Raw genomic sequence first — 144,179 nt, forward strand, 5'->3', positions numbered from 1 at the left:
CAAAGGATTGACTAATATGTTGCCATTTAAATACTTTTGAATAATTTTATGTAAGGGGAAAATCCTAATGATTCAATGATAATGAGAGTAGTAGGATACAACATTTTAAATAGCCTGTTAACACATTATGGGAAATTGTGTATATTTATATCCGTGCTTTTAAAAATAAACAGATTGGAAGGAAATTCCAAAATGGAAACAGAAATGATCTTCAGTAGTTCTCCCCCCTTATTTTCATATTTTTTCTATTTTATCAATATTTTACAGTAAACAAATATTTTTATAATCAGAAAAGAATAAACTATTTCTAAAACCACATATAAAAAGAACACGATTTCATAGTATATGCAGTAATTAACTTAGAAATATGATTTTAAAGGGCTACTTTCACAGTTTTAATACTTTCTAGTAAAAAATTGCTACTGGAAGAGAAAGAGTGATCTTACTTCTTGGAATACCTCATACAGGCTTTCATGAAAATATTACAGTAAGTCTTACAAAATTTTTACTGTCCACCCCAGCCTCATGGATAATCCTAGAGGCAACATGCTATGCCAGGAGAAAATCAATAATATATGTTGTGTTGGAATTTGCAAGATAAAATAGGTGAAAGCTAACTGGAAATAGTTTACAGGGGCTAGTAGGTTTTTCAAAATTTAGTAGTGAAGTTGCTGTATTAGGTTAGGAAAAAGTGTCCATAAAACAGTTTCAGAAATTGGTTACTTTGCTGGTTAGGGCTAAAGAATAACTAATTAACCACACCAGTAACTTGCTGTGTGATTGGGCAGGCCATTATGTTCTCTGGGTCCTTGCATCTCCATCAGAAAATGAGTGCTGTGCAAATACCCGCTCTCTGAATTCTCTTTCAAAAGGAATATACTAGTCAGTGATACAAGAGAATTTTTTTATAGATCTTATTAATTAGCAGCTTCATTTCCACTAAATAAGAAGAAATGGCTATAAACTCTTGTAGTATTATACAATTGTTCTTTGTGGTGAAGACATTTAAGATTTCTCTCTTAGCCACTTTGAAGTATACAATGCAGTATTATTGACTCTCATCACAATGCTGTGCATTACATCTCCAGAACTTATTCATCTTCTATTTACAAGTTTGTACTCACTTCCCAACATCTCCCCAACCAGCATCCCCTTTAACCACCATTCTATTCTGTTTCTACAAGTTCTGTGTAGCCTTATGATGTAACTGGCTTATAATAAGCCTTTTAACCAGTAGGCTTATAAACGCTTCCTTGTGTTTCACCATGGTCTGACCCTAAGCAAGCATCCATTCTGAATCTTGTTATTTTTCTTGATTGTCTTACATCACACCATCATCCTTCCTGTCACAGTACGTTAGGCAAATCCTAAGAAAGCTTGTCACTTCTAAGTACATCCATTACCTTCTATTTCTTCAGTGCTCACAGGTGCCCATTGGGAGTGAACCCAATGATGAAATCAGATATGTAATTGGAATGCACCACCATGCCCTCCAGCTCAAGCCAGGAGCTACTAATCTGCTTGGGGGTTATATGTGAGTTCAAGAAAATTAAATGAATCATTGGCTTTGTTCAAAAGATGTTTCAATAGCTACTGGGTGGAGTGCTATGTTAGCTAGCCAGGAAATGACACCAGTAAGGTCAAAGCTTTGGACTCATTACTGAATGGGCTTCTTGATTTGCCTCTACAGACCTTAACCCCAGTCCATCTTCTGTAAGGGGACTTGTGAGTTGTGGTAGATGAGTTGGTACAAACTGTGGTCTGTATCCGAGTAACAATCAGTACAGCATCTCTAGAACAAGTCCAAAAACTTTTATGATGGTCAACCAAAGAGATATACCCTTCATGTTGATTGAATTTAACCCTTCTGAAATATTTCCACCCTTCCTGAGGACTACTACATTCCCTTTGTGGAAAAACACAAGTGAAAACTGTCAGACGCTTTCAAACATGTTTCTCACACAGACTAAATTTTCTAGGAAAGATCTTTCTCCCAGAGATAAGTCAAGCAGAGCTGATGATTTTTGCTGAAGGATGAGCAGAACCATTGGGGGAATAAAAAGTTAAGAAAAACTATAAGATTTTAAGAAATTATTTATCTCACACCATGAAAGCCACTGGAGACTTCATCTTAAAACTATGTGTTACTAATTGATAGAGACACATAGTCATTTTAGAAAGACGATTATAAAAACAGGAACTTAAAACATCATGGACCCTGGGTAGCACATGAAGTATCTCCGTGTGGGTCTCTCTCATTCATTTCTCTTATCTCAATTTATCTTATTTTAATATAGCTTCATTTTTCTTTCAAGATTTTGCTTATTTTCTCTCTCTATCTTCCTTTTCCTTTTCTTCCTTTCTTGTCCTTCCCATTCTTTTTTTTTTAATATATAAAATATAAGATATATTTTGTCCTGCCTTCCTACTTCTTTTTTTTCCTTCTCACCTTTTGTACCAAATAATGGTATTCAAGTATAATATGCTTAACCAACTCTAGAAAATATGTTGGCCCTTTTACTTATTGACTAAACACATATGTATTTACTTTCTCCCTCTGCCCCCAAGAGAAAATACATTAGTTGAGTCTTCCACAGACTTTGGGGATTTAGAATAAGATGGTAGCATGGAGACATAATTTTATAAATTATAATTATAAATGAGAAAGCTTTGATTTTAGAGTGAGAACAGCTAAGGAAATAATTCAGACATAATGCTCTTCATCCCTCCAACTCCAAGGAATTCTGACCCTTGTTGAATGTCACAATAAATAACATAAGTAAGGAACGTAGGGATTATTTGGAGCATCTGGAAAACTAAATCTAATGAGAGCTTTCACTGAAGGAAGAGCAGAGGAAAAGAGAGCACTGAATGTTCTGCTTCCTGTAATTTACAGCAATAAAATACACTGGAAAAACCTCATCTTTCAGTAATTCCAATCATGCCGGATACATAAATAAGAAATCAGCACTGAATAGTAAATGTGACCAAATTATTCTCTAGAATGTGAAAGAAGAACCATTTTAGGGAAGCACGTAAATACCCACGAGTATTTGTTGGACATCTGCCATGTGGTCAGGTTGGCTGGAGGAAAGAGCTTGGGCCAAAAGTCAGAAGGGCTAAGTCCTGGTGGCACCTGGGTCACAACCTAGCCACGTGGCCCTGACCAAACCGCTAAGTTTCAGCCTCAGTTTCTGCATCTAGAAAGTAGAATAAATACGTATCCAAATATCATTGAGAGGATGGATAAGGCAATCTAGGTGAAAACACTTTTCACAATGTAAGGTATAAATCAAATGCAAATGATTATTGATTGATACTGTTTCCACCACGCTAAGCAATGTGGTCAAAATAAAGAGGTAAAAAAGACAGTCCTGGTGGTTGAGAAGCTTATAATTTAGTTAGAAAGAAAAACATAAATTCATGAAAAAGAAGTAAGAGCAAGCACTTATGTAATAACTTGCAGGTACTTTTACAAGTACTTTATGTATATAAATTTGTTAAATCATTACAATAACATTATAACACACACACACACACACACACACACACACACATATATATATATATATATGTATCTCACACATATATAAGAATGACCAGTATTATTCCCACTTAACAAGTGAGGAAACTGCTGCAAAGAAATACAAAGTAACTTGCCCAGAGTCACAGGTAGTAAGAGAAGTGAGATTTGAATCCAGGAGTAAAGTGGGGATAAAGGGAGGGCAGGGAGGAAGAGATGGAAGAGGAAAGGAGAAGAAAGGTATAGAAAAAGAACAAAACAAGGCCCTAAATTCTGGGTCTCAGATTGTATGCTATTAAAGGAGGTTTATTATTTAGATAACCAACAACTTTTTGAAAACCTCCTCTGAGGAGCATTCTCAGGGAAACAAACATATTTAAGAACGACTCTCTGTCCTTAAAGAATTGAGTGAAGTGTGAAGCTATTAAAAATAAGGTAGGATATGGAAATCTAACACGTGACACTTTACACAAAAGGAGAATTGAAGTTTTTTATTTAAAAATAAATAAAACATTCTCGCTTGATATTGGTACAAAAAAATTTGAAATTTCCTACGTGTGTAAAGATCACCTCCTGGCACCTGTGAAAATTTCTTGTGTGCATCTTCTCAAATTAAAAAAAAAAAAAAAGCAAGCCACACCCCACTTCCATCCCGTCATTCTAAAAGAGCTTGCAGTCCACCTACAGAGTGTGTGACACCACCTGGCAATTTCCCCAGCACGTGGCCCATTCCACCAGGAGGTGTGGCAAGGACTCCACAGCTTCCTCCTTGCCTGCAGTTTAAAGGTTGCTGATCTTTTGTTTTGCCTTTCTTGTGACCTATTTACCATTTCCTGTATGCCAGGAAGAGCCCTGATCTTGGGAGTAGAAAGTAGTTTGTCAGCATCAAGTCACAGTCAGTGCTTTAGAACTTGAACCAAATCCAGGTTCCAGGAGTGAGTAATGCAGCTTAGCAGGATCACACATGAACTACCTGATCGCCTTCTCCAAGGCCGTGAGAACGAGGCTCACAACTCAAATAAGGGAGTCTAGATGAGCTTCTTAGAACCAACACCAGGGCTGTGATCAAGATGAAAGGGGAAAAGTTAATGTCAGACTTCAGACAAAAGGCAGAGCCAAGAGTGGAGGGAAAAGGGACTGATTGTATTTCTCTCTCTGGGGGTTGCCACACCCTTCTTGGAGCCAGGACTTCAGGAACCCTCACTATGAAGGTGGTGGTGACCAGAGTGGGTAACACTCACCATACATATCTACAGGCTTGGGGAGACCCTCAGAATGTAGGAGGTCCTCACTTGCTGGAGTTCTGCCCTCACCCCTCAATGTACAATGCTATTGTCCCAAGAAGTTTTTAGGAAACCTAAGAGTCCTTCTGGTCTTGTTGATCGCCCAGCAATATGGACATATTGATTTAAGGGCCTTTCTCCTGCATATCAGCCCTCATTCCTAGAGTAACTCCTTTTACCCCCTCTGCCACCACCTGGCCCATCACTATTGTTAGATGTTCATATCCTATTTAGCATTCAAGACCTAATTCAAAGGCTACTTTTCCATGGCAATTTCCACAATTGGATGAAATAGTTCTTCACTTTGAACTCCCATAGGACTTGACTTTTCACATCACACAAGAACCTGTACTAGTCTTTTTTTGTACAGCACCACAAATCACCACTGGTTATTCCCACCCGTCATTCCCCATTTCTATTAGTCACTAATTCTTCTACATACTTTGCTTCCAACTCATTTCCCTGATTCCCACCACAGCTGCCCTGACCTCGGGTCTCAGAACCCCATGTCTGCATTAATACGGTAGTTTTCTGAAGCCTTGTCACCCCATCACATAATTGAAGGTTATTATGGTACTGACATGGAGAAACTTGTTCTCTGTTGTTCCATTTGGTTGATTCCCAAGGAGAGGGAAAGAAGATTGGACAAGTTCACCTTCCCTATGGGGCTGTATTTGAAAATAAAATAGGAGATTCCTTTGTAGGAGCTAGATCTTAAGGGAAGACATAAAGGAGAAAAAAGAATGATGATAGAAGGGTTACATATAGAAAGTGAGGTGAAGAGATTTGGGGGGGTGGGCAGCAACCCTGAGTTTGAAATTTTAGAGAAAAGGGAAAGTTAATATCTCTTTAATTTTTATAATTTGTCATTAGGCTCTTCATAGATCTTCTATTTCCCCTCAAGATGGCCCTTCCATTGAAATTAAGTTGGACTCCTTCATCATAGTAATGACTATTAATTGTTGAGTGTTCTCTAGGTAACACTTTACTTACATATTTACCATTCTTTGGGTACATATTTCTATATCTCTCTGAGAGATAAGAGATTTGGGGAATTGAGTAACTTGCCCCATGTCACCCAACTAATAACATCAGAGCTGAGATTTGAACCCAGATCAGTAGAGACACACACTTCATGCTGCTCCTCCATCACCTGCCTCTTCTTTGAACAGAAAAGGAGAAGGATGAGGGTTATAACTGCATACCTTACTGTCCAGCATGCTGAGCCACTCTTGTCCAAGTTCACATGGCTATACTGTAGTAGAATTTGAATTTCAGTCCTGATCTGCTTTGATCCAAGAAATCCAAGCTTCTCCAACTTTTCTGCTTTGATTTCCACCTAGCAACCTTGCTGCTCTCCATTCCCTTACAGCCTTTCCCAATCTTTCATGGCATTGCTAGAAGTAAACCTGTCTTCCATGAAGCCTTTCTTCACTATCCGCGTTTTATAATTATTTATCACTTACTGCACTTTGCTACAATACTTCTTAATGGAAGGATTATTAACCTCAATATCGTGGATCCCTAGAACCCATGGCTGGTGTTCAAGATATTTATCAAACTGCAGAAACTGTAGGTAAAATATTGGATCGATCCAATACAATATTGAAGGAGAAAAACGAAGTTGGAGGATTGACACTACCTGACATGATGATTTACTACAAAACTATAGTAGTCAAGACGGTGTAGTATTGGTGAAAGAACAGGCAAATAGATAGATGAAACAGAATAGAGACCCCAGAAATAGACTTGCATAAATATAGTCCACTGATCTTTGACAAAGGAGCAAAGGCAATACAATGGAGCAAAGATAGTCTTTCCAACAAATGATGCTAGAACAGCTGGACATCTACATGCAAAAAAAAAAAAAAAAAAAAAAGACATAGACCTTACACATTCACAAAAATTAACTCCATATGTGTCATAGACCTAAATGTAAAGTGCAAAACTATAAAACTCCTAGAAGATAAAATAAGAGAAAATCTAAATGATCTTAGGTATGGTGATGACTTTTACATACAACACCAAAGGTACAATCTATGAAAGAAATAATTGATAAGCCAGACTTCATTAAATTAAAAACTCTGTTCTACAAAAGATTTGGGATTTCTCTGATGACATATGATGTACAGCACCTTTTCATATGCTTATTTACTATCTGTATATCTTCTTTAGTGAGGTGTCTGTTGAGGTCTTTGGACCATTTTTAATTGGGTTCTTTGTTTTCTTATTGTTGAGTTTTAAGAGATCTTTGTAGATTTTAGATAATAGTCTTTTATCAGATGTGTCTTTTGTGAATAGCTTTTCCCAGTCTGTGACTTGTCTTCCCATTCCCCTACCGTTGTCTTTCATAGAGCAGAAGTTTTTAACTGTACTGCTGGAGAGGATGAGGAACACCAAGGACTCTCAACAATTGCTGGTAGGAATGCAAAATGGTACAGCCGCTTTGGAAAACCATCTGGCAGTTTCTTACAAAACTAAACATACTCTTATCATATGATCCAGCAATCATGTTCATTGGCATTTACCCTAAGAGTTGAAAACTTATGTCCACACAAAAACCTGCACCTGGATGCCTTATATCATCTTTAGTCGTAATTATCAAAATCTGGAAGCAACCAAGATATCCTTCAGTAGGTGAATGGATAGATCAACTGGATAACTGGATAAACTGCATCAAATGGATGTGGTACATCCAGACAATGGAATACATTCATCCCTCGGCATCTGAGGAGGATTGGTTCCAGGACCCACCATGAATACCAAAATTCCTGGATGCTCAAGTCCCATATATAATTTAGTGTGTTATTTGCTAATAATCTATGCACATCCTCTCATATACCTTAAATCATCTCTAGATTACTTATAATGCCTAATACAATGTAAGTGCAATGTAAATAGTTGCTGACTTGCAGAAAACTCAAGTTTTACTCTTTGGAAATTTCTGAAATTTTCTCCTGACTATTTTCTATCCATAGTTAGTTGAATCCACAGATGCTGAACCCAAGAATATGTAGGGTCAGTTGTATTATTCAGTGCTAAAAAGAAATGAGCTATGAAGCCATGGAAAAGACATGGTGGAACCATAAATGTATATTACTAAGTGAAAGAAGCCAATCTGAAAAGGCTAAATACTGTGTGATTCCAACTATACGTCACTCTGGAAAAGGCAAAACTATGGAGACTGTAAAAAGATAGTGGTTGACAGGGGTTTTGGGTAGTGAGAGGGATGAATAGATGGAGCACAAAGGATTTTTAGGGCAGTTAAAATCCTCTGTATAATACTATCATGATGGACGTCATTATACGCTTGTCAAAGCCCATAGAATGTACAATACCAAGAGCAGATCGTAACATAAACAGTGGACTTTGGGTGATAACGACACGTCCATATGTGCTCATAGATGGTAACAAATGCACCACTCTGGTGCATTTGCAGGGGCAGGGACTACAAGGAAAATCTCTATACCTTCCTCTCAGTTTTGCTGTGAATTTAAAACTGCTCTAAAAAGAATGTTTTAGAAAAAGACTTTTTTCTAATGTCTTAGAAAAAAATGTTGGGTCTATGGACATAGGTGGATTTTTTCTGAGGAAAGAGGCTACAGTTTTCATCAGAGCCTTTAAGGATCCTCCAACTCCAAAAAGTTGAAGAATCACTGCCTCGGAGCATTTCTGCAAATTTTTTTTTTCTCTGAAAAAAAAAAATCTGTGCTTATTCCTTTAAATTCCTTTCCCTGAGCCCACCGTGCAAAGGACTTTCAACTTCCCTTAGTCTTTTCTGTGACACAAAGTAGGCTCCGAATTGCTCTGCGTTGTTTCCTTGGGCAGAATTACAGGACTCCTATTATTTGAGATGGTAATTTCCCAGGCTTGGCACTGCTCCTCTTTCCTTTATCCTCATTCAGATAATCACGCTGCACAGCTTGTGTGCTACTTGATTTCCCCTCCTTAGAAAAACCTAACTGATATGCTGTTCCCAGGCCCTTTATCTCTGGCTTTCCCCCATTCTGCCTGGCTGAGCAGGTAGTTTCCTGGTGCTGGGAACAGAGCCAGTTAATCCTGGTGTTATTTTGTTTTCTTTTTTTAATTCCCAAAAAGAAAAACTCAGACCTATTGGGAAACGAGAAGAATATGGACCTATTTTATTCCTGTCATCTATTTTTATCAATTCAGAGCTTCAGATTAGAAACGGAAAATGGGTTTGGAGGGAAGAGGGTAAATGCTCAAATCCACAGTAAAATTTCAGTGTTGTGACTTCAGAACAACTCAACAAATACATCAACCACACAGCAAAGAGTTTTGTTAAAGTCTTAAAGTTATTTGTAGAGTCAGGAGAATTTTTTTCCTAAACCAATCTGCACCACCAACTTCAAAATAAACACATGTTCTTTTTCTTACTTGAATCAATAGCTTTCTAATTTTATGTACCAGCACTTCGGAGTCATAACACCAAGAACATGTGGGTACATTACATGGGAGCAGTTTTCCTGGCTAAATGACTAAGCTGAATGATACGCTTACAGATTAGCTATGCCGACAATCACCTTCTCGGAAAAGAATTGTGCTTTTATGGAAAAGGAAAATTAAATAAAGACCAAAGTTGGGGACACATATAAATGGAACACTACTGAAGATGTGCCTATGGGCTTCATGGATCAAAATCTAGCCACTGAGTATTTCTGGGCTCAGCAGCAGGCTCCCAGCCCCTCACTGAAATATTACACCTGCAAAGACAGCTCTATTGCAGAAGGCCAGCAGAGCTTCTGCTGGTTGTGGGGTTCAGGGGCTTCCAAAAGCAAGGCAGAGGCTCTCCATCCAGCACCTTGCTACCCTCATTTTCTTTCCAATAAGAAAGATCCAGCGGCGAGTTCTATCAACTCTGCCAAACCCATCTGCCTCCCAGCTGCAGCTCTCCTAGGAGAAACGAAAAGGAGAACCTGATGGCTAGTTTCTCATTTTATTCTTTGGAACCCCCCATGGAGTCCAAGTTCAGGAAAGCACAGACACAGTCAGAACACACTTGTCCTTAAGTGTTGGGGATTCTCTCTCTCGGGTGTCACAGGGATCTGGGAAAGTGAAGTTAGGGACAGGAGGCAGGTGAAGGGGGAAAGGTTTTGATACTGGGCTTGAAGTTGAGTGGACAAAGGAGGATAAAGGGGATATTCTAATAAGAAGGGCAGGGGTCTTCAAGATAGCACTTGAGATGAGGGGTAGTACATAGGGAATTGCTACCTGGTTTGGGAATCAGAAGTATGCTTGATATCTGCATAGTTTTTCTTTCAAGAAGATTTCCTTAAAAGTACACTTAAGTTTCACCTCTCAGCCAGCACAGTTCCAGCTCCTCCATGCTGCCTGGGGTTCTGCTTGTCCTCTGTGGTCCAGTGTTACCATGATGGAACCCAGCAAAAGTGGGGCATCGCCCCAAATCCTGCTATGACTAGCAGCATTAGATGAGAGATTTTCTAATTTCTTCCCTAAGCCAATGACTCACAGATCCTTATTATATAGAAGGAAGAAGAAAGATAAATCTCTTCCTTTTTTTAACACTTACATAACACTTAGACACCTTATGTACTAGGTCTTGTTCTTAGTGATTTTCAAATATTAGCTCAACATACATAAGTTCTCTGCTAAGAAGTTTCATATCTGTTATCTACACCAGTGTCTCTCGAAATGATACTTGGGAACTACTCATACCAGAATCATGGAATTCTTGTTAATAATGATGATGTCTAAATCAATTCAAAACTGATCCTTAAAACCACCATGTGAGGTAGGTGTATTAATCCCTATTTTACAGATGAGAAAACTGAGATGCAGAGAAATTTGTATCCCGCACAAGGTCACCTGGCCACTAAGTCCAGAGCTAAGACCAAAGCCGGAGTCTGCCTGACTCTAAACCTCATGCTTCTTTGACAACAACATGTACAGAATCCAACCCCAAAGGAGGATGACGACACTGATGCTACTTGCTGCAATTTCAGCAACAAACCTTGTGCATCTACCTCGTGCAAGGCACTCCAGAGGGGCACTGCCATATCTCAAACGTATCTTGGGTATCTTGGGATCACTAAACTACTGTGGGATAGGGGATCCTGGGTGACAGTGACCAGGACATAGGGAGGGACAGAAATTGGGATCTGTGCAAATTGTTGATCATCCAAGCAGAAGAATGTGCTGTCAGGATGCAAAGCATGAAAGAACCTGGAGTATCCCAAGGAATGACAAGCAATCTCTGAAGAGACTTACCCAGTAGAGTGGCTAAGGATGCAAAGAGCCATGGGGAAATTGACCACGAGCTAACAGAGCCCCAGCCCCCGGGCTGAGTTTTCAGGGCATGGTTGGGGTCCCTGGGCAAACTGATAAGAGCAGAAAGACGTGGAGAATAAGACAAAGGCAGTCTCCAGGTCTGTGGCCTGAGCCCTGAGATATGGCTTGGGCCCCAGCAATCAGGGCAGAAGCCCCATAATCTTGGCTGCAGCATATGGTCAGGCTGGGCCAGTGGTCCTAGACTGTTCCCCAAAGGATGAACTTCCACACTTTTCTGGATCACATTGTCCCTGGAGATGGTGAAAGATAATCTTGTATGCCCCTGGACTCACCCAATACTTTAACCAAATACTTTACTGATGTTATTGAAGAGACGTTCATATGCTCAGTTTCATTTCAAATCTCCAGAGAGGGAACATAAGACATTTCCCCAATGTATTTGATCTCAGAATTCCTTATTTTGTTTTTTAGCAGATCATCTCTTGTTACTTTCTGGAACATCAAAACACTACTTGGGAAACAATGAGGCAATGTTTCTTAAATCCATTCTCCACCCCCAAGATTGAAAATAGGTCCTTAAAATGGAGCAATACTATGCCAGCGGGTGTGCGTCCAGATGTCCCATCCTGGAAGGCAGAGGAGGGCCAGACAGGCACAGGAGCACGACACATAGAAGAAACATCATTTCTGCTTTCAGGAAATGTACACTCTACGGAAACCCAGTTCTTTCAAAGAGGCAGCTACACCTTTTTTCCTGTTTACCCAGGCCACACTGTTATTGGTGTGAAATCTCTGGCAGCTTTCTCCTCCCCTTTTCATGGAGTCAATCACTAAAAATAAAATGGGATATATCCATACAATGGAATATTTAACAGCAAAAAATGAAGTACTGATACATACTACAACATGGATAAACCTCAAATACTTTACGCTGAGTGAAAGAAGCCAGACACAAAAGACCACATCATACATGAGTCCACTTATATGAAATGTCCCAGACTGGCAAGTCCATAGAGATAGAAAGTAGATGATTGATTACCAGGAGGTGGAGGTGGCAGGAAATGCGGAGTGACTGCCAAAGCGCTGTGGGTTTCTTTGGTGGTGGGGGGACGGATAAAAATGTTCTAAAATAAGATTGTAATGATGGCCCCACAATTCTGTGAATATGTTTGTAAAACACTGAATTTTACACTTTAAATGGTATGTGAATTAAATCTTAATAAAGCTTAAAAAAAGAAGAGTTACTGCGAACCTTCCAAATGCCCAGCTCACCCGGGAGCAAAGAGAACCTTTTCTTGCCTTCCTATCTGCTCAGGGCTTGAAGAAATTGATGCTTCTTTTTTGGTTAAGTCACTAAAACTCTGAGATGGGGAGAAGCAGCCCCCTTCCAGCTGTATCCCTGGAACTCTTACTCTTGATAAAATAAAGTGATTTTCTAGACATTCTCCCTAGAAGACACCTCTCTTCTTCTAGGCAGAAACCATGAATTGATAGAGGCAATTTTTTTTTTCTTCTTAAACAAATGGCGTGTTTGAAGTGATACAAAGTAAAGAACAAGTAGAAAATGAATCATGTGCATCAGGATTGCACCTGTCAGCACCGAGGCAGGAAGAAAAAGCTGAACCAAAACATGTAAATGTCAACATTTTTCTTTCTGTTACAAGAAAGGCCTTTACAGTTGGCATCATTTTTCACATGAGTTTTCAAAGTGTGGGAGAGAATTTTTCCAGTTTCTAATAGAGCAGGCAAAATACCAGTACACCAGGGATAAAATGTGAACACAATATATTTTGGAAATTAGTGTTGACAATGTCCCTATGATAACCAAACCAGCAAGAAGGGTAAGAACATAGAAAACTCCTATAATTCCAGGTGGAAGAGAAATGAAAGATTTTTAATCAGTGACAGAGTCAGAGGAGAGGCTCAATGCCCTTTTCATGATTAATGGAAATTCTGAAATATTTTACCAGAATTTTTATTTTAAAAATTAACAAATGGAAAACAGTAGACTCATCATTTCCTCTCTTATATTCTTGGTCTCCCCTTTTAAACTGGCTTACCTAGACTTGGAGACTTTCTAGGGTCAACGTAGATATGGAAAAATCTACTACGAAGAGTGACCTACTTAGAGTTCAGTGATATTTGTCTAGCAATTTTAGAGTCATCTAGCACAGCCACTTGAGTTTCAGATAGAGAAATGGGGGCCCAGATCAACTGAGTAAGTATTCCAGGGTGATTTATCTAATAAGTGAAGAACCAAGACTGCAACCCATGTCTTCTAATGCTATAGCTGATGGTCTCTCATCTACCCCTCAGTCTTCTTTCTGCTCATCTCACTTTGGGCAAAAAAGCATAAAGCGTTCAGATATGGAGAAAGGGTCAATTTACTTATGATTACATTAAAAGGAAAGGGATTCATAACCACAGTAAAAGGCCAAAGGAGAAATCGGAGATAATAATTATCTGTTATTGAAAAGAAACTGTTCAATCATTATGTTATAAACTATTTATTTTGCACTATTTGTTCAGAAAAAAAAAAGTGATGCTTTCAAAGCAAGACTACATTCCAGTTCAAGCTCAAAACCCTCTTGCTCTGGGCAATACTCTACCCTCCTGTCCATGTATATTATAGAATAATTAAGTATGCAGAATATAAATATGTCACAATCTTAACGCCTCCTGCTAGAAATTCTCTCAGAGAGGGAATTGTTTTTGTAAGCAAAATGTGATGATCAGTGGGTAAATTCATCATAAGAAAAGACAAAGACACAAAAGACAAAGCTAAAGTGTTTTGCATTAAAAAGCAATAGAAACTAAAACACAAAACCATAAAACTCCTAGAAGATAGCACTGGAGAAAATCTAGATGGCCTTGCACATGGCAACATTTTTTTAAATACAACACTAAGGCACAATCCATAAAAATTTTATAAGTGGGACTTCATTAAAATTTAAAACTTCTGCTCTGCAAAAGACAAGGCCAAGAGAATGAGAAGTAAGGCCCCAGACTGAGAGAAAATATTTGCAAAGAGATTTGTGATAAAGGACTGTTATCCAAAATATACAAAGAACTTATAAAACACAGTAAGAAAAAAAACAACCTAATTAAAAAAATGAGCCCAAAACCCTAATAGACACTTCACCAAAGAAGATATACAGATGGCAAATATGCATATGAAAAGATGCCCAACATCGTAGGTCATCAGGGAAATACAAATTAAAACGACAATGAGATACCAGCTAATGGGAATGCAAAACGATGGTGCAGCCACTTTAGAAGACAGTTTGGCAGTTTCTTACAAAACTAAACATACTCTTAGCATACAACCCATCAACTGTGCTCCTTGGTATTAATCCAAAGAAGTTGAAAACTTATGTCCACGAAAAAACCTGCACATGGACATTTACAGCACCTTGATTCATAATTGCCAAACTTGGAAGAAAGCCAAAAGTCCTTCAGTAGGTAAATGGATAAATAAACTGTGATACAACCAGACAATGAAATATCATTCAGTACTAAGCCATGGAAAAGACATGGGGGAACCTTAAATGCCTATTACTAGGTGAAAGATACCAATATGAAAAGGCCATAATGTATGATCTAATGATGACATTCTGGAAAAAGCAAAACTATGAAGTCAGTGAAAAGATTAGCGGTTGCCAGGTGTTGGGGGGAAGGTGGAAGGATGAAAAGGCAGAGCACAGAGAGATTTTAGGGCAGTGAAAATACTCTGGGAACCGGAACCAAGATGACGGAGTAGAAGGATGTGCTCTCACTCCCTCTTGTGAGAACACCAGAATCACAACTAGCTGCTGGACAATCATCAACAGGAAGACACTGAAACTCACCAAAAAAGATACCCCACATCCAAAGACAAAGGAGAAGCCACAATGAGACAGTAGGAGGGGTGAAATCACAGTAAAATCAAATCCCATAACTGCTGGGTGGGTGACTCACAGACTGGAGAACACTTATACTTATACACAGAAGTCCACCCACTGGAGTGAAGGTCTGAGCCCCTCATCAGGCTTCCCGACCTGGGGGTCTGACAAAGGGAGGAGGAATTCCTAGAAAATCAGACTTTAAAGCCCAGTGGGATTTGATGGCAGGACTTTGACAGGACTGGGGGAAACAGAGACTCCACGTTTGGAGGGCACACACAAAGTAGTGTGCACATCAGGACCCAGGGGAAGGAGCAGTGACCCCAGGGGAGACTGAACCAGACCTACCTGCTAGCGTTGGAGGGTCTCCTGCAGAGGCGGAAGGTGGCTGTGGCTCACTGTGGGGACAAGGACACTGGCAGCAGAAGTTTTGGGAAGTACTCTTTGGCGTGAGCCCTCCCAGAGTCTGTCATTAGCCCCACCAAAGAGCCCAGGTAGGCTCCAGTGTTGGGTTGTCTCAGGCCAAACAACCAACAGGGAGGGAACCCAGACCCACCCATCAGCAGTCAAGCAGATTAAAGTTTACTGAGCTCTGCCCACCAGAGCAACAGTCAGCTCTACCCACCACTAGTCCCTCAGGAAACCTACACAAGCCTCTTATATAGCCTCATCCTCCAGAGGGCAGACAGCAGAAGTAAGAAGAACTACAATCCTGCAGCCTGTGGATCAAAAACCACATTCACAGAAAGATAGACAAAATGAAAAGGCAGAGGGCTATGTACCAGATGAAGGAACAAGATAAAACCCCAGAAAAACAGCTAAATTAAGTGGAGATAGGCAAATTTCCAGAAAAAGAATTCAGAATAATGATAGCGAAGATGATCCAGGACCTCGGAAAAAGAATGAAGGCAAAGATTGAGAAGATACAAGAAAGGTTTAACAAAGACCTAGAAGAATTAAAGAACAAACAGAGATGAACAATACAATAACTGAAGTGAAAACTACACTATAAGGAATCAATAGCAGAACAACTGAGGCAGAAGAATGGATAAGTGACCTGGAAGACAGAATGGTGGAATTCACTGCTGTGGAACAGAATAAAGAGAAAAGAATGAAAAGAAATGAAGACAGCCTAAGAGACCTCTGGGACAACATTAAACACAACAACATTCACATTATAGGGGTCTCAGAAGGAGTAGAGAGAGAGAAAGGACCCGAGAAAATATTTGAAGAGATTATAGTTGAAAACTTCCCTAACATGGGAAAGGAAAGAGCCACCCAAGACCAGGAAGTACAGCGAGTCCCACATAGGATAAATCCAAGGAGAAACACGCCGAGACACATAGTAATCAAATTGGCAAAAATTAAAGACAAAGAAAAATTATTGAAAGCAGCAAGGGAAAAATGACAAATAACATACAAGGGAACTCCCATAAGGTTAACAGCTGATTTCCCAGCAGAAACTCTACAAGCCAGAAGGGAGTGGCCAAGCCAGAAGGGAAGAACCTACAACCAAGATTACTCTACCTGGCAAGGATCTCATTCAGATTCAATGGAGAAATCAAAAGCTTTACAGACAAACAAAAGCAAAGAGAATTCAGCATTACCAAACCAGTTCTACAACAAATGCTAGAGGAACTTCTCTAACTGGGAAACACAAGAGAAAAAAGTACCTACAAAAACAAACCCAAAACAATTAAGAAAATTGTCATAGGAACATACATATCGATAATTACCTTAAACGTCAATGGACTAAATGCTCCAACCAAAAGACACAGGCTTGCTGAATGGACACAAAAACAAGACCCATCTATATGCTGTCTACAAGAGACCCACTTCAGACCTAGGGACACATACAGACTGAAAGTGAGGGGATGGAAAAAGATATTCCATACAAATGGAAATCAAAAGTAAGCTGGAGTAGCAATACTCATATCTGATAAAATAGACTTTAAAATAAAGAATGTTGCAAAAGATAAAGAAGGACACTACATAATGATCAAGAGATCAACCAAGAAGAAGATATAACAATTATAAATATATATGCACCCAACATAGGAGCACCTAGATACATAAGGCAACTACTAACAGCTATAAAACAGGAAATCGACAGTAACACAATAATAGTGGGGGACCTTAAAACCTCATTTACACCAATGGACAGATCATCCAAAATGAAAATAAATAAGGAAACAGAAGCTTTAAATGACACAATAGACCAGATAGATTTAATTGATATTTATTGGACATCCCAACCAAAAACAGCAGATTACACTTTCTTCTCAAGTGTGCATGGAACATTCTACAGGATAGATCACATCTTGGGTCACAAATCAAGCCTCAGTAAATTTAAGAAAATTGAAATCATATTAAGCATCTTTTCTGACCACAACATTATGAGATTAGAAATCAATTACAGGGAAAAAAACGTAAAAAACACAAACACATAGAGGCTAAACAATACGTTACTAAATAGCCAAGACATCACTGAAGAAATCAAAGGGGAAATCAAAAAATACCTAGAGACAAATGACAATGAAAACACGATGATCCAAAACCTATGGGATGCAGCAAAAGCAGTTCTAAGAGGGAAGTTTATAGCTATACAAGCCTACCTCAAGAAACAAGAAAAATCTCAAATAAACAATCTAACCTTACACCTAAAGGAACTAGAGAAAGAAGAACACACAAAACCCAAAGTTAGCTGAAGGAAAGAAATCATAAAGATCAGAGCAGAAATAAATGAAATAGAAACAGAGAAAACAATAGCAAAGATCAATAAAACTAAAAGCTGGTTCTTTGAGAAGATAAACAAAATTGATAAACCATTAGCCAGACTCATCAAGAAAAAGAGGCAGAGGACTCAAATCAACAAGATTAGAAATGAAAAAGGAGAAGTTACAACAGACACAGCAGAAATACAAAGCATCCTAAGAGACTACTACAAGCAACTCTATGCCAATAAAATGGACAACCTGGAAGAAATGGACAAATTCTTAGAAAGGTATAGTCCTCCAAGACTGAACCAGGAAGAAATAGAAAATATAAACAGACCAACCGCAAGTAATGAAATTGAAACTGTGATTAAAAATCTTCCAACAAACAAAAGTCTAGGACCAGATAGCTTCACAGATGAATTCTATCAAACATTTAGAGAAGAGCTAACACCCATCCTTCTCAAACTCTTCCAAAAAATTGCAGAGGAAGGAACACTCCCAAACTCATTCTATGAGGCCACCATCACCCTGACACCAAAACCAGACAAAGATACTGCAAAAAAAGGAAATTATAGACCAATATTACTGATGAATATAGATGCAAAAATCCTCAACAAAATACTAGCAAACAGAATCCAACAACACAATAAAAGGATCATATACCATGATCAAGTGGGATTTATCCCAGGGATGCAAGGATTCTTCAATATATGCAAATCAATCAATGTGATACACCATATTAAAAAATTGAAGGATAAAAACCACATGATAATCTCAATAGACACAGAAAAAGCTTTTGAAAAAATTCAACACCCATTTATGATAAAAACTCTCCAGAAAGTGGGCATAGAGGGAATCTACCTCAACATAATAAAGGCCATATATGACAAACCCACACAAAAATCATTCTCAATGCTGAAAAATTGAAAGCATTTCCTCTAAGATCAGGAACAAGACAAGGATGTCCACTTTCACCACTATTATTCAACATAGTTTTGGAAGTCCTAGCCACGGCAATTAAAGAAGTAGAAGAAATAAAAGGAATACAAATTGGAAAGGTAGTAAAACTGTCACTGTTTGCAGATGACATGATACTATACACAGAGAATCCTAAAAATGCCACCAGAAAACTACTAGAGCTAATCAATGAATTTGGTAAAGTTGCAGGATTCAAAATTAATGCACAGAAATCTCTTGCATTCCTATACACTAATGATGAAAAATCTGAAAGAGAAATTAAGGAAACACTCCCATTTACCACTGCAACAAAAAGAATAAAATACCTAGGAATAAACCTACTTAGGGAGAAAAAAGACCTGTATGCAGAAAACTGTAAGACACTGATGAAAGAAATTAAAGATGATACAAACAGATGGAGAGATATACCATGCTCTTGGATTGGAAGAATCAATATTGTGAAAATGACTATACTAACAAAAGTAATCTACAGATTCAATGCAATCCCTATCAAATTACCAATGGCATTTTTTACAGAACTAGAACAAACAATCTTAAAATTTGTATGGAGACACAAAAGACCCCGAATAGACAAAGCAGTCTTGAGGGAAAAAATGGAGTGGGAGAATCAGACTCCCTGACTTCAAACTATACTACAAAGCTACAGTAATCAAGACAATATGGTACTGGCACAAAAACAGAAACATAGATCAATGGAACAAGATAGAAAGCCCAGAGATAAACCCACACACCTATGGTCAACTAATCTATGACAAAGGAGGCAAGGCTATACAATGGAGAAAAGACAGTCTCTTCAATAAGTGGTGCTGGGAAAACTGGACAGCTACATGTAAAAGAATGAAATTAGAACACTCCCTAACACCATACACAAAAATAAACTCAAAATGGATTCGAGACCTAAATGTAAGACCGGACACTATAAAACTCTTAGAGGAAAACATAGGAAGAACACTCTTGGGCAGAAGACCTAAATAGGCATTTCTCCAAAGAAGACATACAGATGGCCAAGAAGCACATGAAAAGCTGCTCAACATCACTAATTATTAGAGAAATGCAAATCAAAACTACAATGAGGTATCACCTCACACCAGTTAGAATGGGCATCATCAGAAACTCTACAAACAACAAATGCTGGAGAGGGTGTGGAGAAAAGGGATCCCTCTTACACTGTTGGTGGGAATGTAAATTGATGCAGCCACTATGGAGAACAGTATGGAGGTTCCTTAAAAAACGAAAAATAGAACCATATGATACAGCAATCCCACTACTGGGCATATACCCAGAGAAAACCATAATTCAAAAAGACACATGCACCCCAATGTTCATTGCAGCACTATTTACAATAGCCAGGTCATGGAAGCAACCTAAATGCCCATCAACAGATGAATGGATAAAAAAGTTGTGGTACATATATACAATGGAATATTACTCAGCCATAAAAAGGAACGAAATTGGGTCATTTGTTGAGATGTGGATGGATCTAGAGACTGTCATACAGAGTGAAGTAAGTTAGAAAGAGAAAAACAAATATCGTATATTAACGCATGTATGTGGAACCTAGAAAAATGGTACAGATGAACCGGTTTGCAGGGCAGAAGTTGAGACACAGATGTAGAGAAAAAACATATAGACACGAAGGGGGGAAGCCACAGTGGGGTGGGGATGGTGGTGTGATGAATTGGGCAATTGGGATTGACATGTATACACTGATGTGTATAAAACTGATGACTAATAATAACCTGCTGTATAAAAAAATAAATAAAATTAAATTTAAAAAAGGAATCTGGAAAAAAAAAAGAAAATACTCTGTATGATACCATAATAATGCATTAATTTCATTATACATTTGTCCAAACCCATAGAACGAACCCTAGTATAAACAACAGACTTTGGTTAATTAGGTGATTATGATGTGTCGATGTAGGTTTTTCACTTGTAACAAAGGTACCATTCTGAGTGGGATGTTTATGGTGAGGAAACCTCCGTGTGGGGGGTGGGATATGGGAATTTTCTGCAACTTCCTGTCAATTTTGCTATGAACCTAAAATTAAAAAAAAAAAGTCTTAATATAAATAAATTGACAGAAACCTGGATATGATGAAAAAGTAGGGGAAGGAGAGTAGGGTGACCATAAAAAACACACTCTAGCTGTACACACATCCCTGATATTGTCAGAAACCCGGTGAAGACCGCAGACCTTGGAGAACCCCACTGCAGACTGAGTTAGAACCTAGGGAACAAAGCAATCACTGGCTCACACCATATAATACATGCACTGTGGCCTGTGGTTAGTGAACGAGGGTTGGGTGTTCTGCCTATAGTGTAAACTGTGTGGTTTACAGGGCTGGACCAGGTCACTGAGAAGTATGAAATTCATTCATACCGTATAATCATCCCCCTTCATCACACAGGCCAAGGAGCAAAGAAATATGACTTCTCAGAGCTTTGAAACACTCTCTCTCCTTTCTTTTGTTTCTTTTGTTTATGTCCTGGGCTTATTGGTTTGCTTCACACTTTGACTGCAATCCTCATTGCTCTGGGGGTCTCAAGGAGCAAAGTCCCAAAAGGAGAACCTCAATAATGACCCTGAGGGGCTTCCCTGGTGGCGCAGTGGTTTAGAGTCTGCCTGCCAATGCAGGGGACACGGGTTCGAGCCCTGGTCTGGGAGGATCCCACATGCCGCGGAGCAACTGGGCCCGTGAGCCACAATTACTGAGCCTGCGCGTCTGGAGCCTGTGCTCCTTAACAAGAGAGGCCGCGATAGTGAGAGGCACGCGCACCGCGATGAAGAGTGGCCCCCACTTGCCACAACTGGAGGAAGCCCTCGCACAGAAACGAAGACCCAACACAGTCAAAAATAATAAAATAATAAAAAATATATATATAATAATAATGACCCCAAAGACCTCACAGAGACCTTCATCACAAACAGGAGAAACGTTTAAGGGTAGACTTAACTGAAAAGAATCCCAACATGGGAAAGGAGGAAGGCAACTTACAGACAACCTAGCCAAATCCTTTGCTTTATAGTGAGGAACCCAAGGTTAAAGAGGGCAAGTGGCTGAGCCCGAATTGGTCAGCTGGTTGGAGTACAGCCCCACTTGCTGATATTCAGATCAGCCCTGAAACAACTCCACTCACCCACTGCGAAACATGCGTCCACCTCTTTCAACAATTCCACTATGTTCTCTAGGACTCTTTCTGACATGGAGGGAATTAATACTCCTCCAAAATCCAGCAGCCTTTTTCTTCCGCTGAGTGTGTTCCCTGCGCAGGCTCGTGTGAGCAAAACAGAACTTTGACAAAGCCCAAAGTTCCATGGACTCGTGATCAATGGGAAAAGGAGTTCCAGAAATGAGGAAACGCTAAGGAAAACACCTATCCTACAAGGCTGGCGGAAATTATCGGAAGTCATCATGACAGTGCCAATTGTGATTATGCATAAAATTAAAATATGAAGTATAATAAAAAGCTGCTACTCAAAATGTATTTTCAGCAAACAAATGTTTTGTTTACTAGCAGGTAGAATTCCTAAAGAATTCTAAAGGAAGCATTTTCTCTGACCAAACAACACTTTCTAAAGCTAAAACATTTGCTTTTGGGGTAGGCCTTATATTTTGCAAATATTTTCAGAGCTTTTAAGTTTCCCCCGGACTAAACAAGATCCCAAGTCATCCAGTTTGACTAATATCAAAGAAAAGGTGGTGTGGTCTGCTGAATAATGGCCCCAAAGATGTTTGGGTCCTGATTCCTGGAACCTATGAATGTGACCTTACATGGCAAAAGGGACTTTGCAGATGTGTTTTAGTGTTCTGAGATGGGAAGATTATCCTGGATATCAGGGCAGGCCCTAAGTGTAATCTCAAGTGGGCTTATGCAAAGGAGGCAGAGGAAATTTCACTACAGAGGAGGAAGAAAATGATGTGACCATGGAAACAAGAGGTTGCAGTGATTCCAGGAAGGGGTTATGAGTCAAGGAATGAATGAGGCCTCCAGAAACTGGAAAAGCCAGGGAAGGTGATTCTCCTCCCAGAGCCTCCAGGAGGACCCAGCACTGCCAGCGCCTTGATGTGAACCCAGTGAGGCTGATTTCAGACTTCTGGCTGCCGGAACTGTGAGAGAATAGATGTGTGTTGTTTGAAGCCAAGTGGTTATTTGATACAGTGGCAAAACTTGTGCAAATACAGGTGCTAAGCCTAATTAACCTCCACAGGGTGAGCCAAGGCATGTTTTCTTTTTCAGTTGAAATGTAGTTGACTTACAATGCTATATTAGTTTCAGGTATACAACATCATGATTCAATATTTTTATAGATTATACTCCATATAAAGTTACTATAAAATACTGGCTATATTCCCTGTGCTGTACATTACATCCTTGTGCCTTATTTATTCTATTCATAGGATCTGTACTTCTTAATCCCCTTTGCCTATCTTGCCCTTCACTCCTCTCCTCTCTGCACTGGTAACCACTAGTTTGTTTTCTGTATCTGTGAGCCTCTTTCTGTTTTATTACATTAGTTTGTTTATTTTTTAGATTCCACACATAAGTGAAAACATACAATATTTGTCCTTTCCTGTCTTATTTCACTAAGTATAATACTCCTCAGGTCCATTCATGTTGCTGAAAATGGCAAAGTTTTCATTCTTTTTTATGGCTGAGTAATATTCCACTGAGATATATACATATATATTTCACATCTTTAGCCATTCATCTCTTGATGGACATTTAGGTTGCTTTCACCTAAAGATAAATAGAAACAAACTTTTATCATGTAGGAACTAACAGAACAAACAAAGTAGGAACAAGGCACAGAGGAATTCCACATCTCTGGACTGGCCCTTGAAGCCTCACTCAGAATCCCTTTGCACAGACTCCAGGACATATTTCTCCCACTTCTTTTCTAGGTGCCCTAAGAAAGTTTTCAGGACTTAAGGATTTCCAAATTAATAAATGAGCACAGAATATAATGTTACTGACAAACAATAAACAACAGAGGAACAATTTCTCAGTCACTCCCTTTAGATACTGTTTGAAATAATGAGAAAATTAAAAATATCAACAGTATTCAGCAAAAGTGAATCTTCCCATGGACTTTAGCAGAAAAAGAGTGTCAGAAAATGGCACTGTTCCGCATTTTACAATTCCAGAACTGTCTTTTGAAAGTCGGATATCAGATAGTCGCCCCTGGGAGTAAGACAGTCTGGTCCTGATCCATGAAAAGCACAAGAGAGTCTATGTTTAGCCAGGCTCTCACCTCCAGCCCACTCTCTGCTCTCTACCTTGGCACCCAAGCCTCAGACTCCAGCCACCACCAGCAGCTATGGAAGAAAGATCACTCCCTTTAGGAAGAATGTGGAGGTGTAGCCACGTGAGCGTTTGTCAGTGGCAGGAGAGTTCATTTCACCTCTTTATTCTGCTACTTATTTTTAACACCTTTATTGGAGTATAATTGCTTTACAATGGTGTGTTACTTTCTGCTTTAAAACAAAGTGAATCAGCTATACATATACATATACATATATCCCCATATCTCCTCCCTCTTGAGTCTCCCTCCCACCCTCCCTATCCCACCCCTCTAGGTGGTCACAAAGCACTGAGCTGATCTCCCTGTGCTATGAGGCTACTTCGCACTAGCTATCTATCTTACATTTGGTAGTATATATAAGTCCATGCCACTCTCTCACTTCATCCAGCTTACCCTTCCCCCTCCCTGTGTCCTCAAGTCCATTCTCTATGCCTGTCTCTTTAAACCTGTCTTGCCCTTAGGTTCTTCAGAACTTTTTTTTCTTTTTTTTTAGATTCTATTTATATGTGTTAGCATACGGTACTTGTTTTTCCCTTTCTGACTTACTTCGCTCTGTGTGACAGACACTAGGTCCATCCACCTCACTACAAATAACTCAATTTTGTTTCATTTTATGGCTGAGTAACATTCCACTGTATATATGTGCCACATCTCCTTTATCCATTCATCTGTCGATGGACACTTAGGTTGCTTCCATGTCCTGGAAATTGTAAATAGACCTGCAATGAAAACTGTGGTACATGACACTTTTTCAATTATGGTTTTCTCAGGGTATATGCCCAGTAGTGGGATTGCTGGGTCATATGGTAGTTCTAGTTTTAGTTTTCTAAGGAACCTTCATACTGTTCTCCATAGTGGCTGTATCAATTTACATTCCCACCAACAGTGCTAGAGGGTTCCCTTTTCTCCACACCCTCTCCAGCATTTATTGTTTGTAGATTTTTTGATGATGGCCATTCTGACTGGTGTGAGGTGATACCTCATTGTAGTTTTGATTTGCATTTCTCTAATGATTAATGATGTTGAGCATTCTTTCATGTGTTTGTTGGCAATCTGTATATCTTCTTTGATGTCTATTTAGGTCTTCTGCCCATTTTTGGATTGGGTTGTTTGTTTTTTTGTTATTGAGCTGCATGAGCTGCTTGTAAATTTTGGAGATTAATCCTTTGTCAGTTGCTTCATTTGCAAATATTTTCTCCGACTCTGAGGATTGTCTTTTCACCTTGTTTATGGTTTCCTTTGCTGTGCAAAAGCTTTTAAGTTTCATTAGGTCCCATTTATTTATTTTTATTTCCATTTCTCTAGGAGATGAGTCAAAAAGGATCTTGCTATGATTGATGTCATAGAGTGTTCTGCCTATGTTTTCCTCTAAGAGTTTTATAGTGTCTGGCCTTACATTTAGGTCTTAATCCATTTTCAGTTTATTTTTGTGCATGGTGTTAGGGAGTGTTCTAATTTCATTCTTTTACATGTAGCTGTCCAGTTTTCCCAGCACCACTTCTTGAAGAGGCTGTCTTTTCTCCATTCTATATTCTTGCCTCCTTTATCAAAAATAAGGTGACCATATGTTCATGGGTTTATCTCTGGGCTCTCTATCCTGTACCATTGATCTATATTTCTGTTTTTGTGCCAGTACCATACTGTCTTGATTACTGTAGCTTTGTAGTATAGTCTGAAGTCTGGGAGCCTGATTCCTCCAGCTCCGTTTTTCTTTCTTAAGATTGCTTTGGTTATTCAGGGTGTTTTGTGTTTCCATACAAATTGTGAAATTTTTTGTTCTAGTTCTGTGAAAAACGCCATTGGTAGTTTGATAGAGATTGCATCGAATCTGTAGATTGCTTTGGAGAGTATAGTCATTTTCACAATGTTGATTCTTCCAATCCAAGAACATGGTTTATCTCTCCATCTGTTTGTATCATCTTTAATTTCTTTCATCAGTGTCTTATAGTTTTCTGCATATAGGTCTTTTGTCTCCTTAGGTAGGTTTATTCCTAGGTATTTTATTCTTTTTGTTGCAATGGTAAATGGGAGTGTTTTCTTCATTTCTCTTTCAAATTTTTCACCATTAGTGTATAGAAATGCAAGAGATTTCTGTGCATTAATTTTGTATCCTGCTACTTTACCAAATTCATTGATGAGCTCTAGCAGTTTTCTGGTAGAGCCTTTAGGATTCTCTATGTATAGTATCATGTCATCTGCAAACAGTGACAGCTTTAATTCTTCTTTTCTGATTTGGATTCCTTTTATCTCCTTTTCTTCTCTGATTGCTGTGGCTAAAACCTCCAAAACTATGTTGAATAATAATGGTGAGAGTGGGGAACCTTGTCTTGTTCCTGATCTTAGTGGAAATGGTTTCAATTTTCACTGTTCAGAACGATGTTGGCTGTGGGTGTTTCATATATGGCTTTTATTATGTTGAGGTAAGTTCCCTCTATGCCTACTTTCTGGAGGGTTTTTATCATAAATCAGTGTTGAATTTTGTTGAAAGCCTTTTCTGCATCTATTGAGATGATCGTATGGTTTTTATCCTTCAGTTTGTTAATATGGTGTATCACATTGATTGATTTGCATATATTGAAGAATCCTTGCATTCCTGGGATAAACCCCACTTGATCATGGTGTATGATCCTTTCCATGTGCTGTTGGATTCTGTTTGCTAGTATTTTGTTGAGGATTTTTGCATCTATGTTCATCAGAGATATTGGCCTGTAGTTTTCTTTCTTTGTGACATATTTTTCTGGTTTTGGTACCAGGGTGATGGTGGCCTCGTAGAATGAGTTAGGGGGTGTTCCTCCCTCTGCTATATTTTGGAAGAGTTTGAGAAGGACAGGTGTTTTAGCTCTTCTCCAAATGTTTGAGAGAATTCACCTGTGAAGCCATCTGGTCCTGGGATTTTGTTTGCTGGAAGATTTTTAATCCCAGTCTCAATTTCAGTGCTTGTGGTTGGTCTGTTTATATTTTCTATTTCTTCCTGGTTCCGTCTTGGAGGGTTGTGCTTTTCTAAGAATTTTTCCATTTCTTCTAGGTTGTCCATTTTATTGGCATAGAGTTGTTTGTAGTAATCTCTCATGATCTTTTGTTTCTGCAGTGTCAGTTGTTACTTCTCCTTTTTCATTTCTATTGATTTGTGTCTTCTCCCTTTTTTTCTTGATGAGTCTGGCTAATGATTTGTCAATTTTGTTTATCTTCTCAAAAACCAGCTTTTAGTTTTATTGATCTTTGCTATTGTTTCCTTCATTTCTTTTTCATTTATTTCTGATCTGATCTTTATGATTTTCTTTCCTTCTGTTTACCCTGGGTTTTTTTTTTTTCTTCTTTCTCTAATTGCTTTAGGTGTAAGGTTAGGTTGTTTATTTGAGATGTGTCCTGTTCCTTGAGGTAGGATTGTATCACTATAAACTTCCCTCTTAGAATTGCTTTTGCTGCATCCCATAGGTTTTGGGTAATTGTGTTTTCATTGTCATTTTCTTCTAGGTATTTTTTTATTTCCACTTTGATTTCTTCAGTGTACTCTTGGTTATTAAGTAGTGTTTTGTTTAGCCTTCATGGTTTGCATTTTTTACAGATTTTTTCCTGTAATTGATATCTAGTCTCATAGTGTTGTGGTCAGAAAAGATACTTGATATAATTTCAATTTTCTTAAATTTACCAAGTCTTGATTTGTGACCCAAGATATGATCTATCCTGGAGAATGTTCCACGAGCACTTGAGAAGAAAGTGTATCCTGTTGTTTTTGGATGGAATGTCCTATAAATATCCATTAAATCCATCTTTTTTAATGTATCGTTTAAAGCTTGTGTTTCCTTATTTATTTTCATTTTGGATGATCTGTCCATTGGTGAAAGTGGGGTGTTAAAGTCCCCTACTATAATTGTGTTACTGTCAATTTCCCCTTTTATGGCTGTTAGCATTTGCCTTATGTATTGAGGTGCTCCTGTGTTGGGTGTATAAATATTTACAATTGTTATATCTTCTTCTTGGATTGATCCCTTGATCATTATGTAGTGTCCTGCTTTGTCTCTTCAAATAGTCTTTATTTTAAAGTCTATTTTGTCTGATATGAGAATTGCTACTCCAGCTTTCTTTTGACTTCCATTTGCATGGAACATCTTTTTCCATCCCCTCACTTTCAGTCTTTATGTGTCCCTAGGCCTGAAGTGGGTCTCTTGTAGACAGCATAAGTATGGGTCTTGTTTTTGTGTCCATTCAGCCAGTCTCCATCTTTTGGTTGGAGCATTTAATCCATTACACTTAAGGTAATTATCGACGTGTATGTTCCTAGTACCATTTTCTTAATTGTTTTGGTTTTGTTTTTGTAGGTTTTTTCCTTCTCTTTTGTTTCCTGCTTAGAGAAGTTCCTTTAGCATTTGTTGTAGAGCTGGTTTGGTGGTGCTGAATTCTTTAGCTTTTGCTTGTCTGTAAACGTTTTAATTTGTCCATCGAATCTGAATGAGATCCTTGCTGTGTAGAGTAATCTTGGTTGCAGGTTTTTCTCCTTCATCACTTTAAATATGTCCTGCCAGTCCCTTCTGGCTTGCAGAGTTTCTGCTGAAAGATCAGCTGTTAACTTTATGGGGATTCCCTTGTATGTTATTTGTTGTTTTTCCTTTGCTGCTTTTAATATTTTTTCTTTGTATTTAATTTTTGATAGTTTGATTTATATGTGTTTTGGCATGTTTCTCCTTGGGTTTATCCTGTATGGGACTCTCTGTGCTCCCTGGACTTGATTAACTATGTCCTTTCCCATATTAGGGAAGTTTTCAACCATAATCTCTTCAAATATTTTCCCAGTCCCTTTTTCATCTGGGACCGCTATAATTCGAATGTTGGTGTGTTTAATGTTGTCCCAGAGGTCTCTGTGGCTGTCCTCAATTCTTGTCATTCTTTTTTCTTTATTCTGCTCTGCAGTAGTTATTTCCACTAGTTTATCTTCCAGTTCACCTATCCATTCTTCTGTGTCAGTTAATCTGCTATTGATTCCTTCTAGAGAATTTTTAATTTCATCTATTTTCTTGTTCATCATTGTTTGTTTGCTCTTTAGTTCTTGTAGTTCCTTGTTAAACGTTTCCTGTATTTTCTCCATTCTATTTCCAAGTTTTTCGATCATCTTTACTATTATTACTCTGAATTCTTTTTCAGGTAGACTGCCTATTTCCTCTTCATTTGTTTGGTCTGGTGCATTTTTACCTTGCTCCTTCATCTGCTGTGTGTTTCTCTGTCTTCTCATTTTGCTTAACTTACTGTGTTTTGGTTTCTCCTTTTCGCAGGCTGCAGGTTCGTAGTTCCTGTTGTTTTTGGTGTCTGCCCCCAGTGGCTAAGGTTGGTTCAGTGGGTTGTGTAGGCTTCCTGGTGGAGGGGACTGGTGCCTGTATTCTGGTAGATGAGGCTGGATCTTGTCTTTCTGGTGGGCATGTCCGCATCTAGTGGTGTCTTTTGGGGTGTCTGTGTACTTATTATGACTTTAGGCAGCCTCTCTGCTAATGGGGGGGGTGCATTCCTGTCTTGCTAGTTGTTTGGCATGGGGTGTCCAGCACTGTAGCTTGCTGGTTGTTGAGTGGAGCTGGGTCTTAGCGCTGAGATGGAGATCTCTGTGAGAGCTTTTGCCGTTTGATATTACATAGAGCTGGGAGGCCTCTGGTAGACCAATGTCCTGAACTCAGCTCTCCCACCTCAGAGGCACAAGCCTGACACCTGGCCACAGCACCAAGACCCTGTCAGACACATGGCTCAGAAGAAAAGGGAGAAAAAAGAAAGAAAGAAAAACATAAAATAATGTTATTAATATAAAAAAACTAATTATTAAAAAAAATTGAAAAGGAATAAAAATAAGGGGAAAAAAGAAAGAAAAAAGAGAGCAACCAAACCAAAAAACAAATCCACCAATTATAACAAGCACTAAAAATTATATTAAAAAAACTAAAGAAAACGGACAGACAGACCCCTAGGACAAATGGTAAAAGCAAAGCTATACAGACAAAACCACACAAAGACGCATACACTTACACACTCACAAAAAGAAAAAAAGGAAATATATATATATATAAAATCTCATTGCTCCCAAAGTCCACGTCCTCAATTTGGGATGATTGGTTGTCTATTCATGTATTCCACAGACATCAAGTCGATTGTGGAGCTTTAATCTGCTGCTCCTGAGGCTGCTGGGAGAGATTTCCCTTTCTCTTCTTTGTTCTCACAGCTCCCAGGGGCTCAGCTTTGGATGTGGCCCCACCTCTGCGTGTAGGTCGCCGGAGGGCGTCTTTTCTTCGCTCAGACAGAACGGGGTTAAAGGAGCCGCTGATTCGGGGGCTCTGGCTCACTCAGGCCTGGGGGGAGGGAGGGGCATGGAGTGCGGGGCGGGCCTGCGCGGCAGAGGCCGGCGTGACATTGCACCAGCCTGAGGCGCGCCGTGCGTTCTCCCAGGGAAGTTGTCCCTGGATCCCGGGACCCTGGCAGTGGCGGGCTGCACAGGCTCCCCGGAAGCGGGGTGTGGAGAGTGACCTGTGCTCGCACACAGGCTTCTTGGTGGCAGCAGCAGCAGCCTTAGCATCTCATGCCCGTCTCTGGGCTCCGCGCTTTTAGCCGCGGCTCGCGCCCGTCTCTGGAGCTCCTTTAAGCAGCGCTCTTAATCCCCTCCCCTCGCGCACCAGGAAACAAAGAGGGAAGAAACAGTCTCTTGCCTCTTCGGCAGGTGCAGACTTTTCCCCGGACTCCCTCCCGGCTAGCCGTGGCGCACTAACCCCCTGCAGGCTGTGTTCACGCCGCCAACCCCAGTCCTCTCCCGGCGCTCCGCCCGAAGCCCGAGCCTCAGCTCCCAGCCCCGCCCGCCCCGGCGGGTGAGCAGACAAGCCTCTCGGGCTGGTGAGTGCCGGTCGGCCCTGATCCTCTGTGCGGGAATCTCCCCGCTTTGCACTCCGCACCCCTGTGGCTGTGCTCTCCTCCGCGGCTCCGAAGCTTTGCCCCTCCGCCAGCCGCAGTCTCCGCCCGCGAAGGGGCTCCTAGTGTGTTGAAACCTTTCCTCCTTCACGGCTCCCTCCCACTGGTGCAGGTCCCATCCCTATCCTTTTGTCTCTGTTTATTTATTTATCTTTTTCCTTTTGCCCTACCCAAGTACGTGGGGCGTTTCTTACCTTTTGGGAGGTCTGAGGTCCTCTGCCAGCGTTCAGTAGGTGTTCTGTAGGAGTTGTTCCACGTGTCGATGTATTTCTGATGTATTTGTGGGGAGGAAGGTGATCTCCGCGTCTTACTCTTCCGCCATCTTGAAGGTCTCCCCCTACTCTGCTACTTACTAAATAGAAATAGCTGAGTAGTAAGACTGTGAAGAAAGCTGACAACGGTTAAAGGCATTTGTTAGAGAATAATCAACCAGTGAGACTCCCATTTCATATGAAAGCTCTTTTGAGGCTTCCTCTATTGTACCTGAAGGCAATAAACATTAATGTCTTATAACTGGGGGGAGTAACGTGAGAAGAGGAAAAATGTTGATATTTCTTGACATTTGAGACCAATATGTCTCATCACTGGCCCAACAATCTGCAGTTTGTTCCGCCCACTTACCCTTTATCTTATTATTATAAAATTTAAACAAAGGTTCCCACGCCACCCCTGGTATAAGCAAACATTGTTATTTTTCCAAACCAGTGGCGAAACTGAACCAAGCAGCGTTCGAAAACCACAAAGCTTATTTCTAGCAAATGCGAGCTAGCTGTGCCTTACCCACGCTGCGTTGCTCGGTGGTTCATTACCTCAGGCACACAGGAGTGTCTTTCTCTTTAAAGAATCTTCATCTTTAATTGCATCAGCCTTCTAGACGTTAACCTGCGGTTTTTCTACCTAAAACTGGTATCCCAAAGTTGCAAACTCTTCTTAAACAGTGGCTTTGCCCCAAGGAAAGAAAGCAATGTATTAGAGTCCATGCAAGCTTTCAATGCATGAAGAGTCTGTGAATTCCTATAAGGCAGTTTTCTCTCTGTCCTTCAGATCCTCGTGTGTGTGTGTGTGTGCGCGCACGCAGTTTTTTTCTTAAGAATCATTACATATGCATATGTATATATACATATATAATGGTTCTTAAGAAAATGGTTCTCAAAAGTCAGCCAGGGGTTATCAGTTAGGGGAAACAGCTCACTTTCACCCAGACAGCACGGTGGGATTTTAGGGGTCAGGAGGGAATGTATCTCCACCTGGGCTGAGACTGTGGTCAAAAGCTGCTGGACAGAGTGAGGGGTCTGCAGGCATCCTGGAGAAGTGGTCCTTCCCCCTCCACTCACCCACCCACACCCCACAGTGGACTTGCAGCACTATTCTTAGAACTGCAGTCTGTTTACTGGCAGTTCACTGCACACATGGTGGAGAAGAATTCAACTCTTGTCAAGAATCCATCCAAAAGTCAGGTGTAAGAAAGGATTTTTCTCCTCCTAGATCAGTTCAATAAGTGATTTTTTAAGCAACTGGCCTAGTTGTCCTGGAGGAGTAATAATTACTGCACAGTTATGGCTTCCCACTGGTGTTTGGATAAAGACAAAATTCTGAACAAGTCCCCAAGCCCTGGGTGGCCCGACCCCTGCCGACTCTTCAGCCTCAGTTTGCTCAAGTCCCCCTCCCGCCTCCGTCCTGAAGCCATGTGGTCTGTAGAAGAAAACAGCTATCCCAGGGAAAGCCATCTTTTAGTCACTGGCTGATGCTGTACTCAGATCAGGGGGTGGCAAACTTTTTCTGCAAAGGGCCAGATAGTAAATTTTTTAGGCGTTGCAGGTCATAGGGTCTAGGTCACAACTACTCAGCTCTGCCGTTGTAGCACAAGAGTCCACAGATGACAGCTACCTGAATGGGAAGGACTGGGTTCCAGTGAAACTTGATGGCCCTGAAATTTGAATTTCATATAATTTTCACATCACAAAGTACTGTTTTCCCTTGATTTTCTTCCACCCAATTAAGATGTAAAAACTGATCTTAGCTCATGGGCCAAATAAAAGCAGATGACAGGTCAGATTTGGCCCGTGAGCCATGGTGTCCAACCCTTGCTCTAAATGACCTGCCCTTGCAAACTCTGGATGAGGCCTTGACACTGACCGAAAAAGGGTTAATGACAGGAAAGCTCCCTAAGCTACCCCATCAACGGGATAAAATCTTAGGCATTCGATGACCTAGAGTCTATCAGAGAAACTATTCACATTATTCACTCATTATCCCTGGGAGTTATCGTTTCACAAATATGCCTGTATTAATTTGCTTGGGCTGCCATAACAGAGTACCACACACTGGGTAACTTAAACAACAAAAATGTATTGTCTCACAGTTCCGGAGGCTGGAAGTCTAAGATCAAGGTTCCAGCGTGGTTGATGTCTGCCGAGACTTCTCCCCGGGGCTGGCAGATGGCCACCTCCCTACAGTGTCTTTACATGGTCTTTCCTCTTGGGGTATTGTGTCCTAATCTCCTCTCCTTAGGACACCAGTCATATTGGATTAAGGCCCACCCTGATGACCTCATTTAACCTTAATTATCTCTTTAGAGATCCTATGTCCAAGTACAGTTCTTTCTCAGGGATTAGGGTCGGGACACGAATATATGAATTTTGTGGGGAGGACACAATTCAGCCCATAACAATGCTTTACAGTCATCCTTTTGTCAAGACCCAAGAGCCAAAACACTTGGGGATGATACGCACAGGAAATGACAAGACTGGTCGTTCTCACGGGTCAGCTGGGATTGACCCTTTGGCTCCAAATAAGACCTCCCTGAGCTAATTCCACCCAGAGCGCCCAGTTTCCTGTCTTGGCCAAAAACTCTTGTCAAGGCTACTGATCCACGCGTCCAAACTTGTCGGCCTAAAATAACCTCGTGGAACTTTCAGGCTGGCAGCACGTGGACTCCCAATGTAAGGCTCCCCCGGCAGCCCCGCGTTAGCCCACCACATTGCACACTCCTCCGAGGAAGCAGGAGAAATAGAGCCGGTGTCACCGAGGCTGCAGTGTGTCTGTGACAAAGGACAAAGGCTGGGGGTCCTGGGGAGGAGGGTGGATTCTCTTCCATTCACATCCCTGGTTTTCCACTTGACAAAGCTATATGGCACTAAGAATGGGCTCTTTCTCTCCACATTCACGTGCACATTTTCCAAAACGGCCTTCTGTGCCCTGGTAACCCCAGCATTCCAACCTCCTCAGGAAGTTCTGAGACCCTGTGGGAGGGCCGGGTTCGCTTTCAGTCCTAGAAACATACAAGGATCTTCTCCCAAAAGAAAAGGAAAAGATGGGCAGATTTGTCATGTTACCCACGCACGGCGCCTTGACTGTAGCCTTTGTGCCTTGCAGCGTGCTGCTGCCCCTGCCTGGAATGCCTTCCAGCCTAACCTTCCTAATTTCTGCTTCAAGGTCACATCCTCCAGGGAGCCTGCTCTGAAGTCCCCAGGCAGACTGGCGAGGGCACACCTCTATTGTTGCACTTCCCAACTGCAACCACAAGGTGGCAGCACAGGGCTGTGTTTGAGAGCGCAAACTGCCTAAGTTCAACCACCAGTTCGGTCAACTACTAGTTAAATGACCCTGGGAAAATCAACTAATGCCTCTCTGTGCCTTTTTTTTTTTTTTTTTTTTGGTCTGAAAGATGGACGCAAAACAGAATCTGCTTCATAAAATCATTGTGTGGATCATACGAGCTAATATGTGAAAAGTGCTCAGAAAATCCCACGGTAAATGCTCAGTACGAACTGTTAAATTTCAATTTTCTATTGAGGTGTCTGCCCCTCCCAGCCGACTGTGATTAGTATTCCATGCTTAAACATGAATAGGAGAGAATCTATTTCATAGGAGCTGCTTAATTCTATCCTAGGGGTTTCACATTTTCAAATTACTTGCGAATTTTCCTGGCCGGTTATAATTACCCCCTCGCCTTCCCCTCCCCCCTGCTTCCTTCCACCCTCCGTGAACTGCTTGGTCAAACACTTTGTTTTCTGTTTTGTTTGTTTTCGCGGTACGCGGGCCTCTCACTGTTGCGGCCTCTCCCGTTGCAGAGCACAGGCTCCGGACGCGCAGGCCCAGCGGTCATGGCTCACAGGCCCAGCCGCTCCGCGGCATGTGGGATCCTCCCGGACCGGGGCACGAACCCGTGTCCCCTGCATCGGCAGGCGGACTCTCAACCACTGCGCCACCAGGGAAGCCCCCCTCTGTTTTTTTATTTCCTCATCGGAGGGAACTTTTGAGAGCAGCTCTAATCACGCCACTCCCCTGCTTCAAAGTCCTGTCTGCTTCGCCGTTGCCTGGAGGGTAAAGTCTGACCACCTCAGCTCAGTTTACAAAGGTCCACCGGGGTTCTGGATTAACTCTAGAGAGCCATGAGGTCCTTTTCACTTCCCTTTCAAGAAGGGAAGAGGTCAAGTGAAGACAAGAGGCCTGAGACTAGGAGAGGGAGAGAGGCTGGCCCTTCCTGCCACGTGGAACCTGGAGGAGCCACTGGCCATCTGAGTGCAACCAAAGGACACAGACATAGGAACCACCAGGCTGAACCCTGCCAGCCCACAGAACTGCAGGGGGTCATAAAGCAGCTGTTGTTTTAAACCACTAAGTCTTGGGGTGCTTCAGTGAGGCAACAGTAGATAATAGAAACATTCTTAATTACTAGTGGGTTTTCTGAAGACTCCCACCTTTGCCTCTTGCTGACTATTCTGAATTTTGACCGAGCAGGGCTGCCCTAGGCTGACGTGTGGTCAATGTCCACGGAAAGCAGACTTTTTAGAAGACCCAGGGTGTCTAGATCTGGCACTAGCCCGACGTGCTCCTGGGCATGGACAGGTGCCCTTCATCCTTCTCTGAGCTCAAGCCCTGAAAACAATCGGCACCCATTAAATATGTAATAAATTGAGCTGAATTGAACATAACTCCCTGCAATTTGGCTCTAAGTTCACTATTTCTATTTTCTATGGAAATAAAGAAAAATTGGTAGCCTAAGGATAATCCTTTACATTTAAAAACATGTATTACATTTCCATTAGAAATTGATTGGCTAAAGAAAAAAATAGCATTTATTTGATTAAGCACACTAACAATTTTATGAAATTTTTATTATTTTTTATTTTTTGCAGTACGCGGGCCTCTCACTGCTGTGGCCTCTCCCGCCGCGGAGCACAGGCTCCAGATGCGCAGGCTCAGCGGCCATGGCTCACAGGCCCAGCCGCTCCGCGGCATGTGGGATCTTCCCGGACCGGGGCACGAACCCGTGTCCCCTGCATCAGCAGGCGGACTCTCAGCCAGCGCGCCACCAGGGAAGCCCAAAATTTTTATTTTTACTCATTTTACTTATTTTTATGCCCCACAGACCCCTGCGTGCTTAAAATCTAAACTTGAGACTTTAGTCAGAGGTGAAATCTAAGTATATGACCCTGACCAGGTAACAAGGTATGATTGTTAAATCTTAGGAAAGAAAGGGAACACAGTAGATTGCCACTTCCTGGTGTCCAGAGGCTGGATGGTGATGGTCAAAATACATGTGTAGACCTGACCGGGGACACCCCAAGCATTACCTACATGGCTGAGAACTCCAGTATTTTGATTCCAGCCATTGCCTACATCAAAGAAGCAATAAAGTCAAAAGCATATAAACGTCATCATCATTTATTCATTCATTCATTCACTCACTCAATAAAGCCTTGTTGATCCTGCTGGTCAGTTTCTACATGCCAAGCCCGGTATAGCTCTGGGTATACGACCTTACTAGCCATGGTTACACATCCAACCAACAGCAAATCATTCTCCAGAGAGATAGTGAACATCCACTGTATTCGTTTTTTATTGCTGTAACAAATTACCACAAACTCTGTGGCTTAAAATACAAATGTATTATCTTACAGTCCCAGAGCTCCAAAGTCTGAATGGATCTCACTAAAGAAGGTCAAGTTGTCTTCCGAGGCTCTGGGAGAAGATGGGTGCCTTTTAGAAAATCTGCATTGCCTTGTGGTCCATCTCACTACAGAATTACAGTTACCCAGGAAAAAAATGACAATATGAATTATCAATTCATATTGAAAAATAAATAAATAAATCTTCCCTGCAACCTCTTAGCAAAGTTCAAAGTGGGAAATGGATCACAGAAGCCAGATAAAAACATCCTAAACATCTTCATCTCCTGACTCTCCAGTGCCCTCCACACCAGAGTGTGGCCAAACTTCTCACGTCTCCCCCGTCTCTCAAAACTACCCCCAAATTTCCAAAGAACTCAGTCTGGGCTTTCGTCTCTCATGAACCACCTATTTTCTTTCCTTGTCTAATCCTTCCCTGTTCTCCAGATATAAATTGATTTTGTCTTTTTGAACTTCTTTCATTCTCTGCTCTCAGAACTAGCAGGCAAACTCAAAAACTATGGGGTGGAGGGGAAGATGACATTTTTACCCATAACTCGCTTTTATCTGTGTAACATATGCGACACCTTATCTAAGATACTGTGCACACCCATATATATGTACCGTGATGATCCCACTTCTGTCATTTTACCTAGGAATGGGTGGCATGCAAGGGGCTAAGTGCGAGAAAGCAAAGCACCGTCTATGCTTTTGTGAATGTTTGGTTTCAAATGCACACAGAAACATGCTTCCACACATACTCAACAAAATACCTCATGCTCTTTTGAAGACAAAGAACATAGCTGCGACTGTGTTAGTCATTTAAGAAGCGATTTTCTCCACTGTGAAAACAGAGCCTGGGGAAATGTCTGTAAAGATGCTTTACAGCCAATTATGAAACTTGACCCTTTCCTCGTCTGGTGCACTTTACTCTCTTGTGCTGTGTGCAAAGGGTCGGCACCCTTATTTTGCATAATTGTAATTCAAGCAAGTGAGCATTCTTTGTGCTATCTAGGCAGCCAGCTTTCTTCTGTAGACCTGAACATGTGTGCAGAACACCACAAAAGTGCTCCAGCCCCAGCTAGTAACCGTAGCTGATGTTCCTTCAAAGGCAAACCATACCCCATTTAAAGTAAAATGTTCAATGAAAATATACCTGGGACCTGCCACCTTTCATGTATTCACACAGATTTGAGTTGATGACTTCTGCTATCAAATGGTTCCTGGCTGTAGGTTCTGGAAAAGAAAGGGAACATATGAGTCACTGAATACAGGTGAAAGCGTGAACTCTCCTCCTCTTTCACCCCATCAACCTAAGGCACGGAATGGGGATGGGGTGAGGACACCAACACCAACCACGATCTTCTTCACCAATTCCTCAGGCCAACCCTCCAAACTACCATCCTGAATGCCAGCCAACTGCCTCTCATAAATCAACATCATTGGGATATAGTCCAGCAACCCTGCACACACCTATGCACGTGGAGGCGTCCACATCCTGTGCTCCAGGAAGCTGACTGTCTATATGATTTGCTAAGCAGCTCCTTTGTGCCTTTTCTGTTTGTCCATCCTTGTGTTCCTTAGACCTTAATCATGAAGATGAGATCATTAGGCAACATTCAACTTAGCTCCTGATTTCTGCTCTTCTAAGTATACGTAATACCTCGCCTAACGTGTTGACTCCTTTCCTGGATAAGCAGGAATAAAAATGAAGAATTAAGTAAAGAATGACTGACTCTCTACCCCTAGCTTCCCCTAGGAAAATGTGCAGGCAGACCCTGTGGGTGCAGGCAAACCACAGGGCCAAGAGAACATCCAACTAAAGATGGACCACGTGAGCAAGACAGCATCCCAGGGAAGATGGGTAGAAGTCAGCAGTCCTGCACGCAATGGAAAAATGACCTCCTGCCTTAATGGTTAACTGAGATTGTTTCCCCTTTTTCTCTTTAAAAATTGTCCTGGCTGAGCAAAATCTTGGGAGTTGGTCTCTGGATGCAAGTCCACCTTCTCCCCAGATTGCCAGCTTTTCTGAATAAAGCATCTTTCTTCTCTACCAAAGCTTGCCCCTCGATTTATTGGTTGTTGAGTGGCCAGCAGCCCAACCTGAGTTCAATTACACTAAGTATCTTCACCTGTAAATTTAGGTTCTGGAAATGGGAACAGTGCTCACTGAATCCCAAACACATCAAGAAATATTGTTGTGATTAGAGTCTTAGCCAAATAATGGCCAAAAATAGAAAGTTGTCTACTGAATGGAGAATACACATTGACAATGTGGTTGTGAACATATATAAGTAATAAGCTATTTTTTTTCAAAACTAATAAAGCTTTGTGTTTCTTTGGTTTTATTTTTAACACCTTTATTGCAGTATAATTGCTTTACAATATTGTGTTAATTTCTGCTGTATAACAAAGTGAATCAGCTATATGCATATGTATATCCCCATATCTCCTCCCTCTTGCGTCTCCCTCCCACCCTCCCTATCCCACTCCTCCAGGTGGTCACAAAGCACGGGGATGATCTCCCTGTGCTATGCAGCTGATTCCCACTAGCTATTTATTTTACATTTGGTAGTGTATGTATGTCCATGCCACTCTCTCACTTCGTCCCAGCTTACCCTTTCCCCTCCCCGTGTCCTCAAGTCCATTCTCTACATCTCTGTTTTTATTCTTGTCCTGCCCCTAGGTTCATCAGAACCATTTTCTTTTTTTAGATTCCATACATATGTGTTAGCTTACGGTATTTGTTTTTCTCTTTCTGACTTACTTCACTCTGCATGACAGTCTCTAAGTCCATCCACCTCACTACAAATAACTCAATTTCGTTTCTTTTTATGGCTGAGTAATATCCCATTGTATATATGTGCCACATCTTCTTTATCCATTCATCTGTCGATGGACACTTAGGATGCTTCCATGTCCTGGCTATTGTAAATACTGCTGCAATGAACATTGTGGTACATGACTTTTTTTTTTTTTTACTTTGGCATGAAAAGTATTTTTCACGGAATTGTGTCCTTACTTTTAATAAACGCAAAACTGAAACAAACTTTAACAAATATGGTATGATACCACTTATATGTGGAATCTAAAAAAATGATACAAATGAACTTATCTACAAAACAGAAATAGACTCACAGACATAGAAAACAAACTTACGGTTACCAAAGGGGAAAGGAGGTGGGGATAAATTAGGAGTTTGGGATTAACATAGACACATTACTATATATAAAATAAACAAAAAGGACCTACTATATAGCACAGGGAACTACATTCAATATTTTGTAATAATCTATAATGGGAAAAAATCTGAAAGAAAAACATATAACTGAATCACTTTGCTGTATACCTGAAACATTATAAATCAATTATACCTCAATAAAAAAACTAAAACAAGCTTTAGTATTTTGTTTTAATTATCAATGTAAACATTTTTTCAGCTTTACACTTATTAGCCTCTCAATTTCAATATATATATGTCTACATATCTATATATATCTATGTGTGTCTATTCACAACTTTAGCCATTAGGTAATTTTTTCTAACTTTGGTCTGATTAGTTGATGAGGTCCTAATCACAAGACAATGTCTCGTCTTCTTCCTGATCCTAGTGGAAATGGTTTCAGCTTTTCACCTTTGAGAACAATGTTGGCTGTGGATTTGTCATATATGGCCTTTATTATGTTGAGGTAGTTCCCTCTATGCCTATTTTCTGGAGAGTTTTCTATCATATATGGGTGATGAATTTTGTCAGAAGCTTTTTCTGCATCTATTGAGATGATCATATGGTTTTCTCCTTCAATTTGTTAATATGGTGTATCACATTGATTGATTTGTGTATATTGAAGAATCCTTGCATTCCTGGGATAAACCCCACTTGATCATGGTGTATGATCCTTTTCATGTGCTGTTGGATTCTGTTTGCTAATACTTTGTTGAGGACTTTTGCATCTATGTTCATCAGACATATTGGCCTGTAGTTTTCTTTTTTAATGACATCTTTGTCTGTTTTTGGCATCTGGGTGATGGTGGCCTCGTAGAATGAGTTTGGGAGTGCTCCTCCCTCTGCTATATTTTTGACGAGTTTGAGAAGGATAGGTGATAGCTCCTCTCTAAATGTTTGAGAGAATTTGCCTATGAAGCCATTTGGTCCTGAGCTTTTGTTTTTTGGAGGATTTTTAATCCCAGTTTCAATTTCAGTGCTTGTGATTGGTCTGTTTATATTTTCTATTTCTTCCTGGTTCAGTCTTGGAAGGTTGTGCTTTTCTTAGAATTTGTCCATTTCTTCCAGGTTGTCCATTTTATTGGCATAGAGTTGCTTGTAGTAATCTCTCGTGATCCTTTGTATTTCTGCAGCGTCCGTTATTACATCTCCTTTTTCACTGCTAATTCTATTGATTTGAGTCTTCTTCCTTTTTTTCTTGATGAGTCTGGCTAATGGTTTATTAATTTTGTTTATCTTCTCAAGGAACCAGCTTTCAGTTTATTGATCTTTGCTCTTGTTTCCTTCATTTCTTTTTCATTTATTTCTGATCTGATCTTTATGATTTCTTTCCCTCTGCTAACTTTGGGGAATTTTGTTCTTCTTTCTCTAATTGTTTTAGGTGTAAGCCTAGGTTGTTTATTTGAGATTTTTCTTGTTTCTTGAGGTAAGATTGTATTGCTATAAACTTCCATCTTAGAACTGCTTTTGCTGCATCCCAGAGGTTTTGGGTCATTGTGTTTTCATTGTCATTTGTTTCTAGGTATCTTTTGATTTCCTCTTTAATTTCTTCAGTGATCTCTAGGTTATTAAGTAGTGTATTGTTTAGCCTCCATCTGTTTCTATTTTTTACAGATTTTTTCCTGTAATTGATACATAGTCTCATAGCGTTGTTGTTGGAAAAGATACTTGATACGATTTCAATTTTCTTAAATTTACCAAGGCTTGATTTGTGATCTAAGATACGGTCTATCCTGGAAATGAGAGGAAAGCTGGTCATTAATCATTAATGGTGCATGTGAAGTTCATCTCTTCCAATCTCACCTAACCTGCCTCTCTTTGGCATTATACACAATTTACTGTTTTGAAGAATTATTGGATCCTTTTCTTTACCATGCATCAAAATAAAATAGGTGGAAGTTTGGGGGAAATGAACATAGAGAAAGGTTTTTCATAAAGTATGCCTTTTTCCTGCAGGAAGAAAGATCTCAGGGTGGATCAGTAGGAACCAATTAGAGAAGCTGAATTCTTGGGAAGCAACAGCAAAGAAAAGTAAACCACCAACATTTTTCTTGGCTCAAGTGCAGATGGCTTTTGTTGATCGCTTATTTTCTTTCTTGCTTATTTATGTTCCACTTTATTTCACAAAGGACTTGAGATAGCTTTCAGAAAACACGCAGAAAGATAAAGTTGAAAAAGTAATGGCAAAGGGAAAATATAGGTGTGTAAATCAAAGCTAAGAGGAGAGGTTAATACAGAGAAATATACATTATTCAGTGCTACCCACCACTAGAGTCAATAAAAAGATTTTAGGCTTCCTTCCAATCAAAGTCAGGCAGAGAGAATTATGAAACCTATTTAACATTGTATCCTTAGTGTTTAAAGTACATACTTTAAAAAAAGTTTTTAGAAGTTTTTTTGGTAGATGACTTTTGCGAGAAGGGGCACTAGACTGTAACCCCTTCTCAATAAACCAGCCTAACTGATTCTTTCATGGACCAGAAAGACAATCATAAAGTTGCTGTGTCTTTCTGATTTTAAAAATAATTTTTAAAATAATTTTATAGTGTGTATATGTACCCATACCAATGTATAGTAATGTTGAGGAAGGTCTTATATCATTTTGTGAGAAGAATGTAATATTGATTCCAAACTAAGGGTCACGCCAGAGGAGAAATGTGTAGGGACATCCCACTTATAAAATTCACTACTTCACTAGCTTGAAGGAGAAAATTTAAAAGACTATCTCAATTGTTTTATACAGAAAAGAAATTTCATAAAATTTGAAAGCTGTTTATGGTTTATGAAAAGAATATCTCTTATCCACCTAGAAATGTCTAGTTAACTTACAACAAACATTATGTTTAACAGAGAGACTTTAGCTGTATTCTAGTTACTGTCAGAAACGATACCGGGATGCCTAGAAATATTAATAGAACCAACTGATAAATCATTCGATCTACTAAGAGAGCTTAGAAGGGTGACCAGATGTAGGACCAAACAGAAGAAATCAATAGCAGTTCTTTATATACCCCTCTTAATGCAGGATATTCAACCCCTATAATTTCCTGGGATTGCTGTAACAAAGTGCCACAAACTGGGTGAGTGAAAACCACAGAAATTTATTGTCTCACAGTCCTGGAGGCCAGGAGTCTGAAATCAAGGTGTCTGCAGGTCCATGCTCCCTCTGAAACCTGTACGAGAGGCTCCTTCCTCGCCTCTCCCTAGCTTCTGGTGGCTTTCTGGCTATCTTTGGCATTCCTCGGCTTGAAGCTGCATAACGCCAATCTCTGCCTTCGTTATCACCTGGCGTTCTTCTGTGTGTCTGTCTTCATATGGCCATCTTCTTATAAGGACACCAGTCCTATTGAATTAGGGGCTCACCCTACTCCAGTATGACCTCATCTCAGCTAATTGCATCTACAATAACCCTATTTCTAAATAAGGTCACATTCTGAGGTCCTGGGGGGTTGGGACTTCAACATATGGATTTTTGAGGGGGGAAGATACCATTCAGCCCATTACCATGCTCATCTGCAGCAGAATACAGCAAGTGCCCTAAGAGTGGGCCAGGCGAAAGGTAAGAGACGAGAGTGATGCCTTGTACCCCAGCACCTTATGAAAGGCGGAGAGAGCACTTCAAATTGACTTCGTAAGCACTTCCCTGGTAGTGCAGTGGTTAAGAATCCACCTGCCAATGCAGGGGACACGGGTTCAAGCCCTGGTCTGGAAAGATCCCACATGCCACGGAGCAGCTAAAGCCCGCGTCACAACTATTGAGCCTGCGATCTAGAGCCCGCGAGCCACAACTACTGAGCCCACGTGCTGTAACTACTGAAGCCCACGTGCCTAGAACCCATGCTCCACAACAAGAGAAGCCACTGCAATGAGAAGCCCGTGCACCGCAACAAAGAGTAGCCCCCGCTCGCTGCAACTAGAGAAAGCCCGCACAGCAACTAAGACCCAACGCGGCCAAAAATAAAATAAATAAATGTTAAAAACAAATTGACTTGTAAATTTGGTGATGGCAGAAAGCATATTCCAGGTGGAGAAAAATCATCGAATTTTTGACATCAGAAATAGTGGAAGAAAGTGTGTGAGTTAATGCAAATATAGATTGAATGAAGAGAAATTGAAAAAATTAAATTCAGAAAAAATGCTGAGGAGGGTCTTGAAGGCATTGGTACTTGAGCAATTAGGAAATCGGACTCTTCCTCGTTTTGGCAGGAAAGAGCCTTTTGCAGAAGAGCTCTCTGCAGGAGGCCCCTCTTGTCTCGTCATGAACCTTAAACCAGGAGCCTCCATGGTCCACTCGTCTCTGGCCCTAGCACACCTTTCAGATCTCTTGATCACACAATACCTTGACTAACTGTTAGTTCTTTCCATAGAACAGAGAAGTAGAAATGAAGAATAAGTAATTAACAGATGACCAGATCTCTTCCTTACCTCCCGCTTCAGTCATCTCGTGAAAAAACTGTGTGAACAAAATAGCATCAAATGAAAGATTGCAAGAAGTCGACAAGCCGGCACACTAGCCTGCACACAGTGGGGAACGACAACTCTGACCCCTTATCTCAATGACTAACTGAGATCACTTCTCTTTTTCCTTTTAAAAACTGTCATGGCTGAGCAGACTCTTTGGAGGTGGTTTCTGGGGGACACTGAGTCCACCATCTCCCCAGATTGCCGGAATTCTGATTAAAAGCAACTTTCCTTTCTACCAATATTTGCCTCTCTTGGGTATTGATTTTCAAGCAGCATTCAGCGAGACCTGAGTTCGGTAACACTAGTCCAATCTCTACAGACATTCAGTTACTCGTTCTTCTTCTTTTCTTCACTCTACTGATTTGTGTTGAGTGACCAGCACAAGCTATTCCTGGTTCTGGAGACATAGCACTAAACCAGACTCTCATGACACTTGCGCTAAATATGGGAGAGATCAGACCATAAAAGGCAAATTCCTAGCATTTCAGTATGTAAGAAATGCTATGATGACAGTCAAACAGAGCAAGGGCAGAAGGCATCTCTGAAGAAGTAGCTTTTGACTGAAGGATGGCAAGGGGCCAGAAGTGCAAAAATCTAGGGAAAGTGTGTTCTAGGAAGATGGAACAGTAGGTGCAAAGGCCCTGAGGCAGGGAAGATTAACAGACTGCCTGGAGCACAGAGCGTGGGAGAACACGAGAAGCCAGTAGCCAAGGACCAGATCACATAGAGACTTGGTCAGGAGAAGCCTTCAGATGGCAATGAATTTTAAACAGAAATGCTAATATTCAATTCCCGTTGTTCATGTCAAGGTTTGAGGGGTGTGGAAAAATACAATAATATCACCAAATAATGTCAGCAAAGCTGATCGGTGGCGTGCTCAGAAGAGACCTGACTCTCGTTGGAGTCTCTTTCTTGATTTCACCACTATTCCAAAAAATAAAAATCAATAAGATATGCTTCTGAATGTGAAAATATCTATACTTAAATGAAAAAAGACAGTCGTCTGCTGGGACAGGAATGGGACAGACATCTTGTTTCATACTTCATAAACTTCTATATTGTTTGAGTTTTTCCAGTCTTGTATTCATATACTACCTGTGCCATTTTTTAAAAGTGTGGCTAAGATGGCAACAGCTCATTTTAACTAGTTCTTCAAAGACAGCATCAATTTTAAGCGTCTTATCTGTAAACCCGTCCCAGACATACCTCCCTGAGGTTACACCCGTAACTATCTAATCAGATTTCAGGTGTTCCTGAATCCCCTTAATCATACATCCCCAGACAGTTTCTTGGCTTCGATTACTTCTTCATGAACCGACATCATCATGACTTTTTTTTCCTCTGAAAAAAATGGTGGGACTTCCCTGGTGGCGCAGTGGTTGAGAATCTGCCTGCCAATGCAGGGGACACAGGTTCGAGCCCTGGTCCGGGAAGATCCCACATGCCGCGGAGCAACTAGGCCCGTGCGCCACAACTACTGAGCCTGCACGTCTGGAGCCTGTGCTCCGCAACAAGAGAGGCCGCGATAGTGAGAGGCCCGCGCACCGCGATGAAGAGTGGCCCCCGCTCGCCGCAACTAGAGAAAGCCCTCGCACAGAAACCAAGACCCAACACAACAAAAATCAATCAATCAATAAATAAATTTATTAAAAAAAAGAAAAAAGAAAGAAATAGTCACAAGACAAGGCAGCTCCCATTCTACCATGTAACAGCTTAGAATGCCATTCACATGTCATGAAAATTCCTAAACATTAAAAGGGAAACACTTTTAAAAAATGGTGCAAAAATTTTAATGTACAAAAAAAGACAAACAGTGAAAAATAAATTTCCCTCTCTCTCCTGTCCTTCAGCCACCCAATTCCCCTCCCTTGTCATTATCTTGAGTATCTTTCTAAAGCAGCAGTCCCCAACCTTTGTGGCACCCGGTTTCAAGGTTTCCTGGAAGACAATTTTTCCACGGGCAGGGCGGGCAGAGGGGGTTGCTCAGGCCGTAATGGGAGTCATGGAGGGCAGCAGATGAAGCTTTGCTCGCTCACCTCCTGCTGTGTGGCCCGGTTCCTAACAGGTAGCCGTCTGTGGCCCTGGGGTTGTGGACACCTGTTCTAAAGCATAGGTTACCATTGTGTTCCTCACTTTGAAAGTAATACAGAGACAGCTGCTTCATTTTTGTTCATGGCTACATTTTATTATTTTTCATCTATGTACTGTAACTTAACTAAGTCTCCCTTGGATGTGTCTTTAAAGGTCTCCATTTTTTTCCTTCTACGAATAACGCAACAAGTATCCTGGTACACACATCATTTTGCCCCTGCAGGATGCATAGATTATATCAGAAATCTTCCTAATTTTATTCTTAGAAGTTAATTTTGATTCTAGTTTGAGGCTCCCTTAATACTATGTGTTCTGTTTAAACTACTCCACCTTGGTGGGTTTACAGTAAGAGTATGTGTTATGAACTGAATTGTGTCCCCTCAAAATTCATATGTTGAAGGTTTAATCTCCAGTGTGACTGTATTTGGAGATAGGACCTGTTAGGAGGTAATTAAAGATAAAGGAGGTCATTAAGGCTGAGGCTCTGATCCAATATTACAGAGGTCCTTATAAGAAGAGAAAGAGACCAAGGATGTTAGCACACAGTTAAAAGGCAAGAAGATGCCTGTCTGCAAACCAAAAGGCCTTAGTATAGAGAGGCCTCAGGAGAAACCAAACCTCCCAAGACCTTTATCTTGGACTTCGAGCCCCCAGAACTGGAGGTATAAATTTAAATAAAATAAATAAATTTCTGTTGTTCAAGCCATTCATTCTGTGGTATTTTGTTATGACATCCTTAGGAAACGAATGCAGTGTGTACTCTTGACAGATGATGGACTTAGAAGTTACTTAAATTGTTTAGTATGTTACACCATATTTCTTAGTAATTGATCCTTGATATTTATATAATTAAAAACTAAATATTACAATACTTTTTTCTTTATCACTGGAGGCTTAATTCAGTATCACATTATTTTAGGTTAATTAGTCTAACAAATATTTAAAAAGTTATTACTTAAATCAGTTGACAATGTAGGGTAGATTGAGGGCACCATGCTGTTAGTTCAGGTTCTTGCCAAGTTCTAAAGATACTCTCACGTTGACGAAACCTGAGTCACTGATGAATGCAGAAAGTCAGTAAGGCTCTGTTTTAACTTCAGGCATCTTTATGAAAATTGGTCTTTTTTCCTTTGACAGCAAAGAGAACCATGAGTCAAGTCCAAAGAGGAATCTAAACAGACCAAATCTCACCTTTCCAAAGTGTAAGGTGTGTGTGTGTATACATATATATATATATATATATATATACACACACACACATATACACACACACAGAGTATACACAGTGTCTACTCAAACAGTATTTATTAGGAAACTAGAGTATGTGCCAAGCCCTATGATCCGTACAAAGTATGTTTGGAGTCTACAATCTGAATCTAATATTCCTCTTAGAAATGAAGGCAAAAGATCTTGATTAGATAAGTAGACCAAAACAGCGATTTTTTCAAGCCGAGGTCTTTTTTGGTTTAGCCAACATAGCAAATTAAGCAGACCTGCTTCTTCTTGGAACACTCATGCCACTGGAATAGAATAAATACACCATGAATGGGAACAGAATGATTTATGAGAGAATTTCACCTGTAATTCCTTGGACGGCTCTTTTAGGTTGTTATCAACTCCCTTTACCTTTAGGCCTTACAGAGTGAAACAAACAACCTTAAAGGAAATGGTCAGTCCCTCACCTAATTGTTGTCCCTATTTAATACAAATTTTTAAATGGGCTACCTTGTACAGTATCCCATATCTCTCAGAAAAAAAGAATAAAGGCCACCATATACTATCACTCTGTCAGTCAGCTTAGGCTGCCATAACAAAATACCATAGCCTGGGTGGCTTACACAGCAGAGATATATTTTCTCACAGTTCTGGAGGCTGGAAGTCTGAGATCAGTGTACCAGTATGGTCCGGGTTCTGGTGAGGGCTTTCTTCCTGGTCTGTAGACAGCCACCTTCTCACTGTGTTTTCACATGGCAGAGAGAGAGCTCTGGTATCTCTTCCTCTTCTTGTACTGATCCTATCATGAGGTCCACACCTTCAGGACCTCATCTAAACATAATTAACTCCCAAAGACCCCATCTCCAAATACTGTCACGTTGAGCGTTAGGACTTCAGCACATGAGTTTGGGGGATACAATTCAGTCCACAGCAATCACCAATGTTATCTCACCTATGTGTAACGGTAGACATTGTCGACATTTATTGGGGTTTGTACTTGCCCACAAATACCCTGGCTGTCCCTACTCTGCCATTGTTTCAAGTCCTTATTGTTTGTCCCAGGATTACTGACATAGCTGCCGTTCTCCCCATGAACCAATTAACTCTGCAGGTTGCTGCACAAAAGTCCCTCCTCGAAAACCTTGACTGGCCTACAGCATTGCTGCATGTCAGAGCTCCACCACCGGCAGCTGCTGTGTGCTTTAAGCAAGTTATTTAAGCTCTCTGTGCCATGGGCATAATAATAGTGCTTCTATCAAAACATGTAGTACATTCTTAGAAGAATGCCTGGCTTTTAAGGGCAACATGTGTGCTGGTCAGTGCTGTTATTGTAAATGACAGACCTAGCCTTTTCAGTGCTCATTTCTAACTATTTATATTGATATACTCTGTACTTAGGTCAAACTCATGGCTTGCTAGTTCCCATATGCATCTTAAACCTTCCCATCCCTCATTTGTTTGCCCTTCTTCTAGAATATCTGCCTCCAAACATCTTCACCTGTCAAAACCTTACTAATTCTTCAAAACACATCTCAAAATCTCATCTCTTTCTTGAAGCTACTCTACCCTTTGCACCCATTTCCCATCCAACCATGAGGAGTCCCTCCTGCCATGATACACAACATCATGGACTTTTGGTATGTTTATTACTATTCTGTCTTGTGTTCATGGTTATTTGTGTATGGCTGGATTGTAAATCACACCAGGGCATAATTATTTGTGTATCCTTGAGAGCCCCCGCCCATGGAAGACCATAATTAAAGCTAGTTTAATATAAATAACTCTAATCATAAAACAAGGGAAACTGTTCAGAATTTATTTTTGTATTTTATTAAGAGATTTTTAGGGCACCATCTAGAAGAAACTCTATGGCCACAGGAAGGACAGAACATTTATGGTTAAAACAAGAAGACAATACACAGACAGAAAAGAATTTAACAACAAAGGTGTAAATCATCACCTCATTTTTCTGAGCTCAATAACCAAGATGTTCTCCATCTTTTTTCTTGGATGACATTGAATAAAATATCCACATGACCATCTTAAAAATAGAAAAAGTTCCTTAAAGTCAGAGAATAAGAACCAAAGAGGAAAGTGTGATAAAGCCCAGGTAGCAGAGAGACAGCACAGAGCAGACGGATGGATGGAGGGAAGCCTTAGCAGTGGGAGCAATCAGACGCCCCAGCAGCACCTGCAGACCAGCCCGCTTAGCAGCAGCATTGCTTCCGGCAGCAGCTCTCGTGCTGGCAGCAGCCCTTCCACAGCCGCAGCCACACGGGCTGCAGCTCCAGGTGCGGCGATGGCGGCAGACCGCGGGGACGCTGCAGCAGCCCCCAGGGCAGCCGTAGCAGCAGGGGCAGCAGCTGGGGCAGCAGCCAACCCGGGAGCATCTGCACGGGGCGCAGCTGCCGCCACCCCAGCCAAAGCAGCCACCACAGCTTCCACAGCCACAGCTGCCCACGGTGTCGGGAGAGGTGAGGAGGGAGACCCAGGAGGGGAGGGAGGTCTGATGCCACCTTCTGCTGGCGAGGCTCTTATATACCATCTTCAGGGGCTGAGCCCAGAATACACAGCTTGTGCCTTGTTGTAGATCCCACTTCCTATAAAAGACCTCACGAGGCCTCTTACGTCCTTCCTTGTTGAGGTCTTGTCCGGTGAATATTGCTATTTTAACCTTTACCTGTCTCTTAAGTCTATATTTGAATTAGAACACACTTCTAACAGTGGTGTGTCCGTAAGAACTTTGATGTGCATGTACTATATGTTTTGCCCCAGCGTCTAGAGTAGCGCCTGGCCCGTCCTAAGTGTTCAACAGTCAGCTGTTGAATTAGATAAATGCCTGCATTGAAGATTTCAAAACAATCTTCCTTTTGTATGACCATGAGAGTCTGAATCTAGGGCCAGGTAAAAGTCCCATGTTTCTACATATACTTCTTAGTCATCGCGGGTTAGAAAAAGAAAAGATTGTCTTTCTCTCTACTGGGATTCATTACTAACCCCTAAATTACAAAAACCTCTTGGAAAAATAAGTGAAAAGCCAGACCCAAAAGGGAAAGAGTCAGCATCCCTAAATGTATTATATCTCATATTATTCCTCACCTTAGAACACAGCTATGTTTATTTCTGGCTCCCTGAGATTCTTTGTTCACCAGAAGAATTGCTTGATCATTAAAAATTACAAAAAAAAAAAAAAAAAACGTGTGTGATGTCAGATGCTAAAAATATAATTTTGTGTAGCCTACTCCTAAGTCATCTGCTGAGAGGGAAGTTCCTACTTGTTGTCTGTCTGTTAATTAACTGGGAAAACAAAAATTAAAAAGATTTCATCCGGTGGCGGGCCTTCTCTCGTGCCTCTCCAGGTTTAAGAGCTGTGGCCAGCCCAGCGTTTCAGCCCGATCATGGCCCAGGGGAGTGTTTATTTGAAATGACTGTCTCCATCTGGCTGGCTCTACCTGTTCAGCATTCTTCTTTCTCCCCAGGTAGCCTGCAGGTGTGAACGGTCGTCCATAGAGATACGCTCTTGCTTGCCTGTCTTGAAAACTGAGGTCTGCCTGGCTGGTCCCAGGGCTCCAGGCAGCTCACAGGGGAGGGACGCACTGCACAGTCTCCCTCGAGACTTACACTGCAGCTTCTGGATCCGAGATGCCCGGGCTTTGGCGGGTCCGTGCTTCTCCCAGGATGTTGGTGTCCCTGGATTGACAACTGGCACCGCTTTGATAAGTTTACCTTTTTAAAAAAAAAAAAAATTTATTTATGGCTGTGTTGGGTCTTGGTTTCTGTGCGAGGGCTTTCTCTAGTTGCGGCGAGCGGGGGGCCACTCTTCATCGCGGTGCGCGGGCCTCTCACTATCGCGGTCTCTTTTGTTGCGGAGCACAGGCTCCAGACGCGCAGGCTCAATAGTTGTGGCTCACGGGCCTAGTTGCTCCGCGGCATGTGGGATCTTCCCGGACCAGGGCTCGAACCCGTGTCCCCTGCATTGGCAGGCAAATTCTCAACCACTGCGCCACCAGGGAAGCCCAAATTTACCTTTTGAAAGCAAGACGAAGAAGACTGAAAATGCCCTCCTTTGATCTACTCCTCACCCACCGGCAGGCTGTCAGGACTCTCCCAGCCCTCCAATTCGGGTGCCCGGCATCGTGGAGAAACTCTTCTGCACTTGTGGGAACTCGAACCATCTACGATGGTCATGTCTGAGATGCAGGCAACGTTCTGAGGCCCCTGAGGCTGCTTTTTCCCTACACGTTGGTCATCACTTTTCTACGTCTGAACTAAAGATGTAACACACAACGATTTCATCCCTAACAGAAAACTCAAGGTTATGAGGCTGCTTGCTAAAAATAGCAAGTTATCATGGCACAGGTACTCAAGAAGGAAGTAAATAAAAGGTCTTGGGAGATTCTTCTGTGGAAATTGGGCTAAAAAAGGGGGGAGCTGTCAGTATATAAGGGCCTCCCCCAGCAGAAGGCGGCACCAGACCTCCCTCCCTTCCTGGGTCTCCCTCCTCATCTCTCCCGACACCATGGACAGCTGTGGCTGCGGAAGCTGTGGTGGCTGCCTCGGCTGGGGTGGCGGCAGCTGCGCCCCGTGCAGATGCTCCCGGGTTGGCTGCTGCCCCAGCTGCTGTCCCTGATGCTACGGCTGCCCTGGGGGCTGCTGCAGCGTCCCCGCGGTCTGCCGCCATCACCGCACCTGGAGCTGCAGCCCGTGTGGCTGCGGCTGCGGAAGGGCTGCTGCCAGCACGAGAGCTGCTGCCGGAAGCAATGCTGCTGCTAGGTAGCCGATGGGCTCTGCCTCTAGGGTAAGAGATGCTGGGAGCTCAGCTCCCAGCATTTGGTAAGACTCTCCTCCATCCCTCCAGCCCTCTTCCTCCTGTCCCAGGTACCTTGATGCCTTGGAACTGCTCTTCCGCCCCTTTTAGGCTTAAGTTTCAGGGCTTGTTCTTTCCCTTCAGTGTGGTGTCATGATGACAATTTCTTCTCCCTGTATCTTCAGAACTTAGCATAAGGAGGTATTTATTCTCTGTCATCTTTGTAATCTTGTCTCCTCTTGGAAAAAAAAAGATGAAAGACCAGCATACATTACCAACATTAGTGCGTGGGAACACAGCCACTCGTGTCAAAAATCTATTTATGTTATAAACATAACGAAGTAAAATCATGATAGGTAATATTTCGTTTTTTTGAAAACATTACATACGATGGATTTTTTATTCTTTCCTGCTGTACATTTACTAACTTTTTCCCCGTTTCTATGTTTTGTTAAAAAAAAAAAAAGGAACTCTTTCTTAATTAAAAAATGATCTTTCCTTATTCTAATGTGTCTCTCTGTTCTATGAGTTGTGTACCAGCCCATGGGTGAGGCCAATGGCACAAAAGACGAAGAGTGATACTCAAAGGTCGGGATAGGTTTCAGTTAATGGATGATTGATTGGTCCTCTACTGTCCTATATCTTGTTTTACAATAAAGATAGAAATTTGGGGGGAAATCCCCAACCTTTAGTTGTCAATATCATTGAGGGAAATTCCTGTGCTCTCCTACAGATGCTGTTGTGACGTCTGTGTCTGCATCTGAGTTCTGGTTTTAAGAGTTGACAGTCCCATTGCGGCTGGTCAGAGCTTCACTCTCTCTCTGTGTGTTTTTTACTCACTCATTCAGCCAGCAAATACGTACTGTATTAGGCCAGATATTCAGCCAAGCACTAGAGGTCTGAGGCTAAACCATTGCTTGCCTTCAAGGAGTCAACATCAGAGAGGGAAATGGAGAGTCAATTACAGCACAGCTTTCTATTTCAGTTTTCTTTGTCTGGTCACCTTTTCTCAGTGATTGATTCTATATCAGCAATTCAAATAGACTTTTGGGTACATTATTGCTGCCACTTTGATGAGTACCAATGTGAGAGACACTCAATTCACTTCCTGTATAAGCCAACCAAGGGAATAGTTGACACCTTCCACAGGGCTTTTCATCCAGCCTCCCAGCAACAAATGACACAGTTGACCACTCCCTCCTCCCTGGTAACACCACCGTACCCTTTTTTCTCTCCTTCCTATTCAGCCTTTTCTGCAGGTCCTTTCCCAGCATTGGTACCCAAGGCTCAGGACTTTGCCCTCTTCTCCATCATTCTACACCCTCATCTGATCTCTACTCTTTTTTCTTTCCCATAGTACTCACCACTTTCTAACATACCATAACATTCATGACTTTACCACGCTTACCCTTTGTCATTCTCTCTGCCTCACCCCACACCCAACTAGAATGTACAAAGATTCTCACTCTTGCTCACTGACATTTCTCTAGCACCTAGAACAGTGACTGGCACATAGTATGTACTCAAGAAATAGCTTCATAATGAACAGATGATTTTTTTAAAACTTTTTTAATCATAGAAAACGTCAAACACACACAAAAGTGGAGAACAGTACAAGAAATTCCTAAGAACCATCACCCAAGACAACAGCTGTTAACACATGGCTCATCCCTTGTCATCTATGCCCTCACCCACCCCCCTCCCACCACTGGATCATACAGAATGGAGTCCTCACATCATCTCCTCAGCAAATATATTTAGGTTTCTATGAATGAAAGAATTCCTCATCATCTCTCTCTGGCTTAGACTATGGCTAAGAGAGATCAGAGAAACACAGCAGGAAACTTCTCAAGGTCCAAGGTGAGGAGGTCTCTCGGGGAGATGTGTAGAGGAAATGCATGACACCCTCACCTTTAAGAAAACTTTAGTTTTCCCTGGGAGGGCCCTACAGTTTACTCATTGCCACTCCTGTGGTGCACCCTAGTAATTTATAGGCAGACTTCTTAAAAGTCACGGGAGGATGAGAATAGAAAATCTAAGCCAATAGGACTTAGTGACCCAAGACACCAGGGGAGACTTTGAATCAATTCCATTCTCACTAGGAGCCTTTAGAAACCAAGCAGTGTTCATCTTTGGAGAGAGTTTTCTATTCCCAGCAACAAATAAAGAGAAAAAGTTTAAAAACAAAAATCTATTTTAACCAATGAGAACTTCATAATGCTTTTTTAAAAATCTCTGCTTAATAAAAAGTATTTAATAAATGGACTATTTGTATTAGAAAATTCTCAAAGCTCCAGAAAACCACCACCTCACCACCGTTCAAAACAAAAACAAAAACAATGGCTATAAACGTTGGCTCTGGAACTAGGATATTCTGACAAAAATCCAGGCTTCTCTATTTACCAGTCTTATTTCCTTCAGCCTCACTTTATTTGCAACATGGGAATCATGACTGAGCCTCTCTCATAAATTTTTGGAAAAGATGGATTTATGCGAAATGACATATTTGTAAGCAGATGATCGACACTGCATTCTGCTCATCTTGCTTTATTTCGTTGGGTATCAACATACTACTTTCAGTTGGTCTTTTCAGGTACAGAGTTGTTTGCCCGCAGACCGCGGATTCCCGCCTCTAGTTCAAAGGTTCTGGAAGCTTGTAAAGAGCCCACACAAAACGTTGGGGCGGGGCCACCGGCTCCAAGAAGGGCCGGCCACGCCCTTGCCCCGCCTCCGGGCCCGCCCCCGCTGCTACCTTTAGAGCCTGGCTTCATCATACCCGACTGCTGAGGGTGCTGGTCCCGGGGGCTTGATATCCCGGGCTGTGAGCAAGTCGGCGAGCAGAAATCCCCTCCTGTAGGTAAGAATGTCTCCAGGAGGTAAATTAATTGAAGAAATACCTTCATCCCTCGGCCGCCTCGCCACTCCTTCCCCCCGTTTCGGGAGCTTGAGCGGGGCGGGTACCTGCGCTGTAGCAGGAGGGTTCGGACTGGCCTGGGTTACATCCCTGGGCCTTTGGCGGACAGCCAGCTGCTTCCTGCTGCTACTCCCCCTCGGATCCGTAGCTCTGCCATCCACAGTGCTGAGATTTGCCCAAGTAGGTTTGGCTAGAATTGCTACTTTCAACCATCTGGAAAAGCGGATTAAATAAAACCTGAATTCTGGTAAAGGGCCAGCATTCCCCATAGTTACATCCATGGTCACAGCTTTTAACTAAAAAGAAATCTTAGCACACAATTCCAAATGCCCATCCAAGAATGTCGAAAAGGTCCTAGTGAGGAAAAGAAAGGGGACTTTAAAGGTAAGAGACCCGGGACCCTATTGAGACTACTTTAACTGAAATTTTAAAATAATACAGTCGTATCTTACGACAATATTTCTGGAAAGGATACCTAATTCATTAAAAACGTGTAACAATTACTTATCAAGTCCATGTTGCTGCCGTAAATATGCAAAAGGTTTGAGCTCATGGAGCGCTTAAAATATGAAAAGGGTGAAGGAAATAATGTTTTCTAAAAATACACAGAAGTGTTTTGCTTCTGCAGACAACAGAACATATTGGTGTCTCGTAAGGCAAAATGTATGTCTTCGTTAAGGTACGTGTTTTAAGTAGACCAAAACATAACTTCCAAATACAGACATACTTCCCTTTATGGAGTTTTTTAAATACTTTTGCTCACTTCTGTGTCTCTGTGTCACATTTTGGTAATTTTCACAGACTTTCAACTTTTTTATTATTATTGTATTTGTTATGGTGATCTGTGACTTTTGATGTTACTACCACCACTTGCTGAAGGCTCAGATGATGGTTAGCATTTATTTAGCACTAAAGTATTTTGAGCTGCTGTGGCCTTTCCCGTTGCGGAACACAGACCCCGGACGCGCAGGCTCAACGGCTACGGCTCACGGGCCCAGCTGCTCCGCGGCAGGTGGGATCTTCCCGGACCAGGGCATGAACCCGTATCCCCTGCATTGGCAGGCGGACTCCCAACCACTGCGCCACCAGGGAAGCCCAGCATTAAAGTATTTTTAAATCAAGGTATGTACATGGGTTTTTTAGACAATGCTATTGCACACTTAATAGGATACGATATAGTGTACACATAATTTTTATATGCCCTGGGAAACCAAAAAACTCCTGTGACTTGCTTTATTGCAATACTAGCTTTATTGAACCCACTTACGGTAGCTGGGAAGTACGCTTACATGTTTTTTTTTTTCAAGCTGTCTTAATGGTAGCTGAAATGGACAAAAATACTAATTTCTTCCGGTCATTATTGGTTATGGGCCAACAGTGGTTTCTCAAGGTTAGGTAATGGTAAATGCAATTCAAGCCTAAGTATTTAAAGATGAATTGATTTGGCTCACTGCCCCTTAGCAGTTTAGGTGAAATTAGCTACTGTGTACCTTTCTGAAATTACTGTCTACCTTTCTGAAATTACTGTCTCTGAACTATGAGGGCCCAGCTGTGTTCATTCTGGTTGGATATGCAAGGCGTGCTTGCATGAGGGAGACGGGAAGGAAGCTGTGTTGAGCACCTCATATGGGCCAAGAACCAGATGGAGCAGTTCCTGAAATAACCTTATGGGGTGGGTGTGATTATCCCCATTTTTTTTAAATTAGTTAATTTATTTTTGCTGCGTTGGGTCTTCGTTTCTGTGCGAGGACTTTCTCTAGTTGCGGCGAGCGGGGGTCACTCTTCATCGCAGTGCGCGGGTCTCTCACTATCGCGGCCTCTCTTGTTGCGGAGCACAGGCTCCAGACGCGCAGGCTCAGCAGTTGTGGCTCACGGGCCTAGTTGCTCCGCGGCATGTGGGATCTTCCCGGACCAGGGCTCGAACCCGTGTCCCTTGCATTGGCAGGCAGATTGTCAACCACTGCACCACCAGGCAAGCCCGATTATCCCCATTTTTAAGAGGAGGTTGGAAAAAGTTAAATGCCTGCCATCAGCGGGCGGGGCCAGGAGGAACATGGGCTTCAGACTCTAAACCTATGCTCTTTCCACGGGACCACACTGGCTACCGCAAACACAAACCTAGGGAAAAGAATTAAATAAACAAAATATGCACAAAATAGATAACTAATGAGAACGTGCTGTATAGCACAGGGAACTCTGCTTCACTTTGCTGTACAGTAGAAACTATGACAACATTGTAAAACAACTATATCCCAATAAAAAAAAATTAAATAAACAAGCGTAATGCTGGGTAGTCTGCAGTGAGATGTCAAAAGATCAAAGCTCATTCGGTAATTTAACAACTAGTTGCAAATCATTTAGATTCAGAAGAATAAATTGGAGGTTATTTGCACGGGCTGGAGGCACAGTGAATACTTAAGTATTAAAAGATACTTTTCAGAAAGAGATAGTCATGACTCTCATACAGATTGAAAAATAAACACATGTTAAAGGTTTTATTAACTCATTAATGAGGAAACTGGTAAGGCTGTTAGAACCAGATCAAAGGAGAATGCAAAGAATTGGTAACATTTATAGATCAGGAATGTTGAAATGGAGGTAAAACTGGTTTTCCATGGAGGTGAGGGGAAGAAGGCTATACCTTCCTTGGACAGCACTCATTTTCATGTCTACAGACAAGAGTTATTTCACATTGCCTCTGAGTTACTACAATAACTGTGCAGAGTTGCAAAATAGCTCAGACGATGCCTAGTTTTTCCTTGAAGCACTTTTTCCCTCCACCTCCACCCCACCCCGTGCCTTTGACTAATTACCACACTGCATTTCAGTGGTTAGATGTGACGGGGTGACTTCGCCAGGGTGATGGTTTGATAGGCATATTCCTCCAGCTGCACCTAAGACCAGATTGATCTAAGCATAGACATACAGAGAATAAACAATCTGGGAGGGGATGATTAATTCCTCAGCATATGTTCCGTGCAAGTAAAAAAAGAGTGCCACATATGATAAAATGGAATTCAAAGGGTATAGTTTAAAGGTCACCTGTATCTACTCTTGCTGTAGTTTTGACCAAAAGCAGAACTATTCGAGCCTGCATATTGAATATCTGGACCTGATTACCTTTTAAAGTTGTGTGGAGTTTTGAAGGTGTGTGTGTGCTGCATTTCAGTGCTGATTCCATGGTTTTGGTTTGGTTTGGGGGAGGGGGGCTACCTGAAGGATTATGAGTGGGTGGTGGGTGATATAGGACTACTTCATAGTTTCCTTAGATTCTAAGTCACTTCATACAAAATTCTAGAGAGACTAAATTAGATTACTTTAGTAATAGCACTCAGAGGGAAGTGTTTTGTTATTTTTACCTCCCTAATTATCTGTGTTTTAGAGAGATCTGAATCTCTTTGTCTGTTTTATTCAATGGCATTCTAAAGAGGGTGGCTACGGAACAGGGTGGGTTCCAGAGTACGAAGCCATCAGAAGGCGGGTGAGGTTTGATGCATATAAAGCCATTGCTTCTGACAGCTCCATTCTGAAGGAGGAGGGCTTGCAACGCCAATGAAAGGAAGGGGCGTTGTGACAGGGACTCGCAGCGGCTGGCAGCAGGAAGGAGCCGAAGCTGGATCTCAAGGCAGGAAACTGGACTAGGTTCAGGGCACAGAAGGAGCAGGTAACTCTGATTCTATCTGTATTATTCTGAAGGATGTTGTATGTGCCCAGACTTACAAAGTTTGTTGGCCTGTCCTAGATTTGATTTATGGTCACTGTTTCCATTCCAATATTCTAGGACAGACCCAGTTTCAAAGATGATGTTCTTTTTTTGGATTAAATAGAGGCCTTGCCCCGATGTAGAATTTGGAAAAACCTTAGTTGTTGCACCAATAAGAAAAGTGCAACTTTTGGGGAGTCCTACACGGCAAAATGCTCTGATGGGGGGGAAGCAGGTGTATTTCTTTTAACTGAGGTATAATGTATACACAATATAAAGTATAGATTTTAAGTTTGAGTGTTTATAATTGTATACACCCATGAAACTATAGCTTATCAAGATATAAGATATTTATCAAGATATTATCAAGATATTTCATCACCCCCAGAAAATTCCCTCATGCCCCTTTACAGACAGTTCCCACCCCACCTGCCCCCAGAGGTGATCACTGTTCTGATTTCTCTCAGTAGGAGAATCATATAAGGGTGTCCCTTTTGTGTCTGGATTCTTTTTAGGCAGCATAATATTTGAGATTTATTTTGCCTTATTCCAAGTATCAATGATTCGTTCTTTTTTTTCAAATTATCTTTATTGAGGTATCGTTTACTTGCGTATAATAAAATGTACATAAAATGCAAATGAATTTTGACAAATGTAAGTTTGTAATTGCGCTACAATCAAGATGTAAAGCATTTTCATCACTCCAGAAAGTTCCCTTGTATTCCACTGAAGTCAGTCCCTCCCTTATCATCTCCTACCCCAGGCAACCACTGATCCAATTTCTACCACTACAGATTAGTTTTGCTTGTTTTAGGATTTTATATGTATTAATGGAATCGTACAGTTTTAAGTCTTGATTCTTTGGGACAGCATAATGTTTTCCACATTCAACCAAATTTTTGCAATAGTTCATTCCTTTCTATTGCTGATTAAATCAGTATTGGTTACTTAAATATACAGCATTGTTTATTCATTCACCTTTTAATGGACATTTCAGTTGCTTCCCTTTTTTTTCTTTTGCTATTATGAATGCTTGAACTTTCTTGTATAGATTGCCAAAAGGTTTTCCAAAGAGTTGGTACCATTTCACATTCTCACAAGCTACGTGTACAAACCCAGTTGCTCTAAATCTTTGTGAACATTTGGTATGCTAGTGTTTTTGTACTTAGACCTTCTAGTGGTTGGGAAGTGTTCTCTGTCGTTTTTCTTTCCAGTTTCTTAATGGTATCTCTTGAAGAGTAAATATGGTTTTTTTTGATGAAATTCAATGTATCACTCTTTTTCAAGTTGTGTCCTTGCTGTCACTGCAATGAAATATTTGCCAGCCCTTAGGTCACAAAGATACGTTTTCTTCTAGATGGTCCTCTATGATACTAGAGTTTACGAGGTCAAATTCGTTTTTCTGCAGAGAGTGAGACAGAGATAAGTAAAATGCATTTGAAATACAATGAAGTCACAGCTAAAATGCAGTAGCTCACTAGAAACTGCTGCAATCACCCTCCAGCCCTGATTTTGCAGCAGAGAACAGTAACTAAGCAGTTCCCTGAAGTCACTTCCCCGGCCCTTCCTCCAGCACTGCCTTGTCTTGACTTAAGCAGACTGCAGCTCTTTGAGCTGGATGTTTTACTCAAAGTCATATTTTCTTCTGTTTTAGTAGGAAGTAGATTAAAAAGCATAATTAGTTGTTATTCTCAATCAGCAAAAAGCGAATGTTTCAGTTTTCGGTGGTTACATTTTTGATTTGCTTCTAGCTGGTGAGAAGCTTGGCCTGGTAGTGTTGAAAACCCAAAAGGGGAGCGTGAGCTTTTTGGAAAATGTAACAAATATTGGTTCTACCTCTGTTTTTACAAAAGCTTTGGGCCTTGGGGAGTGAAACCTTTTGCAAACGTCATCTACTTGCCCCGCTGCCCAAGCCCTTTGGAATTTAGAGGCTGTGAGATTCATAATTATTTTAAATTATCAATCTCTTGCTCTGTTATTTGAGATAGGTGTTCTGACTACAGTGAAGGTTCTGAAAATTATGCCCACTTGTCGGGTGCTGGTCGTCTTGTCAAGCACCCTCTCCGAGATGAATGGAATGATTAGTGAGGAGGGGTGGATAGGAACTGGGTGGAGACGGAGGCTTCTAGATAGTTTCCTTCAAAATTATTAGCATCTCATTGAGTTCTGGCAGCATCTTCTACACAAGCATGGAAGAGGATATAATAAAATGAATCCTTTCTGCTGACCCAGTCCCTTATACTCCAGGCCCTCTGTTGTGGGAACCATTGCAAAACCGGTTTTGGGGAAGGTCTGGACCCCTGCCTCAGGGAGCCCCGCAGCTCTGAAAACTTTGGCTCTGGGAGCAGAATTCCATCTTCTGGGAGTGGGTGGGGGGATGTGATCAACTAAGGTCCTTTTTATCTAGGAAATCCACCCAGATCTCAGAGCCAGGAAGCCTACTGGTGTGCGTCAATTTCTACAGTTCTTGCTTTTTAATAGCTGCCTGTCCTATGCCACTGGAAATATGTATTTAGAAATTTGCGGCCATAAGAATTTTTATGTATATATTCACAGCCTATGGATTAGGAAATAGGACACTGTCCATGCCTGAAATTTAGATGAAGTCCAAGTTGTCATAGGCCCAATGTGGGTCCCTGTGGTATACAGGAATAATACACGAAAATTTTTATGTGCACAAACATGGAAAATGTTTATTTCACACAATGAGTCTACAAGTTAAGACTAACTGAAGGACATACAGCAAAGTGGAGGGCTCTGGACTCCCTGGTAGAGGAACCAGGAAATGTGCATTCTAGGTTAACCTTGAAACTCACTCAAAATGGGATCCTGGCAACAAAGTCAATATTTTTGTTTGCTTTCCATTAAAAAAAAGTTTTATTTTCCCCATACCATAGAATTATAATGACAAATGAACTTCTTTTGCAGTCAATATAAGAAAAATGGGAGTTTCAGGGATGATATTATAAATTAGGGAAACACTTAGGATTATTCCTAAAGCTATGCACATTCATATAGAAAAGAGTGTTGGCCTGAAACCAGTTGGAAAGATTTAAGGATGTGATTAAAGAACAAAAGAAATGGAAAAAGTCAACAACATAGTAATTATTGGAATAAAAGAGGAGAGGAAAAATTGAACTCTGATACCAAGACACTAAAAACAGTTAAGAGGTTGCATAGAAAGAAATTTTTCCAAGGCAGATGGAAACAACCAGCCCAACTTGATCATAGTCGAAAGTAAATCTTAATTTTTTTAGGAGATGAAGAAAAGCCTCTGAGCACCTCAAAATGAAGTCAGATTAGAAGGGGATTGTTATGTTAAGAAGGTTACTGTCTCCACATACCTTGAAGAAAGGGAAGCAGCAGTAAAAATGTGGGACCTTCTAGGACTAGATCCAAATTAGAGATTGAGAGATGCTGAAGATTTAACAGTAGAACATGAAGGATCCCTGGTGGGATGGCTGTGGATTTTAAAGAAAAAAAATCATTATCCCCCTGCCAGCAAAAAGAGAAAGGAACGCATAGATCCCAAAGTCATTTAGGTGGGTCGCTTCCCATCACAAAGGTGTTGGTGACCTTTGGGGTTCGTTCCAGGTCACATGGGCTGGCTGGTCACCCCAGTGGTGCACATGGCAGTGTACGCCCAGGGCCCGTGTGATGTGCCCCCCATGTGTGCAGATAGCACGGCTGGGTCTGGCCTGCGGGGTAGGAGGCACAGGGAGACTGCAACCTGCCTGGGGCCACCGCGGCTCAGGAGTGACGCAGAGGCTAAAGCTCAGGGCTCACCTGCTCCATCTGCTGTGTCAGCTGGAGTTCGCCCTCTGAAGAGTGCGCCAGGGCATCCCAGGCCACCAAGGAAGTCTCTATGGTCGATGTAGCTGCTCCGAGTCTCTGCTGATTCTTACAGCCTCTCATGTTACTTGCGCCGTCTTCATTGTAGATTTTGAGTCATGGTAGCCAGATAGGCTGACTTGTTTGGAGACTGCCCTTTTTTTTTTCTCCTTTAATCTATTGCCTGCACAGTGTCCTTGTACCTTTTTTAAAACAGTGACGGAGCATGTGAGTAATATGTGAGAATTACTGCCACAGGAGCAGCTTTGGAAAGGATTATCTTATTTGGAAAATGCAGAAAGGGGAAAGAAAAACATCTTTCAAAAGTGCCAACTCAGAAAATCAACCTGATTCATGTCCTCAGGTTAGATTCAATGAAGCAAAGGGAAGCTTAGAGCTCTCTTTAGAAGGAGGATAATTTTATGGGGTTCAAGTGGAATGATAAGTGGTCAAGTAGCAAAAAACCCAGCCTGTTCCAGAATGGTACGTTGCCCTGAAGGCTGTGGTCCTTCCAGATAGACTAGGTGTTCTATGATGATGTAAACAGGTGTGCTTATGAGGGATGTCATTCAATATTTAGTCTTATTCTTTCCTCTGAAACTTCTAACCCACTGGCTGTATCCACAGCAATAATGTACAGTGTGGTCATATATATATACAGTTGACCCTTGAACAACATGGTTTTGAGTTGCACAGGTCTGCTTATTTACAGACTTTTTTCAATAGTAAATACTCCAGTAGTACCCAAGCTGGTTGGTTGAATCCGCGGATCCAGAATCATGGATAGGGTGAAACTGCGAACACAGAAGGCTGACTATAAGTTATAGTTGGATTTCAACGGCAAGGAAAGTAGGCACCCCTAACCCCCCGTGGTTCAAGGGTCAACTGTATTGATATATTCCAAACAGAAGTTTTGGAAAACACAGGCGTACTCTGCAGTGCGCTTTGATATTTAATGTTTTTCTGAAACATTTTTTTTTTAATCCTGTTGGCAGCCCACTCAAATTTTTTGATACTGACAATCTGAAAAACACTATTTAAAATAAATTTGAATTGGAATTTTGAGGATATAGCCAGGCACTCTCAACACAGTGTAAAAGGAAAGATTACTGAACTTGTAATTAGAAAAACTGAGTCCAAGTTCAGGTTTTAATGTTGGTTAAATGTGAAAACCGGCACAAATCTTATTGCCTCTGGCCCTCAGTTTCCTTATATATAAAACAAGGACAATACCACCTCCTCTATCTACTTCACAAAATTGTCAAAGAAAAGTTAAAATAATTTGCAGCCATTGTGGAAGACAGTATAGAGATTCCTTAAAAACTAAAAATAGAGTTACCACATGATCCAGCAATTTCACTCCTGGGTATATATCCGGAAAAAATGAAAACACTAATTCGAAATGACACCTGCATCCCAGTATTCATAGCAGCACTATTTATAACAGCCAAGACATGGAAGCAACCAAAGTATCCAGCAACAGACAATTAGATTAAGAAGATGTGGTATGCGACTTCCCTGGTGGCACAGTGGTTAAGAATCCACCTGCCAATGCAGGGGATACTCGTTCAAGCCCTGGTCCCGGAAGATCTAACATGCCACGGAGCAACTAAGCCTGTGCGCCACAACTACTAAGCCTGCTCTCTAGAGCCCGCGAGCCACATCTAATGAGCCCACGCGCCACAACTACTGAAGCCCGCATGCCTAGAGCCCGTGCTCCACAACAAGAGAAGCCATTGCAATGAGAAGCCTGTGCACCACAACGAAGAGTAGCCCCCGCTTGCTACAACTAGAGAAAGCCCGTGTGCAGCAACGAAGACCCAATGCAGCCAGAAAGGAAGGAAGGAAGGAAGGAAGGAAGGAAGGAAGGAAGAAAGGAAGGAAGGAAGGATAAGTTAACGTGTTAAAAAAAAAAAAAAAAGAAGGTGTGGTATGTATATACACAATGGAATATTACTCAGAATGAAATACTACCATTTGCAGCCACATGGATGGACCTAGAGAATATTATGCTTAGTGAAATAAATCAGACAGAGAAAGACAAATACTATATAATATCACTTATATGTGGAATCTAAAAAATAATACAAATGAATGTATATACAAAACAGAAGCACACTCGGACATAGAAAACAAGCTTGTTTTTATCCAAAGAGAGAGGGAAGGCAAAAGGGACAAATTAGGAGTATGGGATTAACAGATATAAACTACTATAGGTAAAACAGATAAGCATCAAGGACCTACCGTATAGCACAGGGAACTGTTTTCAATATCTTGTAATAACCTATGATGGAAAAGAATCTGAAAAAAAAAAATATATATATATATATATATATAAACTTAATCACTTTGTTGTACACCTGAAGCTAACACAACATTGTAAATCAACAGTACTTCAATTTAAAATTTTAAAATAATTTTCCAAATGTAAAAATTGTAGAAAGAAATTGCATAAGTGATTTGATTATCATAGTCATAGTCATGATGACAGAAAGAGCAGCATCTCCTCAATAAGATAAAAACAAAAGAAGATAACTAGTACTTCCAAGCATTGTGAGGTCAGTAGCCTCAGGCTTCTCCACTAAGAGAGAGAGGATTTGGGCAGGACCCAGGTTGTTCGGTTGGAATCCTAGAGCCCATATTGACAGCGCTTTTTGGGGTAGCTGGCAAGGAAATGAGAAGAAGAAAATGTCGAGATGGTGGGCATGGTGCCACGGAAGTAGGAGGCATCTACCCCTCAGGGAAAAGTAAGATAAACTTGGAGCCAAAGTAAGATAAACCTGAACTCAGATTTAACCTTTTTTAGCTGAGTGGCCATGAGCTCTGGGGAGGTTCAGTTCCCACGTCTGAGAAATTGGGGGCCATATATATATATAATCTATATCTATATATATATCCATATATAATCTATAATATAGTTGCTTTATATAATTATTTGTCTCTAATCCTTAGAACAATCCTAATTTTATGTAAATTTTATATATATAATATATTGTATACAGATCTTCCTTGACTTCCAAGGGTTAGGGTTAGGCCTCAATAAACCCATCAGAAGGTGAAAATATCCTAAGTCAACAATACATTTAATGCACCTGACCTACCAAGCATCACAGCTTAGCCTCACCTACCTTAAACGTGCTCAGAACATTTACATTAGTCTACAGTTGGGCAAAATCATCTACTACAAAGCCTGTTTTATACTAAAGTATTGAATGTCTCATGTAATGCGTGGAATACTGTACTGAAAGTGAAAGGCAGAATGGTTGTCAGGGTCCAGAAAGGTGGTAAGTGTGTCGGTTGTTCACCCTGATCGCCTGGCTGAGCGGAGGCTGCCTCTGCCCAGCATGACGAGAAGGGATGGGTGAGACCACATGTCACTAGCCTGGGAAGGGATCAAAATTCAGAGTGCAAAGTACACTGTCTACTGAAGGCATGTCACTTTCGCACCATCATAGAGTCAAAATATCCTAAGTTGAACCATTGATAAGTTGGGCATTACTGTATTATATAATATATAATTATAATTAATTATATATCATATTATATATAAATATATTGTATTTTATATGTAATATGTAAATATATAAATATATTTTATGTAATATATAAACTATATATTATATATAACATAAATATATAAATTTATAAATTTTATAATATATAAATTATATTTATATATAATATAAATATATTATAAATATATAATATAATTTGATATAACATAAATATATAATAAAATATATTGACATTATATTATAATTTAACATAATATATATAAATATATAAAATGTATAATAAAAATATGTATACATATTTAAATATATATTAATCGCTGTGGTGACTGAAGGAGCCAGAGCCGTGGTGCTTTGTTCAGGGCTGAACACAGACACTGTTGGATAAGCAGTTTAGGTTGGATGGGACAGAGCAGGTCACAGACGGAGTGCTGTGTGCGCATCAAGGGAATAGTGGGTGGGGCAGGATTGGAGAGTCCTATCTGAAACGTCGGAAGCCCCTGAGGATTCTTCCACCCGTCCTGGACTCTCCAGGGCCTAGAGTCCAGCAGAGAATTTGGGGGTAATAGGTGTATGTGTAGGTGTGGGAAAGCTCCCTGGATGGTTTCCGCCACCTCCCCCACCACACTGCGGCGTGGAGCTGCTCAGCCCAGTGCATGGATAAGGGAGAAGGGGTTCTTGGGCCTCAGGCATCAGACTCACTCAACTCCTATAAATGCAGATGCCTAGGCCTCACCGTGCCTACTGAATCACACTTTAGGGCTGGAGTCCCGGAAGCCGTATTTTCACCAAACCCCCGGTGATGATGATGCGAGTCAAGTTCACAGTCGTAGTGACTGGCCAGGGTTGAGAAGGGCTATGCAGTGAGGCAAGTGCTTGACGAGGAGACCCTGGGCAGTGGGTGGGGGGAGGGAGAAGAACAGCCAGATGCCAGCAGCCCAGAGTCTCAGAGTCTCCCAGGGGGCAGCAGGCAGCGGGCGGGGACAGGGGCCGTGGCCCTGGAGGCTGAAGAATCGCCAGCAGGTGAGACAGGGTCTCAGAAAGGGTGTAGGAGCTCCTGCTGCAGCTAAACCAGCTGCTCTACTCAGCCCTCCTCGGTTAAAGGACTCCTGCGCGTGTTCGCTTAGACGCCTTCTCTCATTTTCTCCGGCAGAAAAACTAGCTTTGGAGCATGCGTCTGTTTCTGTGGGAAGGGGCTGGAAAAGGAGGAGAGAAGGGAGCCCAGCATCCTCGGGCCCACGTGTGACCCCCCCCCACCCAGGTGTTTCTCAGTTGTTTTCAGCTAAACCCAGACACCCTCCCTCATTTTCTCCTCGTTAAGCCCGAATCACTGTGGGGCCTGCCACGTGGAGAGAGCCAAGGGAGGGAAAATGACATGTTGGAGCGGCAGCTCTGTGCCCAGCAAGGCGCCAAGTCCCTTCCAGGTATCAAAGCCCTTGGTACCCACAAAAAGCCCACACATGCAGGTAGCATTGTTATCCCACTTTACAGACGAGCAACTGAATGCAAGGTGCTTGTACAGTTGAAAACCTCCTTGGCCTTTACCTGGTGCTACTAGGAAGGGCCCTCAGGAAATCCAGACAGAGCTTTCCTGCTTCTCAGAGGTTCATCCCCTTCCTTCTACGAGACTTACTGTGTGGAGAGCTCTTCTAGGCACAGGAATAGAGCAAAGACCCAAACAGACAAAAGGCTCTGCCCTCCTGCTTACATATACTGTCTTTCTCTGCTTGACCTTCCCAACTAAACCCAATGGTGCAGCACTATTAGAACAGCTGTGTCTATGGCCCTGGCACGCTGAACGCACCCCATCCCACCTGATGTCGGAAGCTAAGCAGGGTCGGGCCTGGTTGATATCAATACTTGGATGGGAGGACAGTTATCAGATGCAACGATAGATGAGCCAGGGGTCTCTTCTCAGCCCAGGGACCACGGGCATAGTCCTAGGTCTCTGAGATGCACAGAGAGAACAATGACTTGTGGAGTTAGTGCACAATCCATGGTCAGCAGATGGAAAGAATGTTCTAGATGTAGAGTCAGCCGATGTCACCCCATTAAGACTACCCTTTGAAAGATGGCCAAGCCTTAGTAATGGCCTACCCAGGATAGCCCTTTCTATAAAAACATTACTCACAAACCGTGGTAGCAACTCAGGAAGAAGATAAATCCCGTGCATTCTAGGCTGAGGCAGGAGGTAGAGGACCGTCAAATCCAATACGCTCTTGGCAAGAAGTTCACATTGTCACATTGTTCACATTAATCCACTTCCATGTCCGTATCCTTCCCCTGATCTCTGTGCAGCCTCATCAAGGGTTTTGTTGACAGAAACAAACTCATTTAACTTAAGAGAGGAACGACGCAGCTGTCTGGGACCACCTTGTGAATGGGTCGGGTGGGTGGCAGGCCAGTGGTGTGATTCAGCAGGTCCCCCACCTCCTCAGCCCCTAGCAGAGTTCCCACCCCACCTTGCTCTTGTGGAGTGAGCATCGTCTCCCCTCTCTCTGGCCCACTTTCAACCTGTAATTGCCCCTGGAAGCTCTGGGTATTAAGCCATACTCTTCAGCATGAATGTGTTCATAAAAACACTTCCCTCACTGTGGGGAGAGGATGTCATTAGGTTAATAACAGCAGCCAAGGAAGAAGGCCACCAGAATGAGGCCAAGTGGAGCAGGTGACAGGACCCTGGAGCTGGGAGCCAGGAAGACTGGGTTCAAATCTTGACCATGTGGTTTGAAGCCAGTTGTTGGACATCCTGGATCTCCCATATCCTCACCTGGGAATCTGGGAAATTATTGTGTGTTATAGTTATTATGAGGATTTAGTTAGATTAGATACAGAAAAACATCATACAGCAGGTTAGTTTCTTTCCTAGGACTTAGAGAACTTAACCACGCGCAAGACCACCAAAAAATGTGTCCCCTTTACAAAGTAATGCTTGATCCAAAATATGAAGGCATGAGGGTGAGCTTTCCCATTGCACATTGTAATCCCCATGAAAAAGCAAGATGTTTTCAAACGTGGCCACCGTAAAATAAGGACTTTGCTGTTCTTGTTTTTCTGTGCAGTGATAAATGAAATCCTCTACTGGAGTTTTTGTCTGAAATGTGAAGTTCAAGCAATTTTATTTCTGGGTTAGGAAAAACCTATGAACTGAGTATGAACTGTTAATGAGCTACCTGCCCCACTGAGTGGTGTGAAACTTCAGACTTAGAGATGAGATGGGCCCAGTCAAAAAGAAAAGCGGAAGAACAGTCTAAGACGTGACACCTTCTATTCCCAGCCCAGAGTTAGCACCAGGATGGAAAAGGGGGGAAATATGGAAAAGATGGCAAGTCAGAGCTTTATCCAGTTTAAGTTTTTAACTGAAGAATTATAAATTCTCAGATCATAGACACCTAACAAAAATAACTTGGAGGTCTATTATGTGTCAAGCACAATACTAAGCAAGGGAGAGCCTGATGGAGGGAAAAGGTGTAAATACAGTGTATTAAGATTTCTGAGTCAGAAGTTTCCACGCAAAATAAAGTGTGCAGACAGAAGAAGCCTTGAGCAACTCAGTCTCTGTTCTCTTGGTTTTGACCTCCTAGAAGGTCGTGTCCAGACAGACCTCGTTTTATTGCACTTGACGTTATTGCCCTTCACAGATACTGCAGTTTTTACAAATTCAAGGTTTTTGGCAACACTGCCTGGAGCAAATCTATCAACACCACTTTTTCAACAGCATTTGCTCACTTCGTGACTCTGTGTCACATTTCAGTAATTCTCACAATGTTTCAAACTTTTTCATTTTTATTATGTTTGTCATGGTGACCCCGTGACTAGTGATCTTGGATGTTAACATTGCAAAAAGATGACGAGTTGCTGAAGGCTCAAATGACGGTTAGCATTTTTTAGCAATAAAGTATTTTTTAATGAAGGTACGCACATAGCTTTGTTAGACATGATGCTGTTTCACACTTAATAGACTACAGTACAGTGTAAACATAATTTCCGTATGCAGTGGGAAACCACAAAATGTGTGCTATTTGCTTTATTGTAATATTTGCTTTGTTGCAGTGGTCTGGAACCAAACCGGCAGTAACTCTGAGGTATGCCTGTACACCAGTAATTCACTAGCCAATGTTTTACTTACTTTTAAACATCCACTGGTCCATTGTTTACCAATTATTAGTAGCTACTTATTACCATGTTTATGACGGAGAGCACTAAAGAAGTGAGACTCTTCCCGCAGCAATAATGAGTAAGAAGTTTGTTGGCAAAGGAGGGTTGACCGATTCTCCTAAGGAATATTTGAAAGCAGTTATTCATCACTCACCTTTTCAGGTCAGCTTCAGATGGATGAAACTTTGTCCTTTCATTAAACATTTAGAAATGAGCTTTTCATGACATCCAGGATGCCAGAAAGAATAAACATCAGTTAATTTTTGTTTTGTTTCCATTTGATCAGCCATGAGTTGTTTCCAAACTTCAGCGAGCCATTCCTGGATTTATCCCACTGTGATCCTCTGCCTGTTTGGATTCTTCTCCACGATGAGACCCTCAGAACCCTTCCTTATGCTGTATTTATCTGGGCCAGATAAAAACCTGACCAGTGAAGAGGTGAGTTAATATACATACATATCTTGATGTGGTTTAATCTTACAGGACTCAAACAAGGACCTAGAGTGACGTTTTCATTCAACTGGAAATAAGATTAACACACTGACCTCAATGAATCCCATCTTCATAGTATGTGTTATTTTATAGAACTGTTCAAACTACTCTTTCCTCCTCACACTTGCAAAAATGGGAAACCAAAACACATTGCATGTGTAACAAATATTTTCACTTTTGTAGACTTCTAACATTAGGCTTAATGCATGGGAACATGTCAAGTCTTCATTGATTCTATTATACTAATCCTAATTCTATTATACTAATCCTAAAATAAAATCAATGATGCCAGGCACAGGATCTAGTCCTAATAAACTTTTAGCCTGCTGGGGTATAAGCAGAATGTGTTTAAAAATTGTAGGATTTCTTTAGGACACTAACTCCATTTTGAAAAACTATTTATCAGCAGGTGAGACATTAACAGCTTTATCTTCCCCAGAAGTCCCAATTCTCTTACTCAAAGGATCCACCTCTTTTTTTTTTTTTTTTTTTTTTATGACAAGTGCAACAAGAAAGTGCACTGACCCAGTCGGAGAATTACCCTGGGCTGGTTTTATAGTCTCCAGCCATAGCTAAGAAAACACTGTAGAGTGTGTGGCTTCACCTGAAAGGCTCACTGATGCTGCTTTATTTGGTGATAAGGTAGTATGGACGGAAGGGCAAGCTTATTCTATTGTATTGTAAAATCACTTAGGGGCAACTCTGTTTCAAAGTTTCCCGGATGGAAGCATGTCACTATTCAGACAAAGCAAACAACAGATAGACATCCAGAATCAACCAGTGAGCCCCAGGGGTCTGCTTCCTTGACCACTATGGACCAGCTGGACCTCAAAGGCGCAGCCCAGTTACATTAGCCTTTCAAATCACTGAACATTCCTCTGTCATCGAAACAGGAACCACTGAGGTTGCTGGAGAAAGCAGGGGGCACAGAACAAAGTCTAATGCAGCTGACCTGCACCTGTACCCATCACGCCCCAAAGATCAACAACTTCTTCAGTCCTTTCTGTGAATGAACCTTGAGGTGCCGTGCATTTCTGACTAAATCCATGAGATGACTCATATTAAAGTGAGGCCAGAATTGAGTGAGCAGAGACAAATCAGTAGAATTGGAGGCAAACGGGGTTGGGAGCCCAGCAAATTTGGCCAGGAAGGAGAGGAAATGCATTGCTTGTTCCCACACCATAATTCTGCAAGATGATTTACCCTGTGCTGTCTTCATCTGGGTGTTCATCCAGACTTGCAAGGCTGAGATTTTTGCCATAATGATGAATCACATAAAGGTAAAGGTTGCTGGATTATTCTAACACTGTAGCTGCTTTATCTAGTGTTGTTATCTCTGAACAAGAAGAGAATAGTATTTTTTAATAGCCTGAAAAACCCACACGTGTCTGTTGAACAATTTTTAACTAGTTTACAGGCACACCTCAGAGATATTGCAGGTTTGGTTCCAGACCACTGCAATAAAGTGAGCATTGCAATAAAGCAATCACACAAATTTTTTTTTAATTTCCCAGTGCATAAAACAGTTATGGGGCTTCCCTGGTGGCGCAGTGGTTGAGAGTCCGCCTGCCGATGCAGGGGACACGGGTTCGTGCCCCGGTCGGGGAAGATCCCACATGCCGCGGAGCGGCTGGGCCTGTGAGCATTGGCCGCTGAGCCTGTGCGTCCAGAGCCTGTGCTCCGCAACGGGAGAGGCCACAGCGGTGAGAGGCCCGTGTACCGCAAAAAAAAAAAAAAACAGTTATGTTTTCACTATACTATAGTCTATTAAGTGTGCAATAGCATTATGTCTAAAAAAAGTATATACCTTAATTGAAAAATATTTTATTGCTAAAAAAACGCCAAAACAATTACAATAGTAACATCAAAGATTATTGATCATAGATCACCATAACAAATATAATAATAATGAAAAAGCTTGAAATATTGTAAGAATTACCAAAATGTGACAAAGACATGAAGTGAGCAAATGCTATTGGAAAAATGGTGTCAATAGACTTGCTCAATGCAGGTTTCCACAGACCTTTAATCTGTGAAAAACAAAACAAAACAAAACACGATATCTGCAAAGCACAATAAAGCAAAACACAATAAAATGAGGTATGCCTGGGCTCTAGTGTACATACTATTATAAATTTAATATAGCTCAGATTGCACATTAAGCCAATATATTCTTCTACCGAGATGCATGTAAGTATATGAAGTGGGTTTTTTGGTGGGGTGGGGGGAGCTCTCCTTTCCTACTGGGTTCCTTGAAAATCAGTTTTCTATTGTGCTTTCTCATAATACGAAGAATACCCTATTTGATTGGATGCAGACTTTTGTATCGGGCAAGCGACATGTACCTTAGTAATGCACGAATCTGAGAAAGGTAACCCTCCTCACTTCCTGGTGCTTCATGGTCACAGGATCCATTTTTCAACTCTGCAGATCACAAATGAGATCTTCCCCGTGTGGACATACTCATATCTGGTGCTGCTGTTCCCAGTGTTTATCCTCACCGATTACGTCCGCTACAAGCCAGTCATCAACCTACAAGGGATCAGCTTCATCATTACCTGGCTGCTGCTCTTGTTTGGCCAAGGAGTGAAGACCATGCAGGTCGTAGAGTTCTTCTATGGGATGGTCACTGCCACCGAGGTGGCCTACTATGCCTACATTTACAGCGTGGTCAGCCCAGAGCATTATCAGAAAGTGAGTGGCTACTGCAGGAGTGCCACACTGGTGGCCTACACGGCGGCCTCAGTGCTGGCCCAACTCTTGGTATCCCTGGCCAACCTATCGTACTTTTACCTCAACGTCATATCCTTGGCCTCTGTCTCCATGGCCTTCCTTTTCTCACTTTTCCTACCAATGCCTAAGAAGAGCATGTTTTTTCATGCAAAACCCAGCAAAGAAGGTCCTCCAAAGCCACCAGGAAAGGATGCTGTCTTAGAGGAACCTCAAAAGGATCATGAACCAGGTGGACAAGAAGTAGTCACTGTTTCAGGGAACCCATATGATGGCCATTGGAGCAGCCCAAAGCCAGAAAGTGTAGTTTTGAGAGTTTTTGTGCAGTGGTTACAAGATTTGAAGGAGTGTTATTCCTCAAAACATCTTTTTTACTGGTCCCTATGGTGGTCTTTTTCCACAGCAGGTTTTAACCAGGTTTTGAACTATGTTCAAGTCCTGTGGGATTACAAGGCACCAGGCCAGAGTTCCATAATATATAATGGAGCAGTAGAAGCTATTGCAACCTTTGGAGGTAAGTAAACTTTGATCTTCCTTTGATGGGCTACCCCCCAACTAAGTTCATTTCTCCAGTTGCTAAATTCTCCATGGTGGTAAATTAGGTCTGTTCAGAAGGCATATTAATCTTTTCCAGGAATAGAAGGCAGTGGGGCAAAAAGAGAGACAGGACATTTCTATTTAATGTGTTGCAGTTACTGGTAACTCAAGAGCTCGGAAGTCAGCACCAAGTGATCACATTCTAGTCAGATTCCCAAGATTCCATTTCATCATCAAGAAAAGTGTTAATAATGCCCTCTGTTCTTTCAGGATTGTTTTTAATATCAAAAAGAAAATAGGCATCTTGTGTATAAAAAAGGTGTTTTTATTATTTTAGAAAATGAACTGAACTTTTAAGACTTCCAAATTATCACTGGAAGGGTTTTTGTTAATAAAGAATTTGATTTAGCTAGTGCCCATCTTTAAGAAATTCCAGGCTCTACACCACAAATTTTCAAAATTAGCTTTCTTATGAGATTTAAATCAGAAGTGGAAGATGTTATGTGAGTCAGGATTCTAATATCAGAGGAAAATCTGCCTTTGAAGTTCCCTCTACAATAAATATTTATATCCTGGTTAATGGAAACTGAAATTCAACTAAGACTTTGAAGGTATTTTTCTAGGAAGTAGGAGATTTCCACACCCTGTTTTACATAAATTTTCAGAAACCTCATGTGGTGTCTGTTTTATTATTGTCTCCCTTTTAGGAGATTTCAGTTTAACTCCTGGAAACCAAGACTGTACTAGAGTTAGTTCACTGAAATTATCTCTCCTACATTCCAATTTCTGGGAAGAAAAGTAACTTTATGTCTTTTGTAGTGTGGTTCTTGCCTAGATCACATGTGGAAAAGTTAATCAAATCTCAATAATTTGAAACATAAATATCTCTCACTTTGTTAAAGAGAACTATAATTACTAACTCTAATTACTGTCAATTATTCAATCTCTTAAACTCTGTAAATTGTTCACCCAAAACCTCAAGTAAATTAAGCCAGATCTTGAAGACATTAAGATGGAGATTAGAAGTAAAATTAAGAAAGATTAGTAATAAAGACTAAAACTTACTACCTGATGCAACGTATCTGTTACCTATCACTGAGAAAAACAATAAAGAAAGGCAAATATGATCAGGCTAGGTGTACTGCCAGAGCAGTTGTTTCACCTTTATCTATCCCTGCCCTGAGCATGTTGTATTAAGTGACTGAGTTTATGTATCATTTCTCCCCACTCTGTGGGTGGTTAGGAACCTTTCTAGTCCCTCTGCATAGAACAGTGCTTGGCATGTAGTTGATGCTAATTAAAAGTGTGACAACTAAATGACTGAAAGAATAGAAATTAAAGAGAGTAGCCAAAGGAAAACATGCTTGAGACATGGATAAATCCCCATTTAGGTGGATCACACTATTTTCACGAATTGGGAAAGCAATATGTTTATCTTTCAGAATTACCTGAGACCTGAGTTCTTAAGAGAACATGTTGATGTTTCCCATGGGCAAAGTCAATATGTTGGATCTTCCTTAATGTTTCTTCTTTAGGGGCCCTGGCTGCCTTTGCAGTGGGTTATGTGAAAGTCAACTGGGATCTTCTGGGAGAGTTGGCTCTGGCCATCTTCTCAGTTGTCAATGCAGGCTCTCTATTTCTCATGCATTACACGACCAGCATATGGGCATGCTATGCAGGCTTTTTGTTATTCAAGACCGGCTATATGCTTCTTATCACCATAGCAGTGTAAGTATTACTAAGCATTTCTTCCGAGTCCTAAAACTAAACCATATTCTCTTTTCTGTATTCCTATAATTCTTTTGAGAACTTTGGAAGGATTTTAATCAATTGCAATATTAAATGTTGACTACTTCATATTAAATTAGGCACAATTGAGCCATCTTTTCATTTAATTGCTCACCGAATATTGCTAATATTAATCAGCAAGGGAAACAAGTTCTGTAAGTTCATAAACCAAAGGCAATGATACATGGTCAGGTTGTGATTTTTATTTCAAACAGTTTGCCAATTTGCACGGTGTAATGCAATTTGATTTTGAATGATTAAGTTTAGATTACACCTCTGATTTCACTTGGTTGCTTGAGTAATTCCAGGCATATACTTTTGTAAGAAACAAAATATTTTCAGCAAGGTGGATACTGAAAAAAGTAGATGCAAAGATTACAAGAAACTATGAATCCCAGAGATCATTTTTTTAATGATTAAAAACATTTGGTTCTATATATAAGTGCAGAGAAAGCTGACTATAGGATATATGCTTTGGTATTAACCAAAAGAGATAAGAAACATTTGAATTTCAAATCACATGAAAGTAGAGCCAAAAGCTTTATAAAGTTTTGAGTTTTAGTCTGTGAAAAATGCTTGATAAGTAATTGACAAAACACGGAAATGTGGACCCTGAGAAAAGATCATGAAACAAAGGAAAGAGATGAAACTTGAGGCAAGTTCATTTTTTTCACCAAAGGGTATCTGTTTAATGTATCAAACTCATGTGTCTTGTGTTTTTTTTAAGGCGAATATTTTGTTAAGGTAAGATGACATTGTTTCTTTTCATTTTAAGAATATTCAGAATCCAAAGCCTTTTACCTGCATTCCAAGGAAGAACTATAAATAACATATATCTGCCAGTCTTTCAAAAGTGCTTTGTAATAAGATTTCAATATCTATATAATTATAAAAAATAGGTTTCTTATGAGATTTAAACCAGAAGTGGAAGATGATTCCAATTCCAATTCCAATTCTGGCCTCAGTTTAATATGGGTCATCTCAAAGGAAGAACATTTAGGTTTAATTTCTGGAACCATTAAATTGGATAGGAGGAATTTTGCCATATTTGCTTTAAGTATATTTTAATTCAGACTTTAAGTATATATTTTTTCCTTGTTCTGCCCGTTTGTCTACACTGGAGGAGATTTAGACAAAAAGTGCTGTTAACAAGACACTGCTTTCTCTTCATTTTCTTTTAAAGATAAGAATCCCATGTACGTTCTCGTTAAAAATCTTATTCTATGTTGAATGACAGGTTTCAGATCGCAGTTAATCTGAGTGTGGAACGCTACGCCCTGGTGTTTGGAATCAACACCTTCATCGCCCTGGTGATTCAGACTGTTATAACCGTGATCGTAGTAGATCAGGGAGGATTGAGGCTGCCAGTCCACATTCAGGTAAGCTGCAGTACTTCCATTTTCCTATTCACGCAGTTGGGGGGGGATGTAGAATAACCTGGTCATCTCAGAGGGCTTTTTCAACCTTACCACTGGCAGTATTGAATTTCTTGGCTAGGCAAATTTTAAAATAAACCATGCCTTAGGACTTCCCTGGCAGTCCAGTGGTTAAGACTTCACCTTCCAATGCAGGGGGTGCAGGTTTGATCCCCGGTCAGGGAGGTAAGAACACACATGCCTCACGGCCAAAAACCCAAAAGATAAAACAGAAGCAATATTGTAACAAATTCAAAAAAGACTTTAAAAATGGTCCACATCAAAAAAAAAAAACTTAAATAAAATAAAGTAAAATTAGCCATGCCTTTAACTATCAACTGTAAAACCAAGTAGGTTTTGAGCAGTAATCACTATAGGTTAGCATTTGCCTTTGGTCCCTAAAACCCTATCAGGTAACACTCTTGCCTTCATGTCCCCCTTATGTCTCCTCCTTCCCCCGTGGTCCAGTACCACAATATACTAAGATGCAACTGGGAAGGGGTACGTGGCTACAGAGTTCACCTCCCTTTTAAGTCTCTCAGAGTACTGAGAGACTTAAAATTAGTCCAATTTCACATTTTACATGTGGATCTGAAAAAAAGGGGATAAGGCAAGTAAAAAGTAACCTCAGTGTCGAAAACTCATTCCTGGAGACATTACATATAGCATTGCACTATCCTCCAAACATAGACACGTAAATCAGTGGGATTTAGCGTTTCTTTCACTATTGGTGGCATGTGCTAGAATTTGAATCCAAGCAACCCTGACCCCAGAGCCCACACTCTTAGTTACTGCATTGCTTACCCTTTCATGCCTTGTTCTTCTAAGAGGGGAAAAGAGAGTATTGTGCACATCTAAAAAATCCATATTAAGATCCTGATTCTCGGTTACCCCATCATCCAAGTAAATCAACAGCATCACTATGTATTATCAATAACATAGATAGTCATATTTCATGTGTGTCTAACTCTGTTTTTCTCTAGTTTTTAGTTTATGGGAGTTACTTTGCAGTCATTGCTGGCATTTTCCTAATGCGAAGCATATTCATTATCTACTCAACCAAATGCCGAAAGACAGTGCAGAGCTCTGCTACAAGTCAGAATCCATATGGGCCACACCCAGAAGAACCAAAGAACAACTAATGAACAAGGCTCTAACCTCTGTCAACCACTACAGCCTCTGAGCAAGACTCTGCTGGTCACAAAGTCACGGAGTGCCATAAATTGACACACTTCACAAGTCTGGATTCCAGTGAACCTTTTCAAAGCCAGGAAAGTTCAGCTTTGGACCAGATATCTATGTACCCAGCTGAACTGGTTGCAGCTGTTCAGGTATACCATCTCAATTAAACAGCCTATGTTGGGGAACCCCAGTGAATAACAATGACTGGAAAATTCTGGTTTTGATTGCTTGCAAGGATGTGCAAGTGGCATGGAAACAAACCATGAGAAAACTCCAACCATCCTAGAGTTTGATATTCCTCATTTGTGAGCAGAAATACTAAGTGAAGTGACCCTCTTGCTTGGCTTAGATATTTGTTTTATTTTACCCAAAACAGGCAACACAATGGATATTTTTTGTCACATGAGCCATTGTCCTTCTTCTTCCATTAAGTATATTTCTTTAAAACTTACAGTTCCTTGAGAGAATTATAGGGCTTGGTCCCATTTCTAAGGAATCCTTTTCTCTCCTGATAACACAGTATTATTCACAAGCTATTACTTGATAATATCACCACTTAATTTTTTAATCATTACTCCTCACTTTGTGCTCTTCTGAGCTTTGTTGTTGAAACTCTACCTCAGGAATAACTCCAGACACTCCTGTGTGGCCACAGAATGACATTCATGCCAATTCCCAGTGGCCCCAGGAGAGACAATGAGCTTTCTTCTATCATGACCCCAGACAAATGTTTTAATGTCGTGTCAGTGTGATGTCTGCCTAAAACAGAAAAACTTAAGTAGAAATTTTCAGGGATTTCTAGAAGTATTCATAAATAAGGAAACACTGATGGGGGGGAAAACACCTAATTTTTAGATGACACAGATTGTGCTAAATAAAATTAATTGGTGCAAAAATATTAAAGAGCCTTTCTGATTTTTTGGTGAATTGTGCTGAAAATTGGCTGAGTTTATCTGTCATTTGAAACTTCAACAAAAATTTCATTGAACATTCTGTCACTGGGAATAATGAATGCTGATTCAAGATTTGTGTTTCAAATAGACTTTTCTCCAAATCTCAAAATTCAATCTCTGGACAAAAAATTAAAATTCAGTCCAAAAGCCAATACAGTGGAGAAAACTAATAACTAATTACATCAAAAGCAAGAAAAGAATGACCACTGTTATCCCTCTTGGTTATTGTCCTGAAGATATTAGCCAACACAGTTAGACAAGAAAAAAAAAAAAAGAAAAATCAAAAGTTGGAAAGGAAGAGGCAAAACCATCACAATTCCAGAGGCTACAAGTATGCACCCAAGGATCTCAACTAAAAACTGAGTTAGTAATATAGAAAGTAAGTAAATAGAAATCAAAAGTTTTCATGATACAACAACCATTTAGAAGATATATGGGAGTAAAAGACCACATTTATAATAGAATAAAAATAAAATACCTAAGATTACATTTAATCTATTTACTCAGTTAATAAATGTGTAAGACATATATAAATGTGCCTGAAAACACTTTTGGAGATTATGAAATAACACCTAAACATATGGAAAAGCCTACCTTGTTCTTGGTTAGGAAGAAAAAAATATATAAAGACATCAGGCTTCTTAAATAAATTTATATGTTAAATCCTATCCCAGAGAAAAAATATATTTTTTTAACTAGTAAAGGTGATCCTAACTTTATTTGGAAATTAACAAAGAATAATGAGGAAAATGTTTTTTAAGTGGAAAAATGAGATTAAATTATTTGCAAGGAATAAAATCCTACTCTAAATGCTTAATTACAGTAACATAATCAGCATGAAGAGACAGTCCAATGCAACAGAGTAGGAAGTTCTGAAATAGTCCCTAATTCATATGGGATTTTAGACTATGATAAAGATAGCATTTCATACAAGAAGGAAAAGATGGAATATTTAATAAGATTGGAACAATTTTTTTCAAAGGAAAAATTAAGTTGGACCCAAGAGTGCTAGAATAACCATCAGTGTGTGATGTGTATCAATATGCAGATGTGAAAAATGAAACTACAAAAGTACCAGGAGGAAACATGCAAAAATTATAACTTCAAACCTGTCTAAAGTAACAGAAAACCTAGAAGTCATAAAAAAGTGAATTGACAGCATAAAACTAAACTTACACATGGAAGAAAAAGTAATATAAGCAAAGCCAAAAGACAAGTGATAATCTGGAAGAAATACTGCAACTCATCCCTAATTTATATAGAACAAATACAAATTGATAAGAAAAAAGGTCAAAACCCTGATGAAAAGATGGACAAAGGATGTGAACGGGGAATTCAGAGAAAGGGCTCAGACATGTGAAAAAATGCTCATAAGAGAAATGTGTACAAAAACTACAATGAAGAAGATGGATTCAAGATGCCAATGTGGGAAGACGTGGAATTAGCATCTCCCCACAGCTAGGGTGCCTGCCGGCTGCTGGTGGGGGACTCTGACATCCAAAGAGACGGGAGGAATCCCACACTGAACTGGTAGGACATAGCGGGACAGAGGGGGGAGGAGAAGTGGAGGCCAGACAGGATCGGTGCCCCTGAGGTGGGGGAGATCAGGAGAGGCAGGTGGCAGGGACTCTCCAGGAAGAGTGGGAGAGGAGCAGAGGGTGATCACCTGGCCCACTCGGGCTGGGGAGCCTGCTGAGCTCCAAGCCGGTTCCCCCCCACTCCAAAGCCCCATTTAGGCCACCTGGGTCCCGGGGGCATAGGAGGGAGGCCAAGGGGAGAACAGGAGAGGCAGGTGGGAAGGGCCCTCTGGGACGAGTGGGAGAGGAGCAGAGGACAATTGCCCCGCCCACTCAGGCCTGGGGAGTCTGCTGAGCTCCCAGGCCAGTCCCCTGCAATCCAAAGCCCCTTCCAGGTCACGTGGGTCCTGGGGTCATAGGAGGGAGGCTGGGGAGATCAGGAGAGGCAGGTGGGAGGGACCCTTCAAGACCCCAAACTGGAGGAGCAGGAGAGGAGAGGAGGGTATTTGCCCTGCCCTCTCAAGCCCAGGAAGCCTGCTGGGCTCCCAGGTGAGGTCCCCTGGGTGGGCACACCTGGATCCCTTCTGTTCTTTGAGCCTAAGCCCCAACCCCCACAGCCCCCAGGGCCTTTTCCAGCCCTGTGGGTCCTGAGCATTGTTCCTGCCCACCACCCAAACCTCACCCTTGCTTAGTCCCTGCCTTCCACAGCCAAGGCCTTCCCCCCACCATTTTTCTTTTCTCTTCCCTCCTTCTCTTTTTGACTATTGTGGTACTGATGTACCTTCTGGTTGTTGATTCATATATATTTTTATTTTTACATTCTTTCTAACATATCTGTTAGTTTCATAGTATAATTTTATTTTTTATTTTGTTATTCTTTCTTTTTTTTCTTTTTCTTTTTTTTTTTTTTTTTGCCACCCCACATGGCTTGCGAGATCTTGGTTCACAAGCCCGGGGTCAGGCAGAAGCTCCTGCAGTGGGAGCTCAAGTCCAAACCACTGGACTAATAGAGAACCTCAGACCCCAGGGAATATTCATTGGGGTGAGGTCTCACAGAGGTCCTCATCTCAGCACCAAGACCCAGCTCTACCCAATAGCCTACAAACTCCAGTGTTGGAAGCCTCAGGCCAAACAACCAGTAAAACAGGAATATAATCCTACTCATAAAAAAAAAAAAAGAGAGAGACAGCAAAAAAATATGTAACAGATGAAGGAGCAAGGTAAAAACCTACAAGACCAAATAAATGAAGAGGAAATAGGCAATCTACCTAAAAAAGAATTCAGAGTAATGATAATAAATATGATCCAGAATCTCAGAAATAGAATGGAAGCACAGATTGAGAAAATACAAGAAATGTTTAACAAATATCTAGAAGAACTAAAGAACAAACAGATGAACAACACAATAACTGAAATGAAAAATACACTAGAAGGAATCAGTAACAGAATAACTGAGGCAGAAGAATGAATAAGTGAGCTGGAAGACAGAATGGTGTAAATAGCTGCCCAGGAACAGAATAAAGATAAAAGAATGAAAAGAATTGAAGACAATCTCAGAAACCTCTGGGACAACACTAAACACATGAACATTCAAATTATAGGGGTCCCAGAAGAAGAAGAGAAAAAGAAAGGGTCTGAGAAAATACCTGAAGAGATTGTAGTTGAAAACTTCCCTAACATGGGAACGGAAATAGTCACCCAAGTCCAGGAAGCAGAGAGAGTCCCATACAGGATAAACCCTAAGAAAAACACACCAAGACACATATTAATCAAACTAACAAAAATTAAATTCAAAGAAAAAATATTAAAAGCAGCAAGGGAAAACAAAAAATAACATACAAAGGAATCCCCATAAGGTTATCAGCTGATTTTTCAGTGGAAGCTCTGAAAAATCCAAGGAGGGACACTACATAATGATCAAAGGATAAATCCAAGAAGAAGATATAAAAATTATAAATGTTTATGCACCCAACATAGGAGCACCTCAATACATAAGGCAAATGCTAACAACCATGAAAGGAGAAATCAACAGTAACACAATAATAGAAGGGGACTTTAACACCCCACATACACCAATGGACAGATCATCCAAACAGAAGATAAATAAGGAAACACAATCTTTAAATGACACAATAGACAAGATAGATCTAATTGATATTTATAGAACATTCTACCCCAAAGTGGCAGAATACACTTTCTTCTCAAGTGCACATGGAACATTCTTCAGGATAGATCACATCTTGGGTCACAAATCAAGCCTCAGAAATTTAAGAAAATTGAAATTGTATCAAACATCTTTTCTGACTACAACACTATGAGATTGGAAATCAATTACAGGAAAAAAAATTGTAAAAAACACAAAGACATGGAGGCTAAACAGTGCACTACTAAATAACCAAGAGATCACTGAGGAAATTGAAGAAGAAACTGAAAAATACATAGAAACAAATGACAATGAAAACATGACGAACCAAAGCCTATGGGATGCAGCAAAAGCAGTTCTAAGAGGGAAGTTTATAGCAAGTCAATCTCACCTCAAGAAACAAGAAAAATCTCAAATAAACACTCTAACCCTGCACTTAAAACCACTAGAGAAAGAAGAACAAAGAAAACCCAAAGTCAGTAGAAGGAAAGAAATCATAAAGATCAGATCAGAAATAAATGAAACAGAAATGAAGAAAACACTAACAAAGATCAATAAAACTAAAAGCTGGTTCTTGGAGAAGATAAACAAAATTGATAAACCCTTAGCCAGACTCATCAAGAAAAAAAGGGAGAGGACAAAAATCAATAAAATTAGAGGGGCTTCACTGGTGGCGCAGTGTCTGAGAGTCCACCTGCCAATGCAGGGGACACGGGTTCGTGCCCCGGTCCAGGAGGATCCCACCTGCCGCGGAGCGGCTGGGCCCGTGAGCCATGGCCACTGAGCCTGCGCATCCGGAGCCTGTGCTCTGCAACGGGAGAGACCACAGCAGTGAGAGGCCCGTGTACCACAAAAAAATAAAATTAGAAATGAAAAAGGAGAAATCACAGCTGACGCTGCAGAAATACAAAGGATTATAAGAGACTACTGCAAACTATATACCAGGAAAATGGACAAGCACAAAGAAATGGACAAATTCTTGGAAAGGAACAATTTTCCAAGACTGGACCAGGAAGAATTAGAAAATATAAACAAACCTATCACAAGTAATGAAATTGAAACCATAATTAAAACTCTTCCAACAAACAAAAGTCCATGACCAGATGGCTTCACAGGCAAATTCTATCAAATATTTAGAGAAGAGCTAACACCGATCCTTATCAAACTCTTCCAAAAAATTGCAGAGGGAGAAACACTCCCAAATTCATTCTATGAAGCCCCCATCATCCTGATACCAAAACCAGAAAAAGGTATCACAAAAAAAAGAAAATTATAGACCAATACCACTGATGAAAATAGTTGCAAAAATCCTGAACAAAATACTAGCAAACAGAATCCAACAGCACTTTGAAAGGATCATACACTATGATCAAGTGGGATTTATCCCAGGGATGCAAGGATTCTTCAGTATATGCAAATCAATCAAAGTGATACAGCACATTAACAAATTAAGGAATAAAAACCATATGATCATGTCAGTAGATGCAGAAAAAGCTCTTGACAAAATACAACACCTATTTATGACAAAAACTCTCCAGAAAATTGGCATAGAGGGAACCTACCTCAACATAATAAAGGCCATATATGACAAACCTACAGCAAGCATCATACTCAATGGTGAAAAACTGAAAGCATTTCCACTAAGATCAGGAAGAAGACAAAGGTGTCCACTCTCGCCACTCTTATTCAACATAGTTTTGGAAGTCCTAGCCCACAGCAATCAGAGAAGAAAAAGAAATAAAGGAATACAAATTGGAAGAGAAGTAAAACTGTCACTGTTTGGTGATGACATGATACTATACATAGAAAATCCTAAAGATACCACCAGAAAGCTACTAGAACTAATCAATGAATTTGGTAAGGTTGCAGAATACAAAATTAATGCACAGAAACCTCTGGCATTCCTATACACCAACAACAAAAAATCAGAAAGAGAAATTAAGGAAACACTCCCATTTACCACTGTAACAAAAAGAATAAGATACCTAGGAATAAACCTGCCTAAGGATGTGAAAGACTTGTACTCAGAAAACTATAAAACACTGATGAAAGAAATCAAAGATGACATAAACAGATGGAGAAATATACCATGCTCCTGGATTGGAAGAATCAACATTGTGAAAATGACTATAGTATCCAAAGCAATCTACAGATTCAATGCAATCCCTATCAAACTACCAATGGCATTCTTCACAGAATTAGAAATAAAAAATCTTACAATTTGTATGGAAACACAAAAGATCCCGAATAGCCAAAGCAATCTTGAGAAAGAAAAACGGAGTTGGAGGAATCACGCTCCCTGACTTTGAACTATACCACAAAGTTACCATTATCAAGACAGTATGGTACTGGCACAAAAACAGAAATATAGACCAATGGTACAGGATAGAAAGCCCAGAGATAAACCCACACACATATTGGCACCTAATTTATAACAAAGGAGGCAAGAACATACAATGGAGAAAAGACAGCTTCTTCAATAAGTGGTGCTGGGAAAACTGGACAGCTACTTGTAAAAGTATGAATTTAGAACACTCCCTAACACCATACACAAAAATAAACTCCAAGTGGATTAAGACTTAAATGTAAGACCAGACACTACAAAACTTTTAGAGGAAAAAATAGGAAAAACACTATTTGACATAAACCACAGCAAGATCTTTTTTGATCCACCTTCTAGAGTAACAGAAATAAAAACAAACAAATGGGACTTAATTAAACTTAAAAGCTTTTGCACAGCAAAGGAAACCATAAACAAAACAAAAAGACCACCCTCAGAATGGGAGAAAATATTTGCAAATGAAAAAGCAGACAAAGGATCAATCTCCAAAATATACAAACAGCTCGTGGAGCTCAATATCAAAAAAACAAACAATCCAGTTAATAAATGGGCAGAAGACCTAATAGACATTTCACCAAGGAAGACATAGAGATGACCAAGAGGATCATGAAAAGATGCTCAACATCACTAATTATTAGAGAAATGCAAATCAAAACTACAATGAGGTATCACCTCATGCCGGTCAGAATGGCCATTATCAAAAAAGCTAGAAACAATAAATGCTGGAAAGGGTGTGGTGAAAAGGGAACTCTCCTGCACTGTTGGTGGGAATGTAAATTGACACAGCCACTATGGAGAACAGTATGGAGGTTCCTTAAAAAACTAAAAATAGAACTAACATATGACACAGCAATCCCACTACTGGGCATATACCCTGAAAAAACCATAATTCATAAAGAGACATGCACCACAATGTTCATTGCAGCACTATTTACAATAGCCAGGACATGGAACCAGCCTAAATGTCCATCGACTGATGAATGGATAAAGAAGATGTGGCACATATATACAATGGAATATTACTCAGCCATAAAAAGAAACAAAACTGAGTTATTTGTAGTGAGGTGGATGGACCTAAAGTCTGTCATCCAGAGTGAAGTCAGAAAGAGAAAAACAAATACCTTATGCTAATGCATATATATGGAATCCAAAAAAAAAAAAAAAAAGAATGGTACTAATGAACCTAGTTGCAGGGCAGGAATAAAGTGGGAAACATAGAGAATGGACTTGATGACATGGGGTGGGTGGGCAAAGCTGGGGCGACGTGAGAGTAGCATTGACATATATACACTACGGAATGTAAAATAGTTGGCTGGTGGGAAGCAGCAGCGTAGCACAGGGAGATCAGCTCAGTGCTTTGCGATGACCTAGAGGGGTGGGATAAGGAGGCTGGGAGGGAGGCTCAAGAGAGAGGGGATATGAGGTCATGTGTATGCATATGGCTGATTTGCTTTGTTGTGCAAAAGGAACTAACATGGTATTGTGAAGCAATTATACTCCAATAAAGATCTATTTAAAAAAAAAACTGTAGGGCTTCCCTGGTGGCACAGTGGTTGAGAGTCTGCCTGCTGATGCAGGGGACATGGGTTCATCCCCCGGTCTGGGAAGATCCCACATGCCGCGGAGCGCCTAGGCCCATGAGCCATGGCCACTGAGCCTGCGCGTCCGGAGCCTGTGCTCCACAACGGGAGAGGCCACAAAAGTGAGAGGCCCGTGTATGGCCAAAAAAAAAAAAAAACACCCAACTGTAAAGTATAAAAAAAAAAAAAAACAACGAAACACTGTTTTTCACCTGTCAGAGTAGAAAGTAATCTAAATGTGTGATGACAGAATTTGTTCTCTCGGAATGAGTCAACAGTCAGTCTCGAAGATTCTTGGTGGGAGTGTACATTCATTTCATTGCTACAAGGGAAAATTCAGCATTCTTAAGATTAGAAATGTGTATGCCTTTCCACCTACAGATTTCTCTGATAGAAATATATACTTCTCATATACTTGCATGCCTGAGAACTGATTTGTTTAAAAGGTTTTTCATTACAGTAAAGTTTCTAAACACAAAGTATTGGAAACTATTCAAATTTCATTAAATTGGGACAGGGAAGATGTATTATGGGACACCAGTATATTCACTTGTAATAATATTAACTAGATAAAAAAATGAGGAATATCTTTTCATAGTGATAAAGGGCTCTAAAATATATTATTATTATTAAGTAAATAATAAAAATTTATTATTATTATTAAGTGGAGAAAAGTCAAATGCCAAAATAATAATGAATGCAATAGCTCATCATTTGTGTAAAAGTAAGGAGAAAATATCTATATTGGCTTATATACATATACAAGTTTTCTGGAAGTACCAAAAGAAAAAACCAAACACCTAATAATAATATTTCCCTGCTGTGGGGTAATGGGAAACAGAGGGAGATGTCATCTCATCATGGTTTTTGATGTTCACACCATATAAATTACCCACCCCCAAATTAAAATATTAATTTTCAAAAACGCGTTTAAAGTCTTGGGGAATAAATTAACATTGGAGAATAAGGAGCTAGAATTTTTTAGTTTTTTATATGTAACCATTCTGATGTTTTTACATTTTTGGCAATATGCATGGAAAAATAAATGTGCATTTATAATTAAAAGGAACAAACACAGAAGAAAAACATCAAATATTTTTTAAATAAAAATTTTTATTTGGTATCTCATTAAAGAGAAAGATTATTACTCCTTTGAACTAAAACATAGGTTTGCTTTGTAAGGTGTAGGGTTTTGTGACTGGTAAGAACACCTTATGGAGAAATATTTTAAATGTTTTGTTTTGTACATAGAATGACTCAGAAACAACAACAGAAACATAACTCATAGACAAATAACAGAAATAAGGGGATAGAAATGGCAAGACAATAGCCATTTCTGAGAAGAAATAAATAAGATGATAGTCCTAGCTTGTTTGGACTTGCCCTTTGCCTATATTTAGGCCTTGACATAGGTGAAATCTGTAGATCTGGTTGAGAAAGTTGTCACTGGAGGAATGTGATGCACTTTTGACAGATAAGCAGGGTCACAGGGCCTTTAGGGAAGAGGTACACAAGGTAGCAGGAGTTGAATTATCTTACGGAATCATCCATCTCATGAGATGGGAAAACGGCGTGTGGCTGCGAGGCCTGGACACCAGAAGCCCTGTGCGTGCATTGCTGTCTCTGCATGTGGGTCATTCAAATTTTTCAAGAAGATGGAAATCTGTTGCTGCCATAGCAGAATAAAAGCAGAATTCCTGAGGGTCGGTTTTCATGTTTTATTAGGAAATTTAGGCAGGAGCTATGTGATGACTGGAAACAATAGTAATAGGACTAGAGCAGGTAAGAGTAATAGACATAGTGTGCACACAGAGAGGTAGAAGTACCAAGTTGGAAGGCTGCAAAACACCCATCAGATAGAACACTCAGAACTGTGATCCCTTTGGCTGGGTTTACAGCTCTCTAATGGCCATTTCTTGTTTGTTTGGAATTTTTTTCAAACCATTTCTTGTTTGTTTGGAATGTTTTTCAAAAGAAAGGTTTAAGACCATCATTTTGAAAGAGAGGAGCACAGAGTTCAAAAACCAGAGATATTGTCCAAAAGAGTAAGTCCCAGGAGATCCAGGTGACAGCAAGGGGGAAGAGGAAGGGAAGTCTCCTTAACTGCAGAGAACAGCTTCCAGCATCTCTTACCCCAGAAGCAAGGCCGGGCCAGGCCACTTAGAAGCAGCATTGCTTCCGGCAGCAGCTCTTCTGCCGGCAACAGCCCTTCCCAAACCCGCAGCCATACGAGTTGCAGCTACAGGTGTGGCGATGGTGGCAGCAGACCACAGGGACACTGCAGGGAGAAGAAAAGAAAGAAAAATGGCGGTAGAAGGAATGAGTGGATGTGTATCTTACCTTCTCCCTGGAGTACTCTGTTCACCTTGAGAGAGTAATGCTAAGTGTCCCCTGGCACTGAGGAAGTACGAGGAGGAGAGCTGGTTGTGCCAGCTGCTGAGGTTGCCAGGGGTTCTGAGGTTGGGCAGGAGTAAAATGATCCTGGAAGTAAGGACTTGAGGGCAGACATCCAGGATTATGATCAAATGGGAGATAAAGCCCATCTTCCAGGCTTTCAGTGGCACCAGAGAGAGCCCACTTGGGGCTGTGTCATCAAGGAAGGACCACTGGGTCTTGACTGAGGCCAGAGAACAGGTTTTACTCATATGTAGGCCACTTATCTTTATTCCATCATCATAACCACAGACTATATCTAAATCTCCCTATCGTCCTATAAATGTACACCATGGGTTGGTAGGTTGACTTAGGCGAGGAAATGTGTATTACTCAGAGCAAATCATTACCACCTCTAGACACAAAATTGAAAGTACCACCTCTAGACACACAATTGAAAGTACCACCTCTAGACACACAATTGAAAGTACATATCCTTCTGACAATAATATGGCAATGTCATTCATCCTGTCATCCATATCTGATGTGTTGACTTGCAAACACAAAGATGATCATGGATGGACAAAATAGAATTAAAGAAATTATAGAAATAACTTATGCAATTGAAATCTTATTTTGTATCTGAACCAAGTTTCCCTTTGAATTTTGAATTCTATGAGAGTCATAATCTCTCTGGTTTCTCCCACTACAGTCTTAAAATATAAGCCTTAAAAAAATGTAAGCCTTAATTCAGATTACAGGGGAATCTGAAGAAAAAGTGCTAGATGTTTGATCAGTTTCCAAAAATGGGTAAGAGTCTGTCCATGCCCTCAAGATATTGAATGAAAAAGAAAATATATTTATTTACAGAGAGGTACTGTAAGGTTACTTGTCTGTCATACAGAGTCTTTTATCTTTCTTAGTGATAAATGAATGAGTGGTATTTCTTATAATCAATGATGTCTTGGGTTCAATGACATATAGAAATATAAAAAGGTTAATATATGTATAAAGAAATAAAAGAAGCCAATATAAATATGACAAAGGAACACAAGGTTATCAACGATTACTAAATACATTTACAAAAGAAGCAAATTTCTAGAATGTCTAGAAATGAAAAATAACTGACTTTTAAAACCCAACAGAAAGGTTAAACAGATCATTAGACACAGCTGAAGAGAAAACCCGAGACAGAAAACACAGCTTAATAAATTACTTACAATTCAGCACAGAGAGGCATAAAGATTAAAACTATGAAGGTGAAAAGACTTAGATGAAAGAGTGAAGATTTATCACAGTGGTCCCCAAGCAGAGATACTTAGTTTTAGGGGTATTTGGGTATGTCTGAGGCACTTGCATCACAATAATAACATTTAGTGTCTGGAAACCAAGAATGTAAAATGTCCTATAATGCAAGGAACAGTCTCACACAATAAAGAATCTCCTATCCAAATTTACAATAGTACTTTTGTTGAGAAACATTAGTTTAATAAATATCTAACTGAAGTTGGAGAAGACTTAATATTCAAAGGTAGTGGCTGGTCATTTTCCAAAGTGATGTAAGATACCAATCCTCAAATTCAAGTATCTCAACAAATACCAAGTTGGAGAAAATCAAAGAAATCCACACTTTCACAAAGTGAAACTGAAGGACACACAAAAATAAAATCTAAACATAGCCAGTTAAAAAAAGAAAAAAGAGAAAATTACCTACAAAGAAATGATTACTAAATCAAAGGCAGATATCTCAACACAATGAAAGTCAGGAGACAGTAGAAGACAAAAGTCAACCAAGAATTGTATCCAAAAGAAACTCCCTTTCAAGTGTTTTTACCACAAGGAAGAAGGATGGTCCCTGTACTGGACAGAATTCATTTGCACGTTCACAGATGAGAATTATTTCCTGTTGCTTTTAGTTATCTACAATATACAGCTCTGTGAAATAGCCCACGTGGCAGTGAAAGGCTAGAATCAGGTAACTGGAAGGCATGTGCTCTAGAGCAGCGGTCCCCAACCTTTCTGGCACCAGGGACCGGTTTTGTGGAAGACAATTTTTCCACGGAGCATGGAGGTGGGGGGATGGTTCGGGCAGTAACGTGAGCGATGGGGAGCGATGGGGAGCGATGGGGAGCGGCAGATGAAACTTCCCTCTCTCGCTCGTCCGCCGCTCACCTCCTGCTGTGCAGCCGGGTTCCTAACAGGCCATGGACCGGTACCAGTCTACGGCCCGGGGGTTGGGGACCCCTGCACTAGAGTCTAGATAATGTCTAGTTCTCCACGATGCACAAATTCTTCCCTATATGTCAAAATACCTCATATTCAACTGAAAAGTAAAAAAGCCAGATAAAAGCAACAACATTCTAACCCCACCATTCTGTGTCCCTTTGCTTTGCAGAGGCTGGAGAAACACCACGGGGGGACAGGGAGGTGGGGGGAGTATTCTGGTGGCAGTGACTCTGGGCGGGAAGCTACCCTGGAAATCTTTTCTAAATCTGAGGTTCTAGGAGACTTTAGGCCGCTGAACACAAAATTCCAAAGAAATTCTGAATTAGGTTTCTTTGATCATATCAGTCTGGGGGAAATCTTGGTTTATGCTTTTTTCCCCAGCTACCCATATTTCCAGAAAGAACTGGACCCAAGAATCAAGTTTTTGTGTGACTTTACAAAAGAAGTTGACTTCAGCTGGGTGTGTGCATCGGTGCCCAGACTATGCCCTTACAGTTTAGCAGTGAAGGGGGGGTGGCTACGGGGTCTCAGAAGCTGGGCGATCACAGATACTGGGAGCAGGGGAAGCAGAAATAAGAACTCATCCAGAAAGGAATCAAAACAGGCAGAATTGAGAAAAAGTAACTCCATCCGTTTGCCAACCTCCTGTCTTCCTTGACGACAGAAGAGGGAATCGGGTGATTTGATATGGTATTCTGATGGAGCTTCAAGGGGATTTGTTTTATTTGTGCAGTCAACCTGCCCAGCTTCCCATCCCTGTGCACTGAATGACTTGGGGAAAGATACTCAACATTTTTGTAACTCAGTTTTCTCACCTACAAAATGGGGACAAGAATGATCTTACATCATAAGATTGCTGTGAGGATTAAATGGGTTAAGACATACATGTCATGTACCCAAGAGGGCCCAGGTCACAGTAAGCCCTGGGTAAGTCTTGGCTAATATTACTGTTAATGATTATTTCTCTAAATATGAGATGCTCAGGCATACACGTTTTCTCGAGCTACCCAAGTTTTGACTCAGAGACCGCATTGTTAGCATTTTTCTAGGACAGTCAAAGTTTCAGATATCTCACTGTGCTGAGTAATTACGTAGCAGAGCAGTAGTTTGGGTTTTGGAAACTATTGTCACTGCACTAATGGGAAAATTAGAGGTCTTGAAAGGAGACGGTCTGCTTGAGGTTGAAAATACTGAATTGCTCTGGAGAAGAACCCATCGAAAGTAAGACCTTTTATGTACCAGTAATAAATGGAGTGCTTGATATGAACCAGTCATTGTTCTAGGTCCTGCCTTAATCAGAACCACCTTCCATTTTCCTATTTTCAGCAGAGAAATAGAAATCAAACAGGTTTCTTCTCTTCCCTTAGCATTCTCTTCTGCTTCAACTGGACCAGATTAGATCTTGGCCCAGATTAGGACATCATATGATGGCCTTATCTAAATGGATGGGGGATTTTCCTTGCTTTAACACTAGGAGTAAATTAGAAATTTATTTTATTTGAATGTATATGAAATTCAACTAAATCCTTAAATTTCCATTTTTAGGTATTCAATTTTTGTAGTCTCTACCCCAGCCCCCAATTTATAACTTTATTGTCAGAGTTTATTCTGGGGACAGTATAAGGAAATAGTGGGTTATGAAGAAGGGTATAAAACATTGTTGCCAAAATAAGGTGGGCATTTGGGGCAATGAAAATCAATCATTTACAAATTTCTTATCCCCAGCTTACCTCCTCTAGACCTTTGGAATTAAAAAGGAGGGGAGGAATGAAAAAATATTGGGGCATTTGGCTGTGTCCACTCCACAGACACTATTATTAGAGGTACTGCGTTTGAGTCTCTCTCCCAGGATGACCCAGAAAGATAGGGATGAATCTTGAAGGGCAAGGGGAGGCTAAAATTCCCCAAAGCAAATTCTTAAGTGTATTTGGCGGAATGTACATCCCACATCCTGTTCCCTTCTACTTTGCACAAATTGGAATCTTGGCAACACTGTTGTTCCTTTTTGTTTTCTTCATGAATATCATTTCTCTTTCAGATCTTTCAAAATGATTACAGTCGATCCTTCATATCTGAGGGTTTCACATCTGCAGATTCAACCAAACTCAGAGCAAAAATATTCGAAAAAAATTCCAAAAAGAAAAAAAAAAAGATCCCACATGCCATGTGGTGAGGCCAAAAAAGAAAATTCCAAAAAGTTCCAAAAAGCAAAACCTGAATTTGCCACTCCTTGGTCACTATTTATATAGCATTTACATTGTTATTAGATATATAAGTACTCTAGAGATGATTTAAAGCATACAGGAGGATGTTTGTAGGTTCTATGCAAAAGTTATGCCATTTTATATATATATATGTGGAGATATATATATATCCACAGACTTTAGCATCTGTGGATTTTGGCATCCAAGGGAGTCCTGGAATCAATTCCCTACAGATACCGAGGGATGGCTGTATAAAGACAGCTGACCAAACCTAAGAATGTTTGTGGGCTTCAGGGCCATTATATAAAATCCATAGTGCTGACAGGCAAACATCTAGCCCTGTATAGCCATGAGCTATACCCATGTTCAGACAGAGGAATGCTGGCCTGGAGCCAATGCAAATATCTTAAAGGAGGTGATTCAAAAACAGGTTGTGGGCTTCCCTGGTGGCACAGTGGTTGGGAGTCCGCCTGCCGATGCAGGGGACACGGGTTCGTGCCCCGGTTTGAGAAGATCCCACATGCCACGGAACGGCTAGGCCCGTGAGCCATGGCCGCTGAGCCTGCGTGTCCCGAGCCTGTTTCTCCGCAACGGGAGAGCCCACAGCAGGGGGAGGCCGGCAAAAAGAACAGGTTGTAAGTGTTATAACAGGAAAAATGAGGCAGCACACCAATAATTGCAGTAAAAGGAGGTAGATGTCTAAATTTTAATCCTAAAAGACCAAAATGCTTTTGCGATCCTGGAAGGAAGACTTTATCAAAGAAAATGGTAGAGGAAAAAACACAACCAACTTTGGAGATAGGAATTAATAAAATGTCATAGAGGAAAAAGACAAGTGTGCAGACTTCTAGAAGTTCAACCCAATTAAATGTTCCAGGAAGAAAACTGTGACTTTAGAAAAGCCCTATGGCATAAGATTAACGTATGAAGCTAGTGAAATAGTAAGAATGGGACTGTTCTTCTGGTCACTAAAAAAATTAGGTGCTGAGAAAATCCGAAAACTTAACTTCTTCAAGAAGTTGTTGATATAATAGTAGTAATTTATTTTTAATACAAGGAAAAATCAATTCTCTCCAACGCAACTGCAGACATTTCATTAACCTGTAGTAATGGAACTCTGACGTATTGCTCAATAAAGATTTGTGGCAAGTGTTATCCCATCCGCCCTATAGATGGGAACTTTGAGATCGTGACTGATTGCGGCTGGCCTTTGTGTTCCAATGGAGCAGAGTACAGAACTCCACATTCACCTTGTTAATTCTGTTTTTTGGTTTTGTTTTGGCTAACACTCTCCCTTTGTGGAAAGCCTTCTTTTCCAAGACCACAAAGGTAAGCCCAGACAAGCTTGACTTAATCTGCTGGAAGAGGCAGCTGATGAAAAACATCTTTCTAGTTTTTGCTTCAGACATTGGTTTCACCAAATATCAAACCACTCTTGCTTGATCTTAATACGATAAAATATAGTACGGAACAATTATTCATTCCAGAGGGAAGAAAAACTGTTACATCAGAACAGAGAGGGCAATAGCAAAATAGCAATTTGTATGAATTCTTATTTCTACTCCTCATTGGGTTTGTTAGGGAGAAGGTCTTTACATGAGTCAAATAATGATTTAAATGTCATTGATCTTGTAATTTGCCATAGGTTGGAGAGGGTCTGCAACATATACTCAAAATTATATACCATTAGGTGCAATAATAAAGGCAAAACATTTTCGAAGCAACCTCCAAAACTCTGTTAGTAACACCAGCAGCAGACTGGAACAGGGGTCCTGGGGGAAGGGAAGAGGCCTGCATCCCCAGGCCTCACAGACACAGGCGGCTCTCAGTGTAAATGCTCCTTCCCTTTCATCTGAACTTTCAATTTAGGAACCTTTCCAGATGGTAATTAAGTGTCTTATCACTAAAAGCCTGACAACTGGTAGATGTCACCAGCAGTATAGTCAAGTATCACTTTGGTATAAAGAACAGCTTTGGGGGATGGGGTGCTTAAACTAGTCAAAGCTCTTCTATAAATGTCCACTGAAATAATCTCAAGAACACATGCTCCACTTCTTATCAGTTGGGGTGATCCATGAACATTTATGATACTCATCATTTTAGATGACAATCTTAAATTGGGAACTCATCCCAGGTTCAATCTCTAGGAGTAGACAGCAAGGACAGAGGAAGTAAACAAGCTTGTGTATCAGCCTGAAAGGAATAAGAGAAAGAAACTGAGATCATCATGTCCTAACCCAGTAGGAAAAAAAAAGAGTTCAGGCTTTACATACTTACAGAACTGGATTCTAAAATTCTATGACCCTGGGCAAGCCACATTATCTGTCTCTGAATTTCTGTTTTCTCATCCACCGAATGGAGATAATAGCTACTTTGCAAATTTTTCAAAGGATTAGAGACAAGGCATGGAAAGCAAGTGGTATAAATAGCTGTCCAAGTAGGAATTAAGTAAAAAATAAAAAACGGCAATTACCAGCAGTGTTACTTTTATGAGCTTGTTGATAGTATTCGTTAGGAAGAATTGATTTGGGTTTTTTTTGGATTTTGGGTTTTGTTTTTTTTTGCCACACCTCACGGCTTGCAGGATCTTAGTTCCTCAACTAGCGATTGAACCCGGGCCCACAGCAGCGAAAGCACCAAGTCCTAACCACTGGACCGCCAGGGAATTCCCAGAATTGATTTGGTTTTGATGGACAATTGCGTACTTGGAAGACAAGCTGAACGCTCAGAATCTCAAGAAATGTGGACGGACAGGGACAAGCAGACTGAATTAGGTTGCTAGAAGCCATATGTATAGGCGGTTATTAAAATTAAAGAGGTTTTAGAAGAAGACAAGTCGTATTTTACTTGAGGGACTTCCAGGAGGTGTGTAGGTGGTAGAAGTCTTTTGTGGGCTGAAGAGTGTCAGATATTTATGTGCATGTCTCCTTTAGCCAGTGTAGCCCTGCCATACCACTTTGTGCAGCACTAAACCAGGACAACATGCAGACCTGACACTCAGGTGATCCCTTTCTGGGAAAGCGATCTGGGCAGGGGAGCCAGAGTGGTCCTCAGCTTAGGGGTGGAGCACATCAGAAACAGAAGAATCACAGAGTAGAAGCTGAAAATTGCACATAGGAGATTCTAGTGCCTCTTCTTGGAAGGGCACTCCAGGATCTCCATGAGATATGGGGAAAATGCAAAGTACAATCGTTATAATAAACTCACCTCCTACCTTTGTGAATGGCCATCCTCGTACATACCTCAGGAGGTTGTCTTTGGGAGACCTGGGCCAATGGAGAGGATGAAATGCAGTGTCCCTTGGTCTGCTGCTACAAACTGTGACCACTCCATCAGTAAAACTACTGCTTTGTAAACGTGCAGATTCTTGGACTTCAAACTTTATCTATTCAATCAGAAGCTATAGAGATAAGACCAGGACCTTTATATTTTTACCAAGTTCCCCAAGTGAATACAATGCTAAAAGCTATTCATTACAGTCCTGGTAAATGGCCCGTGTGTGAGAGAATCAAAGGATAAGGCCGGCACATAAATGAATCAACTGGGACAGTCACCCAAACATTGGAATAAAGGTAGAATTGGAGGAGTGCCCACATCTGAGCGTTTGAGAGGCAGGATTCAGGCTCAGAAGCCTCCCAGCCGAACTCAGAGCTGGGGTTGAAGGTCAAAGCCAATAAAATTGCTTCTTACCAAGGAATCCTCTGATGACTGCCGAAAACCTCAGCTCTTCTCTGCAGTCCTGGACTCTGGCCTCTCTGCCCATCCTCCCAAGATCAAAGGTCTGTTGGCTGTTCTGAGCAAATGGTCTTCCTGTCACTTCCCTCTGGCAGAAACACCTGCTCTAGGCACAGTGGACGTGGTCAAGGGTCTGGAGAAATATAGGCTAAGGGAGCCTCTGAACCTCCCCAGAGGTCAACAATGAGCCCTCCACCCCTCCCTAGGCCACTACTCATTGTTTTCATCCGCCAAGACCAGGGTCTGGACCACAGAACACCCACACACTCATGCAGGCAGGTAAACAGTTGCTAGTTATAAAATGGGAGGAAGAAAAAGGGGGAAGAAGGAAAAAGATTGAACGAAAACTATATTGAGCAGTAAATTTATGCCAGATACTGTGTTGGGTTCCTTACATGCACAGATCTCAGTTAATCTTCACCAGCCTTACTCTGAAGCCTATATTATGATCCCTACTTTAAAAAATGAGGCAATTGGGGCTCAGTAGATTTTCCATTCATTTAAAAAATATTTATTAAGCCCATACTCTACCAGACCATTTCCTAGGCACTGCGAATAAACTTGCAAATAAAATAACACACTTAATCCCTGATGTCATGGAGCTTACAGCCTAAGGGAGAACTCAGCTATTAATCCAATAGACACAATAACGAATGTAAAATCACCAACTAAGAAATGGGCTCTGTAAAAACCCCAGAATTGGGGTTGTTCCACACAGGTGTGATCCAAACATTTACAGGCAAGGGAATTTAGGGCATTGGTATGATTATTATAGAAATAATAAGGAAAAGAAAGAAAGGAGAAGCCTGGGAGATTGGAAGGAGAATAGAGGTATCTGGATGAAGAATGGTGCAATGGAACTAGTTGATCGAGTAATAAGCCAGAAGAGATGAGTGTAGTCAGAGCCAGATGACCGAATTCTCTAATTCATGGGGAATAGGGTGTGGCCATAAGAATGGACAGCTAAAGTAGAATGAAGAAAGAGGTCTTTGGAAATAAGAAGATCAAGGAACTGGAAAGACAAGATACATTTTCATGTGGCTGTTGAAGAACTGCAAGATAATAGCAGGACTTGGGATGAAGAGTTGATGCCAAAGAGGTTGATGACTAAGGAAAAGTGGTCAGGAGGTCCACGGATACCAGCAACTAGGAGAAAGTGGTCAAGTTAAATGACTTACCAGAAAATGAGCTTGTTGATATTTTCTTAAGGAGGTTGGGAATAACTGCAGCAGCAATGAGTAGCAAGGAGAACATTAGTTACCACACGTTAAAAGCCCAAAAGCACAGCTAGAAAAAGGTGAAGCTGGTATCTGAATTCAAGAACCTGAACAACCCTGGCAACATTATTGGTCTCCTTATCAATTGGGCAAAATAACTTCCATCTCCCTTCTTCCTCAAGATCATCTTCCTCTATTTCTGCCTGATCCTGGCACCTTTTCCTATTCATCCTCTCCTCTCTTCAAGGAGGCTCTCTTCTCCCATCCCCATCAAAGTGGGAGATTACATTTTTTCTATTAGGTTTCTTTCTGATTTTCTCAAGCCAAATTCGGAGGGCAAGAATACTAGAATCGACAAAAAGATGAGAAAAGACAGACTTTCAGCATCTCCAGGACAGCAGAAATAGTCATAGGTCCATGAGAGACATGGAGAAGAAAAGACAAGAAGTTCAGCTCAAAGTTCAACCTTGGACTTGGGCAAACAACTCATGATCAGAATAGATAGAAATATAATGGACAAAAGAAGAGACTGGGCTTCCAGAAGCACAGAAAAGAGATGATCCCAGTAAGGCTCATCAATGAGTCATCAGTTACTTACACAAGAAAGACCTGGAAAACCCCAGAAGCATCCTGCATAGAAGAGCAACTCCCTACTTTCTGTGAAGTAGAGGTAGATGGAAAGCAGTCACCTCCACTTAATCATTGGCAAGTCATTATTGTTCTCTAGTGACATAATCCTGTTTCTGACTGTCATTGCCACCTACTCTAAGTAAGAGCTTTGTTGATATAAATTGGATCAGTATTTATTTTACCTCAGAGAAGAGGTCAGTTCATCTAATAGGTCCCCAAATAAGGCATCTTCATGTGGACCCAGCTTGTAAAAGGGTAGAGTGGGTGGTGAACAATACAGGCTGACCTGGAAGGTCCATCCCTCCCAAAGCTCTTCTGCTGAGAGCTGGAACCACTCTCATTCTTTTTTCAGGTGAGTATCATTTTTCACAGTGAACATTATCGCTAACCTCCTTTCAAAGCAAAATTACCAGAGGACTAATCGACTGTCACTAGCAAGTTAGTGTAAATGCATTTATAAAGGTAATTTCATCTCTCATGTAGACAGGATTGCTCCAGCTAATACCAGAAGCCAGGTATTTAACAGGTGAGTTCTTTGACACACCACATCTATTTTCAAGCTTTCTTTTATTTCGGAGACCACACACACACACACACACACACACACCCCTCCACTCCTCAATTCTATTATTCTATTACCTCATGGTCAGCAGGAGAAGTGTGGGAGGGGTCTTGTGATTCAAGGAGAAAAGATAAAGCCCTCTGAGACTCAGCATGGCGGGCAAGGTAGACCTTATCCCTGTAAGGCAGTTCACCTCAAAAACAACTTGGAAAGATCCTGTGCTTCCTTGTTTGTTGGCAACTCGGCATCATCACTACCACCGCCACCTTCCGGGGGCCCCTACCTCCTGCATCGGAGAAGCCTGGAAAGACATTTGCCTGGGTTCACTTCCCTGTAGGGCTGCAGGTCAGTCTGCCCATTCGAGGCACTCCTGTGACATTCCGAGAGGGGAAGGTTTTTAAATGACCAGTGTTCTCCAAGGCAGTTATCTTTTCTTTTAAGAAAGTTGTACGCTTATTGAAAAATATGGTGCAGATTTTCTTGAACACATTGTCTTTTAAGGCCACCCATTAAGTCACAATGAGTTCTTAATCCTTTGTCATCTTTTTATTTTCTGTTTGTTAACTTCTGCTTTTAATTATTTCCAACTGTATACTTTCCTTATGTTCATCCTGCCATATATATATATATATATATATATATTTTTTTTTTTTTTTTTTTTTTTTTTTTTTTTTTTTTTGCTGTACGCGGGCCTCTCACTGTTGTGGCCTCTCCCGTTGCGGAGCACAGGCTCCGGACGCGCAGGCTCAGCGGCCATGGCTCATGGGCCCAGCTGCTCCGCGGCATGTGGGATCTTCTCGGACCGGGGCACGAACCCATGTCCCCTGCATCGGCAGGTGGACTCCCAATCACTGCGCCACCAGGGAAGCCCCATCCTGCTATTTTTATTTTTATTTTATTTTCATTGACGTAACACTGGTTATAACATTATTTTTAATCCCAGTCAAACCCGGTGTAGACTTCCTTCTCAAAAATGCCGTTGCATAAATGTAAATACCCATTATCTTAAAAATATTTAAATTCAAACTTCCTGAAGCCTGTAAGAATATTCTCTAACATAACCAGAGGGTATAAAAATAAAATACCATTAAACTAAAAAGTGTTAGATATTATTGGACTTTTAACCCCAGAAACGCAAGTGGAAATTTTCTTATAAATTTAAAGAGTGTTCAGATTATCTGGATCCTGTTAGAACTATTTCATAAAGCACTCCAGTTTTTACCATTTTAACACATAATATTGAACTCCTATCGGTTCTGTTTCTCTGGAGAACCCTGACTGATACAATAATCAATCTTATATACTTGGATAGCATTAGTTAATTTATCCAAAAAAGGTTAATAAGCATCTACTTAGGAATATAGCAGACACCAAGATGGATAAAGTCCCTTCTGTTAAACAACAAGGATTTACTGTAAAGCACAGGGAACTATATTCGACATCTTATAACCTATAATGGGAAAGAATCTGAAAAAGAATATACATATATGTATATAAACTGAGTCATTAGCTGTACACCTGAAATTAACACATTATAACACATTATAAATCAACTATACTTCAATTTAAAAAATCCCTTCCGTTATAGCACTTCTATTTTAGAAGGAATAAACAGATAAAAACGATTAAGCATATTAATATATAACAGGTGGTGACAAAGCAAGGCAAGAAAACAGAGGATGACATCAGAACGGCCATATTGAACAGGGTGGTCTGAGAAGTTGTCTCTGATAAGGGGCATTTGAACACAGTCTGTACCAAGGGATGGGGCATGGCCTGCAGGTACTTGGAGGAAAGATATTCCAACAAGTGGAAATGAAGACCCAAGGGCCCACAGGGAGTTGCATGTGACTGGGCTGGGCACTGTCACTGCACGCAGTCCTGTAGGTGTTTGATCCTGTGGAAAGTCCCTGCCCAGCAGTCATTTTATCTACTGGTCTCTGTTCCTTCTGGAAAAGATGAAGGATTAGGACCAGATCATTGATTCCTGTCCAAAATACCCACAGTCACCCTGCATTCTACAACCCCCTCGCAGTGGTTTCCAGTTGACAAATAAAGGCTCTGAGGAACATTCCAGTAAAGGAATCTGTATAACTTTATTTAACCCAATGTTTCCGAACTTACTTGGTCTCAAAACCCTATTTCCATTGTTAATTGAACTTGGGTTCATTGAAAGCACTTAAGAAATGCTAGCCTCAAAGAGCTAACCCATCTTTCAATTCTAAAGTTGTCTGAATTAGATATCATATGATATCACTTATATGTGGAATCTAAAAGAATGGTACAAATGAACTTATTTACAAAACAGAAATAGAGTCACAGATGTAGAAAACAAACTTACGGTTACCAAGGGGGAAAGGTGCCAGGGAGGGATAAACTGGGAGATTGGGATTGACATATATACACTACTATATATAAGATAGATGACTAATAAGGGCCTGCCTGCTGTATAGCACAGGGAACTCTACTCAATAATCTGTACGGGAATAGAAAACAAAAAAGAGTGGATATATGTATATGTATAACTGATTCACTTTGTCGTACAGCAGAAACACAACATTGTAAGTCAACTCTACTCCAATAAAAATTAATTTAAAAAAATTCTTTAAAAATTAAAAAAATAAAATAAAATTGTCTGAATAATGGGACATAAAATCACACACACTCCCCCCAGAGCCCCAGCTCTCCAGATAACAGGATCTATGACTTTACAAAGAAGGGACTGGAGAGAGTGCAGCTTTTAAAGTTATTTTTAGCAGCAGAACCTTTCTTACATATATATTCCAATGTGAAACATCAATAAACAAAACAGTTAAAATCAAAGATGCCTGGGCTGAAGCAGTAGTTTAGACTAGTTGGAAATCACTAGGCTCGATTTAGTGTGTGTACTGTGGTCACACTGCCCTCTAGTGTCTAATCTTCAAAGAAAGTAAAGCTGAAATTAGTACAGAAATCTCTTCTTTCAAACTTTCGACCTAAGAGTTGACCAAGATGACTGTCTGCTAAGCAGTGACTCTCAAAGTGAGGTCCCCAAGCAGCAACATCAGCATCACCTGGGAACTTGTTAGAAATGAAAATATTCAGTATGAACCCACATCTCCCTCCCCAAGACCCACTGTGTCAGTTAATGGGGGAGGGACCCAAAAATCAGTATTTAAACACGCCTCCCACATGAGGAGCAAAATCACAACTCAGCCTATCACTCACAGGTGGAGAGCAATTTTTTATACCATGTTGCCTTTAATTAAGAAAAAATGAACTTGGGAGCAGCCTGTTGAAAACCCAAAAACTCATAAACAGAAGAGTTTCCATACTTAGCATTTGTTCAGCAGTTTTCACTTTATGCCATAGGAGTTGCATCTATTCCAACAAATCACTGGACCCAATTTTTTGGAGCACTGCCATGAATGACAAAAGAACATTCTAGAATGGATCTGATCGACTTTACTTTGAAAGAAAATTTCTGTGGTGATAACACCCATTGTAAAAAACAGGGATTGCATTGTGAAGTAGTGGTGAAAACCCTATAAAGCTGACCTATGATAAGATGAATAAAGGATGTATTTCCAGCATAAGTTTTTTTTTCTGGCCAGCCATCGTGAATTTATGTTCTGTTCATGACCAGGGAAACCAGATAAAGGTGCATGAATGGATTAAAGCAATTTCACTACAACGACAAGAAAAAAAGTCTTTCTTCTTTCTTCCTTCCCCTAGAGGCTGCCTGAATACTTAGGATGGATGAGGGCTCCGTCGACTGAAAGCACGAATTCACTAACTGCTCTGGGAGCACCAGCCTCCCATACAAGAGGCACCTTCATTGCCACCATAGCACACTTGTTTCCAAGACTTGATTATCTGACAAAGACAACAGAGCCAGTAAAAAGCAGAGCAATGGTTATACACATTAGTCTCACAAGCAGAAAATCAGTATAAGATAACTTTACAAGTGGAGTAATGACTAAGCTATAAGTAAATTTATAATTTTTATATGAAAATTATGGTTTGCTTAAAAAGGCAGGTCACCTAAAAGGGCGAGGCAGTATCATTTCTGCAATTCATATAACATCAAATTTTAAAAACTAACATTTCAGTCTTTTATGAGAATACTTAAGTTTTCAAACAACCACCATATGGGATGTAAATGATGTTCATTACTTAGCTAAAGATATTTATCCATAGCTGTAAAAACAAACTGGGAAATTTTACTCCACATATAAATAAAGACTCATTTGTTCTATTTAGATTTAACAATAATGAAAGTATGTATACATGGAAATCCAGGATAGAGTATATTTAGTGAAGATTTTTTAATGTGAAATACATCTTACATTTTGCCCAAATTATCAAAAATTCAAGAAGCCAAACTATACCTTCCACACTGCTTGGAAATCTCCAAGCAAAATACCCAAGTTCATTGCTTACAAGTTCTATTATACTTTCAACAATAGAACAGAATTCAAACATGTTCTCTGCCATTTTATAACAAAGATCACCTTTCCTCCAGCGTCCAGTAACACGGTCCTCCTTTCCATCTATGACCTCTACAGAAGCACCTTTACCATCCATATTTCTAACTATTCTGTTCATGATGATATATGAATTCTCTAAGACAGTAGACCCTTTCTCTATAGCCCCTCTCTCTTCTTCCAAGGCCTCATCAAGAAATGTCTTTAATGTCCATATTTCTGCCAACAATCTCTTTAAGGTATTCTAAGTTTCTTCTATCAAGTACCTCAAAACTTTTCTAGCCTCTACCCATTACCCAGTTCCAAAGCCACTTCCACATTTTTAGGTGTTTGTCACAGCAGCATCCTACTTCCCAGTACCAAAACTGGTATCAACAATTCATCAATCCTTGTGATTTCCTGGGTACGAAGGAAACATGCTATTAAAATGAGTCCCTACAGTTAGCTCATAGCATGGACATAGTGAGATGAGTTAAGTGAGCATTGAAAGTGAACTAGGAGAAAATCTGTCTAATCACCATTAAAAAATGATGAGGCTACATAGTCAGTGTGTATTAACCAACACTACTGGTTAAAAAGGGCAAGGCAGGGTCCAGACGGAGAATGCTGTTATGGAATGCTGATATACGTAACCTGGGTAAAAAATATTTTTAGCACTGAGTCATGATAAGCTGGAATATAGAGATCATTTCCTTTCAATTCTTTAAAAAGTACATACAGTAAATGTTCATTAATTTAGACTATAAGGAGAAGAATCTAAATGAACTAGTAAAACATCTGAATGGAGAAATATGTGTGTGGACAACATGTATTTTGAGCAGAACCTAACTAAACTGACCAAGTGTTCTTGTAGTGAAAGATCATAAAGATTTGATTAAAGGGCAGATAAATATGACTTATGATTTTTTTATGTAAGTTGGTATTTATAAGGGGTTTTCAGACAAGGTAATTCCTTCAAGAAATAGTTTTTCTTGCAACCTTATTAAACTGTAACTTTACTTTTTCAATCTCTCCTTATTGTCTTAAAATAACCTTGACCTTAATTATACACTTTGTACTAATGATCCACAGTCCAAATTAGCTGGCTCTTATATGAGCTTTTACTTTATCAGCAATTCTTTGGCCCTTGTGATTTCCTGGGTCACGGAGACTAGATCAGATTCTCAAAGAAAGGCAAGGGAAAGACACTGGTATTTATTGTGTTAGGCACTGCTCTGAGCCCTCTCCTATTGAGCTCATTGACTCCTCACAAATGATAAAGTAGATAATTTTTATCTACTTTTTTATTTACCATTTTAAAGTAGATAATTTTTATCTTCTTTTAATCAGTGGGACTCAGAAAGACTAAGGGATTTGAGTAAGTTCAGCCAACTATGATTAAGTACAACAGAAAAAAAAAATATATATATATATGTGGTCTGATGGCCCACATCACATAATAGCTGGGATATTTATTTAATTCCCACCCACTCATGGAGTGAGCCAGCTACACAAACAGCCAGGGCCTCCGGGTTCCCAGACTCCAGAGCTGAAATGACGCTAGGATAGATCAGTGTCCTGAAACAGAAGCCCCCCGCTTTCAGTGCACCCAACTTTGCATTTTAACATAATTAGGAGCATATCAAGGCAACTGTTTGGTAACATTTTAACTGATTACCAGTAACCTTTGAAGCAACGGGTTAAAAATTAACTAAAACTTATCACTTGCTTGAAATATTAAAAATTGTACCACTAAGACTATCTGGGATTGTAAATTCAGTATCTGGCCTTTTTTAAAGTTACAACTCCACCCCTAATTTTTAAAATTGAAAAAATAATGCCTTGGAATTAGAAAAAGAGCTCTAAGAAAGGTGTGTTTCATCTTTCAGGTTGAGTTTTTTTGCTCCCTTCAATCTTAGCAGAGACAACAGATCAAGGACTACTGTACTCCTCATGTTTTCAAAGTCCTTCCTAGGGAGCCATTAGGCTTCCGTAGACCATAGGAAAGTCATTCAATTCAGAGGGGCTGTGCAGGCAGAACATCGATAGGTAAAATAAAAACACACCGTCTTTTTGCAATAAATAAAGATAACAGCAGGGGGCAAACTTGGAGCCTGTCCTTACTGAAGTACTGTAGTGGAAATCTCACATTCGAGAGGATTTGCTGTACTATTTCCCCATGCGATCACTTATTATAGGAGTCTTTTCATGGTGGTGGTAATGGATTCCACAATCTAGTCAAACCAATCCACACATTTTGAGTCCAATATTCTGCTTTTACCCACTGGCTGCCGACATTAGGGGTAGAATCGGAAGCTTTTTTCAACATAAAAACCTGAGACATGGTTTCTTTGGAACCAAAGTCCCTGGTCTCAGAAATGACGCTATTGCATCCCTGCCAACAACCGAGGCATAGATTCAGGAGGGGGATTTGAGATTTCCTCTATACAACCTCTATTAGAAACTATTTGATTCTACTCTGCATTTTATTAGTAGTATCACAAGAACTACTACTCTCTCAAAAACACTTTCAAAAACTTCAGTGGGTCTGACAGTGAGAAATTATGAATTTTTATAAAGTGTGCAATTATTTAGTATGTTGCTCTTTTGGGGATTACTTTCTCATGAATAGAAAACTCCCCTGGCTCTTCCCCTTAACTGCCAGCAGGACTCATCTGTGTAAAAAACATCTCAATTGCTAAATTCACTCACTTAAAACCTAATTGTCCCAGGTTCTAGAAGCTACCCGCAGATTAAGCATGTCCTACTCCAACAGAAACCAGCACAATGGTGCCAAATGCCACCACTCTCTAGTATTTTCCCTATCCATTGCCACAGAAGTTGGATGTGGATTCTCCAGGTAGAGGCAGGAATCTAGTCCATGTTATGTACCTGCAACAATGACAGGCATTATACCAGGAAATCTCCCCTCAGCTACACTCATGTGATGGACATTACAATACACCTGTGCAGGTGAAGAAAACTGAGGTCCCAACACACTAAGAAACTTGTCCAGGGTCACACGACTCGAGAGGGCAGATTCGAGATTTGAATTTGCTCAACCACAAAGCCGATGTCTTCCAACCAGGAAATCCTCTTTTCCTTATTCCAAAACTGCTCTAAGAGTAACTACATATTTTTGAAAATCAAATGGTGTGTAGTTCCCACTCCAGAGAACAACTTTAAATAACTGAACACTTGGAAAACTTCTTGTTCTCATTATTTCGAATTTTTCTGGTCAGTTAGAAACTCCATTTGGTCCAATGGCTGTACTTACAACAACTTTCCAGGAGACCTTCAGTGTGTCAGATCCTGTGCTAGACTCTGGGTGACAAAGATGAACCCCTGCTCCCGAGGATCTCCCAGGCCACGGAGCAGAACTGCACGTCCACACATCAGTGCCTTTCAAAGCTCTCAATGCTACAGACTGTATAGCTCATGCTTATGAACTGGCATTGTTCTACCAGGTACTGATTCATGTAATCCTCACCATATAAGGTACTTATTATCGTCCTCATTTTACACATGAGAAATCTGTGCAGAGAGGTCCAGGAACTTGCCTAAGATCACATGGCTGTATGTAGCAGAGAAGGATTTGGACCTAATTGATTCTAGAGCCCTGTCTTTGACTGCTGTGCCGTAATGTCTTGCCCAGGGCTGTAACCGAGATGAGACACAGAGTAAGGAGGGAGAGAAGCAGGAAAGAGTCAGGAGGCTTCAGAGAGGAAAACCCAGTCAATGACCAAGTGAGTGAGATTTCGCCTGGAGCTGTGTATTGCCTTTCTTCACAGATGCCCATGGCTTTCCTTTTTGTCAGCCAACCTTAAGGCTTATCATCCAGAACATAAGTTCTCACTTTTCAGTATTAGCAACATAAATGGAAAACAAATAGGAACAGGGCACAGGCTAAATATCAACTCCCAAAAATACTTCTAAGTGTTGTGTTTTCATTTTACCCATGACATGATATTATCTAGATGGCGGGATAATTCTTCTTCTGAAAACAGGTATTAAAAACAAATCAATTCACCTCAATGGATGACAGCTAAAATTAATTAAGGCTTCTTACACTAAATCAAAATCAATGTTCACTTTGAGTTTGATACAGTCGGCCCTCGGCATCTGCGGGTTCCACATCCCTGAATTCAACTAACCTCAGATCCATACCGAGTGTTGACTCAACTGTGCCATTTTATATAAGGGACTTGAGCACCTGTATCCACGTCCCACCCTGCCCCCCACCCCGAACCAATGCCCCAGGGATACCAAGGGATGACTGTACTTAGAAAAAGCAAGGGGTCTAACTGCTTTATAAATCCTTACTCCCCAAAGGCCATTTTATTCACCACTTCTAAATACTCAGTAAAATGAATTTCCAGTTTATCAACAGCTACATGTTAATAACCTCTTGATGGGGGGGTGGGGCACAAAGTAGATGTTTTTGCTTAGCAATCATGTCTGTTGGAAACTCTCTTTTCTACCTAAATTCTACCAATCTTATCTTCTCTCCGTGATTTCTGCCTCAGGAGAAATTTCCTGATTGTTTTCTACCATAAAAGACAAAAGGAGGGTGTGACTGACTTACTCAGGCAAAACTTGAGAGTACTTTTCTATCAGCGACCCCATCATTCCATCTGAGATGAAATTTAATCCCTTACTACAGTGTCTTCCAATAATCATTAGTTTTCTCTTTAGACCAAGAAATCCAAAAGAAAAGACTCAAGTTTTGTGTTCTGACCTGTGATACATTCTCCCTGTCACAATGGAGCATGGGGAAGAGAATGCAAGTTTCATGAAAAGAAGTCAATTAGATTGATGACCACTCTTCTTACCTGCTTTCCTCTTCTTTCTGCAGTGGTTTAACCATCCTTGAACTGGTGCCCAACGTCACCAAGCCATTCCTGGGTTTCTCCCCCAATCATTCTCTGCTTATTTGGATTTTTCTCAATGATGACATTATCAGAGCCATTTGTCATATTTTACTCAGCAGGACCAGAAGAAAATATAAGCCTCAGTGTGGTAAGTTAGCTACCACGCTGATCTTAGATTTAAGTCCAGTTAGAACCAATGTCTAAAGCCTTGGGTAGGAGCAAAGTATCAGCACTTCCTACATCTCAAATGTGAACAAATGGGCCTGAATGATTTTCATGTATTTGTCATGTAAGACTATAAACTCAAGCTACAACAAAAATAGGGTGGGTGCAGAACAACTTCAATCTTTCAGTTATAAAAAAATAATACCTGAGGACTTCATTGCTTATTATCATTAACCTAAAATAAAGTCATTCTTAGTTATGAGCGCAAGTCTCAGAAGATAGTGTAAGATTTAGAGGGGAAAAAGTTACTGGAAAACCATGTGAGAAATCCTCTGAAGATTTTCCCCTCTTTATTTGTAAACATTAAGGCAGTTTTAACTGTCAGGTGATAGGATCTAATCTCAAGAAGCCCATTAGTCAGTGGATCTCAAAGTATCGTCCTCGGACCAGTACATCAGCATCATGTGGCAAGTTGTTGGAAATATAAGTTCTTAAGCCCCACCCAAGGTCTGTTGAATCTGAATATCTGTTTTTAGCCATCCCCCCAGGTAAATCTGAGCTATGCTGAAATTTGAGAACCACTGCTTTGAACCATTGAGCAATAAAACGACCAGACAGGGCTTCCCTGGTGGCGCAGTGGTTGAGAGTCCGCCTGCCGACGCAGGGGACACGGGTTCGTGACCCGGTCCGGGAAGATCCCACGTGCCGCGGAGCGGCTGGGCCCGTGAGCCATGGCCGCTGAGCCTGCGCGTCCGGAGCCTGTTGCTCCGCAACGGGAGAGGCCACAACAGTGAGAGGCCCGCGTACCACAAAAAAACAAAACAAAACAAAACAAAGATCAGACAAGGAACTCAATCAGTTCACTTTTCTTTAGGGAAAAAAAAAAAAAAAAATCACTACCATCTGATTTACATCCTGGTGATTCAGCAAACGGGGCATGACAGTTTTATCTCCCTTTGCTTCCTTGCCCTGCCCAGCCACCATCCGCATCCCCCCACCCCACACCAAGGAAACCTCACCCCCTAACCCAATCCACCATTTCTTCCTCACGCCAAACACAAGTACATGTCAACTTTGAATGCCGTTAACTGCAAACTGGTTTAGCTGGGAGATATCTAAGCTAAATTTAGATTCCAAACTTAGACTCCAGACTGTCATAAAAAGCAGATCTGGAATGCAGCTTTTCCCAGGTTGGTAATTACACCTAAAGGCCAGAAAGAGGAAGAATAACGTTCTACCAAACTTTAAGAACACTTAGACAAAAGTCTACCGGGGAGGGCTGCCCTGGCGGTGCAGTGGTTGAGAATTCGCCTGCCAATGCAGGGGACATGGGTTCGAGCCCTGGTCCGGGAAGATCCCACATGCTGTAGAGCAACTAAGCCCCTGCACCACACCTACTGAGCCCGAGTGCCACAACTACCGAAGCCCGCGCACCTAGAGCCTGTGCTCCGCCACAGGAGAAGGCACCAAAATGAGAAGCCCGCACACCCCAACTGGAGAAAGCCCACGTGCAGCAACGAAAACCCAACACAGCCAAAAATAAATAAATTAAATTAATTAATTTTTTAAAAAAAGTCTACCGGGGAACTCAAGAGGTGAGGACACAGGTTCTGTCAAAACAAAGGACATTCTCAGGCTTCGTAAATCAGTGGGTTTATTTCAGAGGTCTGAGAGACACTGAGATTCGAGAGGGTCTACCCCAACCTCCTCTACGTCATCTCCCCTCCACTATACATTACTCTTATGGAAATTGAAATAATCATGTGCTATTGATGGGGTCAGATAATTTGCTAATACAGCCAGTGTTCTGTGGGAAACTGTGACCCAAATTGACTTAAGCAAGAGAGCTACTAAGCAATTTCTCACGGCTCCTCCGTCGCAGCCCAGTAAAATAAGGCCAAGAATGTGGAAGAGCAAGATACACAAACATATTTCTTTCTTTGACTCTCGATCTTGAACTGACCATTTGTTTTATATTTGCGTGATCACCACGGTGGTATCTCGATGGTCTGTCCTTGCACACTGATGCAGATCAAAGGTGAAGATGTTCGGGTTCTTCAGGACTGAAACCTCCTTTTTACCCTTGTTTCTGACTTTGAAGAAGAGTAAACTATTAAGTGTTCACAGGCAACAGTACCTGAGCAGCCCTGAATTGCCCTGGAAACACCATGCAGTGTGAAAGATGAATGTATGCATCGTGGACTCTTTTCCCAGCCTCCATAGCTTATGCAGATCAAATTACATGTTAAAATGTAAGAAGCAGATAACAACTAAGAGCAATAGCTGCTCTTTCGTTATACCTGGAGGAATAAATCCACATGTGATGAACATCTATCATCGTTGTAGTTTGTTTCCTTGAATTTCAGTTTTCCTTTGCTTTTCATTATACCGTCAGAAATGCATGTGAGGTAACAAAGTGGACCCACTTTGGCAGGGGCCAAGCAATGTGTCCTCGGATTGATACATTCCATCCGGATAATGCATATGTCAGAGAGCCATGGCACATTTCTCTTCCTGGGGTTTCGTCCTCACGTCCTGCCCATTTGTTCTTATAGATCACAAAAGACGTCTTTCACTTTGTATTCTTACCTGCTGCTGTTCCCGGTGTTTAATCTCACCGATCACATCCAGTACAAGCCAGCCATCAACCTACAAGGGACCAGCTTCATCATTACCTGGCTGCCGCTCTTGTTTGGCCAAGGAGTGAAGACCATGCTGGTCGTAGAGTTCTTCTATGCGATGGTCACTGCCACCGAGGTGGCCTACTATGCCTACATTTACAGCGTGGTCAGCCCAGAGCATTATCAGAAAGTGAGTGGCTGCTGCAGGAGTGCCACGCTGGTGGCCTACACGGCAGCCTCAGTGCTGGCCCAACTCTTGGTATCCCTGGCCAGCCTATCGTACTTTTACCTCAACGTCATATCCTTGGCCTCTGTCTCCATGACCTTCGTTTTCTCACTTTTCCTACCGATGCCTAAGAAGAGCATGTTTTTTTCATGCAAAACCCAGCAAAGAAGGTCCTCCAAAGCCATCAGGAAAGGATGCTGTCTTAGAGGAACCTCAAAAGGATCACAAACCAGTCTGCCAAGAATGAATCACTATTTCAGGGGACCTGGATGATGGCTAGTTGAGCAGCCCAAAGCCAGAAAGTGTAGCTTTGAGAGTTTCTGCAGTAGTTCTAGGACTTGAAGGAGTGTTACTCCTCAACACACATTTTTTTTTTTTTTTTTGCAGTACGCGGGCCTCTCACTGTTGTGGTCTCTCCCGTTGTGGAGCACAGGCTCCGGACGCACAGGCCCAGCGGCCATGGCTCATGGGCCCAGCCGCTCCGCGGCATGTGGGATCTTCCCGGACCGGGGCACGAACCCGTGTCCCCTGCATCGGCAGGCAGACTCTCAACCACTGCGCCACCAGGGAAGCTCCTCAACACATATTTTTTACTGGTCCCTATGGTGGGCTTTTTCTACAGCAGGTTTTAGCCAGGTTTTAAACTATGTTCAAATCCTGTGAGATTACAAGGCACTGTCCCAGAGTTCCACAATATATAATGGAGCAGTGGAAGCCCTTGCAAACTTTGGGGGTAGCTATAGTTTATCTTTAGCGGTATGTGTAGTTTTATCTTATCATTGTGCAAGAAATGTATTCTTTCAAATTGTATTATCGGATAATCTCGTTGTAGTGATTTCAACATTGAATACCAGATACTTTGAAAAAGAAACGAGTTCTTGTCACAAAATTTAAAAGAAACAATATAACAAAAGGCTTTGATGAAGCTATACATGGAAGATAGAGTTTCACTCATTGCTAAAAACAGGGGCTGCAAATTGGTGTCCCACTGGTCAAACATGGTTTGGCCATGGCGAGTTGGGTGGTTCAAAGTCAAACTACCAAAACTCTTTCCTCTCTCTAACCTTTTAGTAACTCTAGTCTTTAAACTGTGATTTGCAAACCATTAATATGAGGTGGGCAAATGATGGCCCACGGGCTACCATAGCTAATAGTTTTTACATTTTTAAAACATTGTAAGGGGGAAAAAAGAATATATGACAAGGGTTTTAAAAAATAAATAAATAAAAAAAATACATAAATAAATAACTAGATCCCGCCAAACAACCAAATAAAAACAAAGAAAGATATGTGGCCCACCAGCCTGAAATATTTACTCTCTGGCCCTTTATAGCATACAGATCTTGAAATCAGTTTAGTGGATTTCTAACCAGAATAGAATGGAGTAGAATAGAGAGCGTATCAGCCTGTAAGGATAAATTCTGTTCTGTGAAAATTAGTTTACACACACATATATATGTACTGGTCAACATATAGAAGATATTTCTTTCTCAGGCTTTAGTCAAAGAGGTTTGAAAGTTACTGCTCTAGAATCTGTCTTATCACTTCAAAGTTTTCCAGTTGAGACAACTTAAATATCTGTATCTTTCCTTAACTATACATGTGGGGATTTGCCAAAGTTTGTTGCCTTCTATTAAGACTATTTTCCATACCCATTTACCCCATTCCCTCCCATATCCAATTATCTGCTAGAATAAAAGTGCATCCAGACTGGATTCTAACAACCCTCCATCCAATCGTCTCTCCACAACCAAGTTACTGTATTATCCCATATAATTTTCTCTCTGGCCTTTCATGCATATAATACTTTCATTCAATTGTCATTAGTAAGAACTGAGGACATAGTCACCCTTAACAAATAAACAGTAATCCTTGATTTTGGTGAAAATGGCAGCAGAGGACAAAGAGCCTTCTGGAAAGGGAAAGGCCCTCTGAGAGGATATGGTGTCCCTGAGCATTTATGGCTTTTCCTTGAGTTGGCTGGTATGTGTCTGTTTCATCCTTATTTACTACAGATTTCTGATATTGCATCTTGTCCAGTAGGAAGAAGGCAGGGAGACTGAGTGGCCTGGAGAAGCCTTGAGAAGGTCTCTAGGGGATGGAGGGTATCCAGCTTCTGCTACAGGAGTCCCCCTTCAACCCTTCCTGGGCTTTCTGTTTTGGCAAAACTTCCCTCCCAGCTGAGAAGCTACAGTCTTTGGGGTTTTTTAGATGCATGTCCAAGCACTCTTCCTTTTTCCCAGAACATATTTTGTGAAATTTGAAACACTTTTCCAAAAGGAGGCAACTGCAGAGAGAGAGGGAAGATGGGCTGATGCAGAAGTTAATACTCTACCGTCAGAAGGCAGAGCCCAGAGCCATCTTTGAAGTTAGCCCAACAATGCACACGGATCTTCCTGATGAAACAAAGCCTTCACATCAAATAAGACTTTGAAGATACTTACGTTTGAAGTTGGGGTGTTCCACACCCACGTATTTATTGAACATATCAGGGTCCATTGTTGAGCTCATATTCTTCTCGTTTCCCGTTCTGGAAATTCTATTTTGACTCCTAGAAAACTGTTCTAGGAATTGGTTCCCCTTCACTTATTTCCTCTGTAAGTACTTGCTCCTGGGGAGAAGCAGGAAAAATTCCTCTTCTCTCCAGGTAATGTGTAGAAAAGATAAAATTTTCATAAAATGTATTCTTGACAAGCCCTTTAAACACAAGTAGTCTTTAGTCTCCTGGTGATAGTGAAGACCTTACTTAGTGTCAAATTTTTAGGCAAAACCAGGTGAGGTAGGATTGGGTTGCTGACCTAAGGCCTCACGCAAATTAAACTCTGTCTTTAAGAAAGAAAGCTGAGGGTAGTGAGAAATCTGACAATTGGCTACTTAGCTCCCAGCACATTGTGGGAACACACTGGAAGTTTGTCTATATTATGCACATTATAAAATGGCTTGTCCTGTGGCCGCCTATGCTCCCAAGCACTCCATTAGTTGGCTCAGGGCTTGGGTCAGGGTTTCTCATCCTCACACTGTTGACATTTTGGGCAGGGTAATTCTTTGTCATGGGGCCTGTCCTGTGCATTGTAGGATGTTCAGCAGAATCTCCAGTCTCCAGCCCACTAGATCCCAGTAGCCAGCCCCTCCCCCAGTCATGACAACTAAAAATGTCTTCGAATATTGCCATCTGTCCCCTGGAGGCAAAAACACCCCTGGTGAGAACCACTGGGTTAGGGTTACGTTCGATTTGAGTTAGGATCAGAACTTTTACAATCTTTGTCACACTCTATTAAAACCACAAATTGGGCTTCCCTGGTGGCACAGTGGTTGAGAGTCCGCCTGCCAATGCAGGGGACACGGATTCCTGCCCCAGTCCGGGAAGATCCCACATGCCGTGGAGCGACTGGGCCCGTGAGCCATGGCCGCTGAGCCTGTGCGTCCGGAGCCTGTGCTCCGCAACGGGAGAGGCCACAACAGGGAGAGGCCCGCGTACCGCAAAAAAAAAAAACAACCTACAAATATATTGCCATATGATATCACTTATATGGGGAATCTAAAATATGACACAAATGAACTTATCTACAAAACAGAAACAAACTCGCAGACACAGAGAACAGACTTGTGGTTGCCAAGGGGGAGGAAAGGCGGGGGAGGGATGGATTGGGGAGTTTGGGATTAGCAGATGCAAACTATTATATACAGAATGGATAAACAACAAGGTCCTGCTGTATAGCACGGGAACTATATTCAATATCCTGTAATAAACCATAATGGAAAAGAATATGAAAAAGAATATATATATGTATATTTGAGTCACTTTGTTGTACAGCAGAAATTAACACAACATTGTAATTCAACTATACTTCAATAAAACGTTTTTCTTTAAAAAAACTACAAACTTATTTGTCTCATTTCTTCAGTAGGGTGTATTATTTTCAAGAGCAAGTATCCATAGTTTACTACCATGTTTTCCCACAGAGAAGCTCAAAAATGCTCGGTGGGCAAGTAAGTCAATGAATGACCAAATAAAGAAGGGAATGAACAAACACACAAATGGGGAAGAAGTGTGTAGAAAGAATTCTGGAAAGGAAGTTTGGTACCTGTCAGGGACGTTGAAAAAATTTTTAAACAATGTTACAGAGAAGAAAGAGAAAAACAGAGACAAGGACAAAGAGAGAGGCCGTTCTTACTAGAGCATCCTTACATGGCACAGAGAAAGGGTGTGCTAGAAAGAGCTAGTGTTTGTGTTGAAGAACTTGGTACCTCACTCGGTCACCAAGGGTTAACAATTGCCCATTTCTTACCTATCGCCTTGTCTTGACCAAACTTCAATCAGGCTCCTCGCTTTCCTACAGGCCTCCACCCCCTGCCTTATCTGTTTCTCCTGGGAACTGGCTGACCACAGAGGGACACTTTCCTGTCAGACTCTATTGGTCACTTCCCCTTGCTTGTCCAACTTCCCCTCCAAAGATCCTGTATATCTCTGCTTGCCCAATAGCAAAGGGTTATCTTTTAAAAGAAAAACATTTTTCAGTTTGATTTTAAGATACTTTCAGATTTGGGCAATTGCAGCATTCTCCAGATTCCAATCGTTTTTCTTATAAATAAGCCTCTCCCTGTCGACGTCTGGATTTGCTTTTGTTTGACACCAGGCTTCTGAGCCTGAGTTTTACCTTCTGCAAAGGGAAGAGGAAAGAAAAAGTGACCTCTAGGGGTCCTTTGCAGTCTATGATTTTTGGAAACCCAAACATAGTTGGTCTATTTCAAACGCTGAGAGAAAAAAGATATGTACAGTTTGCAGAGCTGGATCAAGTGATTTTTCATTCAATCAAAGTTCACAATAAGTCAACCTTATTTACCATAGCCTGGAGATGCTTCAGTGCTTATGCAATGTAGATTTTAGCAAAACAGTACACTACTTTATTATGCATAGAATAACAGGATGATTGGGGTTTCCTCTCTTTTCAGGGGTACATGGCAGTGGGCCATGTAAACGTCAACTAGAATCTTCTGGGAGAGTGGCTTTGGGAATCTTGGCTTTGGGAATCTTCTCTGCAGCTGATGCACAATCTCTATTTCTCATGAGTCCACAGCTAATAGCTGGGTGTGCTCTGCTGGTCTTTGATATTCAACTCAAGTTACATGCTTCTTATAACTATAGCAGCTTATGTATGTATCATTTCTTTCTTTAACCATCTAAATCTCAAGCAACAAAATATGTTTCTTTCTTTATTCTTCCAGTTCCTCTAAATAGCATTTTGCATTGTTATATTTAATGCTTTGTATAAGAGACAATGGAACTATATTCCTATTTTAACGAACTTTCTCTTGGGACTTAAAATTATTAATCAGGCAAAAAAAATCAGAGTTCTTACAATTAATAAACAGTGATATATTTTTCAGGTTTTGATTTTTTATCTTTTTGGTATTCCATTTATTTATTTAACAGAATCATTTTATTGATTTTTTTCATTCATAGTGCCTCCCTTTTCTTTCTTGGTATGAACACGTAACATGAGATCTATCCTCTTAACAGATTTTTCAGTGTACAATACAGTATGGTTACCTATAGGCACAATGTTGTACATCTGATCTCTAGAACTTATTCATGTTGCATTATTGAAATATACAATTATACAGGTTGATTAGCAATTCCTCATTTTCCTCTCTACCCAGCCCTTAGAAACCACCACTATATTCTTTGTTTCTATGAATTTTATATTTTAGATACCTTGTAATAATGGAATCAGGCAGTAGTTGTCCTTCTGTCAGTGGCTTATTTCACTTAGTGTAATGTCTTCAAGGTTCATCCATGTTGTCCAATATTGCAGAATTTCTTTCTTTTTTAAAGGCTGAATAATATCCCAGTGCATGTATGTACTACATGTTTTTATCCATTAATCCATTAATGGGCATTCAGGTTGTTCCCATATTTTGGTTATTGTGAATAGTGTTATAATGAACATGGGAGTGCTGATATCTCTTCAAGATCCAATCTCTGTAAATTCACTCATATCTAATTACTACTCTAACTTCTAGGCAATTTTTAAAATAAACTTAACAAGTGTGGGGTAAATGTATCTATAATGCAAAAGGTTAGTATTCAGGTTTGGAAGAAATTCTAAAAATTATTGACCATGGTTTCAACCATCATGTGATATAAAATGTTCACATAAAATGATTGTGATTCTTCTATAAAAATATATTTATTCCTATTTCTTTTTCATGATACAAAAACTGATAAATTTAATTAAATATTAGACAAAACAGTTATCTAGTACAAATTACTTATTCTCTGATGGAGTGCAAGATCTGTGAGGATAGTGTCACGCTTGTTCATGATTATACACCCGGTACTTATCCTGGTCCTTGCTCTATGGCGAGCACTTGACCAGCCTTTCTAGAGAAAAAAAAAGAATGAATAAAATATTTTAAAAACTTTGGACTATTGAATTTTTTAAAATTTAACCATTCTATTTTCATATAGGTACAAATTAATGTTCTTTAATGCTTTAGAAAGTGTTCCTATTACTTTCCTTTAGGTTAAGGGTAAGCTGGTAAATGCCAATCCCATGATTCCATAATACATGGGGCATAAACAATTAAATAAAATTTCAAGGTGGTTCTATCTTTTAAATTATAGACTATCCCAAAGGCTCACTTGTATTTAGCGTTAAATGCCTAACAAAAGAACATGGATACAGTTCTTTTCCAAAGAACTTACTAGCTGGGGCCATGTGCTCTGCATGGTAGCTTTATGGCTCCAGAGTGAACAAGTGGATGCCATTGAGAAATGACCCAGCAGGAATTCTGAAATAAGGTCTCAGATAATATGATTACATGTAATTTCAGGTACCTGGGAAAGTAATTTCTGGGTTTAGACTGAGAAATCTTAGTAGTCAATGCCACTCTCAGTCTGCCATCAGAATTGTGGTTTCATCCGAAACCACCATGTGCATAGGTCTTATCCAAAACCAAGTCATCACTGACAAGCTGTTTAAGCATCTGTACAAATTAAATCAACATTCCAGCCTGGAATAATTTACACACTAAATGGGAATCTGCCATTTGATTTAATCTAGGTTCCAAAACATCAATCTAGTATAACATTTGTTCAAGGGAAAAATTTTTAGCTTAACAAGAAATACCTGAAATTATAAGGCTCATTTGGACCACCTGTTCTGTTCTCTTTGTGGGACCTAGGGTTATTTTTGGTTTTAGTTATGTTTAGTTGGTAATTCTTTACCCTGAAGTAGTGCATTTTCACTGAATCACATAATTTTTAAATGCTTGCATTTGTTGTTTTTTTTAAATACATATATATATTTTATACATCTTTAATGGAGTGTAATTGCTTTACAATGTTGTGTTAGTTTCTGCTGTATAACAGTGAATCAGCTATATGTATACATATATCCCCATATCCCCTCCCTCTTGAGTCTCCCCCCCACCCTCCCTATCCCACCCCTCTAGGTGGTCACAAAGCACCGAGCTGATCTCCCTGTGCTATGTGGCTGCTTCCCACTAGCTCTCTATTTTACATTTGGTAGTGTATATATGTCCATGCCACTCTCTCACTTCGTCCCAGCTTACCCTTCCCCCTCCCCGTGTCCTCAAGCCCGTTCTCTACGTCTACGTCTTTATTCTTGTCCTGCCCCTAGGTTCATCAGAACCTTTTTTTTTTTTAGATTCCAAATACATGTGTTAGCATACGGTATTTGTTTTTCTCTTTCTGACTTACTTCACTCTGTATGACAGACACTAGGTCCATCCACCTCACTACAAATAACTCAATTTGCTTTCTTTTTATGGCTGAGTAATATTCCATTGTATATATGTGCCACATCTTCTTTATCCATTCATCTGTCCATGGACACCTAGGCTTCTTCCATGTCCTGGCTATTGTAAATAGCTTGCATTTGTTTTTAATGTGAGGATTTTGGAAGGGATATAAAAGTAGTTAAAACTTCTCATTTGGTTTTATGTTTTTAAAGAGATTCAAGTTACAAACGTTTGAGTAAATTGCATGGAAGAATTCTAGTTGGTATATGTTAGCTTGGCCTGACTAAATTTAAAAACCAGTAAGATTATTTAAAATGAATTAACTGCCAGATATTATCACCTGTGAAAGGAAATAATTTGTGACTTTTCCAGAGAAAAATTCACCTATTAGACTCCGAAACTGCTAATTTAGACAATCAGTGATCCAGTGAACAATCTCCAAGTAAGTACAAGTTCATCAATGGACCTGTGTTTTCACTCACTGATACAGCTCCTTTAAAAAGTGGTGGGGCAGGCTTCCCTGGTGGCGCAGTGGTTGAGAGTCCGCCTGCCGATGCAGGGGACACGGGTTCGTGCCCCGGTCCGGGAAGATCCCACATGCCGCAGAGTGGTTGGGCCCGTGAGCCATGGCCGCTGGGCCTGCGCGTCCGGAGCCTGTGCTCCAGCAAAGGGAGAGGCCACAACAGTGAGAGGCCCGTGTACCGCAAAAAAAAAAAAAAAAAAAAAAAAAAAAAGTGGTGGGAACGTAAACTGATACCGCCACTATGGGGAACAGTATGGAGGTTCCTTAAAAAACTAAAAACAGAACTACCATATGACTCAGCAATTCCACTACTGGGCATATAGCCTGAGAAAACCATAACTCATAAAGAAACATGTACCACAATGTTCATTGCAGCACCATTTACAATAGCCAGGACATGGACACAACCTAAGTGTCCATCGATAGATGAATGGATAAAGAAGATGTGGCACATATATACAATGTAATATTATTCAGCCATAAAAGTAAACGAAATTGAGTTATTTGTAGTGAAGTGGATGGAGCCTGTCATACAGAGTGAAGTAAGTCAGAAAGAGAAAAATACCACATGCTAACACATATATATGGAATCTAAAAATAAAAAAATGGTTCTGATAAACCTAGGGGCAGGACAGGAATAAAGACACAGATGTAGAGAATGGACTTGAGAACAGTGGGAGGGGGAGGGTAAGCTGGGACAAAGTGAGAGAGTAGCATTGACATATACACACTGCCAAATGTAAAATAGATAGCTAGTGGGAAGCAGCTGCATAACACAGGGAGATCAGCTCAGTGCTTTGTGACCACCTAGAGGGGTGGGATAGGGTGGGAGGGAGGGAGACGCAAGAGGGAGGGGATATGGGGATATATGTATACATATAGCTGATTCACTTTGTTGTACAGCAGAAACTAACACACCATTGTAAAGCAATTATACTCCAATAAAGATGTTAAAAAAAAAAAGGTGACCTCTGAACCTCATCTACATCACATAATGTTCAATATCCTCTAGTTGCAGAGTAGTTGGAATATTTGGCTTAATTTTAGAACAGGTTAACTAGTTTTAAATTCTTATCATAATCTATCACATCCCCCCATGTAATGCTAAAATGCAACATTTCACTATTCCATTTGTCCTTTCCTTCTTCTCTGCTAAAAGAGCTTTTAGCAAAAAAGTGGCAACAAAAGCCTTGGCTTCCTGAGCAGAGCAACTCGATTTACTGCTCTGTATTTAAAAGCCCACATATGTGCTCTTTCAAAACTCTCCCATTTGTACGATGTCAGATTTCAGATCGCCATTAATCTCAGCATGGAACCCTCTGCCCTGGTGTTGGGAGTCAACGCCTTCATTGCCTTGCTGACCCAAACCATCCTGACTGTGGCCGTGACTGACAACCAGGGACCAGGGCTTCCAGCCCACATTGAGGTAAGTGCATTGCTTCTGTGCCTGCACTGACACAGAGGCATATCTTTAAAAATATATATATATTTACAATCAGATTTATTGAGACATAATTTACATACAATAAATTTACACATAAATAAATTTATGTACAGTTCTATTAATTTGAGCAAAGATACAACTGTGTAGTCACCACCACAGTGAAAATCAAGAACAGTTCCTTCACCCCAAACAGTTCCCCATGCCCCTTTTTCGTCAGTCTCCTCTTTCAACCTCCCTCCCCAGCCCACTGATCAGTTTTCTATCCCTATAGCTTTGTCATTTTAGAAAGTCATAGAAATGGAATTATAATAGTATATAGCCTTTTGTTTCTGGCTTCTTCCATTTCTCATAGTGTCTTCAGATGGAATAATTCTGTATTGAGAAATAGAAATATAATGTAGTTAAGATGTATTCTATTTCTTAAGAAACTTTTTCATTAAACAGACGACCTTTTTATTAAACAGGTGGAAGAATGAAGGAACTACCTAAAATAGGACCATAAAGTCATGCCCATCTACGTGGTTCCCATTTCCCACAGCTAAAGGTTTTTCCTTGCCTTGGCTAAAGTTCATTCTCATTAAAGCTTAGTTCACAAATTCCATAAGCCTACTCAATCTCATGAACAAAATGGTCAATTTTACATGTCTCTATAAATATGTAATACAAAATATTTAGAATATTGAACTATCTTCTTTGAAAACAAAAAAAAGAAATCATTTCACAAAACACAATTAAATAAAATAACACCGGGATATTTAAAAAATCTATTTTAACCTCCCACTTGTTCAATAGAAGGAAGGATATCTGCATTTAGTAAATATTAAAACTAAGACTCATATAGATTCAGTACTTTCTGAGATAATAAAGCAAGCAGTTTTTACTCTCTAAAATTAAATTTGAATTCCCAATTTATTATCTGGCTTGCAATTCTCTCCCCTGTTTTTCAGAAATTATTAAGTGTGTGATGGAGAGAATACAAGCTTAAAATCAGAAAAATATAGATTTGAATATTCAAGTTTATTAATAACTATTTTAAAACTTCTAATTTTGGAAAATTTCAAATACACTTTAAAAAGTAGAATAGTGTAGTGCAACTTCACCCAACTTTAACAATGATCATTTTGTGGTCAATCTTGTTTCATTTGTACTCCTCATGCAATTCCTCACCTTTTTTAATATTTAAGTCTATCATCAATAAAATGGAGAATATAACACCTACTTCATGAAGTTTTACAGAGACGGAATACCAGCCTGTTAAACACATGATTCCTGGCCCATAGTGTATTCAATACATGGGTGTGTTTCTCTCTTCTCCTAATTGAATAAATATTCACATTAGTCACACTGTTAGGATGTACTTATTTTTTTCTAAGGACTTTTACATTAATCATCTCCAGATAGTTCCTTTTTTTTTACACAAACCCACTGTGTCTTAATTTGAAATGAATATATTCCTATGACTAAAGTAGGCAAAATAGAACTTGAGATGAAAATTATCCATCAACCTGTCTATCCTCCTTCTGCTGCTATTTTGTATAACCTGATTTCAATGTCTGCTTTGCCGGCAAATCATTTTGACCTTTCTGGGGAGTTCATGCAAATATCAAAGACTCAGAAAAAAATTAAATTTGGCAGAAAAAGTCAAGCTTCATCTTGTTTCCCCTGATGATACAAGATTTTTCATCTTTTTAACTTCTCAACCAAGGGAAATCTAGATTTAAGAAACTTCTCCAAGATCTTTCTTTGTATTTCTATATTTTCTCTTCTAGTTTCTGCCAACATCCTCAGCACTAGGAATAACTTTCATTGAGGTTCTTTCATTGAAAATTGTTTTAAACCTCAGCTCCCAAAGGACTTGTTTACCCAGGGGCCAGAGCAGAGTAAGCAAAAAAACACACAATCCAAAGGCATAATAGAAGATAAATCCTATTTCAATAAAATATTTCCCTAGACAAAAATGTGTTATTGCAAATCCCTGGTTTTGAAAAGCAAACTTCTTCAAAATTGATTTTTGGTAGGAATCTAATTAAATATGCTTGAATTAAACTTCTAAGTGCCAAGACTGTAAAGATATATTGATTAATAACTCCCTAATCTCCATCATAAACGTTCATTTATCATTGATTATGCACTTATGACATCCCATGAGCTCTTTAATGTAATGCCATTTTAAAAGATTGGAATCTAAAAAAATAGAAAGTACCACGTCAGCATTTTCCACATGACACAGAGATTTATCGGAGAGAAGACTGCATTGAAACATCCTAAAGTAATTCTATTTTCTCAGCATTTCTCAAACCGTTATGGCAACATAGGCTATTTATGAATTTTGCAATTTTAAAAAAGCCATGAAGAGCTTAAAAAGATGATTCAAGCACATCTTCAAAGATTACTGAAAAGCTAGGGGGAAAAAAGGCCCATGAGAAAAGCTAAAAGAATCTTTTTACCTCATCTAGAAAGAGTTAAGGAGTAATTTAATAATAATCTTTAAATACACAGCCAATTAGGCAAGGAGTGGTAACTGTAACGTCTCTATCTTTACTAAAAGCATAAGAATATGTTGTGATATATAGATGATATAACATAATTTCCTGGGGGGAATCTTATTTTTAATAGATGAAATTCCTCAGTCTAAAATATGGGGGGTGGGGCACGGGGTGTTAGAGGAAGTGGGTGAATAACCACACAACCTCTCAATAAAGGTTAACTTCTTCAGATAAACCTTTAGCTAAGTAAATGAAGTAATAACACCTCACTAGTTTCACACCAAACACCCAGCTATTGACAAATTGGTTGCCTGTTACTCTCTCTCTCCACCTCTCTCTCTGTCTGTCTGTCTGTCTCACACACACACACACACACACACACACACACATATCCTTCCACCCTCCAACTTGCAAAGATACTCTTTTGAATGGGGAACAGATTGGGTGAACATCGGTTTCTTCCCGACTGAGGGAGTTGACAGTTAGGACCTCCTCTCATTCACGAATCTCATTGCCTTCGCCCTCCTCCTCCCTGGATGGTCTGGAGGCTTAAGATATGAAAAGCAACTCTGTAATTTTAGAAGAATATTTTTTCCTCCTACCGTGTTTGGTTCTTAGCTGGGTCTCTGTAACAAAAGACAGATTAACAAGAGAAAAGCATACGAATTTATTCGATCTAAGTTTTATGTGCCACAGGAGGCTTCATAAGGAAATGAAGACCCAGAGGAATACCTAAACCTGTGTGTTTTTATCTTAGATTTGATGAAAACTGGCAAGTCATGAAAAAAATGTGATAGGACAGAAAGGATATGAGCTAAGAGTAGTAAACTGGGGGAAACTTAGCATAGCCTGCTTATTCAGGTTCCTTTCTGTGTCCCTTTGTCTTTGGAGGTAAGGATGCTCCTTTCCTCTGGGTATAGGGAGGGCACCTCTCACATGAGGGTCTAATGACCTGCTTCAGGGGAAGGTCAGAAAGTCCTTCCTGCAGTGTCTCCAATTCCTATTAAAAATATTAGAGGGGCTTCCCTGGTGGCGCAGTGGTTGAGAGTCCGCCTGCCGATGCAAGGGACACGGGTTCATGCCCCGGTCTGGGAAGATCCCACATGCCGCGGAGCGGCTAGGCCCGTGAGCCATGGCCGCTGAGCCTGCACGTCCGGAGCCTGTGCTCTGCAACGGGAGAGGCCACAACAGTGAGAGGCCCGCGTACCAAAAAAAAAAAAAAAAAAAAAAAATTAGAGAAAAACAAATATTGTATATTAATGCATATATGTGGAATTTAGAAAAATGGTACAGATGAACCTATTTGCAAAGCAGAAATAGAGACACAGAAATAGGGAACAAACATATGGACACCGAGGGGGGAAAATGGGGGTTGGGATGAATTGGGAGATTCGGATTGACATATATACACTACTATGTATAAAATAGATAACTAATGAGAACCTACTAAAAAAAATATTTAGTATGCCAAGATGCATATTTGGGGGTAGCATTCCTAAACCCCATTACCACCAAGTTTGGGAAGCACACATGAAAAAGAAGAGAAGAGTAGTGGTACAAAGTGGTCACTTGATGTCATGAAAATCACAGTGCCGTGCTGCTCTGTCTTTCCTGTCCTCCCTGGGGAATGCAAAATGATCCTTTCTAGCTCTCCTGGCAGAAAGCCATTGCACTCAGCTACTCTAGGACCTGCCAGATGGACCCTGATTACACACTCCATTAGGTTATCTAGCTAGGATAACTGGTGCCTTCGTCTACCCTAAATTAAATAAAAGTAGGATCATGAAAATGGATTTTTAGTTATAACCCCAAAGGGCTTAATTAAGGGAGGGACACTCTAAACAGAAAGATTACCTCGCAGAAAGTAGAGCAGTGATGCTGTTATTTTAAGTGCATGAAATAGGGTTGTGTTCAAATTTGGGGCAGCCTCACATACACCAAAACTGAAAATTTTCAGATGTGTTTAAAGCATGTAATACTTGCCAGCCCAGGTAGCTCAGATGAGTGTTTTCACTTCACATCCATTAATCCAAACCTGTGATGGGTACAGCTGCTCAGCCTTAGGCTTCACTATTTCATAAGCTATTTTGGAGTCAACTCAAAGAATAGCTGAAGTTGAAAGCCAGATTTTCAATATCAAACAAAACAATGACTTACATGGATTTCCAACGTGTTTGGGCCCTGATCATTCGGACAACTTTTTTCTTACCTTTCTATTCTCGTGGAGATGGCCTCAATGCAGTTATCTTCAGGGGAATAGGATTGAGGGATTGAACTTGAAGAAGGAGAAGAGAGTGATGTTTGACATTTAAACAAATTTCAACAAGTGTTTTTAAAAATATTAAAGGCTTACTTCCATTAAAGCAACAACAGACTAGATATCAGGAAAATCCTTACACTACGAAACACCTAAAACTTGTGGATATAAATTTAACTTTTTAAAATAAATGTCTGAATTGGTAATAAGTAAGAAAAATTCCTCAGAGGCCAAAGCAGGATAGGAAACCAGATAGAAAAGGAAGCACTGTGTCTGTCATGTGCTCAAGGCATCTGCTGATTCTCCCAGTGACCTGGAGTTTGGGCTTCAGTGGCACCCCAAAGGGCTACATCCTCAGTGAGTGGTGAAATAGAATAAAACAGGGGGGGAAAACCCTAACAAAGAAGATTAATCTGGGTGGAATTGGAAGAATTAACTCTAAGAATTTGTCTTCATAAGCCAGCACTCACATAATTCTAGAACCCAATTCCTGCAAGCGAATTTCTTTTTTAAACTGAGAATTTAGTTTAAAGTGGTCTGGGGACTTCCCTGGTGGCGTAGTGGTTAAGAATCTGCCTGCCAATGCGGGGAACACGGGTTTGAGCCCTGGTCCGGGAAGATCCCACATGCCATGGAGCCATGCCATGTGTACCACAACTACTGAGCCTGCGCTCTAGAGCCCGTGAGCCACAACTACTGAAGCCCGCGCGCCTAGAGCCCGTGCTCTGCAACAAAGACAAGCCACCCCAATCAGAAGCCTGCACACCACAACGAAGAGTAGCCCCTCCTCGCCCCAACTAGAGAAAGCCTGTGTTCAGCAACGAGGACCCAATGCAGCCAAAAATAAATAAATAAATTTTTTTAAAAAAGTGGTCCGGATTGGCAATGGTTGCAGGCACATATATGTATTAAAAGCAGATGCTCTCTAGAAGAGTGTCCCTCAATACGAGAATCAAAATATTGCCACAGATGAAATTCCACCAAATATGAGTTTATGATTACAAAATCCAAAATCATATAAGGATGTAAAATATCATAAGCAAATCAACTGAAATAATAAACAGCATAATCAGACCAACAAAGGTTTTAAAAGAATTATCAGCATCATTGTGTGGAATTGCTGGATCATGGCAATAATAAAATGCAAACAGAGTTTTAATCAGTTTTATTATTGCTTTTAAATTCTCTACAGACAATTCTCCCCCTTACTGACTGCACCCAGGACAGACAACTCCCACCACCAGCATTCTTATACACCCCCGCTTTGTTTAAGGGTGAATATGTCAAGTGTAGCTACTAAAAGATTAGAAATAGATTACATAATTTATATACAGAAGAGAGGAATACAACATATTATGGAAAAATGATAACCCTAAAGAATTCAAGAAAGGAGGGGAGAATTCAGGAGCATGAAAAAATATGAAAAATATAGTAGTAAGAAATAATAAACAAGCTCCTAGACTGAACTACCAATTTACAGAAAATAGAGGAGGTACAAGGACTCATTAAATAACATCCAGGGATATCACTCAAAAACACCAGAACCTGGGAAGCTATGGTTCTTTTCAACAAATAAAATTCAAGGGGATAAGAAAAAGAAGTTGATAGTATCTTAGGGGATCTATCAATCAATTGTCATGTGTGAATTTTATTTGAATCCTGATTCATACCAAGAAACTAATCAGGGAAATCTGAACACTGACTAGAGATATTAAAGAATTATTAATGTTTTTAGGTGTGATAGTAGGTTGTGGTTATGCTTTCATGAGTCCTTATTTTTAAAGATATGCACAAATATTTATTAAGCTATATGATACAGGATTCAAATTAATCTATGAGGGGAAAGGGTAAGTGCTTAGGGCATTGATGAGACAAGATTGGCTCTGAGCTGGTAATTGATGAAGCCTGGTGATGGATAAATAGGCATTTGTAAACTATTCTGTCCACTTTTGTGAACGTTTATAATTTTCTAAAAATTAAGTTCAAACAATTTTAAGTTAAATTACCCAGTAAAAAAAAGTAAAATACTAAAAGGTATTGCCAGACAGGATTCCAATTATAAATGGAATCATTATAAATGATTCCAAATATATTCTATTTATAGAAAACACATCTAAAATACAAGGACATCTAAGGTTCAAGGGGGAGATGGGGGAAAGAAAAAATTCACACCATACAAACAAAAAAAATTTTAAGTTACTATAGTTAAATTTTTAAAATATAAAATATAATTAAGGCCTCTTGATCTAGACATATAAAGAGAGTCATTAAAACAAGGGCTCAATTATTTCATTAGAAACATACATTAATTCTAAACTTTTATAGGTCTATTAATATAATTTCAATGGTTCTAGATGGAAACACTGCCATTTTTTCAAGTATATTACATTCTAGGAAAAGAATAAACTATATATACAGATATAGTAAATATGTACCATATCTGTATATATAACTATATAGTTATAGTTTTAGAATATGTATATGTTTGGAGAGTTTCAGAAGCATACAAAGTTAAAATTTACTGAATTCATACTATATAGGCACACTTCTATATGCCTTACATGTAACAACTTATTTAATCCTCACAACAAGTGTGTGAGTAGGTATTGTTATTATTCTAATTTTACAAATGAGAAAACCGAGACAGAGAATCACACCTGCGGAAGCTCTCTCAGCTTGTAGTAAAATATCATTATATATATTCAGTGTCAGACTTATGTGACTCATTAATGTCCTTTTCTTTTCCTTTCATTCTTTTTTTTTTTTTTTTTTTTAGTTTTTAGTTTAGGGGAGTTCATTTTCTGTCATTGTTGGACTTTTCCTAATAATAAGTATTTACATAATCTATTCAGCCAAATACAGAAAGGGAAAATGTAGTTCTACTATGAGTCAGAAACTAAACGAATCAGAGGACTCAACTCCTGACAGGAGCCCAGTAACACAGTTTTAGTCTGGTCTCTCCCACCATGGACTCAGAGGACAGGCTTCCTGAATATGTGTGGTGCTAAAATACATGGTTCTTTAGTGTTTTATCCTAGACTAAGATACCATGAAAGACAGGACCATCATGAACCTCATCAACATCACATTAAAGCCTCAGCTATTGGCCAGTAAACAGGATACAACCAAAAGATGGAGCTGACGAAACTGAAACAAACCATCTGTATGGTCTCAGTGAGCAACTGGGACCCAAAATACCATTTCAATACTTTCAAGTCTGTCCCCAAAATAACATGGAAATCAGACAACTTGGATCATCCAAGAGCAGGAAGATGAAATATCCTAGAGTGAATGATATATATTAGCTGTCTGTGCCTTACCTCATAAAAGTGTGATTTGTTTTGATTTGGATAATAGATAAAGAAATACAGAGCACAGGTCCAATACATATTAAGTGATCAATGTGTGATTATTATTATTATACTAGTACTGTATACAGGCATAGTTCAGAGATATTGCAGGCTTGGTTCTAAACCGCTTCAGTAAGGTGAATATCAAAATGAAGTGAGTCACATGAATTTTTTGTTTACCAGTGCATATAAACGTTATACTGTATTGCACTGTTGATGGCAATGTAAACTGATACAGCCACTATGAGGAAGAGTATGGAAGTTCCTTAAAAAACTAAAAATAGAATTACCACATTACCCAGCAATCCCACTACTGGGCATATACCCTGAGAAAACCATAATTCAAAAAGAGTCATGTACCACAATGTTCATTGCAGCGCTATTTACAATAGCCAGGACATGGAAACAACCTAAGTGTCCACTGACAGATGAATGGATAAAGAAGATGTGGCACATATATACAATGGAATATTACTCAGCCATAAAAAGAAACGAAATTGAGTTATCTGTAGTGAAGTAGATGGACCCAGAGTCTGTCATACAGAGTGAAGTAAGTCAGAAAGTGAAAAACAAATGCTGTATGCTAACACATATATATGGAATCTAAAAAAAAAAAAGGCTCTGATGAAGCTAGGGGCAGGACAGGAATAAAGATGCAGATGTAGAGAATGGACTTGAGGACACCAGGAGGGGGAAGGGTAAGCTGGGAAAAAGTGAGAGAGTGGCATGGACATATATACACTACCAAATATAAAATAGCTAGTGGGAAGCAGCCACATAGCACAGGGAGATCAGCTCTGTGCTTTGTGACCACCTAGGGGGGTGGGACAGGGAGGGTGGGAGGGAGGGAGACACAAAAGGGAGGGGATATGGGGATATACGTATATGTATAGCTGATTCACTTTCTTATACAGCTGATTCACTTTCTTATTACACCATTGTAAAGCAATTATACTCCAATAAAGATGTTTAAAAGAAGTTATACTGTAGTCTATTAAATGTGCAATAGCATTGTCTTTAAAAATAATGTACAAATCTTAGATAAAAAATACACTATTGCTAAAAAATGCTACCATGATTGTGAGAAATGCATTTGTGAGGGGAGCTCAGCATTCTTGAAGAACTCTGTGGTTGCTTTTCTCTGCAGGTCAGAAATTACAGTAGGAGCTGATACCATTGAAATGAGATACTTAAATGCAATGGAGATAATGGGGTCCTGGGGTAGCAGAGGCCAAGTGCTGTCACTTAATTGCCAAAGACAAGATGGTACGGTTACCACAATGGAGCCAAAGCAGTGATCAGAATAGCCTAACTCACAGAGACCTGTGGTGTTGGCTAGTTAGCATCCCCAGAAAAGAAACAGATGCACAATCTACTAAATTCTTACTTGATCTGTCTAAGCAGAGGTGTTCAAATTAATTTTAAGCAACTCAATATTCACTCAACGTTGTAATGGAAAACACTGACATTTGCTTTGTGATAATTTAGAGTCTGATGTTTTTAGTAGAGTAAAAGCTGCCTGGAAACTAATCCACCCAAGGATAAAAGATGCCTGAAATTTAATCCACCCAGGTGTCTTTAATTTAAGTCCAAGGCGAATGAGTTTAGGGGTAGTGGGAAGAAATGCTTGGGCATAGGAGGCAGCTCCACTGGGAAAGTTTTCAAAATGTTTCTTCCCAGATTAGATAGAATGTTGAGACAAATGACTTTATTCTCTACTATAGGCCTTGATCTCTCCCTGCTGTGTGCTGAGTAAACACCTCATATCAATTTTACAATTCACAAATTCTCTCTTTGATGGTGCCCACATTTATTTTGTTGCTTGAGTTTTTATTTCAACTTGCATATTTTTATTCCCAAGATTTCAGATTGGTTGTTTTGATATCAACCTATTCTTATTTCATTTCTACCTGTATTTGCCTCCTAAATTCTTATTCTTTTTTTATGGAAGTCATCCCTTTATTTATCGCCTTGAAAATCCAAAAAAAATATTATTTAAAAGACATTGTCAAGAAGAAGTAAAGCTGTCACTGTTTGCAGATGACATGATACTATAAATAGAGAATTCTAAAGATGCTACCAGAAAACTACTAGAGCTAATCAATGAATTTGGTAAATTAGCAGGATACAAAATTAATGCACAGAAATCTCTTGCAGTGCTATACACTAATGATGAAAAATCTGAAAGTGAAACTAAGAAAACACTCCCATTTACCAATGCAACAAAAAGAATAAAATACCTAGGAATAAACCTACCTAAGGAGACAAAAGACTTGTATTCAGAAAATTATAAGACACTGATGAAAGAAATTAAAGATAATACAAATAGATGGAGAGATATACCATGTTCTTGGATTGGAAGAATCAACATTGTGAAAATGACTCTACTACCCAAAGCAATCTACAGATTCAATGCAATCCCTATCAAACTACCAATGGCATTTTTCACAGAACTAGAACAAGAAATTTCCCAATTTGTACGGAAACACAAAAGACCCTGAATAGCCAAAGCAATCTTGAGAAAGAAAAACGGAGCTGGAGGAGTCAGCCTCCCCGACTTCAGACTATACTACAAAGTTCCAGTAATCAAGACAGTATGGTACTGGCACAAAAACAGAAAGATAGATCAATGGAACAGGATAGAAAGCCCAGAGATAAACCCACACACATATGGTCACCTTATCTTTGATAAAGGAGGCAAGAATATACAGTGGAGAAAAGACAGCCTCTTCAATAAGTGGTGCTGGGAAAACTGGACAGCTACATGGAAAAGAATGAAATTAGAACACTCCCTAACACCATACACAAAAATAAACTCAAAATGGATTAAAGACCTAAATGTAAGGCCAGACACTATAAAACTCTTAGAGGAAAACACAGGCAAAACACTCTATGACGTAAATCACAGCAATATCCTTTTTGACCCACCTCCTAGAGAAATGGAAACAAAAACAAAAATAAACAAATGGGACCTAATGAAACTTAAAAGCTTTTGCACAGCAAAGGAAACCATACACAAGATGAAAAGACAACTCTCAGAATGGGAGAAAGTATTTGCCAATGAAGCAACTGACAAAGGATTAATCTCCAAAATTTACAAGCAGCTCATGCAGCTCAATATCAAGAAAACAAACAACCCAATCCAAAAATGGGCAGAAGACCTACATAGACATTTCTCCAAAGATATACAGATTGCCAACAAACACATGAAAGGACGCTCAACATCACTAATCATTAGAGAAATACAAAGCAAAACTACAATGAGGTATCACCTCACACCAGTCAGAATGGCCATCAGCAAAAAATCTACAAACAATAAATGCTGGAGAGGGTGTGGACAAAAGGGAACCCTCTTGCACTGTTGGTGGGAATGTAAATTGATACAGCCACTATGGAGAACAGTATGGAGGTTCCTTAAAAAACTACAAATAGAACTACCATACAACCCAGCAATCCCACTACTGGGCATATACCCTGAGAAAACCATAATTTAAATAGAGTCATGTACCCCAATGTTCATTGCAGCTCTATTTACAACAGCCAGGACATGGAAGCAACCTAAGTGTCCATTGACAGATGAATGGATAAAGAAGATGTGGCACATATATACAATGGGATATTACTCAGCCATAAAAAGAAATAAAATTGAGTTATTTGTAGTGAGGTGGATGGACCTAGAGTCTGTCATACAGAGTGAAGTAAGTCAGAAAGAGGAAAACAAATACTGTATGTTAACACATATATATGGAATTTAAAAAAAAATGGTCATGAAGACCTACTAGAGAATGGGTTTGAGGACACGGGGAGGGGGAAGGGTAAGCTGGGACGAAGTGAGAGAGTAGCATGGACATATATACACTACCAAATGTAAAATAGATAGCTAGTGGGAAGCAGCCGCATAGCACAGGGAGATCAGCTCGGTGCTTTGTGTCCACCTAGAGGGGTGGGATAAGGGAGGGTGGGAGGGAGATGCAAGAGTGAAGAGATATGGGAACATATGTATAACTGATTCACTTTGTTATAAAGCAGAAACTAACACACTACTGTAAAGCAATTATACTCCAATAAAGATGTTAAAAAAAAAAAGACATTGCCAGTTCTATAAAGTCAATTTCATCTGAAATGAATTCATGTCCTAAGTTTTATTTCATTGTTCTTTCTCAGCATTAGATGTTTCCAAATGTGCATTAGTTATTTATTACTGCATAACAAATTACTACAACACTTTATGACTTAAAAAGCACACATTGATTATCTCACAGTTTCTGAGTCAGGAATCTGGGTACAGCTTAACTGGGTGCTCTGCTTCAGAGTCTCTTACAGGCTGCAGTCAAGGTATTGACTGGGCTGTGGTCCCCTCATAGCTTGTCTGGGTCAGGATCCATTTCAAGTTCATGTGACTGTTGGCATAATTCAGTTCTTTGTGGGCCATTGAGCCGAGGTCTTCAATCCTTTGCTGGCTGTTGACTGAAGACCATCCTCAATTCCGTGCCATGTGGGTCTCTGCAACATGGCAGCTTGCTTCATCAAAGTGTACAAGACAAGAAATCAAGAGTCAGCTTGAAGATGGAAGTTACAGACTTTATGACCTAATCAAGGAAGTGACATCCTACGATTTGTGTGGCATTGTGGTCATTAGCCGTTAGATCCAACCAATACTCAAGAGAAGGTGATTTCACAAGTGTGTCAACACCTGGAGGCAAGGATCATTGGGTGCCATTTTAGAGGCTCCTACTACAAAGAGTGTTTGAAACTTGTTTGCAGACTTACTTAAAGTGAGAGGTGTTGTGGTTTTGTTTTCATTTCTTTCTCTTCTCACCCCAACTCCCCACACCCTGCTTCTTCCTGTCTGGAAGTTTTGTAGTTATCTTTCCTGCCCCACCCCCAGGACCCATCCCATAGCAGTCATGGGATATCATAGATTATCCTCAAACCACAGATGATTTAAGTCAATCTGTGGTCTCAAATGCGGCATATACACTAAAACTGGAATGATACAGAGATGATTAGCATGGCCCCTGTGCAAGGATGACATGCAAAGTCATGGAACATTTCATATTTAAAAGAATAAGAGGGGCTTCCCTGGTGGCGCAGTGGTTGGGAGCCCGCCTGCCAATGCAGGGGACACGGGTTCATGCCCCGGTCCGGGAAGATCCCACATGCCGCGGAGCAGCTGGGCCCATGAGCCATGGCCGCTGAGCCTGCGCGTCCGGAGCCTGTGCTCCGCAACGGGAGAGGCCACAACAGTGAGAGGCCCGCGTACCGCAAAAAAAAAAAAAAAAGAATAAGGGGGGAAGGGGAGGGGAGAGGAAGAAGAAGAGGAGAAGCAGGAGGAAAAGATTTGCCATCTCAGAACTGTGTCCATCCTCCAGTCTCTCTGGTGGACAATAATTTAGAAGCCACAGCCCCAGGCAGCAAGGAGCAGTAGATATTTTTCAAGACCCAAGAGGACCCACCCTGGCACCTAACCTTGAAAGTGAGCGTGGCTCTGGTCTCCCATCTCATGTGGGATATCTAGTCTCTGCTATCATATCCCCAGTCTCTTAATAGCCCATTTTCAGGCCCAGAACCCGACAAGGCCACGGCTACAGCCTTGCGTTCTGCATTCTCATTCTGTGTCTTCTCCATGGGGATATTTATCTTGATTTTGAGTCCAGCTATACTATTAACTTATTTTATGTTATCCACACTAGATCTTTTTTTGCTTTTTTGAACATAGAGGTTGCATCAATGTGAAAATACTGAACCACTGCTATCCAAAATCTCAGCCTACGATCTCTACTCCTTATAAAACAGCAAAATCTCCACAATTGGAGAAAGTTGTAGAGAAGAACCAGAAAAAGAAAAAAGGAAAGGAAAAGGAGGGGAAAGAAGAGGAGAGGGAAAGAAGAGAATAGAAAGGTAAGGAAAAAGAAAAGAAGCGGTTACCCTGTTGCTTTTAATTAAATTGAAAGAGTGGGGGAAAAGTCTTCCTCCTGGAAAAAATGCATTGAAAACCCCCTTTCCCCTTGGCTTCCTTTCATCAGGCCTTCATTTCACTTATTACTTTTGCTAAAGATAGCTGAGAAGACAGAGGCATTGGGAGAGTTTGTGGCAATCTAATGTGTTTTATTTTAAAATGTTTCAATATCTTTTATTGAATGTTGCAGTGTACTGAAAAAATTGAAAACTTCATACACAAAGAATAGGAAGAGGAGAAGAAACAGATTGAATATGTCGGTAAAAGAAACCCGTCAAAAGCCCAAGTGGTCTTAGTCCCACCACTGAATTCTGTATTTGGGTCCTGAAGGGAATGGCCTTGTTCGGTTTGTGGACCAGCTGCTGATGGGCCATGTCATGTTGCATCAGTGAAACAGGGAAGAGGCTGCACGCGTGGGTATAAGGGAGGGAGGAGTCACTGAGGCAAAGTGCTGCTTCACTGGGAGGAGAGGTTAGTCCCCCCTGACCTGGCAGAGCTTCCTATCCGACCTTTGCTTGTGATGCTGCCGCTGTGAGGGTTTTAAAGGCTTTGTTCAAAGATAAATTCTCTCAAGTTTCAGAACAGACAAACCAGGATTCAGTGTGCTCAAATACAACGAAGACAAAAAGAATGTTTTCTTATGGGCATCTAGTTTTCATTTTATTAGGAAATTTGGACAATATTCTGTGATAACTAAGAACACAAAAGGAAAAAAAGAAAAGAAAACCATGCATGAGGACAGGCAAAAACAGAGCAAAGATGGAGCTGAATGGCAGTCAGTTGGATGTATTCATATCCATAAAACCAAACATTAGGAATCATGATTTTTGTTCAGCTGAGTTTACTGATTTGCACAGTTACTCAGGTGCTGGGCTGCATACCTATTTTTTCCATTAGATGTTTCCTATTAGTTTGGAAACTTTGCAGATGGGAAGACTTGAGGTACAAAAGAAAGCCAGGAAGAGTCCAGGACCATAGAATGGAGGAAAAACAAGCAGAATGGGAAGGAGGGAAGTCTTACCAACAGAATGGGTACCAGCAGCACCAGCCCATCTGGCAGCAGCATTGCTTCCGGCAGCAGCCCTTCTGCTGGCAGCAGCCCTTCCACCGCCACAGCTGCCCACGGTGTCGGGAGAGAGGACTCGGGAGAGGTAAGGAGGGAGACCCAGGAGGGGAGGGAGGTCTGATGCCGCCTTCTACGAAGCCCTTATGTACCATCTTGGGAGAAGGGGGAGAGAGCAACCCAGGACTCCTGACCAGTGGTCACTCCCTCGTTGTTGCCATTGCAGATTCCAAATGGGGTTGTCTGGGGTTATTCCTTGTTTACATTCTTATGGACTATATTTGACCCAATACATTTGCTAATTTTAGCTTTTCTCTTTAAAGTCATTTTAGAAACAAACCAAGAAATGCTAACATGTTGGAAGGGATCTTCATTTTCACAGAAACACAGCTGAATCTTTGAGATTTTGAATCAAGAAGGCACTTGATTACTACCAGCTCCTGTTCCGTTTCTCCTCAATGGTTGTCTCTCCAAATATTCAGTTGAAATCACCCTGCTTTAACAGTAACTTCGAGATGCAGATGAGTAAATATGAATATACAAATTGAAGAAGCCATTCTCTTTCACAAGTTTCCCATTTGTTACTATTGTGTGCCTTCCACCTCATTAAATTGGCCATTTTCGTTCTTGTGAAGTTACATGTTCACGGCTATATTTCCAAAATTTTTGGAATGAAATGAAAATAAAATTTGTAAATGAAATGACCCTCTTTTCTTTTTTAACCTCAAAAGTTGTCTATTAAAAGCCTGGATCCAAAGCTCTCCTCTCTCACTCTGCAATCTTTCCCTTAGTGCTCACATCCACACCCATGGTTTCCACTTCCACATGTATATGCCTGGACTCGTTCCTTCAGTGTGCACGTCCAGCTTGGCATCTTCTCCAGACTCCGAACTTAGCCAACTTGCAGTCCAGCTTCTCCCTGCGGGTATCTCAGAGGCACTTCCAGTGTCAATTGCCCCAGACTCAAGTCCTAATCTTCTCTGCCCACCCCACCCCCACAAAAAGTAAATTTCTCCACTGTTCCTTACCCATCGAACTGGCAATCTATTAAAAAAGTCATCTTTGAATCCTTCCTTTCTCTCAACCCGTATCTAGTCTTTCACCAAATTCTGTTGATTCTGCCTCTTTAAAAGCTCTCACACCTATTCACATATCTCTGCTCCACTGTGCTGCTCTCCCCTGTACAAGCACCCCCTGAGCAGCTGAAATGCTCTTTGGTCCACATACCACAGAAATGGTTTGGGATAACTGACAACACCACAATCAGCCCTGGGGATGACACAGCATTTCCTCTCACTCAAATTCCTGAAGAACAATCTTACCAGATTGGCAAAATGGGTTCTGAACAGCAAGCCTGTTGCAAATGAAGCTTGGGGGAAAGTCAGCCACCAAACATCCCCACCAAGGTCTCTGAAGTCTCAGTGATGGCTAGAGATGCTCCTACACCAGCTTGTGTGATGAACAGCCCACTTGCACCTCCATTTTTCCTACCTTATATTTTTACAGCTTCCATGTTGGTCACCAACCCTCAAATCTCACCAGGATCCACAACTACATGCTTTACCTCATAGCCAGAGTCCTTTTTTTCCCAACTTCCCCTGCATCTCTGGCCTCTGCCCCTGCACTCCTCAGGGTACCTGCCCTGCTCTCAGAATCACCTAAGTCAGGCTACTTAGCATAGTGTTTCTCTCAGACATCAACTGATGTCGTATCATCAAAGACAAAATTAGTTCCTCATCCAAAGCTAAACATACCAAGAACTACATCATCAAAATTCAGACTCGTCAGAGGATGTATTTCTGTTTTTAAAATAATCATTACAGCCTGGGTGTGAGAAGACAAATCACAATGGTATGCTTCAGATGAAGAGGTAAAGAATAAAAGCTTCTAGCCTCAGCAGTTCCTACTGGTCACAAAGCATAATCATGGCCTCTGGCCTTGGCGGTGGACTTTGACTCTGTTGCCATTTTCACATCCCCATCTCCCAACGTCACTTTATTGCAAACTCTTTGAGGTCAAAGATTATACCTTAAACTTCACTGTACTGACCCCCTTGGAAGGTCACAGACCACCTGGCCTAGGGGCTGTCCAATGATGGGTATGGTCTGCAGACCCCTGACAACCCACACACACAGTAATGTTCCCTGGGCAGTGAGGGATGATAGAGAAGTCTGCCCATCCCTGTTGACAGCCCGGTTCCCAGCATGCTTCCCTAGAACTTTTAGGCCTTTTCAAATTGCATTGGAATATAGTTTTATGAAAAAATTATCAAAACTGAAAATGTGATAAAGACAAAGATATCTAAAAGGGAAGTAATAAGAGATGATGGATTCTTCCATGTAAATCAAGCCAAATAGCAACAGGGAAATGGTCATGTGTCTTCCCTCTCCTGTCCCCAGAGTCGGTATATAAGGGCCTCCCCCAGCAGAAGGCGGCATCAGACCTCCCTCCCCTCCTGCATCTCCTTCCTCATCTCTCTCGCGTCCTCCCTACTTGACACCGTGGGCAGCTGTGGCTGTGGTGGCTGCCTCGGCTGGGGTGGCGGCAGCTGCGCCCCGTGCAGATGCTCCCGGGTCGGCTGCTGCCCCAGCTGCTGCCCCTGCTGCTACGGCGGCCCTGGGGGCTGCTGCGGCATCCCTGCGGTCTGCCGCCATCGCAGCACCTGGAGCTGCAGCCCGTGTGGCTGCGGCTGTGGAAAGGCTGCTGCCAGCACCAGAGCTGCTGCCAGAAGCAACGCTGTGCCGGGTGGGCCAGCTCAGCTGCTGGCAGCGTTTGCAGGGATTGGGTTTGTCTGTCGGCAAGTCTTTCCTCCAGCCCTCCCCGTCTCTCCTTCCGTGACCTGGAAGTCACTCCTGTGCACTCAAGGCTTGTAATCTCTGCCACATCACAAATTGATAATTTCAAAAGACCCTGCTATTGAGGTGAACAATAAGAACTGTGCAAACAAGACAGCCCAGCCGCTGTAGACAATTCACATATTGAACAAACTTGAAAATCGAATCATAGTTACTTTTTTGCTTTTCTGAAATTCTTTTACACAACTTCAATGCCCGCACTTGTTTTCACTGTGCCCGTACATTACATGCCATTTCTTCTGTATTCTGCCCAGCAGTGCTGTACTGCTAAAAATGAAATCTTAAATAGAATGCACCATACATTGATGGCTAAAGACCTTTTTTTTTTTCTACTTTTATTAATTGTCTTGCTACGAAAAGACCTTCTGTGGTCTCTAAATTCAGGAAAGCTAAATAAAGAAACCCTTGCTGGGAAGGATTTCCCCAGTTGTAAGATTCTTTTCTTTTACGATCATCAGTTGCACTGATGCGTTATGGAACAATCACAAGCAGGTCTCAGAGCAGCCTGATTTAGCACATTCTGTCTCCTTATCTCATTGTGACACTCATTTCTTTGAAGTCAATGGGAATGTTATTATTCTTTCCAAAAATTCCTACATCTCACCTTGGTTTGAAAGAACATGAACCCAGCTTGAGTTGTTGCCACTCCAGAATAACAGCTGGCATTTCACCCCAAATCAGCCTACCCCATCCCTGCAAAGGATATTCTTAAGACAAATGTAATACATTTCCAAATCTGCCTTAAATCTTCTCTTTTCAAACCTCAGTTGGAAGTATATGGCCTCTGACACAAAACACTTATCACAGAGAGTGATTTTTGTAAGAGGCCATGACCATGGATGGCCCCTGGCTCCTACATAGCAATGGCTCGGTGCCAGGATGTGTTGCGATGGATTGGGAACAGGTGTATGCAGGTGCTACCAAAGTTCACTGACCCAAGGTTAGGCCTGCACCTGAAGATTTAGGTCCTAATTTCTTTTTTACTCTGGTACTACTCTTAGAAACGGTGAAAATATTTTAATTCTGCATTTGCCAGTTTCTGAGAGTGATTCTCTGCCCCATTCTTATGAGAAGAACAAATAAATGAGCAAGACAGATCTAAGATGTTGATCAAGGCCCCCCCCCACTCATTTTATGCACATTAATGTGCAAGAGGATGAAGATTTTTGAAATTTCTGTGTGATATGGGGATAAGGATTACAATGACTCTTAGCCAAGCAACGCCAGGAATATACCATGAGTACCTGACTGTCAGGACCCAGGAAAATTCTCCTTGTGTGTAACTAAGTGAATGCAAGTCTAACATAGAGAGAAAACGTCTACAAAATTGAAGGATCCAATTACTATACTTAGTAGTTTTAGAAACTGGGAATAATTCATCTACACTGACTTGTGCCATCGCCTACATTTTTAGAAACTTAATCATTTACCTTTAAACAAGAGACTTTCTCAACAGTTCAGAGCAAAGGATGGCCTCTGGCCTATTTTCTTTAGAAAGACTCCAGGTATAAAAAACCCGTGTCCTCCACTGTTGGCCTATCCCAATGCACCCTCACCCCGGTACTTCACATCTTCCAGATGTACAACTGAAACCTTCCCTGCTTTCATGTTTCCCCTGGTCCACTGTAGACTTAGATGAGAGTCTGCTCATCAAAACTCTTTATAGACCTGAGGGCAGTCTTCAGTCTTTTTTTTTCCCCCAATAAGCCACAACCTCAAATTTTTGACCTTCAGTAGAGTTAGAATATATTAGTCTATCTCAAAGTGTAGCCCCTGGAGCCAGCAGCATTGGCATAACCTGGGAACTTGTTAGAAATGTAAATTCTCAGAGAGTCTGGAGGTGAAGCCAGTAATCTGTGTTCTAACAAGTCCTCCAGGTGTTTCTGATGCATGCTTGAATTCGAGACCTTTGGACTGTATCAGTATAGGAGAAGCAGCTTTTTTCCATTTAGATTTAGAGAACCATCTCATTATAATAGGCATCTAGTTAACCATTTCTATTTCATTTTTCCAGGGAAGTTTTTTTTTTTAATAGAGAAGATGATCTTTGGAAACTAAGGCTAGATGAAGAGTTCTTAGATTTGACACCAAAAATACGAACAGTAAAATAAAAAATTGACAAATTGGACTGCATCAAAATTAAAAATGTTTGCTCTGTTAAAGACCTTGTTGAGAGGATGAGAAGACAAGCTATAGACTTGGAGAAAATATTTATAAACCACATATCCCGCGAAGGACTTATATCTAGAATACATGAATAACTCTCAAAACTCCACAGTTAGAAAGCAAGCAACCAATTAGAAAATGGGCACAAGACGTGAACAGACAATTCACTGAAGAGGATATACCGATGGCAAATGAGCACATGGAAAGGTGTTCTACATCATTAGCCATTAAAGAATGCAAATTAAAACCACAATGAGATATCACTATATACCTACCAGAATGACCAAAATAGTGACAACCCAAAAGCTAGCAAGGATGCAGAGAAACTGAGTCACTCATACACTGTGAGCAAGAATAAAATATGGTATAGGCGTTCTGGAAAAGTATATGGCAATTTCTTACAAAACCAAATGTGTTTACGATACAATTTAGCAATTGTACTCTCAGACATTTATCCCAGAGAAATGAAAACTTAATGTTCACAAAAAACCTATACATAAATGCTTATGGCAGCTTTATCCATAATAGCCCCAAACTGGAAACAGCTCAGAAGTCTTTCAATAGGTGAAGAGTTAAACAAGCTATGGTATATCCATCCCTGGAATACCGCTCAGTCATAAAAAAGGAACGAACTACTGCTCCATGCAAAACGTGGATGACCTCGATGGAATGATGCTGAGGGAAAAGCCCAGCTCAACAGGATACATAGTGGATAATTCCATGTGTATAACATTCTTGCCATAACAAAAGTACTGAGATGGAGAACAGGTTAGTGGTTACTAGGGGTTAGAGAGGAAGAGAGGGAAGGGGGTGAATGTGACTGGAAAAGGGTAACGGGAGGGGTCCTGGTGACAGAACAGTTGTGTCTTCACTGCGTGGTCACACACGTCTACACGTGCAATAAAATTGCACAGAGGTAAGTACATGCAAATGAGTGCCTGTAAAACTGGTGAAATCCGAACACAATGTAATGTCAGTTTCTCAGCTGTGATTCTCTACTACAGTTATGCAGGATGTTACTACTGGGGAAAACTGAGTGAAGGGTGTGCAGGACCTCTCTGCATTCTTTCTTTCAAGTGCATGTGAATCTACAACTATCACCAAATAAAAAGCTTAAAAAAAATTAAGCTGCAAAGAACACATCTAGATCAAGATGGCACCTAGGCTGACTGAGACCCCTAAAGCCCTCCTTTCCAGCTCCTCTCTGGCGACTCCGTTTGCTCATTCTCACCCCCACTTCCTCCTGTGTCTGGATTGTCCTACCTTCACCATGTACACTTGGTGAATTTCTCTTTCAACAACATCCAATTCTTTCTCCAGTACCATCAACCCTGCCACTAGCCACTGTCTCTTTTCTGAACTACAGGTGTAATCTCCAAATTACTCTCCACGCTTCACCCTTATCCCCGATAAATTCCCTTTTCCACACAGGAGCTAGAGTTTGGACCACATCATGCCGAGCTGACAACCCACCAATGGCTTCCCTTCATGCTCTGGGTTTGTCTTAATCCCTTACCCCAGCCCACAAGGCTCTACATGATTGACCCCTCCCCTTCCCTTCATCAGCCCCACCCACCAGCCACACTTGCCTTCTTTCCATTCTCAAATACATAAAGCATGTTCCAACTTGCACAATTTTGCCCTCGCTGCT

General features: G+C 40.6%; 1 protein-coding gene, 2 long non-coding RNA genes, 1 other non-coding gene and 1 pseudogene across 4 annotated transcripts; 3 read left to right on the plus strand and 2 right to left on the minus strand.

Moving 5' to 3' along the window:
- Window positions 1–60,513: 60,513 nt before the first annotated feature.
- On the minus strand, window positions 60,514–63,109 carry LOC109548016 (uncharacterized). Its single transcript, XR_002173999.3, has 3 exons — window positions 62,991–63,109; window positions 62,549–62,665; window positions 60,514–60,606 (listed from the first exon to the last, which is right to left on the minus strand). It is a non-coding gene; the product is annotated as an uncharacterized lncRNA (long non-coding RNA).
- A 7,884-nt stretch (window positions 63,110–70,993) lies between these two features.
- SLC19A3 (solute carrier family 19 member 3) lies at window positions 70,994–79,642 on the plus strand. The gene is made up of 5 exons (XM_004326534.4): window positions 70,994–71,143; window positions 73,628–74,441; window positions 76,000–76,192; window positions 77,490–77,631; window positions 78,651–79,642. Exons 1-5 carry the CDS (start codon window positions 70,994–70,996, stop codon window positions 78,807–78,809), a joined length of 1,458 nt encoding a protein of 485 aa, XP_004326582.1. The 3' UTR covers window positions 78,810–79,642.
- Window positions 79,643–88,511: 8,869 nt separating this feature from the next.
- Window positions 88,512–98,176, minus strand: LOC109548037 (uncharacterized). Its single transcript, XR_002174036.3, has 3 exons — window positions 97,877–98,176; window positions 97,429–97,586; window positions 88,512–89,661 (listed from the first exon to the last, which is right to left on the minus strand). It is a non-coding gene; the product is annotated as an uncharacterized lncRNA (long non-coding RNA).
- Window positions 98,177–112,289: 14,113 nt separating this feature from the next.
- LOC101335060 (thiamine transporter 2-like) lies at window positions 112,290–115,092 on the plus strand (annotated as a pseudogene).
- A 20,352-nt stretch (window positions 115,093–135,444) lies between these two features.
- Window positions 135,445–135,548, plus strand: LOC117313117 (U6 spliceosomal RNA). Its single transcript, XR_004527579.1, has one exon. It is a non-coding gene; the product is annotated as a U6 spliceosomal RNA (small nuclear RNA).
- Window positions 135,549–144,179: the final 8,631 nt, after the last annotated feature.

The sequence above is a fragment of the Tursiops truncatus genome, chromosome 7, assembly GCF_011762595.2.
Source record: "Tursiops truncatus isolate mTurTru1 chromosome 7, mTurTru1.mat.Y, whole genome shotgun sequence".
In the NCBI taxonomy this organism is placed as follows: Eukaryota; Metazoa; Chordata; class Mammalia; order Artiodactyla; family Delphinidae; genus Tursiops; species Tursiops truncatus.

Excerpts from the sequence above, each read along its gene's own strand:
- SLC19A3 (XM_004326534.4), top strand. The coding sequence starts at position 70,994 with ATGAGTTGTTTCCAAACTTCAGCGAGCCATTCCTGGATTTATCCCACT. Across the intron at positions 74,442-75,999 it reads AGCTATTGCAACCTTTGGAG|GGGCCCTGGCTGCCTTTGCA; the intron begins GTAAGTAAACTT and ends TTTCTTCTTTAG. Across the intron at positions 76,193-77,489 it reads CTTCTTATCACCATAGCAGT|GTTTCAGATCGCAGTTAATC; the intron begins GTAAGTATTACT and ends GTTGAATGACAG.